Below are 144,179 nucleotides of genomic sequence, written 5' to 3'. Positions count from 1 at the left end.
GGTATCCTTCCGCACTGTATTCCTCCGCCACTTAAAAAAAAAAGAAGTCCCTAGTCTCACTTTATGCCATTGCTGTGTGGGAATTTCCCACGCAGCAATGGCATAAAGTGAGACTAGGGACTTTTTTTTTTTTTAAGTGGCGGAGGAATACAGTGCGGAAGGATACCTACCTTCCGTCATTGGATTCCTGCAGCCCGTAGAGAACGGCAGCATCAGCTGATGCTGCAGTTCTCTACCCAAGATCGTCGTGGGACACACTCGTGGACTGCTTCGGATCGTGGGTGAGTATTTTTGTGGTTTGTTATGTTAATATTTATTCCGTAAAAGACAATGGCTTCGGGGAACAATGTGACAAGTATTGGTAAGTATATTACTCTATGTTATATGTACTGTATGTCTATGTATGTATTGTATGAATGTATTGTATGTAGCATGTATGTAGTATGTATGTAGTATATATGTGGTATGTATGTAGCATGTAGTATGTATGTAGCATGCATGTAGTATGTATGTAGTATATATGTGGTATGTATGTAGCATGTAGTATGTATGTAGTATATATGTGGTATGTATGTAGCATGTAGTATGTATGTAGCATGCATGTAGTATGTATGTAGTATATATGTGGTATGTATGTAGCATGTAGTATGTATGTAGTATGTATGTAGCATGCATGTAGTATGTATGTAGTATGTATGTAGTATGTATGTAGCATGCATGTAGAATGTATGTAGTATGTATGTGGCATGTAGTATGTATGTAGCATGCATGTAGTATATATGTGTTATGTATGTAGCATGTAGCATGCATGTAGCATGCATGTAGTATGTATGTGGTATGTATGTGGTATGTATGTAGCATGCATGTAGTATGTATGTAGTATATATGTGGTATGTATGTAGCATGTAGTATGTATGTAGCATGCAGTATATATGTAGCATGCATGTAGTATATATGTAGTATGTATGTAGCATGCATGTAGTATATATGTAGCATGTAGTATATATGTAGCATGCATGTAGTATATATGTGGTATGTATGTAGCATGTAGTATGTATGTAGCATGCATGTAGTATGTATGTAGTATGTATGTAGTATTTTTTTTTTTTTTAACATTTAACACATTAGCCGGATGATGGGACTACTACTGTCCCATCATTGGCTAATGTGTCAATCACTGTCATGGTAGCAGGCATCGCCAGATGGGACTTGTAGTCCCATCGGACGATGCTTGCACAGACCCCCGGACATCAGCACAGCCCCCCGGCAGGCCGGCACAGCCCCCCGGCAGGCCGGTACAGACCCCCAGAGGGTGCACAGACCACCGGCAGGCCGGCACAGCCCCCCGGCAGGCCGGTACAGACCCCGGGCAGTCCACACAGCCCCCCGGCAGGCCGGCACAGCCCCCCGGCAGGCCGGTACAGACCCCCACAGGGTGCACAGACCACCGGCAGGCTGGCACAGCCCCCCGGCAGGCCGGTACAGACCCCGGGCAGTCCACACAGCCCCCCGGCAGGCCGGCACAGCCCCGCGGCAGGCCGGCAGAGACCCCCGGCAGGCCCAAAATGACGGCGCATCATGATGCGCACACACCGCGCATCATGATGACGTCATTTCGGCTGTCAATCAACTTTGAACTTCCGATTCCGATGCCGACTTCCGATATTGAAAAAATATCGGAAGTCGGTATCGGAATTCCGATACTTGCGGTATCGGAATGCTCAACACTAGTAATAAAGCCTTCATATAACACCTTGTCATTTTGTGCAGGTGAAATTGTTCTGTGTGCAGATCTGATGCACATTAAATAATTGTTTTTGTTTTGAGCACATCTTCTAGATTATACCTTCCTCATCCACACTAAAAACAAATTTTGTTCTGTTACTAACGTGATACAGTAGGGGCAATCTAATTTTGAAACTGTTTGGAGCATCTAGTCTATGTTATACAGGCCTCATACACACACAAAAATTTAATCTGTTACGTCATACAGTAGAGGAGATCTTATTTTGAGATTGGAGCATATCTTCCTTGTCATACAGGCCTTATCCACAGGAAAAAAAAAAATAAATTCTTCTGTTACTAACGTCATTCAATTGGGTAGATCTCACTTTGAAAAAGTTTGGAGCATCTAGTATATTTTCTACTGGCCTCATCTACCCAACAACAAAAATTCTTCTGTTACTAATGTCCTACAATAGGGGAGATCTCATTTTGAAATTGCTTGGAGCATTTAGTTTATTTTATACAGGTCTCAACCACAGCCCAAAAAAATCCTTCTGTTTTAAACATCACACAGTAGGGAAGATTTTATTTTGAAAATGTTTGGAGCATATCTTCTTTGTCATACAGGCCTAATCCACAGAATTTTTTTTTCTTCTTTTACTAATGTCATACAGTAGGGTAGATTTCACTTTAAAATTGTTTGGAGCATCTAGACTATGTTATACAGGCCTTATCCACAAACAAAATAATAATAAATTCTTCTGTTACTAACATACAGTAGGAAGTGCTCCAGCACGTGATCGCAGTGTGTTCCACTACGGTTCACTGGGAGAGTGATTCAGGAAGTCCCATTGGTAACGAGGCGGAACCTGGTTACCATGCGCTATTATGGGACGTTACTGCGTCAGCTAATAAGAGTTATATACGCAGCACATTTAGGGTATTTAACCTACATAACCACCCCCATCTTGACACGCCCTCGGAAGAAGCAATCAGTGAAACGGCACTCAGGTGTGAGTGGAACGCAGCACCTCACTCTGTGACTACACCTGGGTAGTTACACCATGGACATTTGGTCCAATACAATTTTGGGTTAAGGGTAGGGGGCTTTATAAGCCACATGATTAATAGGGAACTTCTCTGCTGTGATGCACTTGTAACACAGGTACTTGGATGAAGTGACACAGAGGCGTGGAGCAAGGGTTAACTATTATTTTTTAATTAACAGTATTAAACACGCAGGGAGATAACAGGGGAAAGGGATGCAGGCTAAAACAGAATAATGGTTATTTAACTCAACAGTCTTTATCAGGTTCAACTTATCGTAGCTCTGCTATCCGTTACTCCCTTGAGGTCTGACAGGTGATGGGATGCCGGCGGAGGCCAGTGCTGCGTCTTCAGTCTTCCCTGCGCAACACACGGTTTCACTTCTGGCGGTAGCGGGTGGTCGCCTGTTTTGCCCGCTAAGCCCTTAGTCCATTTAACTGCGGAGCAGAAGAGTGAAGCTCACCACAAGATTCCACTCGGTGCGTGTGCCTCTGTGTACCTGCCGACACCTGGATGTCCACACTAGAATGCTCTGCTTGGCACGCGCTGAAACTCGTGAGTCTCTACCGCGCCTGCCCTAGATCTGTGCTCTGCGGCCGGGAACCTTTCCCAACAAACTCCTGCTTGGGGTGCTCTGACATGCACGCTCAGCGACGCTCCCCGGGTTCTTACTGCCCCCGACCCTTATCGCTGCCTATCGCTGTTCATGGTGCAGGTCCTCACTCACTCAGCCCTCCGGAGGGAAGCCCCTCTCCTTTACTACGCAATCCTCCTTATACTCTCTTGACTCACCACACCCCCTCTCTGCAGGTCATGGGTCTCTTCTGTCCTCAATTTCCTTCCACCCTGCAACAGGAGGTTCGGCCCCAGCAGTTCCAGACTCAGGGTTTCAGCAGCACATGCAGCCTGGTCCTCGCTGCTACACACTCCCCTCTAACTATACTGCAAAGCCTATAAATGGACTGCACTGAATTAGATTAATAAAAAAGAGTTATCCATTCAGAGAAAGGACTACAGGGGATACCATTGGCAGCATCAATATATTTCCAATTCCTTTTTCATTTTACCTTTTCACTGGCTTTCTACTTGCATTTAAATAGCACGTTATAAACTCCAAGACCCCCATCCCTATATTTCCCTCTGTCGCCTCACCTTTATTTACATCACTAGTAACTGTGTGCAGCATTTCGCCTACTTTATTGCAGGTTTTTCTGCCCTGTCTTTTTAACGGTTTTAAATTTTGTCTAAATTAATAAAAATATATTTGTTTTATTCTAATTTCTGTTGGGATTTCTTCCTAGTACCTGGGGTGATCCCCTACCTAATTAAGTTTTTATTCGAATTTTGAAGTGCCCAATACTTACTGTCTTTTGGACATATGAGATTATTTACATGGCTACAGGTGATGTACAGCTAGAAAAGTGCAACGCCGCCACTTTACACACCTTATGTCAAATAAGAGAAGATTTCCATTTTTGCATTTAACAATGGCAATGAAATGTCTCATACAGATGGAAAAGAACATAATGTGGCAGCTGCACATACGCTGGGGAGAGACAATATGCACGTCCCACATTATTTGCACACACAGTAATGGAAGTTATTTAAACAACATCCAGCAATTAAAAATATATATTCATAATTATATATGTACATGTATATATCGAATATCATTCGGATGCTAGGTGTTTTAAAATACATGACATTTGCATACCACGTGTGACTTTTCAGGAACAAAATTGGAAGCCAATATCAACATATGGGAGAGTTCAGTGTACTATGCCAATTTGGCTGCTCTAGGCTAGGTTCACACTAGCATTTCTGTGTGTAGCATATCATCTGCATGCGCAAACACATGCAAAAACGCATGCAAACGCATGTTTACGCAGCGTATTTTATCATAATCTTACGCATGACGCCATAAAAGCGCTGCGTGTGCATGCGTTTGTATGCGTTTTTGCATGCGTTTGCGTTGTTTATGCGCATGCGTTCGATATTTCCAATTCTTTTTCAGTAGAGTTTCCTTTACAGCAGACTGCACTGATGAAATCCTCGTATTTTGCTGCTGTACCTAGCTGGAAGATGGATCTTAGCATATAGAGCTTGATTCTTAATCTTGATTTGTCATTGAAATTGGCTGTTGCCTTTGCTGTGGATGAAGAAAAAGACGGAGAAGACATCGTCGTTGCTATTGGTAACACCCCATCGTTGAAGTCCGAGAGAGCCATGGAGCCTACCACTCGTTGTACACAGAGCAGCGTGAAAACCCTGAGAATTTTTTTGAGTACACGAGAATGTCGGAACAGAGCTTCCGTGTCCGAGTATCAATCACCAGGCAGGACACACAGCTACATCGAGCAATTCTTGCTGAGGAACCTCTCTTGGTGACCCTGAGGTACTTAATTTTGAAAAATAGACATTAATATGATTGTTCTAAAAGCCATGTAATGATTTTTTTCTCCATTTTCTGTTCAGCAGATTCCTGGCTACCGGAGAGACCTTATCATCTCTACATTTTCAATTCCAGATTGGAGTTTCCATGCTTTCTGGGATTGTTGGACACACCTTCCGTGCTTTATGTGACGGTCTGCATGAAGAATTCCTCCCCTAACCCACAACTGAACTCTGGCTGGAAAATGCTGCAAAATTCCAGGACATTCATCCACTCAATGCCGACTTTTATTCCCCATTGACTTGCATTGGGGTCGGGTTTTGGACAAAACTCCGACTTTTTTTGCCCTAGTTGGACCAGTTTCATCTGAAACAAATTTTGTTTCATGAAACCCGATCCGACTAAAGTTGATCAACTCTACTTCTGAATACTGAAAGACCACCAATGCCATTGGTTGTGGTTGGGGATGAGCCGTTTCAAATGTGTGCCAACCTCAGAAAACCATACTCAAGTCGGGACAACACAAAAGATACTCACATTCGCTAACCAACCGCAGAACTCAGAAACCAGAGTAGACGATGGTATTTATATTTTCTGAGCATTGGAGCAGCACCACTTTGAACCCAAATCTCCTCTCACATGTCCTTATTGAAGCGATCCTTCATCGAACGCCAACGGACTTTTATTCTCTTCACTGTGAAGGGGTAAAAAAAGGAGAACAATAATTGTAAAACAATGCACCTACATTACCAGGTTCTCTGCCACATTGCAATACTTACGAAAATCCTTTCTGGCATGTGGCGTGGCATGGCCGCAATCAGCCAGCAGCGATCTTGCCACTTCTTCCCTTCTTATGAATTATTACGATCACGGGGGTCACACAACACTGCTCGCTCTTGCACAGATTTAATGAGGTGGTCGCTATCAATCTCTGGTTTGTCTTCCTCATCTTGTGGAACCTATAGATCTTTTTTTATTTGAATTGGTAAGTAAAACTGAAAACAAATTCAATTACATCTCTGATTATGAAAAGATTACTTACACCCTGTCTTTCCTCCTCAGAAACTTGAGGCTGATGACCCTGGGAAGATTAATTTCCTCTCGACTACTCCTGCTCTTCCGCACTGGAAGGTACCTGTAAAGAAAATACATGATTTACCACATGTATAGTATTGCCAGTCAATACATGCCAATCAGTATATCAAATGTGATTACATAATCAGTGTCATGTCCACTCTGGGAGCTTCACTGGAGGACATGTTGGAATAGCAAGCAGCAGTCAAGTGAAACATTACAGAAAAGAACAGAGAAGAAAAAATAAACTTGTTAAGAGCCAAACAAACAAACTAAAAATAAATAAAAAAGTTAAAACACAATGGACACCAATACTTACATTACAGGCAGTAGTCCAACAGCGCAGCAGTCATGCAGCACAAAACAGGGACAAAGAAATCCTGGACAGAACTGAAGGGCCAATACCACACTACTGGGACGGAGGAATCCTAGACAGGAGAACTGAAGGGCCAATACCACACCACTGGGACTGAGAAATCCTGGTCAGGAGAACTGAAGGGCCAATACCACACCACTGGGATGGAGAAATCCTTGACAGGAGAACTGAAGGACCAATATCACACTACCAGAATGCCAAAGTCCTGTACAGGAGAAATGAGGGTCAGTACCACACCACCGTAACAGAGAAATCCTGGACAGGAGAAATGAGGATCAGTACCACAGCACCAGAATGGAGAAATCCTGGACACAAGAACTGAAGGGCCAATACCACACCACAGGGATGGAAAATCCTGGACCGGAGAAGCAAGCCACAGAAGTAGTGCTGGACCTATGCAGGAACCAGACTACAAGGAACAGAACAAAAAAAAAAAAAAAATCAGTGCAGAGTACAGATGTGGGGAAGGTGACTTGATGGACAGACGTGACTGGCAGTAGGAGGGGACGGTTTGTATACCAGAGACGGAGATTGACAGGATAGAAGGGTGACAGCTAGGAAAGGCAGGATAGGAGGGTGTAGTACTGAGAAATGATCACAAGATGGCAGATACACGTAGTCATGGGGGCGGGAAGATAGGAGCCCGGGTGGGAAATTCCCCTGTGAGAGAGGGGATAAATAGAAGAAGTCGGGGCTCGAGAGGGTTCTAGTCCCAGGAGGAGCTCAGAGGAAGACAGGGAAGAGAGAAGAGCTCGGCCAGGGAACGGACAGAGAAGAGACAGTCAGGGGGGTGGCCCTGACCCGACAGACTGCAGGACAGGCGAGGTGACGTACTGCAGGACAAGTGAGGCCCCGGGGTACCGACTGGACGATGACCTCGGACAAGTGAAGCGCTGGGGGTAGATTGGTCTAGGACAGCTCCCAGTGAAAGATCCACGAGGTGTGTTACTGTGACTGGAACAAAGGTGCAGGTACCCGGGCCTGGAGACAGTGTGCAGAAGCTGCGGTGCGTGTTTGGTGGTCGTCAGGAGGACGACGAGTAAATCCGGAACAGTTACACATAAAATCTGTCTCCGCCTTGTCCTTGAGTCGCCTGGTATCTGCGGCGTCCGAACAGGGTAAGCAGTGGACCACCCCCCAATCCGGCCCCCTACAACATTTTGGAGTAGTCGGTAGGATCGCCGCCGCTAATACGTCACCTTCCACGGCAGGCCTGCGTTTGGAGAAGCTAGAAGGACTAGGACTGCCCTCCTGTGGATTATAAACACTTGTAGATTACAAATACCTGTGGATTATAAATTGGGGACGTTGTTCCGGATCATCGCTACCATCAGAGGATCCGAAGCGGCACCAGATTCCGACCAATATGTCGGTGGTACTCCAGCGCTGGGAAGAGTCCCGGGCATTTGCAGTCATTTTGGACGGACTGGGGCCCCCTCTAACGTACCCCTGGGGGGAGCGGTGTGCGTCTGGAGGCTGCCGACCACCCATACTGGACCCGGGCAACTGGGTGGAGAAGTCGTCCACCGTCCCACCCAGGAGCGGGAGTGGCCAGGGAGAGAAGACTGGCTGTGGCTGCTTGGTGCCATTCGACTGTTGCCCACCGGACGGGATGCGACGCTGCAGTTGTCGTGGCCTCGGACGCCTGGAGTGGCGATGGCGTCGGGAGATAGAGTCTCGCTGGGAGACCTGTTTCTTGGAGTCACAGACAGTCAACCGGACCCCGGGTGGAGAGGAGGAGCGACTGCGGGCCCCGCGGTAGTGGCCGCCGAAAACACCACCAGGGAGCCTCCCCGCGGGATCCCCGAGCCTGGAAGCTAGCCCCGCCAGGCGGCGGGGTGAAGAACAGAGGCTACGGGAGGAGCCGCGGGATGACGTGTCGGAGGCCGCGACGTCGGGGAAGGTGAGAGTTCCCCCGGCCCCGCCGGCGGCTCTGCAAGTGGCCCCCACAACTCGGTCGCAGCACGCGGCCTCCTGTGCTCCTGGAAGCCCGGCCGCGGAGGGCTCCGTGGCCTCCGCCGGGCTGATTGATGCCCCTGCTCCCATGCTCGAGCCACCCCACCCGGCGGCGCCATGTCCGGTGTCGCCGGCGCGGAACCGTCACGTCCCCGAACCATCCCGCCCGGCGGCGCCACGTCCTGTGTCCCCGGTGGGGAGCCAGCCCGCGGCCGACACTGCTGCGTTCCACCTGTCAGTGGCAGCCCCGTCCTTGAAGCCGGCCGCTACTCCGGCCCCATCTGCAACTCCAGTTGCGGCCTGCCCAGCTGCCGCATCTGCGAAACAACCGGAGTTGGCCACGGCCTGCTTGTCGGGCTCTGTGGCCTTTTCATCAGGAACTACGGCTGCCCCTACCCGCTCTTAACCCTGGCTATGTCCCGCCCACCGGACTCCGGACCCTACAGCGGACCCTTCGTTTGGGTCGCGGAGGTTATCTGGAAGAAAAAGGCCAGGGAGCAGGAGGTCTGGAACCTGCTCCATGAGAGAGGGGAGGCTGGCATGGCGGCGGCACGATCTATGGGACGGCTCGTATCTACTAACTTGGCTAAAGGATACGGGTTCGTCCGAGACCTCGCATCCGGCCAAAAGGTGTATATTAACGTGACTTCCATCCGAAGCTTTGCGAGAGGGGTACTTGGTGTCATACTACAAGGAATACTGTCCCCGCGGCTACTACGCGGTGGCCGCAATCGCTGAATCCGAAGCTCGCGAGCCCCCATAGAAAGGACCCCTGAAGACACTCCCTGCATCCTGGGAGCTCCACGGCTGTGGGGCCCCTTGCTACCAGCTACCAGGAGATGGCTTGGACTGTCGGGATTTCACTGCACCGTTGTGCAGACCACGAGGACATTGTTCGTCCAGGTTGAAAGAAAATGTTTTTTTATATGGCTGTTTGTTTTTCCTGACATAGCAGGGATGTGTAAAAGGGAGTACTAACGTTAAAGGGAGGGGGGGAGTCTTTATTTTAAGAATGCTGTACGGAAAATGCTTTGGAAAAATATGTTAACGTGTTTTGAAAAAAAAAAAAAAAAAAAAAAAAGAGAAAAGGGGTTACTCCAGGGTTGATTTAGTGAGTAATGTGTTTGGCAAAAATGTATATGTGTGACGTCTGCCTGCTGTCTGGGCTGCAGCCAGACAACACCCCGAGAAACACTGATACCCTTTACCCCTATACAGGGATCTGGATTTATAGCAGAGCCCAGGAGGCGCTGTCTGAATAGGAGCAATGACCAGAGCAGGACGGTCGCCAGAAAGGTGTTCCAATACAGGACACAGAGGCAATGATATCCGAGACTAAACCAGTCAGGCAGAAATGGTATAAAAACAGTAGACAGCAGCAAAGTCAGATTCCAGGCCGAAGTCAGAGTCATAAACCAGGAGAGTCGCAGAGGTACAGAATCGTTAGGCAGAAGCAGAGTCAGAAGTCCAGGCAAAAGTCAGAGTCAGTCAAACAGTAATTCACACAGTAACACGCAGGGGAACCAAGAATATATCCGGCGGCCTGCAAGAGCAGTCCCAAGTAGAGTTGAGCGAAACGGGTCGAAAAAATTCAAAAGTCGCCGACTTTTGGAAAAGTCGGGTTTCATGAAACGAAACCCGACCCTAGGATGAGGTCGGCCACGAGGTCGGCGACTTACGCGCCAAAGTTGCGTTTCAAAAGTTTGTTTTGCGCTCTTTTTCAGCCAATCAGGATCCATGGACACTGTGGGCAACGTGATGACATAGGCACGGGTCACCACCATCTTTCAGAAGGGCATGCAAGTGATTGGCTTGCTTTGGTGGGCGTCACAGGGGGTATAAAAGGGAGTGCACGCCGACCGCCATCTTACTTCTGCCGATCTTAGTATAGGGAGAGGTTGCTGCTGATTCTGTAGGGAGAGCGTTAGGCAGGGAAGAAGACAAAAAAACTGCTTCTGCTGCTAGCGATTTGGCCTGCACAACACACCAGTCACTGTGTGTGCAGTGCAAGGGGAGGCTATATAGTGGTGTATCAGTGGTGTTGGTTGTTGGGCTGCCTTCTAAGGCTTCCTGACAGGCTGGCATTGCTGTTTACCCACTGCTCCGCAAACTGCTTTTTTAAAAGCAATCCAATCTCCCTTATCCTCTAGTCACTTTGGTCACAGCTGTGCCATCGAGCCTGTCACATAGCGCTCAGATATACATTGGGCCTCAAACTGCTTTTTTAAAAGCAATCCCAATTTTTTTTTTTGTCCTGCTGAGAAGAAAAAAAAACTGCTTCTGCTGCTGATAGCAATTTGGCCTGCACAACACACCAGTCACTGTGTGTGCAGTGCAAGGGGAGGCTATATTGTGGTGTATCAGTGGTGTTGGTTGTTGGGCTGCCTTTTAAGGCTTCCTGACAGGCTGGCATTGCGGTTTACCCACTGCTCCGCAAACTGCTTTTTTAAAAGCAATCCAATCTCCCTTATTTTCTAGTCACTTAGGTCACAGCTGTGCCATCGAGCCTGTCACATAGCGCTCAGATATCAGTGGGCCTCACACAATCCAAAAGTGTCCAGTGTCCAAAAGTGTGTGCAGAGATTCAAAATCTCACTTATCCTCTAGTCACTTATGTGACAGGCTTGATGGCACAGCTGTGACCTAGCGCTCAGATATCAGTGGGCCTCACACAATCCAAAAGTGTCCAGTGTCCAAAAGTGTGTGCAGAGATTCAAAATCTCACTTATCCTCTAGTCACTTAGGTCACAGCTGTGCCATCGAGCCTGTCACATAGCGCTCAGATATTCATTGGGCCTCACACAATCCAAAAGTGTCCAGTGTCCAAAAGTGTGTGCAGAGATTCAAAATCTCACTTATCCTCTAGTCACTTAGGTCACAGCTGTGCCATCGAGCCTGTCACATAGCGCTCAGATATTCATTGGGCCTCACACAATCCAAAAGTGTCCAGTGTCCAAAAGTGTGTGCAGAAATTCAAAATCTCCCCTGTCCTATAGACACCTTGTACCTTGTTTTACATGCTATATAGTTTGTTGGATTTTGTCTACATTTCTACCAAAAATGAGGAAGGCTGGTGGAAGAGGCCGTGGAATTGGGCGGGGGTTGGCAGCTGGTAATGATGGTGTTGGTGGTGGATCTGATGGTAGTGGCAAGAGCAAAATAGGACCGAATGCAGGAGGTGTTGAGCCTGCGTCATCGTCTGGCTACATAAGGCCTCGAACGCTTAGTTTTCTAGGAGTTGGCAAACCGCTTTTAAAGCCAGAGCATCAGGAAAAAGTTTTGTCTTACATTGCTGACTCAGCCTCCAGCTCTATCGCCTCCTCTTCTTCAGTTGTAAAAAGTAAAAGCACTGAGTCGTCATTGGAGGCTCATGTTCATGAACCACACCTTTCCTTGTGTCCTTCACCCCAACCAAGATTGAAGGATGACGCAGGCCATACTACTGATTACTCCATGGAGCTGTTTTCACATACCATGCCTGGATTATCAAGTGAAATGGTGAATTACCCAGGCCAAGATGAATCTGACATGGAGTGCACTGATGCACAGCCGCTGATGGATGATTCTGCTGGTACATTCACTCAGAGCACTACATTGTCCTCGCAGTGTACAGAGCCAGATTCTGACCCTGATGAGACTCAGGTGCCCCTTCCCGCACACTATACCACCATACACGGTGACACAGAGGAAGGTGCACATGACATAGAAGAGGAGGTGATGGATGACCCAGTTGTTGACCCAGATTGGCATCCATTGGGGGAAGAGGGTGCTGCTTCCAATAGCTCAGATGAGGAGCATCCATAGCAGACATCGACATCGCAACAGCTGTTATCTGGCAGGCCCAGAGCACTCCAAAGACAGGTTCCAAACATCAAAAGAGTTGCTGGACAGCTTGTCCAGAGGGTCAAAAGATCACAGCGCGCTAGGCCGCAAAATGTCTGCCAAAGTAGGAAGAGTGCAGTGTGGCACTTTTTTGAACAAAATCCTCATGATCAGGCCAAGGTTATCTGTAAGAAGTGCGCAAAGACCTTTAGCCGAGGGAAAAATCTGAAAAATTTGAATACCAGTTGCATGCTTAGACAGTTAACCAGCATGCACTTGCAAGCGTGGACACAACACCAAACCTCAAGTGCCACATGTGCAACTGATCACAACGAAGGTATTCATCAACGCTACATTGTTTCCCCCACTGTAAGCCCACCGGTTAGCACAGCAGCAAATGTTGAGGTGTCGTTGCAAGGCCACAGCAGTCAGGGAATCCCACTGTTATATCAACGAAAGACTGATTCTAGGCCATCAGAAAGAACACCAACTCCATCACCATCATCAACCCTCTCTCAGTCCGCCCTGTCCACCGCTACTTCCACCATATGCAGCTCTCAAGTCCAGCTCACCCTCCCAGACAATGAGTAAGTCAAGAAAGTACTCAGTCTCTCATCCGCGTACACTGGGTTTGAACGCCCACATTGCCAAACTAATCTCGTTTGAGATGATGCCCTTTCGGTTGGTGGAAAGCACAGCTTTCCGCGAACTCATGGCCTATGCAGTACCACGCTATGACCTACCCAGTTGCCACTTCTCTCGCAAAGCCATCCCAGCCCTCCACCATCATGTGAAAGACCGCATTGTCCATGCACTCAAGCAGTCAGTGAGCGGAAAGGTGCACCTCACAACTGATGCATGGTCCAGTCGGCATGGCCAGGGCCGTTACGTGTCCATCACTGCGCACTGGGTTAATGTGGTGGATGCAGGGTCCACAGGGGACAGCGGTGGTGGGACAGTGCTGCCTAGCCCACGGTATAGGAAACAGTTGGCTGTAGGCGTTCCACCCTCCTCCTCCTCCTCCAGAAGCGAAAGCTCGTCCACAGAGCGCAGTCGTACGAGCACTCCATCTGCAGCTGCCACTGTTGCACACGATGTGTCCCCCTATCGAGCAGCTAGTGGAAAGCGTCAGCAGGCTGTGTTGCAGATGATGTGTTTGGGCAACAGACATACCGCCGAGGTGCTGGCTGAGTACTTGAAGCGACAAACTGAGTCATGGCTGGGCAGTGTACATCTTGAGGCAGGCAAGGTAGTTAGTGATAACGGCCGTAATTTTGTGGCAGCCATAGCCCTTTCAAAACTCAGCCACATACCTTGCTTGGCTCACACCTTGAACCTGGTGGTGCAGTGCTTCCTCAAAAATTATCCGGAGTTAACAGCCCTGCTCCAGAAGGTGCGAAGACTGTGCGCGCACATCCGCCGGTCGCCTGTACACTCCGTTCGTATGCAGAAGCTGCAGCGATTGCTCCACCTTCCCAACCACCGCCTCATTATCGACATTGCAACAAGGTGGAACTCCACCCTGCACATGGTGGAGCGGCTGTGCGAGCAGAGGCAGGCCATAATGCATTTGTGGGAGGATACACGGCCAGGCACTTTGAGAGCAGACATGGAGTTGACAGGTGTGCAGTGGTCGAAGCTGAAAGACCTCTGTAAAGTCCTTCAGTGTTTTGAGGAATGCACACGGCTGGTAAGCGCAGACGACGCCATCCTAAGCATGAGCATCCCACTTATGCGTCTGCTCATGCAAACTTTGACGCACCTTAAGGAGCAGGCGTCTGCAGCCAATGTTGATGAGGAGGAAGAGGAGGAGGGAATCCTTGATGACATTCAGCCATTGTCTGCTCAGGGACCTCTCCTGGACGAGGTGGAGGAAGAAGAGGAGGAGGAGGATGATGATGGGGATGATTACTTAGGGGAGGAGGATGCATCTCGTGGGGCAAGTGAAAATGTTGGTGTGGCAAGGTCTGGTACAGGGTTTGTGCGTGACTGGAGGGATGTGGATTTGCCAGAAAGTGCTCCTCCAACCAGCACTCGCAGTGCATCATTGACACCGGGAACATTGGCCCACATGTCAGATTATGCCTTGCGGATCCTAAAAAGGGACCCCCGCATTGCCAAAATGATGAACGATGACGACTACTGGTTGGCCAGCATCCTGGATCCACGCTATAAAGGCAAATTACAAAACATCATGCCACAGGAGAACCTTGACCTAATATTGGCTAATAAACAAGCAACTCTGGTAAATCGGTTGCTTGAGGCATTCCCAGCACACAGCAGCGGTGATGGTTCTCACACGAGCCGTACGGGCCGGGGGCAGCTTGGCAGAGGTGTTCGTGGTGCACACAGCAGAAGTGGCGTTGGAGACAGGGGTTTCATGACAATGTTGTGGACTGATTTTTCAAATACCGCTCACACAACTGGTAATACTGCATCGATGGAAAGTGACAGGAGACAGCAGTTGTCAACTATGGTTACAAACTACTTTTCCTCCCATATCGATGTTCTCCCACACAGGTCATTCCCCTTTGACTATTGGGCCGCTAAACTGGACACCTGGCCTGAATTGGCACAATATGCCTTACAGGAGCTCGCTTGCCCAGCTGCAAGTGTGCTATCGGAAAGAGTCTTCAGTGCAGCTGGATCAATCCTGACAGAAAAAAGGACCCGTCTGTCAACCCAAAATGTGGATGATCTAACCTTCATTAAAATGAACCATGCATGGGTTTCCAAGGATTTTGTCCCACCTTCCCCTGATGACACATAGGGTGACAGAAAAATGGCTTACTTTGGTCCACCTCTTCCTGGGACTTGACCTATTTCGCCTTTTGCATCAGCTGAATGTCCAACATCAACATATGCCACTTTCTAAAACTCCCTAACTGTGCTGCCCCCCCCCCATGGCCGGGGTCACCACCTAGCGCACGACACCGTGCGAGTGCCGTTGCCCTGGACAGGTGGGTAGGCCGACTCTTGGGCGCGGGCACTGGCACAGGGTCCCTCATAGTGCAATCAAGTGTCTCTGACGGTGGTGGTGCACACCCGCCGTCAGACACACCGCTGTACTATGAGGGGCCCAGTGCCAGTACCGACGCCCAAGAGTGGGCCCCCCTTGCTTGGGCAGGGCCCCAGCATTTGCAATCTTTACCTCTCCCTGCTCCTCCGCTGTGTAATCTGGGCCGTCAAATCCATACTGTGCCTGACACCGTCTGAGCCTGCCTCCTGAGACATATATTTTGAATGTGTACGCTATCCATACATGTTATCCGGGGATACGGTACCCTTTCTAACCTTTGTGCAATCACGTGCAATCCATACTGGGCCTAACACCGTCTGAGCCTGCCTCCTGAGACATATATTTTGAATGTGTACGCTATCCATACATGTTATCTGGGGATACGGTACCCTTTCTAACCTTTGTGCAATCACGTGCAATCCATACTGGGCCTAACACCGTCTGAGCCTGCCTCCTGAGACATATATTTTGAATGTGTACGCTATCCATACATGTTATCCGGGGATACGGTACCCTTTCTAACCTTTGTGCAATCACGTGCAATCCATACTGGGCCTAACACCGTCTGAGCCTGCCTCCTGAGACATATATTTTGAATGTGTACGCTATCCATACATGTTATCCGGGGATACGGTACCCTTTCTAACCTTTGTGCAATCACGTGCAATCCATACTGGGCCTGACACCGTCTGAGCCTGCCTCCTGAGACATATATTTTGAATGTGTACGCTATCCATACATGTTATCCGGGGATACGGTACCCTTTCTAACCTTTGTGCAATCACGTGCAATCCATACTGTGCCTGACACCATCTGAGCCTGCCTCCTGAGACATATATTTTGAATGTGTACGCTATCCATACATGTTATCCGGGGATACGGTACCCTTTCTAACCTTTGTGCAATCACGTGCAATCCATACTGGGCCTAACACCGTCTGAGCCTGCCTCCTGAGACATATATTTTGAATGTGTACGCTATCCATACATGTTATCCGGGGATACGGTACCCTTTCTAACCTTTGTGCAATCACGTGCAATCCATACTGGGCCTAACACCGTCTGAGCCTGCCTCCTGAGACATATATTTTGAATGTGTACGCTATCCATACATGTTATCCGGGGATACGGTACCCTTTCTAACCTTTGTGCAATCACGTGTAATCCATACTGGGCGTGAGAACGGCTGGCGAGCTGTTAAGCAAGCTACAGCACCTGTGGTTTGCACACGTAAGTTTTTCATTTTTTCAGGAATGACGGTTAGGCCTAATTCCGGAACTGCAGTTGACCTGCACTTACTGGGAAATCATTGTTCGCGGGTAATAATTGTAATCAGTGATCCCCATCACTAACGTTGTTCAGAGGGTTATCTGCACCTGTAAGCGACAAACGCTGGCCTTTTCAGTGTAGCGCACATGCAGCCACGGACATGTAAGGGCATGACACACCAGTTATTGGCCAATCTCATGTTCCAGAGCCTCACGTGTCCCTCTAGTAAGCCGGACTCGGACCGTGGGGCATGACGGAGTCTCGTTCGTTAACGGAATTAAGCTTGCAATGTGTGCATCTGTTCTGTAGCTGGCATGGTTGAGGTTTCCCAGGTGGAGTCGAATTTAACCGTAGGCTCCACTCCTGGTGGTGCCCTTCTGGACATTCCTTTAAGGTTCAGCTTTGCAACCATACTGCCCACGTAAAACAAACACTTTGCCTTCATGAACGCTGTTTGGAGGGTCATGACTCGTGGGAATAACGCCGCCCAATCAGTTAACCTGCTAGAGAGATCCTTCGTTGCTCCCAAGCATGACATCACACTCCCTAGGAGGAAGGTAATGCCACTGTGGCAACCGTACTCCTGGGGGCGACACAAGTGCACTGATGCCCAGCCACTGCTCGATGAATCTGCTGGTACATTGACCCAGACCACTACATTCCCCTCGCACGCTACACGGCCTGAATCTGACCCTGATGAAACTCAGGTTACCCTTCCCATATACAGTTCCATCTTACACGGTGACAAAGAGGAAGCTGCAGATGAAAGTGCAGGTTCGGCCCACCCGCCATCAGACACACCACCGTACTATCAGGGGCCCTGTGCCAGTGCCATCACCAACGAGTGGGCCCCCCCTGCTTGCTCAGGATCACAGCACTTGCAAGGTTGAAATACTGTGCAGTGAGATGGAAGATGGGGACGACGAGGAGTCCAGACTAGTACAGGGATTCCCTAGCGAGGAGACTTATTTGATTGTTTTCAATGTTGGGACAGCAATTTTTGGGGAGCACGTTACTCTGGAGAATGATAGATGGGGCCCACCATACACTGGAACATTCCAGAGGTGGACATCAGACACTGGAGCAGCATTTACAGGGCCCATTATACACTAGAGCATTAGAAATGGGGCCCATTATGTTTGGAGCATTATTTGGGCCCATAAGACAGTGGAGCTTCATCCATGGGGACCAACATATACTGTAGCATTATGTGGAGCTCATCATATACTGTTTCAAACATTATATGGGACCAATGATTCTGTATGGAGAAATAGATGGGCCTCGTCATGAGATGTAAAAAGTGAAGTATTTTTCATTGTACTATACCGCTATTTCTCTGCCGTATCGGAGCATGATGAGTTGTGGTATGTGTTAAAGGGGCGCTCTTTCGCCCAGGGCACATGAAAACCTGGAGTCAGCCCTCCCCCCCCACAACTTTAGCCAAATAACCCCCATTTTTCAGTGCGTAACTTGTATTATGAAGTTAATTAAGGTTGACAAGCTTAAGTAAGAAGAACTGATGCTTTTGGCATTCAAATGGGCACTGTAGGTGTGTTTCCTGTCCTCCTCTCACTGCCGACTTTTATTCCCCATTGACTTACATTGGGTTTCGTGTTTCGGGACGACCCCGACTTTTCCCTATAATCGGACGATCTTGCTCGACCCGACTTTTGGAAAAGTCGGGTTTCACGAAACGAAACGCGACCCTAAAAAATAAAAAGTCGCTCAACTCTAGTCCCAAGGTATTTGAGGGATCAGGTCATCCCTCACAGGCTCCTGGGCTGATGATGTCATCCGGACCGCCCCCAGGACCAGGCTAGATGGTAATGCACCAGCCCCTTCATGATTGACCGAGGAGCGAAGCCTGCGTCCAGCGGACGCCTGCGCAGGAGCCTCATAACTATTGCCACCATCACTCGGGGTTGAAGCACAGCGCCTCCCAGAGACCGAGGCCGGGACCGCAGGCCACGGGTCAGACGGTGATAGGACAGTCCGGCGCCTCCTAGTGGTCGAGGCCGGGACAGCAGGCCCCGAGTCTGACGGTGATGTGACAGTCCGGCGCCTCCCAATGGCCGAGGCCGGGACAGCAGGCCCTGAGTCTGACGGTGACGTGACAGTACCCCCCCCTCTAAGAGGGGCCTCCGGACCCTCAAAACCCGGTTTGTCAGGGTGGAGGAGGTGAAACCTTCTAATCAACCGCTTTGCACGAATGTCACTAGCGGAGACCCAGGACCTCTCCTCTGGGCCGTAGCCCTTCCAATGCACTAAATATTGCACAGAGTTTCTCACTAGACGGGAATCAAAGATGCCCTGGACTTCGTACTCCAAGGCGCCCTTGACCAAAACTGGAGGAGGAGGGGACTGGACGAATTGGGGAGCGGTACACCTTGAGGAGGGACTTATGGAAAACATTAGGAATTTTAAACGACTGCGGGACCTTTAACCGAAACGCTACCGGGCCGATGAACCTGGGACCCAGTTTGGCAGACGGTACCTTAAGTTTGATGTTTCTTGTAGAGAGCCAAACCTTGTCACCAACTCCCAGGTGCGGCCCCTGGGATCGTCGTCTATTAGCTGCCGAAGCCTGTCTAATCTGAGCCCCTTTCAAATTAGAGTTTACTTCGGACCAAATAGTCTTCAGACGATGTATATTTTGCTCAACCCCTGGGAGTTCCGACATCTTGGCCGAAAATGATCCAAAGCGCGGATGTAGTCCAAGGTTACAGAAAAAGGGGGTAGTTTTGATGGAGTCTTGGTATCTATTATTGAGAGCGAACTCCGCCAATGGCAAATGTTCCACCCAATCTGACTGATGTGCTGAGACATAGCAGCGGAGGTATTGCTCCAGCGCTTGGTTGGCACACTCAGTTTGACCATTGGTTTCGGGATGGTATGCCGAGGAGAAGGACAACTCAACACCAATACGTTTACAGAACGCCCTCCAGAACTTCGAGACAAACTGGGTACCCCTGTTGGACACAATATTTGCCGGAACGCTGTGCAAACGTACAACGTGACGAACAAACAACTTACTTAAAGTTTCAGAGTTAGGCAAGCCAGACAGGGGAACAAAGTGACACTGCTTACTGAACCTGTCCACCACCCAGATACAAGTTTTCCCATCGGAGGGTGGCAGGTCTGTAATGAAGTCCATGGAGATGTGGGTCCATGGACTCTCAGGGATGGGCAAGGACTGAAGCCAGCCGGTAGGACGATTATGGGGGGACTTGGCGCGGGCACAGACTTCACACGCTGAGACGTAGTCCTTACAGTCCTTGGCCACCAAGAGTTCCTGGTTACCAGCCTAGTGGTATTATTGAGACCAGGATGGCCTGCCAGGACGGAGTCGTGTGATTCTTTTAACACTTGTAAGCAGAAGGTAGCTGGAACGAATAACTTTTTTGGGGGTGTAGTGTCAGGAGCTCGTTCTGATGACCTACGGATCTTCTCCAGAAGGTCCAGAGATACTGCCGACACGACAATGCCATTAGCCAATATTGGAACGGGTTCATAGTCTGCAGTTTGTGTGGGGCAAAAGCTGAGGGAGAGGGCATCTGCCCTCACATTTTTAGTTCCGGGGCGAAAGGTGATTAGAAAAAAATCAAACTTGGAGAAAAACAAGGCCCACCTGGCCTGCCTAGGATTTAGTCTTTTAGCCGACTCTAGGTAGGTTAGGTTTTTGTGGTCGGTAATAACAGTAACCTTGTGTTTGGCACCTTCGAGGAAGTGGCGCCATTCCTCGAAGGCCCACTTGATTGCCAGTAATTCCCGATTGCCAATGTCATAGTTTCTCTCCGTGGCAGAGAATTTGCGGGAGAAAAAGGCACATGGGCGAAGCTGAGTGAGGGATGCAGTGCCTTGCGAGAGCACTGCTCCCACTCCGACTTCGGAGGCATCTACTTCTACAATAAACGGGTGGTCCAAGTTTGGTTGAATCAACACCGGGTTGGCCACGAAGCACTCTTTTAGTGTAAAAAAGGCCCGAGTTGCCTCAGGATTCCAATTGGTCACGTCCGCCCCTTTCCGGGTAAGGTCCGTGAGTGGCTTGGCAATCTCTGAGAATCCCCTGATGAATTTGCGATAATTCGCAAATCCCAAAAATCGCTGCATTGCTTTCAGCGATTTGGGTTGCACCCAATCCTTAATGGGTTGAATCTTGGCAGGATCCATGCGGAACCCCTTGCCTGAGACCATGTATCCTAAAAACTGCACCTCTTCGGCAAAAAAAACCAACACATTTTTCAAATTTCGCAAACAATGAGTTTTCGCGCAGTCTTTGCAGTACTGAACGGACGTGTTGAGCATGTGTCACAGGGTCAGCAGAATAAATCAAAATGTCGTCCAGATATACGATGACATACACCCCACAAATGTCTCTGAAAATATCGTTGACGAAGTGCTGAAATACTGCAGGAGCGTTACTGAGTCCGATCGGCATTACCAGGTACTCAAAATGGCCAAGGGGTGTATTAAAGGCCGTTTTCCATTCGTCCCCATCTCTTATGCGGACCAGGTTATATGCCCCCCAGAGGTCAAGTTTAGTAAACCAGCGGGCTCCCAGTAACTGATTAAAAAGATCAGGAATGAGTGGCAGCGGGTACTGATTTTTTACAGTAATGGCGTTCAGCTCACGGTAGTCAATGCATGGTCTGAGTCCACCATCTTTTTTCTAGTGGTCGAGGCCGGGACAGCAGGCCCTGAGTCTGACGGTGACGTGACAATATGTAACAGGTTCCGGGTACGAGGTAGAGGTGACGAATACGCCGACCATGACTCTTAAGTGGAAGACGAAGAAAGGAGGAACATTGAGCCAGACAGTGGTCCGCCAGTCAGGTCCCCAACACCACGGACACCCCAAAAGGACGAGCGGGCGTCGATGACCTGGTAGGCCCCGGTCATGGCGTTCCAGACAACTGAAGGTAGTGGAAGGGGAGAGCAGTGGGAAGTTCACACCGTAGAGTAGTCCGGGTGGACCTCGCCAACTCGAAAGAAGTTGTCACGTGGCGTGCGTGCTGGCGAGTAGTGGTAGGCTGCTCGGAGCATGGTGCTCCCGGTTTAGTTCGGCCCCCGTGGATGGCGGGTGCGGCCAACGACGGGTCCGACAGCAGACTGTGGGTAAGCTTTAGAACGACGTAGATAGGATGATTGTTGGGACGACAATGGACAAAGGGAGGGGGGAGTGTGGGGAAGGTGACTTGACGGACAGACGTGACTGGCAGTAGGAGGGGACGGTTTGTACACCTGAGACGGAGATTGACAGGATAGAAGGGTGACAGCTAGGAAAGGCAGGAAAGGAGGGTGTAGTACTGAGAAATGGCCACAAGATGGCAGGGGAGAGTAGTGTAGGACTGAACAACATCTTATGGCTCAGATACGCTTAGTCATGGGGGGCGGGGAGATAGGAGCCCGGGTGGGAAATTCCCCTGTGAGAGAGGGGATAAATAGAAGAAGTCGGGGCTCGAGAGGGTTCTAGTCCCTGGAGGAGCTCAGACTCGTCCTTGAGTCGCCTGGTGTCTGTGCTCACATTCAGTCTTGTGCTCACATTCAGAGTGTGGAGAGCAATGGCCTTGCAGTGTCCACACTTCCTTTTATACAGCTGGCAATTAGCAGTTGGTGAAATCAATTCTTGGACCTGCTCATTCTGAAGCACGCATGCATTTTCAATGCATGCGTACACATGTCCTTGCGTACCAATTTGTTCCCAAAGACAGTAATGAGTTGTTTTGACGCACTCATCCACATAATTGATGCCTCAAAAAATGCAACATGTTGCGTTCGCTGGACACCACCGCACATGCGAAACAACGCATGAATGCGAACTGATCCAAACCCATGTCCCTGAGTACACAATGTTAAATATAGGTATGCGTGACGCGCACGGATCTATGCGGATCATACGCTGTGCACAGATACGCTAATATGAAACCAGCCTTAGTCGCTCGATATGCGATCATGGTACCATGAAAAATTCTAAGCAAAGTAAAAGTAATTTGTACACAATAAGTATATATTTCTTATCCTAAATAACTAGTTTTCCTTACAATACAGGCGTTTTCAAAGATTCACAATGTAAAGGCAGCAAAGTATGATGTAGTTATGATAGGAATATTCCAATTGCCTCCCTACAATGATTGACAGTCTGCTTTGTATGCATGTAAAGGAGGGAGAAGATGTCTGATACTCCTTTAAGATTTTTATGTGTTGCAATAAAATGTATTACTATTGAGCACTGCTTTATGCTGAATTTCATGTAATATCTCCCATTAGAAGTGCAAGTTGATTAGACAGCTGGGACTGGGCGAGATAGTAGGTATCCAGCCTTGCATTGGAAAGGTGTTTGGGAGTAAGGCTGGAGTCACACTAACCTGCGTAAAATACGGTCAGTATTTTACATGCGTAATACGGATGACAGACCCCTAAACAGTGCTCCGTATGTCATCCGTAATCAAGGTGTGGTCGCGTATTTTGCGCATGTCAGCATCCGTATGTAATCCGTATGGCATCCGTATGGTGAGATTTTCTCGCAGGCTTGCAAAATGGACATATAATGGAGCCCTATGACAGTTTTAATAAAGAAATGAAAGAATAGATATACACACATAGAATGCATATATATATGTATTCTATGTGTCTATATCTATTCTTTCATTTCTTTATTAAAACAGTCAGTGTGAGTTTACTGTATCGTGCACTGAATTGCCGGCTTTGCTAAAAGACACCGGGTGCGTATTTCTCGCAAGTCACACGTGTGGTCCGTGTGTAATCCGTATTTTTTGCGCACCCATAGACTTGCATTGGCGTACTACGGCCGTAGTACGCTGACAATCACAGCATGCTGCGAGTGGCACGGAGCGTAGGATACTGAGGAGAAATATACGCCTGGTGCGAGTGACCCCATAGAGAATCATTGGTCCGTGTCTAATGCATGCTTTTTGCGCCTCTCACGCACCCGTATTCCTCGCCAGTGTGACTCCGGCCTAAGGCCGGGGTCACACTCGCACTGGTCTCTCGCATCAATACCTGGCACTGCCGCCGGCAGTCAGGACCGGAGTGTGTGCCTGCATGTATTTCTATGCAGCTGAATGTTCCGGTCTGAAATGCTAATGACAGTGCCCGATATTGATGCGCGAATTTCTCGCATTGCAGTCACAAATGTGACCCTGGTCTAAGAGGTAGTGTCTTGTGTGGCTGTGATATTGACCTTCCAGGACATTTTGGGGCCATTACTGAGGTCTGTAAGGAGGAAGACCAAGCTGCAGGTGCCTGCATCATACTGGGTCTGGAACTGCTGATGCTGCATCCCATGTTGCTTGAGGGAAAGAATAGGGGACAGGACAGGCCCCATAACCCAGGAAGAGGGGGTGTGGCTAAGCAGGCAGTGCGGAGATAGAGCGCGAAGAAAGAGTCACTTCCCCGCCGGCAATGAGAGCGGAGGCAGGTGTGTTTTGTACTCCTCAGCATGAGAGGCAGCGCGGAGTTGTGCTCCAGCAGAACTTCAGTGGGTGCTCTGGTGAGACAGCGTGTGTGCAGAGCGCCGTGTGCCTGTCTGTGCGAAATGCGGTGCTTGCACAGATAAGGCCTCTTTCACACTTCAGTTTTTTGCCATTACTCAAAATCTGCCAAAATTTGAAAATGGCGGATCCGCTTTTTCTTGTTGCGGATCCGCCATTTTCCCCATTGGGATACATTAGTGGCGGATTTTGATGGATGGTCGTCCGTTGCGTCCGATATTCGGCGGATCCGCAAAATTCTTTGCGGATTCTGTCTGAGGGGGACGGAGCTTGTAACGTTTTTTTCCGCCGTCAAAATGGCGGATGACGGCGGATCCGCCATCATCCGCCATGCGGTAGAATGGCCGCCTATGGGCGGCGGATCCGCCGGGATCCGCGATTTTTCGGAATCCGCCGGCAAGATCCGCAAACTCGCACTGGGCATGCCCAGAAAAATATACTTTTCCAGACAGTCCCAAAGCTATATAAGGTGGGCTAATTGGGCCCAGACATGCAGTAGCAGTCAGCCAGCAAGCCTGCCAGAGGACACCCACCAAGCCTCTGCCAGAGGACACCCACCAAGCCTGCCAGTACCAGCTCCCCTACAAGTGTGAGTATACCTATTTATGACGTGTGTGTGTGTGGCCTGCTAGTGTGTGGTCTGCGAGTGTTGCATGTCTGTTTTTTTTTTTTTTCATACTTTTTTTTTTTCTGTTGCTTGTGTACTGCATTTTATTTTCATACAACTGTAATTATATTGTATTTTTTATGCTGTGATTGTGTGGTGTATGGTATGTGGTGTAATTGGGCCCAGACAATCCGGCACCAGCAACACTGAAGACACCAAGCAAGATATCCGACTGCAGCCTGCCTGATAGAAGATTGAACTAGAGCTATAAAACCTGTCTGCACAGCTGCAAGTCTACCACCTGCAAGACCCCTGGAGCGTGTGTGCGCGCGTGTGTGTGTGTGTGTGTATGTATGGCGTGTGTGTGCATTTTTTTTTTTTTTTTTTTTCCATCTTTTTCTTTTTTTCTGTTGCAAGTGTACTGCATTTTATTTTCATACAGCTGTAATATTGTATTTCTTGCTGTGATTGTGTGGTGTAAGGCCGGTTTCATATTTGCACTTTATAGCGCAGCGATGACCCGAAAACGGCCGTCACTAATCCCCGTCCCATCCGGTCATCGCCGCCTACTAGCGCACATGGACGCTTGGGATCTGCGCACCCCATCTTTAGTATGGGGTGCGCAGATGGTGCGCTGGCAGGATTTTACAGTGTGCTGTGCACTTTTGAAGGTGTTCCCTTGTGCGCCAAATGCAGCATGTTGCATTTTGTCGCGCATGGCACACCTTCAAAAGTGCGCAGCACACAGTAAAATCCTGCCTGCGCACCCCATACTAAAGATAGGGTGCGCAGATCCCAAGCGTCCATGTGTGCTAGTAGGCGGGTGTGTGTGTGTGGCCTGGCTGTGTGTTATGCGTGTTTGTGTGGGTTTTTTTGTAAATAATTTAATTTTTTTTCTTTTGTATGTTTATTGGATTTTATTTTCAGATTTGCAATTGTGGTGTTATTAATGTATCTGTTGTAAATTGGTGTTTTTTTTATTTTTCATTTATTGTGGTATTTAAAATAAAGAGCAGAGTAGCTTCTATTTGTTGGAACAAAAAATAATAATAAAAAAAAAATAATAATAAACTTTTGAAAAAATCTCCTTTGTATCATAAAAAAAAAAAAAAAAGGTAAAATTAAGTTACCATAAAGGTACATTAAATTTTTGGTATACAAGTGTGGTTAAAAGTGAGAGATTGCAACATGAAAATAATCTGGGTATACACAGCTGAGTTTTTCAGGGAATTCAAACAGTGTGAGTATACACAGAAATTAAACACCTTCAATCACTGGTTACACTCTCGGTGAGAGTTTGAGGGAATGCAAACACTGGTATACACAGCAATTACACACCTTCAATCACTGGTTACACTTGGTGACACCTTCAATCACTGGTTACACTCGGTGAGAGTTTGAGGGAATGCAAACACTGGTATACACAGCAATTACACACCTTCAATCACTGGTTACACTTGGTGACACCTTCAATCACTGGTTACACTCTCGGTGAGAGTTTGAGGGAATGCAAACACTGGTATACACAGCAATTACACACCTTCAATCACTGGTTACATTTGGTTACACTTTTTCAGGGAATTCACATGCAAAGAAAGTGGGTTTACACAAAATATTACACACATTCAATCACTGGTTACACTCGGTGAGAGATAAGGAAATGTAGACATGCAAACACTTAAAATACTGAATTTTTTTTTTTAAAAAACTTTCATATCATTTTCTTAATACTTGCAGATCACTTAATAATGAAGCGCCACCAGAAAAGCAGCAGACACGGCCAGCCAGGCCACAGCAGGGATGGTGAAAGAGAGCGCAGCAGAGATGACCGGTCAGGCTGCAGCAGAGATGAACACCCAGGCCGCGGCAGAGTACAGACAACCATTAGTTTCCCTGTAAGTATAAAGGCCTGAAAGCTTATTATGATCCTTTGTATAGTAGCTTAACAATTGTCTTTATACTTGCAGATCACTTCAGCAAGCACCACCAGCCAGGCCGCAGCGGAGACGGTCGGCCAGGCCGCAGCGGAAACGGTCAGCCAGGCCACAGCAGAAACTGTCAGCCAGGCCGCAGCAGAAACTGTCAGCCAGGCCGCAGCAGAAACTGTCAGCCAGGCCGCAGCAGAGACGGCCAGCCAACCTTTATTTTCCCTGTAAGTATAAAGGCCTGAAAGCTTATTATGATCCTTTGTATAGTAGCTTAACAAGTGTCTTTATACTTGCAGATCACTTCAGGAAGCACCGCAGCTGCCAACGCAGCTGCCCCAAACCATAATGTCTTCTCCTGAAAGCTCCCCCTCACATCATCAGCGAGCTGAGGTAAAACATTTTTTTTTTTTAAATAATTTTTTTTTTTGGTTAAAAACACTATCCATGTATTATGTTTTAACAGGAAGATGATTCAGAGGAGCTTCCAGGAGGAGACGTGCAGGGTGGAGAGACGCAAGGAGGGGGTGCGCAGAGTGCAAGTTTAGCACATACACAGATACATAATGCTACACCCAACACAAACATTCATCACAGTGCACACACAATAACTACGCATCCATCCAAAATTTTTTTTTTGTTTACCACAGTCTTCAGAATCCGCTGCCCGCACTAGAGTGACTCCCAGGACATCCCAGGGTCGTCAAGGTGATGCATCTGTTGGTCGGCAAAAGGTAAATAACCCCATTTGGATAATTGTTTAAATGAACATCATGTGTTTAAATAGAATGTAATTTTTTTTTTTTTTGTTTTGTTTTTTATCTTCACAGGTTTCACAGCGTGCTCCCCGGAGATATATGGAGGAGGGTATCATGATTGATACTGACGAACTCATCCGTGAGGTGGAAAACCCGGGAGCCGCTGTGGAACAAGGCAAACCGTCTACACGCCGACCAACCAACCACCCGACGGCTCTGGGATGAGGTCTGTTCTTCAGTTATTGAGAACTGGGAGGAACTCAATGCGAGGGCCAGGGATTTTCTGCGTAAGTATTACAACTTCAGTAACTTATATTCCAGCATGTGAAGTGTCGAATACTAAACCCCTTTTTTTTTTTTTTTGCTTCACAGGTGACAGGGTTATCACACGGTGGCGGTCGCTCCGGGATCGCTTCAAGAGGGACTACAACAAAGAGATGCAGACCCCGAGTGGATCGGGAGGACGCCGGGGACCCCAGTACAAAAACTACAAAGCCCTGGCGTTCCTGCGATCAACAATGGTGTGCAGAAGGTAAATATTACCCAAACCATTTCTGTAGTAGAAATGTTTAACCACATTTTTTTTCAGCAGACAAATTAAATATCAATATTTTTAATATACATTTTTTCTCCTTTTTTTTTTTTTTAGCACCATCTGCAGCACTCGGGAGTCTGCTTCAGAGTTGCGTCCCTCTGGAGTGATCCCTAGTGAGACCGCCCCCGGTGACCACATCGAGGTATCCGACCCCTCTCTACCTACCCTCTTGTCTCATCCCTCTATCCCCTCCACCAGCACTGGAGCAGCAGGGCAGACTTCATCACATGAAGCTGCTGGTGACGACTTGTTCCCCACCCCTCAGACACTGCCGCAACATCTCGACCAACTTTTGGTTCTGGCCGGCAGCGTCTGAGGAGTCAGGAAAGGATGACCTTGTCTGACTGTTTGAGTCTAAACTCATCTGTCCAGCACGGTTTCCACACTTATGGAGAACGGTTATCTTCTGGGTTGACCATGATCAATCAAAGTATCATGGAACTCAGACGATACATGGAACAGATGAATTTAGAATCAAACCAGACACCGAGGCATACCTTTTTTCAATCTGTTGTCCGGCAAATGGAAGGTTTAAGTACTCACCAGCAGATGCGTGTGATGCAAGCCTGTCAGAATGCTCTAGTGGAAGTGCTTGATGAAGCATCTCATCCTCCCCCTGTCCATCCTTCCACAGTCCATCCTTCCCCGTCCATCCTTCCACCACCATCCATCATCCTGCCTTCCCTCCTCCTACCACTCCCTCTCCTTTCTCTAGTTCCCCATTCCATTCTTCCCAGTACCTTCCTTCCCCATTGCATTATACCCCAATGCCCTCACCATACCCACCCCCACATACACCTTCAATATACCCACAAACCTCGTCTGTCCATCCACTCCCATCCCAACCACATGTGTTAAACCCCCCTTCCACTTCTGGTCCTCACCAACTCCCTCCCCAGTCCTCTACCCCCACCTCGATGTGGTCAACCCTGTTAACCCCTCCAATACTATCTCCACCCAACATTATCACACTTTGTAATGTTTTCTTATCCAAAAAACATACCAAAAAAAAAAACAAAGTTACAAAATAGGTAATATATACCAAAAAAAAAAAAAACCTTACAAAAAAGGTTTAAGATACCAAAAAAATATACAGTTATTACAAATTCAGAAAAACTTTTTTTTTTTTCAAAAAACTTTGTGTTGTTTCTTTTTTGCTTCTTTCTTTGGAAATATTCAAATTACACCAGTGGTGTAAAAGGTAAACACAACACTTGGTAACACAACACACAACAATATTTCACAGTACACCGGTGGTGTACAAGGTACAAAAAAACTGGGTAATCTTTCACAGTACACCGGTGGTGTACAAGGTACAAAAAAACACTTGGTAGCACAACATTTGGTACACAACACATGTGAACATTTCAAAGAGTAAAACGCTTGGTACACAACACTTGGTAAAATTTCAAAGTGTCACATTTTACGCTTGGTACCCAACACTTGGTAACATTTGTAAGTGTAAAACAACACTAGGTACACAACACTTGGTAAAACTTTATGCTTGGTACCCAACAATTGGTAACACTGCAAAGTGTAAAACTTAAAAAAAAAATCATGTCATGGTAACAATGATTGGGAAAACCAAACACTTGGTAAAATTTCAGTTAAAAAAAAAAAAAAGTTACTTACAATTGGTATAGAAAATGATATCATGTCATCTTGCCAGTCCACTTGTCCCTCTGGTGTCACAAAATAGTCTGCAAAGGTGTCCCTCATTCTTGCCACTGAGCCAGTACTCCGAAAAGTTTGCTGCTCATAATCCCACAAGGTGGTTTCAGACAGATTTTCATCGATGGAAACTGGTTCGTTTGAAAGGACAAAATTGTGCAGGATTACACAGGCCTTCACCACCTCATCCACAGTCTCTGTTTTCATTTTCATGGCCGTTAACAGGACTCTCCATTTGGCAGTTAAAATTCCAAACGCGCACTCCACCACTCTGCGCGCTCTGGTTAACCGATCGTTATAGATTCTTTTCCGGTGTGTTAATCCACGACTACCATATGGTTTGAGTAGGTGTTTAGAAAGCTGAAAAGCATCGTCGCCAACGCACACAAAAGGCATTGGTGGGCCTGTTGTTCCAGGGAGTGGTCTTGGAGGTGGGAAGTCAAAATTGTCTCCATACAAGCAACGGCCCATGGTGGAAATCTTGAATACCTGAGAGTCATTAGAACGACCGTATGCTCCGATGTCCACGGCAATGAATTTGCAGTTTGCATCCGAAATGGCCATAAGCACAATAGAAAAGTATTTCTTATATAGTTGTAAAACTGTGAACCAGATGGAAATGGAGGGAGGTGAAGGATTCTCCAGTTGCCAGGAATCTGTTAAAAAAATGGAAAAAAAGTAAAATTAATACAAACTACAAGCCATAACATAACAATAAAAGCCTGCAGAATCTGAAACATTTTAAAAGGTAGATAACTTACCGAAGGGTCACCATCAAACGCTCCGCCGGTGATATAGAAAACCGCATTTGTGTGTCCCTTCTCCGGATTTGTTCTCCAACACGATCCACCAATATCTCAAAGAATTCCAGCCTCATGCGCACGTAGTTGAAGAACTTGTCCGGATTATCCCTCAATTCCAGGTACAATGTGGAAAAAACACCACGGGTGAACCTCTGCGCATTAATGGGATGAATGCACTGGCGCCGTCTCCTCATACGCAGGATTCGCAATCTTCTTTTCTCCCTCTCGAGAGCAATAAATGCCAACCGATTCAAGTTAAGATCCAATTCCACACAGAAGCTGTCAATACTCGCAATAACTCTTTCCATCGCTGCCACTAGCTCTAAAACCTTTCAAAGAAATTGTATCACAACACCCTAGATATATTTCTCCCTAGTTTCCAGTATCCAATCACATTTGAGAGCATTTTCCAAGAGTGAATCATATTTGGGAGCATCCCATTTTGGAGGAGTGGAAAAACGGATCCGCAAGAAAACGGATCCAACGGATGTGAAAAACGGATGCCAACGGATGGTACTGATCTGTTTTGTTGAGGATCCGCACTAAAATCGGTATAGCGGATCCTTAAAAAAACGGATCCGTTCCATCAGCTTGCATCCGTTTTTATACATTTTTTGCGGATCCGCCATTTTCAAATTTTGGCGGATTTTGACTGATGGCAAAAAACTGAAGTGTGAAAGAGGCCTAAGCGGGGGACGGGTGCAGGATCCTGAGGTGTGTTCCCCAAGACTGATAGACGCGCAGCAGCACCCATGTTGGTCAGAGTATTCCGAGCAAGAGTTGGTTGGGAAAAGTTTCCGGCCGCAGAGTGCAGATCTGGACAGCTGTGTGAGAGACTGTGTGAGAGATTTATCGGTGGACGCGCAGAGCAACGCAAACAGAGCAGAGCTGTCCATGCAGAGCAGCAATTCAGGTGACGCAGCTGCTCAGAGAGAGACATGTGCGCTCCGTGACTGTGAGTACAGCGCAGGTGCCGCATAGAGATAGTCAAGTACTGGACAGACATTTGCGGCCTACCTTGCCAGTTGGCACTTGCTAATCCACGTTGGAGTCTGTCAGTGCTGCAACCCTGTTTGCATTGGCCGCACCAACTTATGGACTAGGGGCTCAGCGGAAGGTGCCGAAGACCGACCGCTGCCGCCAGAAGACGGACCATTGTTTGTAGGACCCCACTGGAAGAGCACCTTGCCAGCCGTTGTTGGTGCCACTGCTTTCAAAGCTTCAGTTGTGGACTGGGAAATCTCTGACAGGATAAATGATTTAAAGAACTGCCGTAATCTTGTTAATTGCTCATTAAGGCTAGTTTCACACTTGCTTTTTTTTGCAGCGCGTTTTTCCCGCAAAAAAACGCATTGAAAAAACGCATACAAAAGCATACAACTGCTGCGTTTTTTTCAAGCATTTTTATGAGCATGCATGAAAAAAACGCAGCGTTTTTATGCGTTTGTATGCGTTTTTAGTGCGTTTTTACCGCGTTTGCGTTTTTTTCCAACATTTTTAGGTGGCCCCTCACACTACCCAAACCATGACTTTACTAACCCTAACCCTGACCCTAACCCTAACCCTAACCCTGACCCTAACCCTTAACCAAATCATACTTAACCCTAACCCAAACCCTAAACCCTAACTAACCCTAACCCTAACCCTGACCCTGACCCTAACCCTGACCCTGACCCTAACCCTAACCCTAACCCTGACCCTAACCCTAACCCTAACCCTGACCCTAACCCTTAACAAAACCATACTTAACCCTAATCCTGACCCTAACCCTGACCCTAATCCTTAACAAAACCATACTTAACCCTAACCCTGACCCTAACCCTAACCCTGACCCTAACCCTAACCCTAACCCTTAACAAAACCATACTTAACCCTAATCCTGACCCTAACCCTGACCCTAACCCTTAACAAAACCATACTTAACCCTAACCCTGACCCTAACCCTAACCCTGACCCTAACCCTAACCCTGACCCTAACCCTTAACCAAACCATACTTAACCCTAATCCTGACCCTAACCCTGACCCTAATCCTTAACAAAACCATACTTAACCCTAACCCTGACCCTAACCCTAACCCTGACCTTAACCCTAACCCTAACCCTGACCCTAACCCTTAACCAAACCATACTTAACCCTAATCCTGACCCTAACCCTGACCCTAACCCTTAACCAAACCATACTTAACCCTAACCCTGACCCAAACCCCAACCCTAACCCTGACCCTGACCCTAACCCTAACCCTAAACCCCTTAACTAACCCTAACTCTAACCCAAACCCCTAAATTCCATGGTTAAAAAAAAAAAACGCATATGCAAAAAAACGCATACATGAGCATGCCAGTGCGCACATATGCGCATCCATAGGCTATAATGGCCATTTTTAGCGCAAAACGTGCGCATATGTGCGCATGCGCTTTTTTGCAGGGCCAAAAAATGCAACATGCTGCGTCTGGAAAATACAAACGCACACCCCAAAAAAACGCAGCGCATGAAAATCGCATACATGCGCTTACAAGCGCGCAGGTATGCGCACCCATGTTAAATATAGGGGAAAAAACGCATGCGCACATATGCGTTTTTTTCCAGCGCTAAAAAACGCAAATGTGAAACCAGCCTTACTTTGCCTATTTCTTGCCATTGAACTGTTTAACCCTCATTTAACCATTTATCTCCCTGCAAGGAGTTAACCCCCTGTTAAATTTAAACTGTTAAATTTGTTAACCCTTGCTCTGCCTTCTGTCTGTCACTGCATCCCGCAACCTGCTTACAAGGTTCACAGAAAAAGACAGCAGGGCACATTTAATACATGTGTGTTGTGCACTACTTATGTTATGCTCCATGCATGTGTGGACCATTCTAAATCTTATTTATTCACTTGATAAATGTGAAACAGCATATCATATCTCACCTTGGTATTTAGTGGCGGTGAAATTACACTGTCTGCATAGCTCAAGAAATGGCCGGAGTGAGCCTCCCGACCCCCTGGAGGAGGCGTGGGCGGAGGCCATCATGACGGGGGGGTTGGAGGTTTTAGTGAGGGAAGGGTTAAAGGGGAGGGGGAGCTAGGGGGTATTTAAGATAGGGACTGGGGGGTTCCCGCCCTCTGTTCCTGTTTTCCCAGCTCCAGAACAGTCCCACCCTCCCTCCCTTTTTCTTTTGGGACAGCGGTGCGTGATTCTATTTTGGGTCATGGCGGTTTTGGGGGAGGGGGGAGTCCTTGAAGTTGGTGGAAATTGGTTTTGGAGACTCTGTGGGTAGGGTCTCCTTCGTTCAAAGGTATGCTGGTCGTGATCTGGTGAAAGGTGGATGCGGAGTTTTCCGTCGGAAGAGGGCGGATCTCCAAGGAGTTTGTGGACAATATCTATTGGTGTGCTGGTGCTCCCGAGCCTGTGGGGTAACGGCTGGGAGCAAATGGTCGGGGGTTGTTCACAATATTTTGGACTATTTCACCATGATCTTGTGGCTTCAAGGACTTCTCCTTCCAGGGTTAAATTCATTGTACTCATGTTATTTATGATACAGTGTTTATTGTTTGTTTGTTGTTATAATAAAAGGCTGCTGTGGCCATAAAAATTCCAAAAGAAATACCGGTGTCTGTGTATTAGTTGGCGCCGAGGTGGTGGTGGTGGTGGTTTTATGGTCACGGTGGGGTTTCGGGGGTAAGTCAAAATGCTTGTTATCCCCACGAGGTAAATACTTGACAATACCAACGTCATGCAGATTGAAAAAAAAAATTCTATTGCTAAACGTGATACAACTCACGATATCATATGTTATAATTTTGTGGCGGTGAAATGAAGCTGTCTGCAGACCTCACGCACATTTAAAAAAAAAAAAAAATTTCTGTTGCTAAACGTGACACTGTAAGGAGGTGGTGGGGACCCTCATGTACCTTCTCTCTCCTGAATGCTGTCTGCACGATTACATGCGGAACCTCATTGTTATAAATGTGTAATGCAATATTTATGTACTGTGATGTCATGTATTTGCCATGTATTGTGTATATGTTTAGGATTAGAGATAGAAGTTAGCATAGCGGGATTAGAATAGAGGGGGCACAATAGAGATAGAGCAATAGGATAGATAAGAGTGTTAGTGTGGCGCCCCTGAGGCTTCAGTCGCCACAGAGGTACTACATCTTCTCCTAAGGTGTGGTACCCCACCATCCAGGTAGGCTGGGAACTCCCTTTCACATTCCAACACCTGCACCCCACACACAGGATAGTTCAGCAGGGACCCATCCATGCTTTATGCTGGAAAGGTCATAGGGTGCCTTTTGTGGTCCCTGGCTTCGTAACATGAAAGGTGCTGGGGAGGCGGGTGGAGTTAGATATAAAAGAGAGGGAAGGTGTAGGATTTCAGGTCAGTCTGACAGAAGGTCAGTGGAGAGAGGAAGTCACTCAGACAGGAGTGAGGATCCCTGGAAGAGGGATGGATGAAGGAGTGCTGCAGATGCCTCAGTGACCTGAGCCAGCTGGCACGGGAAAGGAACTGAAGGAAAGAGACGTAGACTGGAGACTACAGATTCCATAAGAGAGAGATAGAACAGATCGGAACGAAGGAGAATAGAAGGACGGTGGGAAGCAGGTTAAGAAAGAGAGAGAACCCTTCCAGTCCAGAGCGCAAAGGCCGGGGCCCGGTCCCCGAGGTTGATTGGATCTTTATGTCCGGCAACAGACACCAGAGGAGTAGTGAGCCACTATCGCCTTACTCCCATCATAGACTTGGGACACAACAGCAACTGAATAGAGAGCCGGGACGCAGAGAGGAGTCCACGAAGCAGGCTACAGCTGTCTGTCATACAAGTAGAGACTAGGAACACCTAGAGAGAGGCATTCCAGGGTAACTAAGTAATGGAGTGCTTTGCACCTAAAGGCGCATTGGAGGAGTCGTTCAGTAAGGTACATATTGGCGGAGTGTGGAGGGGAGAACCCTATCCAGCTTGGAGGTTGGCTGGGGCCCTGACCTGAAGAACACAGTGCGGAGGCAGGCATTGGTGTGAACTGCAAACAGTGAGTAAAGCTTTGGAACCGAATACTCTGGTGTCCTCCAGTTATTCCAGCACCGCTACATCTGGGTAACAACATCTATACCATTCTGCGCCTCTCCTCATCCATTGCACCTACACTGCCCTGAGACTACAGCTCCACCTGTGGGGAGCTACACCATCTTTGCTGCACCACACCATCAGTCCCAGTGGATCTGTATGCAGCGTTGGCTCAACACCTTACTTGCCAAACACCACGGGTGGTGTCACGAACTATCCAAATAAACTATTACACCATTAACATCACCGCCATTGATATTGGGCACCCAGGGCCACGGACCAGGTCACCGCTGCTGTGACACACATTCCCCCTGACACCGGCCCGGTACCGAGTACCCCGCTGCCCTGGGTGTGAGGGGCGACCCAATTTGTTAGATACAGGCAGCATAGGGGTTAAGCAGATGGGAGGAGTCACAGCAGAACAGCACAGAGCAGGGAGGTATAGGAAAGGCACTTCCTGATTAGAGGCAGACACCTGAGCACCTTGCCCAAGGGCAGGATGTGTGAGCAGAGTATTACAGGCAGTGGGGATAAAGCTGTTTTAGTAAGGGGCACTATATAGAACTTATACAGAACCGTTCCAAGTAAGGATCTGAAGCTAGCGGCTGGGATTAAGAGGTAGCTTAGTTGGCAAGCCCATTACCCTATAACTCGCAGCTGGACCAGGGAAACGGCAGGAAGCTGGTGGGACTGGAGCATGAGTGGGACAGAGATTGTCCAGAAGAGCGACAGTGATTGTCCAAGGAAACAGGTGGGACATGGATTGCCCAGAGATATAGTTAAGCTTGCTGGGAAAGGGAAGCTGATGCAGAAGATAGAGTTTGTCCAGATGACAGGGAAAGATAACTTACTTAAATTGTGCTGCCTGTGTGAAGAATGCAGATAAGATGTCTCTGTGCTTGACTTATACTGCCTATGTGATGAATACGCTGCTGTCTAGTAAGGTTTAGCTGCTGGAAAAAGACATCGTCTCTGAAGTGATTTGTGGAGCTCATGAATGAGGAGCCGACATGGGAGCAGCTGAGGGGAATCTAACAAAGCCTGTGAGTGTGCTGTGGTGCATGCTTCACATGCAGTACAAGTGACTTTATTTATCTTTTCATGTACAAGGTGCCGGGGTGCTTACTGACTGTTGCTTAGTGAACTCACCCATGACTACCACTCTGTGTCACCTTGTTACAATACAACTCGTCATATCCCACATTGTAATTTTGTGGTGGTGAAATGAAGCTGACTGCAGACCTCACGTATATTAAAAAAATATTTTTTTCTGTTCCTAAACGTGATACAGCTTGCCGTATCTCATGTAGTCATTTTGTGGAGGTGAAATCAAGCTGTCTGCAGACCTCATACACATTTAAAATAATATTTTTTTCTGTTGCTAAACGTAATACAGCCCACAATGTCCCACATTGTAATTTTGTGATGGTAAAATAAAGCTGTCTGCAGAGCTCACGCAGATAAGCAAACTGTTTTTCTGATGCTAAATGTGATACAGCCCGTCGTATCCCACGTTGTCATTTTGTGGCCGTGAAATGAAGCTGTCTGCAGACCTCACGCACATTAAAAAAATAAACATTTCTGTTGCTAAATGTGATACAACTCGTTGTATCCCATGTTGACATTTTATAGTGGTAAAATGAAGCTATCTGCAGAACTCATTAAAAAAAATATTTTTTTCTGTTTCTAAACGTGATACAGTCCGCCATATCTCACACTGTCATTTTGTGGGGGTGAAATAAACCTGTCTGCAGCGCTCATGCAGATGATAAAAAAATGTTTTTCTATTGCTAAACGTGATACAGCCTACCATATCCCATGTTGTAGTTTTGTGGCGGTTAAATGAAGCTGTCTGCAGATCTCACGCACACTAGAAAAATTATTTTTTGTTGATAAATGTGATACAGCCTGCCATATACCACATTGTAATTTAGTAGCAGTAAAATGAAGCTGTCTGCAGACCTCACGCAGATGAAAAACAAAAACAGTTTTTCTGTTGCTAAACGTGATACAGCCCGTCGTATCCCACATTGTCATTTTGTGGCAGTGAAATGAAGCTGTCTACAGACCTCATGCATGTAAAAAATATTTTTTTCTATTTCTAAATGTGATACAGCCCACGGTAATCCACTTTCTCATTTTGTGGCGGTAAAATGAAGCTGTCTGCAGACCTCATGCACATTTTAAAAATATTTTTTTCTGTTGCTAAATGTGTTACAGCCTGCCAAATTCCATGCTGTAATATTATGGCCGTGAAATAAACCTGTTTGCAGAGGTCATGTAGGTCAAGACAAAAAAGTTTTTCTGTTCCTAAACGTGATACAGCCCATCCTATCCTACATTGTCATTTTGTGGCAGTAAAATGAAGCTGTCTGCCAACCTCACGCACCTTAAAAAAAAAATTCTGTTGCTAAACATAATACAGCCCACCAAATCCCATGCTGTAATTTTGTGGCGGTGAAATAAACCTTACAAAGTCAAGAAATAGAAGGCGAGCACCATCACAATAGTCCACACATCCGAACCATCATACGTGTATAAAAGAGACGCAGCCGGCAATACACCTGTTTTACCCTTAGGTGCACATTCATGGAAAATAAGCTAATCCACATAGCAAAAAATATTAGAAAAGGCGGCACTCACCGGGTAATGTAGTCAAGGCTTTATTATAAAAGCATATCAGCGGGAGAATGGGTGCAAAAAGGAGATAGCAACGACGATCGTTTCGCGCTGCAAAGGCGCTTCCACAGGTTACATGGTGAGCTGCAACCGGCCAAGGAGGAAATACCCACAACCAGAAGTCAGGACCCCTCCCACCGGTGCCGCTCACTTGCTGAGCAATCAACAAAACAACAAAAAAATATATACATAGTTCACATAAGTGAAAGCAAAAATAATAATAATACATATAATAGTACCATAAATACAAAGGGAAAAAGAGAAAAAACCACAAGCCTAAAAGAAGCGAAAAAAAAAACGATTTTTCACCAAAAAATTTTTTTTCCATTTCACAAAAAAACAGACATATCAATCCTCTCATTGAGTCCCATACGCTCTAAAGCACGGGTTTGCATAATCCACCTGGCCTCTCGTTTCAATAAATTCCTATTCAGATCACCTCCCCGTGAGGGTAGAGTAACCCTTTCTATGCCAGCAAATGATAATGCCGTTCTTTTCTAATATTTTTTGCTAGTTGAAATAAACCTGTTTGCAGAGCTCAAGTACATGAAAATGAAAAAAAGTTTTTCTGTTGCTAAGTGTGATGCAGCCGGCCGTATCCCAAGTTGTAATTTTGTGGCGGTAAAATAAACCTGCCTGCAGAGCTCATGGAGATTAAAAAAAATGTTTTTCTGTTGCTAAACGTGATACAGCCTGCCATATCCCATGTTGTCATTTTGTGGCGGAGAAATGAATCTGTCTGCAGACCTGTTGATAAATGTGCAAATGAAAAAAAAAAAAGTTTTTCTGTTGGTAAACGTGATGCAGCCTACCATATCTCACATTGTCTTTTTGTGGCAGTGAAATGAAGCTGTCTGCAGACTTCACGCACATTAATAAAATGATTTTTCTGTTCCTAAAAGTGACACAGCTCTCCATATCCCACGTTGTAATTTTGTGGCTGTGAAATAAACCTGCCTGCAGAGCTCATGCCGTTGAAAAAAAAAGTTTTTCTGTTAGTAAATGTGAGACATCGCTCCGTATCCCACGCTGTAATTTTGTGGCGGTGAAATAAACCTGTATGTAGACTTGAGTTCATGCTGATGAAAAAGAAAAATGTTTTTCTGTTGCTAAGTGTGATACAACCGACCATATCCCACCTTATCTTTGAGTGGCTGTGAAATTGTTATGAGCTGTTGGGTCGCCCTCGCACATCCAGGGCAGCGGGGTACTCGGTACCGGGCCGGTGTCAAGGCGGGAATGTGTCACAACAGCAGTGACCCGGTCCGTAGCCCTGGGCGCCCAATATAAATGGCGGTGATGTTAATGGTGTTAGAGTTTATATGAATAGTTTGTGACGCCACCCGTGGTGTTTGGCAAGTAAGGTGGTAAGCCAACGCTGCATGCAGATCTGCTGGGACTGATGGTGTGGTGCAGCAGAGATGGTATAGCTCCCCACAGGTGGAGCTGTAGTCCCAGGGCAGTGTAGGTGCAATGGATGAGGAGAGGCGCAGAATGGTATGGATGATGTTACCCAGATGTAGCGGTGCTGGAATAACTGGAGGACACCAGAGTACGCGGTTCCAAAGCTTTACTCACTGTTTGCAGTTCACACAACTGCCTGCCTCCGTACTGTGTTCTCCAGGTCAGGGCTCCAGCCAACCTCTAGGCAGGATAGGATTCTCCCTTCCACACTCCGCCAACATGTACTTTACTGAACGACTCCTCCAATGCGCCTTTAGGTGCGAAGCACTCCAGTACTTAGTTACCCTGAAATGCCTCTCTCTAGGTGTTCCTAGTCTTTACTTGTATGACAGACAGCTGTAGCCTGCTCGGGGACTCCTCACTGCGTCCCGGCTCTCTATTCAGTTGCTGTTGTGTCCCAAGTCTAAGATGGGAGCAAGGCGTTAGCGGCTCACTACTCCTCCGGTGTCTGTTGCCAGACATAAAGTTCCAATCAACCTCGGGGACTGGGCCCCGGCCTTTGCGCTCTCTGGACTGGAAGGGTTCTCTCTCTTTCTCAATCTGCTTCCCATCGTCCTTCTATTCTCCTTCGTTCCGATCTGTTCTATCTCTCTTATGGAATCTGTAGTCTGCAGTCTACGTCTATTTCTCCTTCTCTTCCTTCCCTGAGGAGCTCGTTCCACTAAGACCAGTCCTCAGCCTCTCCTGACTGACTGCCTTCCTCCGCCTTGAGCTCCTCTCAGGCTGACCTGCTGTCAGCCTGCTCTCTCTCTGGGACTCACCCCAGACTGACCTTCTGTCAGACTGACTTGAAATCCTACACCTTCCCCCTCTTTTATATCTAACTCCACCTGCCACCCCAGCACCTCTCGTGTTACGAAGCCAGGGACCACAAAAGGCACCCTATGACCTTTCCAGCATGAAGCATGGATGGGTCCCTGCTGAACTATCCTGTGTGTGGGGTGCAGGTGTTGGAATGCGGAAAGGAGCTCCCAGCCTACCTGGATGGTGGGGAACTACACCTTAGGAGAAGGTGCAGTACCTCTGTGGCGACTGAAGCCTCAGGGGCGCCACATACCCCCCGTTAAACACAGCACGTCCGCGGGCTGTAAGACAGCAAAAGGTACAATACAGGAACACACAAAAATTTTAAATGCTGTTCAACAATACTTATCTAATCTTCCTAATGTAGGAGGCACATTTCTTAAACGTTGAAAACAGGTTAACTTCCTATCTTAGTATCAAAAATTTACTTAAGTGCAATTCTTAATTCAAAGTGCTAAACTCGACACATTTTCTATCAATTATTCTCTTTTCCTTTTTCTCTTCTACTGGATGCAAGACAATGACCATCTACTCTTGGCCTGTCACCTGTCACTTTCAATTCTGTATTCTTTATTCAATTCTCACATTCTAGCTCAAAACTTTTCTAATTCTCTGTATCAAATATTCTATAAAAGACATTTACTTTTCATAAGACATAACATTATCAAATACTTTATCATAAAACATTCAAAATTCTTGTAAGGTGCTGAGCACTGCTCCCAGCCGGGATTTCTTGCAGTGTCCCTTGAGGTAGACATCATTCTTCGAAAAGTGTCCATGCAGAAACATTATCTTCACAAAGAGTCTCTTCATATGTAAAACCAAGAGAGAGCACCCAAAGGAGTGCAAACTATTTACAAGAAAGTTTTGGATCACACAGCGTTCATGATCTCCACAGTTCCATTTGTAGAAAAACAGGCAACAAAAGTGCTACCGGAAAAACATGATAGCAAACTAGGCACAACTGGTGCAAACAAACCCTCCTGGGTAACAAGATTTAGTAAATTATAATTCTTCTACTGGTGATCTCCTCCTGGGGTTCTGGTAGCTGAACTGGAATCATCACCTAATGTAACACTTTGGGTATCTTCATCTTGGGGTAGAGGTGACATACTGGTTGGGGTTGGCTGTTCTGCCACCAAGAAGTCGAGTTCTTCACGATCCCGCTGATTTCTTGCCAAGCGCATGTACTCCACTTCCCATAGAGAGGGATAGGGATTGGTGGGGCCCAGGGAAAGGGCCATGGAGATTTCTACTGTCTGCGGGGATATGGGTCCCTCCAGTTCCATAGGAAGTTCAGGAGATGGTGCCGCAGCCTGAGGCCGCCAGCCAGGAACAACTTGATCATCCTCCCCCATAGGCACTGCAGCCGGGGATAGTCAGCAAAGGTCAGTGGGCCCGTTCCTATCTGTGGGTTCCGCTCCCAAAACCAGGGTCAGACCGGGGGTAGCGATCATACCTGGCATTCCCAGCTGCGGTTCTGGCTCCGGTTCCTGGTGGTAGATGGCAGCAGCCGCAACTTCCAGAGTGACTGGTGGAGTAGGCCGCAGTTGGATCAGTGCCGGGACCAGGCCGATCTCAGCTAGGGTTGATGGCGGAGGCCGGTGCCACCGCCCCCGGTCCAGGCGGAGACGCGGTCCCGGTCCTCCATTCTGTTCCAGAGCCCTCATGTATCTCCTCCGGACGGGGCTCACCCAATAACAGTATCGGTTGTGAGGCGGTGGCGGACGCAGCTAAGGATGAATCAGCGGTTGCAGCCTCCGCAGGGGCGGCCTAGAAGTGGGTGACTTCTCCCCCCTTGTTCTTCTGTCTTCTCGTCTTCTTTCATCATGGCGTTCTGGCGTTCTTCTTCTTGCTCCGCCCTTCTGCTCGCCACTGGCTTTCTGTGCCCCTCCTTCCGGGGGCGGCGTCTTCTTCCCGCGCCACCATACCAAGCCAGTATACGAACCCTTCGGGGGTGGGCCATGCATCGGTCACATAGTAATTCAGGCAGGGACGGCCCAAGACTCTTCGCGGTCTTTTCTTAGGACCTCCCATCTCTTCACGCCCTTCATCTCCGCGCCAGCGACCATTTCTAATGTCCATGTTACAGTCTATTAAATTTGGTCTTCTGCACATTTTCAAAAGTTGTAAATCCAAGGCACACAGAACCCGATGGCATCGGGTCTCGTCATCCTGTTCGTTACAACAAAATTGGGTCGCCCTCGCACACCCAGGGCAGCGGGGTACTCGGTACCGGGCTGGTGTCAAGGCGGGAATGTGTCACAGCAGCGGTGACCCGGTCCGTGGCCCTGGGTGCCCAATATCAATGGCGGTGATGTTAATAGTGTTAGAGTTTATAAGAATAGTTTGTGACGCCACCCGTGGTGTTTGGCAAGTAAGGTGGTAAGCCAACTCTGCATGCAGATCCGCTGGGACTGATGGTGTGGTGCAGCAGAGATGGTATAGCTCCCCACAGGTGGAGCTGTAGTCCCAGGGCAGTGTAGGTGCAATGGATGAGGAGAGGCGCAGAATGGTATGGATGATGTTACCCAGATGTAGCGGTGCTGGAATATCTGGAGGACACCAGAGTATGCGGTTCCAAAGCTTTACTCACTGTTTGCAGTTCACACAACTGCCTGCCTCCGTACTGTGTTCTCCAGGTCAGGGCTCCAGCCAACCTCTAGGCAGGATAGGATTCTCCCTTCCACACTCCGCCAACATGTACTTTACTGAACGACTCCTCCAATGCGCCTTTAGGTGCGAAGCACTCCAGTACTTAGTTACCCTGAAATGCCTCTCTCTAGGTGTTCCTAGTCTTTACTTGTATGACAGACAGCTGTAGCCTGCTCGGGGACTCCTCACTGCGTCCCGGCTCTCTATTCAGTTGCTGTTGTGTCCCAAGTCTATGATGGGAGCAAGGCATTAGCGGCTCACTACTCCTCTGGTGTCTGTTGCCGGACATAAAGTTCCAATCAACCTCGGGGACTGGGCCCAGGCCTTTGCGCTCTCTGGACTGGAAGGGTTCTCTCTCTCTCTCAACCTGCTTCCCACTGTCCTTCTATTCTCCTTCGTTCCAATCTGTTCTATCTCTCTTATGGAATCTGTAGTCTTCAGTCTACGTCTCATTCTCCTTCTCTTCCTTCCCTGAGGAGCTCGTTCCACTAAGACCAGTCCTCAACCTCTCCTGACTGACTGCCTTCCACCGCCTTGAGCTCCTCTCAGGCTGACCTGCTGTCAGCCTGCTCTCTCTCTGGGACTGACCCCAGACAGACCTTCTGTCAGACTGACTTAAAATCCTACACCTTCCCTCTCTTTTGTATCTAACTCCACCCGCCTCCCCAGCACCTCTCGTGTTACGAAGCCAGGGACCACAAAAGGCACCCTATGACCTTTCCAGCATAAAGCATGGATGGGTCCCTGCTGAACTATCCTGTGTGTGGGGTGCAGGTGTTGGAATGCGGAAAGGAGCTCCCAGCCTACCTGGATGGTGGGGAACTAAACCTTAGGAGAAGGTGCAGTACCTCCGTGGAGACTGAAGCCTCAGGGGCGCCACAATGTTACATTAAACATAAAACCTGCACAAAGTTACCTTGTCGTGGTGGGATGGCTTTCATGCTACTTTTGATCAAAAACAGTATTACTAAAAACTCTGTATTATTTAGATGCACTTTTGCTTTTACTTATTTAGTTACAGCAGGGTTTTTGCTCACTTTGTCTTTTGCAGGTTTTATGTTTTATGGCCAATGTCAACATGCATTTATACGCTGCATGTGTATCATCTCAAACCAAGCTCAATTTTTGTGTTTTTTCTTTGTATTTTTTGCATTCTGTGCAAGCTGGGGTGTGGCCTCCCTCTCCTGAGCTGGAAATTGTATGTAAGGCTTCCCCAGACTGGTGTCTACTGTTTGGGACCCAGTCCTTTTGTCTGCCCTTGTTCACACATTGAGGTCAACTTTGACACAAAGCAAGGTTTTTAATATTAGACAGTGTAGGACTATCCCGAACAGAGTTACCTTGTCGTGGTGGGATGGCTTTCATGCTACTTTTGATCAAAAACAGTATTACTAAAAACTCTGTATTATTTAGATGCACTTTTGCTTTTACTTATTTAGTTACAGCAGGGTTTTTGCTCACTTTGTCTTTTGCAGGTTTTATGTTTTATGGCCAATGTCAACATGCATTTATACGCTGCATCTGTATCATCTCAAACCAAGCTCAATTTTTGTGTTTTTTCAATGTTACATTAAATACATTTTTTTTTAATAAATGTGATACAGCAGCCTAGATCTGAGTTTGAAATTGATTTGAGCACTTATTATAGATTATATAGGTCTCATCCATACTAAAAGCAAATTTTGTTATGTTACTAACGCGATACAGTAGAGGAGATCTCATTTTGAAATTGTCTGGGGCATCTAGTCTATGTTATATAGGCCTCATACATACAAAAAAATTCTTCTGTTACTAGCACCATAAAGTAGTGGAGAGCTCTTTTTTTAATTGTTTTGAGCATATCTTCTTTGTCATACAGGCCTCATCCACAGAAAAAAAAATATTTTGTAACTAACGTCACACAGTAGGTGAGATCTCATTTTTCAAATTGTTTAAAACATATCTTCTTTGTCATACAGACCTCATCCACAGAAAAAAAATTCTTCTGTTACTAACATCATACATAAAATCATAGAATGGTAGAGTTGGAAGGGACCTCCTGGGTCATCTGGTCCAAACCGCTGCTCAAAGAAGGATTCACTAAATCATCCCTGACAGATGTCTGTCCAGCCTCTGTTTGAAGACTTCCATGGAAGGAGAACTCACCACCTCTCGTGGCAGCCAGTTCCACTCATTGATCACCCTAACTGTCAAAAAGTTTTTTCTAAGATCTAATCTGTGTCTAATCCCATTCAGGTGCATCCCATTGCTTCTAGTCTTTCCTTGTGCAAATGAGAATAAAGATGATCCATCTACAATGTGACAACCCTTGAGATATTTGTAGACAGCTATTAAGTCTCCTCTTAGTCTTTTTTGCAAGCTAAACATTCCCAAATCCTGTAACCGTTCCTTATAGGACAGGGTTTGCAGACAGGTCAATATTCTGGTTGCTCTTCTCTGAACTTGCTCCAGTTTATTGATGTCTTTTTTAAAACGTGGTGCCCAAAACTGGACACATTATTCCAGATGAGGTCTGACCAAAGAGGAGTAGAGGGCAATAATGACTTCACGTGATCTAGACTGTATGCTTCTGTTAATACATCTCAGAAATGCATTTGCCTTTTTTGCTGCTGCACTACACTGTTGACTCATGTTCACTTTATGGTCTATCAGTATACCCAAGCCTTTTTCACATCTGCTGTTGCTTAGCCCTATCCCTCCCATTCTGTATAAGCTTTTTCATTTTTATTGCCCAGATGTATTACGTTACATTTTTCCCTATTAAAAACCAACCTGTTAGTTGCTGCCCACTGTTCCAGTTTATTTATCTCTTTGAATCCTCTCTCTTTTCTAGTATTAGCTATTCCTCCTAGCTTTGTGTTATCAGCAAATTTAATCAGTTTACTCTCAATTCCTTCAAGATGTTGAACAATACAGGGCCCAAGACAGAACCCTGTGGTACCCCACTTGAGACATTCTTCCAACTGGATGTGCAGCCATTTACGACCATTCTTTGGGTCCGATCACTAAGCCAGTTATGAATCCACCTACCAGTTGCCTTGTCCATTCCATACTTAGTCATTTTGTTCAATAAGGATGGTGTGAGGTACTTTGTTAAATGGTTTGCTCAAGTCAAGATATACTATATCTACAGCATTTCCCTGATCCACCCAGTCAAAGATTCTGTCATAGAAGGAAATTAAGTTAGTATGACATGACTAAGGCTAGTCTCACACTAGCGTATGAAGGAGCTGCGGACGGCTGCGGGCTTCCTCAGTGAAGCTCCGCCCCAACCGCACCTCCTCTTGTCAGCTCCGCCTCTGTCAGCATGCGGCCTGCGTACGCTATCTTTAGCATTAGGTACGCAGGCCGTGCCGATGCATGTGGATGCCTCCGCATGCGTTGGTTTGATGCTGCGGTGACCTGCGCCAAACGCAGCATGTTTCATTTTGGTGCGGTCGCCGCACCATCGAAACAACGCATGTGGAGGCATCCGCACACATTGGCACGGCCTGCATACCTAATGCTAAAGATAGGGTACGCAGGCCGCATGCCGACAGAGGCTGAGCTGACCGGAGGAGGTGCGGCCGGGGGGCAGAGCTTCACGGAGGAAGCCCGCAGCCGTCCACAGCTCCTCCATATGCTAGTGTGAAAATAGCGTTATTAGTTAGAAATCCATGCTGACTCTGGTTAATCACTTCATTCTTATTGATGTACTTGCATACATGCTGTTTAATAATTTGCTCAAAGATATTTCCTGGTATAGAAGTCAGACTCACCGACCTATAGTTCCCTGGGTCCACCTTCTTCCTCTTTTTGAAGATAGGAACATTTGCTCTTCTCCAGTCTTCTGGGACTTCTGCTGTTCTCCAAGAATTTTCAAAGATTATGGAGAGTGGTTCAAAAATGTGTTCTGCTATCTCCTTCTGTACTCTGGTGTGTAATTCATCTGGACCTGGCGACTTGAATTCATTTATGTTAGCTAAGTGTTTCCTCACTATTTCTGTTTATAGATATCCTGGATTCTTCTATTCCTTTAATAGGACAGTGAAGATCAGTTGATGCTACATTTCCTTTCTAAGAGAAAGCAGATGCAAAATAGGAATTTAAAAGTTCGGCCTTCTCAACATCCTTTCTTGCAATTTCATCATTTTCATCCTGTAAAAATCCTATAGCATCTTTGACTTTTCTTTTACTTTTGACATATCCCCCAAATCCTTTTTTATTGTTTTTGACGTCTCTTGCAAGCCTTAATTCATTGTCAGCTTTAGCTAATCTGATTTGTGCCCTGCAGGTTCTGCAATCAGCATTATATTTTTCTTTAGATATACCTCCCTCTTTCTGTTTGATAAACATTTCTTTGTTCCTTTTTAGCATGTGTTTAAGTGTTGTGTTTATCCATCCTTGTTTCCTTAAATGCTTCGTATTCTTCCCTCTTTTTGGAATTGTTAACAATTGTGATTGAGAATCTAATTTTTCAAGATTTCAATATGTGGCCTGTATTTTTAAATCCTCCTCTGTGCTCCCCCATCCTGCTCCGTGATCCCCTGTGCTTCCCTCGTCCTCCTCCATGCTCCCCTCATCCATACTCACCCTGCTGTGCCATTGCTGAACATCTCCTGCATCCTCCGTTGTCCTGTGTTGAGCGGTCACATGGTACCGCTCATTAAGGTCATAACTAGACGCTACGCCTATGGGAGTGGAGTTGCATCCATATTCATGACCTTAATAAAAGGAACCATGTGACCACTCAACGCAAGAAGAAGCTGCCAGCCCTGGGACAATGGAGGATGCAGGGGAAGTTCAGCAATGGCACAGGAGGGTGAGTATGATGTCCCAGCCACTGGCTCCTGCCAACGCTCCCCCTCCCCCCGCTGTTTTCTGCACAATGACTCGTGTATAAGCCGAGGGGGCCTTTTTCAGCACAAAAAATGTGCTGAAAATCTCGGCTTATACACGAGTATATAAGGTAACGTATATACTCGAGTATAAGCCTAGATTTTCAGCCCATTTTTTAAGGCTGAAAGTGCCCCTTTTGGCTTATATGCGAGTCATATATGCCAGGGGGTTGGCGTGGAAGGAGAGCGGTGGTATCAGATCATACTTACCCCCTCCTGGTGCAGTCTCTGCAGCCCCTGCTTCTCCCAAGGTGTCCAGAGCCTGTGTTCAGCGGTCATGTGGTCCACTCATTAAAGTCATGAATATGCGCATATTCATGACTTTAATGAGCAGTACCACGTGACCGCTGAAAGAAGGAAGAGCTGCCAGAGACCGTGGGAGAAGAGCAGGGGCTACAGAGACCGCACCAGGAGGGGGTAAGTATATGCAATATTCACCTGTCCCCGTTCCACCGCTGTGCGCTGCTCTGTCCTCTGCGTCCTTTGCAGTGATGTTCAGGTCAGAGTGCGCGATGATGTAGTTAGTGCATGCCGCGCCCTCTGACCGAACAGTCACTGACAGAAGACCCGGAAGACAGAGCGGCACATGGCAGTGGAACGGAGACAGGTGAATATAGCAGGTGCCAGGGCCCTGAGTCAGCGGTGACACTGACACCTGTCCCCCATAGTGTGCCGATGTCCTCGCCTGCTCAGGACACAGGCACCTGGCCCCCAGTGACGAGAGGTGAGTATGTCATTTTTTTTTATTCACAGCAGCATATGGGGCATATATATGGAGCATCTTATGGGGCATAATATATGGAGCATCTTATGGGGGAGCATCTTATGGGGCATAATATATGGAGCATCTTATGGGGCAGCATATGGGGCATAAATCTATGGAGCATCTTATGGGGCCATAACCTTTATGGAGCAGCATATGGGCATATTTTATGGAGCATATTATCAGGACATTATTAACCTTTGTGCAGCATTATATGGGGTGTATTTTGTATGGAGCATCTTATGGGGCCATCATGAACTGTATGGAGCATTATATGAGGTGCCTGATTCAATATGGCTATTCAAAAACATTTAACCTACTGATGTCTCAATTAATTTTACTATTATTGGTATCTATTTTTATTTTTGAAATTTACCAGTAGCTGCTGCATTTTCTGCCCTAGGCTTATACTAGAGTCAATAAGTTTTCCCAGTTTTTTGTGGCAAAATTAAGGGGGTCGGCTTATACTTGAGTATATACAGTAATATTTTTTTTCCAGCTGCATATTTTTAGGCAAGCTAAATATTTTTTTGGCATCTAATTTTTTTTTTCTGCCAGCTAAATCTATTTTGAACAGCTAAATATTTTGTGGGCAGCTAAATATTTTTTGACAGCAAAATGGGGACAAAAATTTTTATAAGACACTCCAAAAAATACTACAGTACCACAAAAAATCCCGGAATTTTCAGCGCACTAGATATGATACCTGGGATGGGCAAAACCGTTTAAAATTGCTGGATTTTCATGCTGTAGTATTAAAAGGATCTGGCTGTAGTCTGCAGTGTCAACAAGCAAATGGAGAAAAAAAGGCTCTGGATTGCTTTGGAATAAAATAATCAGGATTGAGGTACAAAAAAAATTATTCCTAGCCACTGATACCTGGAGCTAGGTATATATGTATTAGGCAGCAGCAGACAGTAATAGATCCTTTTGATGTATGCAATGATATCTATATACCCACATACAGTGCCTGCGTGCGTTGCACTGATGTGTATATACGCACATACACTCCCTGCCTACCTAGCACTGCAATCTCTATACCCTGTAATTGGTCCTTAGAAGGACTGTTGGTTTAGCTGGATTTGTGGATTCTATGATGGAATACCCACACTAACTAATAAAAGCACAAATCTGTCCCTATCTCAGCAGTAGCTCTCCCTACCCTGTCTGATTCTGGACGTGACTGTGACAAGCAGGGCGGCGGCTGGTCTCTTATAGACCTGATGACTGTGCAGCCAGCCAATCACTGTAATACCACAACAAAGATGGCTGCGGCATTACAGTGCATGGCAGACAATCCCTGCATGTTGATTGGCGCTCTAAAGAATGCCAAAATTGCAGGGCGTAGACCCGAGCTCCCGCCAAATAATCCCGGAAATGCTCAGTGCTCGCTGAGTACCGCGAGTATAGCTTTACTCGAGCAAGTACTGACTAGTGGCGAGCATGTTCGCTCATCACTAATAACTATGGCTTGCATCTGGTATTTATTCCTAATCTTTCATTGAATACTTTGGTTCCTGCTGTTAATGACAGACTTACAAAGTGGCATAAAGCTCAGGAAGAAATAATTGAGATATTACAAAAGGTCCAAGATAAACATTTCAAAGCCCCTCATACCCTTCAGGTTGGTGACAAGGTTTAGCTTTCTACAATAATCTGAAAACGAACGCACCGTCTTCTTAATTGGATTAAAAATTCATAGGACCTTTTTGAAATTTTTGCACAAATTAACCCAGTTGCTTTCTGTTTAAAACTTCCTAACAGCCTGAAAATATATAATGTATTCCATAGAGCCTTGCACAAACCATTCAATGAGAACCTGTTTTCAGGAAAAACTCAGCCACCTGCTCCACCATAAAAAGTCCATGGTGAAGAAGAGTACATTGTGGATAAAATTCTTGACTCTAGAAGATTGAGAGGAAGATTGCAATATTTGGTGCAATGGAGGGGTTATGGAACAGAAGATAATTCATGGGAGCTGAATTTCATGTAATATCTCCCATTAGAAGTGCAGTTGATTAGACAGCTGGGACTGGGCGAGATAGTAGGTATCCAGACTTGCATTGGAAAGGTGTTTGGGAGTAAGGCCGGGGTCACACTCGCACTGGTCTCTCGCATCAATACCTGGCACTGCCGCCGGCAGTCAGGACCGGAGTGTGTGCCTGCATGTATTTCTATGCAGCTGAATGTTCCGGTCTGAAATGCTAATGACAGTGCCCGATATTGATGCGCGAATTTCTCGCATTGCAGTCACAAATGTGACCCTGGTCTAAGAGGTAGTGTCTTGTGTGGCTGTGATATTGACCTTCCAGGACATTTTGGGGCCATTACTGAGGTCTGTAAGGAGGAAGACCAAGCTGCAGGTGCCTGCATCATACTGGGTCTGGAACTGCTGATGCTGCATCCCATGTTGCTTGAGGGAAAGAATAGGGGACAGGACAGGCCCCATAACCCAGGAAGAGGGGGTGTGGCTAAGCAGGCAGTGCGGAGATAGAGCGCGAAGAAAGCGTCACTTCCCCGCCGGCAATGAGAGCGGAGGCAGGTGTGTTTTGTACTCCTCAGCATGAGAGGCAGCGCGGAGTTGTGCTCCAGCAGAACTTCAGTGGGTGCTCTGGTGAGACAGCGTGTGTGCAGAGCGCCGTGTGCCCGTCTGTGCGGAATGCGGTGCTTGCACAGATAAGGCCTCTTTCACACTTCAGTTTTTTGCCATCAGTCAAAATCTGCCAAAATTTGAAAATGGCGGATCCGCTTTTTCTTGTTGCGGATCCGCCATTTTCCCCATTGGGATACATTAGTGGCGGATTTTGATGGATGGTCGTCCGTTGCGTCCGATATTCGGCGGATCCGCAAAATTCTTTGCGGATTCTGTCTGAGGGGGACGGAGCTTGTAACGTTTTTTTCCGCCGTCAAAATGGCGGATGACGGCGGATCCGCCATCATCCGCCATGCGGTAGAATGGCCGCCTATGGGCGGCGGATCCGCCAGGATCCGCGATTTTTCGGAATCCGCCGGCAGGATCCGCAAAATCGCACTGGGCATGCCCAGAAAAATATACTTTTCCAGACAGTCCCAAAGCTATATAAGGTGGGCTAATTGGGCCCAGACATGCAGTAGCAGTCAGCCAGCAAGCCTGCCAGAGGACACCCACCAAGCCTGCCAGTACCAGCTCCCCTACAAGTGTGAGTATACCTATTTATGACGTGTGTGTGTGTGTGTGTGTGTGTGGCCTGCGAGTGTTGCATGTCTGGTTTTTTTTTTTTTTTCATACTTTTTTTTTTTCTGTTGCTTGTGTACTGCATTTTATTTTCATACAACTGTAATTATATTGTATTTTTTATGCTGTGATTGTGTGGTGTATGGTATGTGGTGTAATTGGGCCCAGACAATCCGGCACCAGCAACACTGAAGACACCAAGCAAGATATCCGACTGCAGCCTGCCTGATAGAAGATTGAACTAGAGCTATAAAACCTGTCTGCACAGCTGCAAGTCTACCACCTGCAAGACCCCTGGAGCGTGTGTGCGTGTATGTATGGCCTGTGTGTGTGCATTTTTTAATTATTTTTTTTTTCCATCTTTTTTTTTTTTTTCTGTTGCATGTGTACTGCATTTTATTTTCATACAACTGTAATATTGTATTTCTTGCTGTGATTGTGTGGTGTAAGGCCGGTTTCATATTTGCACTTTATAGCGCAGCGATGACCCAAAAACGGCCGTCACTAATCCCCGTCCCATCCGGTCATCGCCGCCTACTAGCGCACGTGGACGCTTGGGATCTGCGCACCCCATCTTTAGTATGGGGTGCGCAGATGGTGCGCTGGCAGGATTTTACAGTGTGCTGTGCACTTTTGAAGGTGTGCCCTTGTGCGCCAAATGCAGCATGTTGCATTTTGTCGCGCATGGCACACCTTCAAAAGTGCGCAGCACACAGTAAAATCCTGCCTGCGCACCCCATACTAAAGATAGGGTGCGCAGATCCCAAGCGTCCATGTGTGCTAGTAGGCGGGTGTGTGTGTGTGTGTGTGTGGCCTGGCTGTGTGTTATGCGTGTTTGTGTGGGTTTTTTTGTAAATAATTTAATTTTTTTTCTTTTGTATGTTTATTGGATTTTATTTTCAGATTTGCAATTGTGGTGTTATTAATGTATCTGTTGTAAATTGGTGTTTTTTTATTTTTCATTTATTGTGGTATTTAAAATAAAGAGCAGAGTAGCTCCTATTTGTTGGAACAAAAAATAATAATAAACTGTTTTGAAAAAATCTCCTTTGTATCATTTAAAAAAAAAAAAAAAAAAAGGTAAAATTAAGTTACCATAAAGGTACATTAAATTTTTGGTATACAAGTGTGGTTAAAAGTGAGAGATTGCAACATGAAAATAATCTGGGTATACACAGCTGAGTTTTTCAGGGAATTCAAACACAGTGTGAGTATACACAGAAATTAAACACCTTCAATCACTGGTTACACTCTCGGTGAGAGTTTGAGGGAATGCAAACACTGGTATACACAGCAATTACACACCTTCAATCACTGGTTACACTTGGTGACACCTTCAATCACTGGTTACACTCTCGGTGAGAGTTTGAGGGAATGCAAACACTGGTATACACAGCAATTACACACCTTCAATCACTGGTTACACTTGGTTACACTTTTTCAGGGAATTCACATGCAAAGAAAGTGGGTTTACACAAAATATTACACACATTCAATCACTGGTTACACTCGGTGAGAGATAAGGAAATGTAGACATGCAAACACTTAAAATACTGAATTTTTTTTTTTTAAAAACTTTCATATCATTTTCTTAATACTTGCAGATCACTTAATAATGAAGCGCCACCAGAAAAGCAGCAGACACGGCCAGCCAGGCCGCAGCAGGGATGGTGAAAGAGAGCGCAGCAGAGCTGACCGGTCAGGCCGCAGCAGAGATGAATACCCAGGCCGTGGCAGAGTACAGACAACCATTAGTTTCCCTGTAAGTATAAAGGCCTGAAAGCTTATTATGATCCTTTGTATAGTAGCTTAACAATTGTCTTTATACTTGCAGATCACTTCAGCAAGCACCACCAGCCAGGCCGCAGCGGAGACGGTCGGACAGGCCGCAGCAGAAACGGTCAGCCAGGCCGCAGCAGAAACGGTCAGCCAGGCCGCAGCAGAAATGGTCAGCCAGGCCGCAGCAGAAACGGTCAGCCAGGCCGCAGCAGAAACGGTCAGCCAGGCCGCAGCAGAGACGGCCAGCCAACCTTTATTTTCCCTGTAAGTATAAAGGCCTGAAAGCTTATTATGATCCTTTGTATAGTAGCTTAACAAGTGTCTTTATACTTGCAGATCACTTCAGGAAGCACCGCAGCTGCCAACGCAGCTGCCCCAAACCATAATGTCTTCTCCTGAAAGCTCCCCCTCACATCATCAGCGAGCTGAGGTAAAACAAAATTTTTTTTAAAATAATTTTTTTTTTTTGGTTAAAAACACTATCCATGTATTATGTTTTAACAGGAAGATGATTCAGAGGACTTCCAGGAGGAGGCGTGCAGGGTGGAGAGACGCAAGGAGGGGGTGCGCAGAGTGCAAGTTTAGCACATACACAGATACATAATGCTACACCCAACACAAACATTCATCACAGTGCACACACAATAACTACGCATCCATCCAAATTTTTTTTTTTGTTTACCACAGTCTTTAGAATCCGGTGCCCGCACTAGAGTGACTCCCAGGACATCCCAGGGTCGTCAAGGTGATGCATCTGTTGGTCGGCAAAAGGTAAATAACCCCATTTGGATAATTGTTTAAATGAACATCATGTGTTTAAATAGAATGTAATTTTTTTTGTTTTGTTTTGTTTTTTATCTTCACAGGTTTCACAGCGTGCTCCCCTGAGATATATGGAGGAGGGTATCATGATTGATACTGACGAACTCATCCGTGAGGTGGAAAACCCGGGAGCCGCTGTGGAACAAGGCAAACCGTCTACACGCCGACCAACCAACCACCCGACGGCTCTGGGATGAGGTCTGTTCTTCAGTTATTGAGAACTGGGAGGAACTCAATGCGAGGGCCAGGGATTTTGTGCGTAAGTATTACAACTTCAGTAACTTATATTCCAGCATGTGAAGTGTCGAATACTAAACCCCTTTTTTTTTTTTTTTGCTTCACAGGTGACAGGGTTATCACACGGTGGCGGTCGCTCCGGGATCGCTTCAAGAGGGACTACAACAAAGAGATGCAGACCCCGAGTGGATCGGGAGGACGCCGGGGACCCCAGTACAAAAACTACAAAGCCCTCGCGTTCCTGCGATCAACAATGGTGTGCAGAAGGTAAATATTACCCAAACCATTTCTGTAGTAGAAATGTTTAACCACATTTTTTTTCAGCAGACAAATTAAAAATCAATATTTTTAATATACATTTTTTCTCCTTTTTTTTTTTTTTAGCACCATCTGCAGCACTCGGGAGTCTGCTTCAGAGTTGCGTCCCTCTGGAGTGATCCCTAGTGAGCGTCTGAGGAGTCAGGAAAGGATGACCTTGTCTGACTGTTTGAGTCTAAACTCATCTGTCCAGCACGGTTTCCACACTTATGGAGAACGGTTATCTTCTGGGTTGACCATGATCAATCAAAGTATCATGGAACTCAGAAGATACATGGAACAGATGAATTTAGAATCAAACCAGACACCGAGGCATACCTTTTTTCAATCTGTTGTCCGGCAAATGGAAGGTTTAAGTACTCACCAGCAGATGCGTGTGATGCAAGCCTGTCAGAATGCTCTAGTGGAAGTGCTTGATGAAGCATCTCATCCTCCCCCTGTCCATCCTTCCACAGTCCATCCTTCCCCCATCCATCCTTCCACCACCATCCATCATCCTGCCTTCCCTCCTCCTACCACTCCCTCTCCTTTCTCTAGTTCCCCATTCCATTCTTCCCAGTACCTTCCTTCCCCATTGCATTATACCCCAATGCCCTCACCATACCCACCCCCACATACACCTTCAATGTACCCACAAACCTCTTCTGTCCATCCACTCCCATCCCAACCACATGTGTTAAACCCCCCTTCCACTTCTGGTCCTCACCAACTCCCTCCCCAGTCCTCTACCCCCCCCCCCTCGATGTGGTCAACCCTGTTAACCCCTCCAATACTATCTCCACCCAACATTATCACACTTTGTAATGTTTTCTTATCCAAAAAACATACCAAAAAAAAAAAAACCTTACAAAAAAGGTTTAAGATACCAAAAAAATATACAGTTATTACAAATTCAGAAATAAACTTTTTTTTTTTTTTCAAAAAACTTTATTGTGTTGTTTCTTTTTTGCTTCTTTCTTTGGAAATATTCAAATTACACCAGTGGTGTAAAAGGTAAACACAACACTTGGTAACACAACAATATTTCACAGTACACCGGTGGTGTACAAGGTACAAAAAAACTGGGTAATCTTTCACAGTACACCGGTGGTGTACAAGGTACAAAAAAACACTTGGTAGCACAACATTTGGTACACAACACATGTGAACATTTCAAAGAGTAAAACGCTTGGTACACAACACTTGGTAAAATTTCAAAGTGTCACATTTTACGCTTGGTACCCAACACTTGGTAACATTTGTAAGTGTAAAACAACACTAGGTACACAACACTTGGTAAAACTTTATGCTTGGTACCCAACAATTGGTAACACTGCAAAGTGTAAAACTTAAAAAAAAAATCATGTCATGGTAACAATGATTGGGAAAACCAAACACTTGGTAAAATTTCAGTTAAAAAAAAAAAAAAGTTACTTACAATTGGTATAGAAAATGATATCATGTCATCTTGCCAGTCCACTTGTCCCTCTGGTGTCACAAAATAGTCTGCAAAGGTGTCCCTCATTCTTGCCACTGAGCCAGTACTCCGAAAAGTTTGCTGCTCATAATCCCACAAGGTGGTTTCAGACAGATTTTCATCGATGGAAACTGGTTCGTTTGAAAGGACAAAATTGTGCAGGATTACACAGGCCTTCACCACCTCATCCACAGTCTCTGTTTTCATTTTCATGGCCGTTAATAGGACTCTCCATTTGGCAGTTAAAATTCCAAACGCGCACTCCACCACTCTGCGCGCTCTGGTTAACCGATAGTTATAGATTCTTTTCCGGTGTGTTAATCCACGACTACCATATGGTTTGAGTAGGTGTTTAGAAAGCTGAAAAGCATCGTTGCCAACGCACACAAAAGGCATTGGTGGGCCTGTTGTTCCAGGGAGTGGTCTTGGAGGTGGGAAGTCAAAATTGTCTCCATACAAGCGACGGCCCATGGTGGAAATCTTGAATACCTGAGAGTCATTAGAACGACCGTATGCACCGATGTCCACGGCAATGAATTTGCAGTTTGCATCCGAAATGGCCATAAGCACAATAGAAAAGTATTTCTTATATAGTTGTAAAACTGTGAACCAGATGGAAATGGAGGGAGGTGAAGGATTCTCCAGTTGCCAGGAATCTGTTAAAAAAATGGAAAAAAAGTAAAATTAATACAAACTACAAGCCATAACATAACAATAAAAGTCTGCAGAATCTGAAACATTTTGGTGGAGAAGGAACCAAGGGGAATTCAGGTCTACCCGTAAAACCCACCATAATTCATTTTCTTCAACATCCTCTGTGGATGAGGAGGTAGCATCCAATTCCTCCCTAGTACCCTTTGTAGGGGAAAGATTGGGAACAAATAAATTTGGCCAGAAGAGAGGCAAAACTCAGACAAAGAGGAAAATGACTCTTCCACAATCTAAAGAAAAGAAATCTAAAGGTCATCTGGAGGTAATTAATTTATCAGATCATAAACTTACGCAGCCTCAGTTGGATGTTTTAAGTAAGGGTCTCACTTTTGTTCCTTCTAATAAATTCAATTATTTTGTAGCAATGAAGGACCTTCAACTTTTCCTGAGGAAGGTGGTTTTGTGCAAATTGCACTTTAAACCGGAAGACACTGATGTAAATATGCTTACTCAGGAACAAGAAGCTATTAATATACTTGAAGAATTGGAAACCGGCATGCCTCCCCCAAGTACAGGTACTTTTCCAACCTTTCTTACTCCGAGGTCAACCACGTTTCCCCCTTTCTCCACCTGTTCGCAGGTGGATATTTTTAATAAACTAGTCTTGGAGGATTTTAAAAAGCTTTCGAGCAAAATGAACCATGTTAACCTGACTAAAGTACAACATGAAGCTATAAGAGAATTAAGGGGTTTGAAAGACGTGGTAATTAAACAGGCCGATAAAGGGGGAAATGTGGTACTTTGGCCATCCACCATGTATGAGAGGGAGGCATATATTCAACTCCCTGATAATCCGATCCAAAAATTCTCTGCACAATTGTTCCAGATTCTGGATGAGGCAGTTACACAGGGTATTATCCCTAGGAAAATTTGTGAGGGACTTATGGTGGAAAACCCGATAATTCCAACATTCTACTTGTTGCCGAAAGTGCACAAAAATCCAACCATTCCCCCGGGGCGTCCGATTGTCTCTGGCATTGGAGGGCTGTGTGACACTGTATGTAAGTTCATTGATTACTATCTTCAACCGTTGGTGGAAACGCTGCCCTCCTATGTCAGGGACACTACGGACGTCCTGAGGAAGATTGACGGTTTGTCACTTGAACCTGATATGCACTTAGCGACAGTGGATGTGGAATCACTTTACACGAGCATTATGCACGTGGATGGTCTGGAGGCAACTAGTTTTTTTCTAAGCACAAGCAATTACGAATCCACACTATGCTCGCTGATTCTGGAGCTCCTTGAATTTATTTTGACTCACAACTTTTTTATTTTTAAAGACCGTTTTTTTTTGCAGCAGCGTGGCACTGCGATGGGCGCGGCCTGTGCCCCGTCTTATGCCAACCTTTTCTTGGGCCACTGGGAGAGGGGCATTTTTGGAGGCGGGGTGCAGGCCGCGGCCCATGCGCAGTGCTGGTTTCGATTTATTGATGATGTTTTTATTATTTGGCAAGGGAGCGAGTCTGGCTTCGTAAACTTCATCGGTGAGCTGAATAAAAATAATCTAAATATTAAACTAACTTATAAGATCAACCCTAAAGTTATAGATTTTTTGGATATCAAAATAATGGTGGATGATGAGGGCAGGATACAGACCGATGTCTTCCGTAAGGAGACATCGGTCAATTCATTGTTACACGCTACATCTGCCCATACATCATCCACCATTCAAGCAGTGCCTATTGGGCAATTTTTAAGAATGAAAAGGGTGTGTTCTACCGATGGGGCTTTTAGGGACCAGGCTCGTGACCTGAGCTCCAGATTCAGCGAGCGTGGATATAGTAATCGGTGCATTAAAAAAGGTTATCGTCGAGCTTGGGCCACACCCCGCGACCAATTGCTTGTGGGGCCTGGCCGCATTAACACACATGGTAAAAAAGATTTTGTCCTAAGATACATTTCTACGTTTAATAACCAATGGGACAATATGCGCCAGATTTTGCAGAGACACTGGTCTGTACTCCAGACCGATCCGTGTTTGAACAAGGTTCTACCATCCAATCCATTAATGACAGCTAGAAGGGGTAAAAACCTTAAAGACCTGTTGGTACGTAGCCACTATGTGGCAGCCCCCTCGAGGGGTCTGTTTGGGTCACAGCAACCAAAGAAAAAATGGGGGTGCTTTCCTTGTGGCTCATGTCGAGCCTGTGTAAACATTTGTCGAGCAACCGCATTTTCTTCAGCAGATGGTTTGAATGAATATCAAATCTTATCATATATATCGTGTAGTACAAGATTTGTGGTGTATTATGCACTATGCCCTTGTAAGCTCATCTATGTGGGCTTAACATCTCGCGAACTCCGTGTTCGCACACGCGAACATGTGAGGGACATAGTGGCGGCAAAGGAAATACAAGATGTTTCTGGTTTAAAAACGGTCCCTAGGCACTTCAAGCTGTGCCATAACTCAAACCCGACTGGCTTCCTGGTTCGCGGCATAGACCGCATCCATTGTGGAGCCAGGGGGGGCGATTACAAAAAAGCATTGGCACAGCTTGAGTGCCGGTGGATTGTGACCCTAGGTACAATGTTCCCAGCAGGCCTTAATGAGCAGCTGTCATTTACGTCATTCCTCTAAATGGTCCTCTTCTCTCTCTTCTTTTTCTCGTTTTTAATTATTTTATCTGTATCTTTTTTGTATGTTCATATTTTAATTTTTTGTCTTATTTGTTTTTTATGAGGTCTTTATCTCTCTACATGCGTTAATATTGCTCTATAACTATGGACACCGGGGAGTGAAGAGCTGCAAGAAATTGATGGAGGACGTGCGCATAATTTTAGAGCTAACTGATTCTTATTGTAATAACTATCTATGTTACATTGAAGAGAGCTCTGTGATTCATTTTTGTATATGTATCGTTCTTTCTGGTATATCTATTCTATTGCACTTTAAATGGATTATGATTATTAATTTTGAATTTTATATTTTCCATTATGTGTTAAAATAGATAGTGTTGAATCATCATGTTGAAATGCATCTATATTGTGGCTTCCCATATTTACATTGGTACACCATGTGGTCTGGAAAGATTTCTTTTTTCTAAATAGCCAATAGATGTTTTCAATTGTCTCATCAATGTGCAGAGGAATCTGGTTTGATGTCCCGCGCATGCGCATTAGTGTCCTGTCGCGTCGCTGCAGTCTTCCATACGGTTCCGTTGTGTGCACACGCAGCCATGGCAACAGCCACTGCGATGATGCACGCCGGTTTCCGGGAGGACCGGTAGTGACGTGACGGGACTCAGGCGAGCTTCTGCGCGTGCGCGGTTTTTCAAAGATGGCGCGCGCCATTTGTAAATTGTCTACTCCCCTATAAAAGCATACAGGTGGCTTAATAATGCATCCACACAGCCCCCCGAGGAAGCCCAGTAGGGCGAAACGCGTCGGGCAGTAGAGAGGCTCTCTAGGACCCTTCATGGGTAAGGTGATGTACTTTTTGCACTATCAATAGCACTTTAGCGGTTCCCTGACTAGGGATGGTGGGTGAGGTGTTTGTCATAATGGGAGCATAGGTATAGGACTATTACTCCTTTTCACCTTTCTGTGTGTGTGAACAACCTTGGGCTATGATTTTGCCCTTACATATTTTTTTGAATTTATTGGTGACTATGGCATGTGCTGTTCCCACACCAGTGAAGGTGGTTCATATAAAAATGTCTACATAAAGGAATTTTTTGCTCCCATTTCACCCTCCCCTATGTCCCAATTAGGGTGTTACAATGTTTTCCCCTTCTTGGTTGAGGGGTTCAATATTGATAGGTGTTTCCACCTGGTACCTTATTTGTCTCTCTATCATGTCTCCACCTTGATACTGACTCATTTTGTTTAAATTGATATTTTTGTAAGAAATGTGCACTAATAAAAATGTATGTTTTACTGATGTGATTTTGAAAAGTGGTTTTTGTTGGGTTGATTGACTCCGATTTTCTATGAAGGTTTCCATGTTTATGGGGAGTTACCCATTAATTTTGATGTTCTGAACAACATCACTTCTAGCAGGTATGAGCATAATTGTGTCACTAACATTTTAAAAGGTAGATAACTTACCGAAGGGTCACCATCAAACGCTCCGCCGGTGATATAGAAAACCGCATTTGTGTGTCCCTTCTCCAGATTTGTTCTCCAACACGATCCACCAATATCTCAAAGAATTCCAGCCTCATGCGCACGTAGTTGAAGAACTTGTCCGGATTATCCCTCAATTCCAGGTACAATGTGGAAAAAACACCACGGGTGAACCTCTGCGCATTAATGGGATGAATCCACTGGCGCCGTCTCCTCATACGCAGGATTCGCAATCTTCTTTTCTCCCTCTCGAGAGCAATAATTGCCAACCGATTCAAGTGAAGATCCAATTCCACACAGAAGCTGTCAATACTCGCAATAACTCCTTCCATCGCTGCCACTAGCTCTAAAACCTTTCAAAGAAATTGTATCACAACACCCTAGATATATTTCTCCCTAGTTTCCAGTATCCAATCACATTTGAGAGCATTTTCCAAGAGTGAATCATATTTGGGAGCATCCCATTTTGGAGGAGTGGAAAAACGGATCCGCAAGAAAACGGATCCAACGGATGTGAAAAACGGATGCCAACGGATGGTACTGATCTGTTTTGTTGAGGATCTGCACTAAAATCGGTATAGCGCATCCTTAAAAAAACGGATCCGTTCCATCAGCTTGCATCCGTTTTTATACATTTTTTGCGGATCCGCCATTTTCAAATTTTGGCGGATTTTGACTGATGGCAAAAAACTGAAGTGTGAAAGAGGCCTAAGCGGGGGACGGGTGCAGGATCCTGAGGTGTGTTCCCCAAGACTGATAGACGCGCAGCAGCACCCATGTTGGTCAGAGTACTCAGAGAGAGTTGGTTGGGAAAAGTTTCCGGCCGCAGAGTGCAGATCTGGACAGCTGTGTGAGAGACTGTGTGAGCGATTTATCGGTGGACGCGCAGAGCAACGCAAACAGAGCAGAGCTGTCCGTGCAGAGCAGCAATTCAGGTGACGCAGCTGCTCAGAGAGAGACATGTGCGCTCCGTGACTGTGAGTACAGCGCAGGTGCCGCATAGAGATAGCCAAGTACTGGACAGACATTTGCGGCCTACCTTGCCAGTTGGCACTTGCTAATCCACGTTGGACTCTGTCAGTGCTGCAACCCTGTTTGCATTGGCCGCACCAACTTATGGACTAGGGGCTCAGCGGAAGGTGCCGAAGACCGACCGCTGCCGCCAGAAGACGGACCATTGCTTGTAGGACCCCACTGGAAGAGCACCTTGCCAGCCGTTGTTGGTGCCACTGCTTTCAAAGCTTGAGTTGTGGACTGGGAAATCTCTGACAGGATAAATGATTTAAAGAACTGCCGTAATCTTGTTAATTGCTCATTAACTTTGCCTATTTCTTGCCATTGAACTGTTTAACCCTCATTTAACCATTTATCTCCCTGCAAGGAGTTAACCCCCTGTTAAATTAAAACTGTTAAATTTGTTAACCCTTGCTCTGCCTTCTGTCTGTCACTGCATCCCGCAACCTGCTTACAAGGTTCACAGAAAAAGACAGCAGGGCACATTTAATACATGTGTGTTGTGCACTACTTATGTTATGCTCCATGCATGTGTGGACCATTCTAAATCTTATTTATTCACTTGATAAATGTGAAACAGCATATCATATCTCACCTTGGTATTTAGTGGCGGTGAAATTACACGGTCTGCATAGCTCAAGAAATGGCTGGAGTGAGCCTCCCGACCCCCTGGAGGAGGCGTGGGCGGAGGCCATCATGACGGGGGGGTTGGAGGTTTTAGTGAGGGAAGGGTTAAAGGGGAGGGGGAGCTAGGGGGTATTTAAGATAGGGACTGGGGGGTTCCCGCCCTCTGTTCCTGTTTTCCCAGCTCCAGAACAGTCCCACCCTCCCTCCCTTTTTCTTTTGGGACAGCGGTGCGTGATTCTATTTTGGGTCATGGCGGTTTTGGGGGAGGGGGGAGTCCTTGAAGTTGGTGGAAATTGGTTTTGGAGACTCTGTGGGTAGGGTCTCCTTCGTTCAAAGGTATGCTGGTCGTGATCTGGTGAAAGGTGGATGCGGAGTTTTCCGTCGGAAGAGGGCGGATCTCCAAGGAGTTTGTGGACAATATCTATTGGTGTGCTGGTGCTCCCGAGCCTGTGGGGTAACGGCTGGGAGCAAATGGTCGGGGGTTGTTCACAATATTTTGGACTATTTCACCATGATCTTGTGGCTTCAAGGACTTCTCCTTCCAGGGTTAAATTCATTGTACTCATGTTATTTATGATACAGTGTTTATTGTTTGTTTGTTGTTATAATAAAAGGCTGCTGTGGCCATAAAAATTCCAAAAGAAATACCGGTGTCTGTGTATTAGTTGGCGCCGAGGTGGTGGTGGTGGTGGTTTTATGGTCACGGTGGGGTTTCGGGGGTAAGTCAAAATGCTTGTTATCCCCACGAGGTAAATACTTGACAATACCAACGTCATGCAGATTGAAAAAAAAAATTCTATTGCTAAACGTGATACAACTCACGATATCATATGTTATAATTTTGTGGCGGTGAAATGAAGCTGTCTGCAGACCTCACGCACATTTAAAAAAAAAAAAAAATTTCTGTTGCTAAACGTGACACTGTAAGGAGGTGGTGGGGACCCTCATGTACCTTCTCTCTCCTGAATGCTGTCTGCACGATTACATGCGGAACCTCATTGTTATAAATGTGTAATGCAATATTTATGTACTGTGATGTCATGTATTTGCCATGTATTGTGTATATGTTTAGGATTAGAGATAGAAGTTAACATAGCGGGATTAGAATAGAGGGGGCACAATAGAGATAGAGCAATAGGATAGATAAGAGTGTTAGTGTGGCGCCCCTGAGGCTTCAGTCGCCACAGAGGTACTGCATCTTCTCCTAAGGTGTGGTACCCCACCATCCAGGTAGGCTGGGAACTCCCTTTCACATTCCAACACCTGCACCCCACACACAGGATAGTTCAGCAGGGACCCATCCATGCTTTATGCTGGAAAGGTCATAGGGTGCCTTTTGTGGTCCCTGGCTTCGTAACATGAAAGGTGCTGGGGAGGCGGGTGGAGTTAGATATAAAAGAGAGGGAAGGTGTAGGATTTCAGGTCAGTCTGACAGAAGGTCAGTGGAGAAAGGAAGTCACTCAGACAGGAGTGAGGATCCCTGGAAGAGGGATGGATGAAGGAGTGCTGCAGATGCCTCAGTGACCTGAGCCAGCTGGCACGGGAAAGGAACAGAAGGAAAGAGACGTAGACTGGAGACTACAGATTCCATAAGAGAGAGATAGAACAGATCGGAACGAAGGAGAATAGAAGGACGGTGGGAAGCAGGTTAAGAAAGAGAGAGAACCCTTCCAGTCCAGAGCGCAAAGGCCGGAGCCCGGTCCCCGAGGTTGATTGGATCTTTATGTCCGGCAACAGACACCAGAGGAGTAGTGAGCCACTATCGCCTTACTCCCATCATAGACTTGGGACACAACAGCAACTGAATAGAGAGCCGGGACGCAGAGAGGAGTCCACGAAGCAGGCTACAGCTGTCTGTCATACAAGTAGAGACTAGGAACACCTAGAGAGAGGCATTCCAGGGTAACTAAGTAATGGAGTGCTTCACACCTAAAGGCGCATTGGAGGAGTCATTCAGTAAGGTACATATTGGCGGAGTGTGGAGGGGAGAACCCTATCCAGCTTGGAGGTTGGCTGGGGCCCTGACCTGAAGAACACAGTGCGGAGGCAGGCATTGGTGTGAACTGCAAACAGTGAGTAAAGCTTTGGAACCGAATACTCTGGTGTCCTCCAGTTATTCCAGCACCGCTACATCTGGGTAACAACATCTATACCATTCTGCGCCTCTCCTCATCCATTGCACCTACACTGCCCTGAGACTACAGCTCCACCTGTGGGGAGCTACACCATCTTTGCTGCACCACACCATCAGTCCCAGTGGATCTGTATGCAGCGTTGGCTCAACACCTTACTTGCCAAACACCACGGGTGGTGTCACGAACTATCCAAATAAACTATTACACCATTAACATCACCGCCATTGATATTGGGCACCCAGGGCCACGGACCAGGTCACCGCTGCTGTGACACACATTCCCCCTGACACCGGCCCGGTACCAAGTACCCCGCTGCCCTGGGTGTGAGGGGCGACCCAATTTGTTAGATACAGGCAGCATAGGGGTTAAGCAGATGGGAGGAGTCACAGCAGAACAGCACAGAGCAGGGAGGTATAGGAAAGGCACTTCCTGATTAGAGGCAGACACCTGAGCACCTTGCCCAAGGGCAGGATGTGTGAGCAGAGTATTACAGGCAGTGGGGATAAAGCTGTTTTAGTAAGGGGCACTATATAGAACTTATACAGAACCGTTCCAAGTAAGGATCTGAAGCTAGCGGCTGGGATTAAGAGGTAGCTTAGTTGGCAAGCCCATTACCCTATAACTCGCAGCTGGACCAGGGAAACGGCAGGAAGATGGTGGGACTGGAGCACGAGTGGGACAGAGATTGTCCAGAAGAGCGACAGTGATTGTCCAAGGAAACAGGTGGGACATGGATTGCCCAGAGATATAGTTAAGCTTGCTGGGAAAGGGAAGCTGATGCAGAAGATAGAGTTTGTCCAGATGACAGGGAAAGATAACTTACTTAAATTGTGCTGCCTGTGTGAAGAATGCAGATAAGATGTCTCTGTGCTTGACTTATACTGCCTATGTGATGAATACGCTGCTGTCTAGTAAGGTTTAGCTGCTGGAAAAAGACATCGTCTCTGAAGTGATTTGTGGAGCTCATGAATGAGGAGCCGACATGGGAGCAGCTGAGGGGAATCTAACAAAGCCTGTGAGTGTGCTGTGGTGCATGCTTCACATGCAGTACAAGTGACTTTATTTATCTTTTCATGTACAAGGTGCCGGGGTGCTTACTGACTGTTGCTTAGTGAACTCACCCATGACTACCACTCTGTGTCACCTTGTTACAATACAACTCGTCATATCCCACATTGTAATTTTGTGGTGGTGAAATGAAGCTGACTGCAGACCTCACGTATATTAAAAAAATATTTTTTTCTGTTCCTAAACGTGATACAGCTTGCCGTATCTCATGTAGTCATTTTGTGGAGGTGAAATCAAGCTGTCTGCAGACCTCATACACATTTAAAATAATATTTTTTTCTGTTGCTAAACGTAATACAGCCCACAATGTCCCACATTGTAATTTTGTGACGGTAAAATAAAGCTGTCTGCAGAGCTCACGCAGATAAGCAAACTGTTTTTCTGATGCTAAATGTGATACAGCCCGTCGTATCCCACGTTGTCATTTTGTGGCCGTGAAATGAAGCTGTCTGCAGACCTCACGCACATTAAAAAAATAAACATTTCTGTTGCTAAATGTGATACAACTCGTTGTATCCCATGTTGACATTTTATAGTGGTAAAATGAAGCTATCTGCAGAACTCATTAAAAAAAATATTTTTTTCTGTTTCTAAACGTGATACAGTCCGCCATATCTCACACTGTCATTTTGTGGGGGTGAAATAAACCTGTCTGCAGCGCTCATGCAGATGATAAAAAAATGTTTTTCTATTGCTAAACGTGATACAGCCTACCATATCCCATGTTGTAGTTTTGTGGCGGTTAAATGAAGCTGTCTGCAGATCTCACGCACACTAGAAAAATTATTTTTTGTTGATAAATGTGATACAGCCTGCCATATACCACATTGTAATTTAGTAGCAGTAAAATGAAGCTGTCTGCAGACCTCACGCAGATGAAAAACAAAAACAGTTTTTCTGTTGCTAAACGTGATACAGCCCGTCGTATCCCACATTGTCATTTTGTGGCAGTGAAATGAAGCTGTCTACAGACCTCATGCATGTAAAAAATATTTTTTTCTATTTCTAAATGTGATACAGCCCACGGTAATCCACTTTCTCATTTTGTGGCGGTAAAATGAAGCTGTCTGCAGACCTCATGCACATTTTAAAAATATTTTTTTCTGTTGCTAAATGTGTTACAGCCTGCCAAATTCCATGCTGTAATATTATGGCCGTGAAATAAACCTGTTTGCAGAGGTCATGTAGGTCAAGACAAAAAAGTTTTTCTGTTCCTAAACGTGATACAGCCCATCCTATCCTACATTGTCATTTTGTGGCAGTAAAATGAAGCTGTCTGCCAACCTCACGCACCTTAAAAAAAAAATTCTGTTGCTAAACATAATACAGCCCACCAAATCCCATGCTGTAATTTTGTGGCGGTGAAATAAACCTTACAAAGTCAAGAAATAGAAGGCGAGCACCATCACAATAGTCCACACATCCGAACCATCATACGTGTATAAAAGAGACGCAGCCGGCAATACACCTGTTTTACCCTTAGGTGCACATTCATGGAAAATAAGCTAATCCACATAGCAAAAAATATTAGAAAAGGCGGCACTCACCGGGTAATGTAGTCAAGGCTTTATTATAAAAGCATATCAGCGGGAGAATGGGTGCAAAAAGGAGATAGCAACGACGATCGTTTCGCGCTGCAAAGGCGCTTCCACAGGTTACATGGTGAGCTGCAACCGGCCAAGGAGGAAATACCCACAACCAGAAGTCAGGACCCCTCCCACCGGTGCCGCTCACTTGCTGAGCAATCAACAAAACAACAAAAAAATATATACATAGTTCACATAAGTGAAAGCAAAAATAATAATAATACATATAATAGTACCATAAATACAAAGGGAAAAAGAGAAAAAACCACAAGCCTAAAAGAAGCGAAAAAAAAACGATTTTTCACCAAAAAATTTTTTTTCCATTTCACAAAAAAACAGACATATCAATCCTCTCATTGAGTCCCATACGCTCTAAAGCACGGGTTTGCATAATCCACCTGGCCTCTCGTTTCAATAAATTCCTATTCAGATCACCTCCCCGTGAGGGTAGAGTAACCCTTTCTATGCCAGCAAATGATAATGCCGTTCTTTTCTAATATTTTTTGCTAGTTGAAATAAACCTGTTTGCAGAGCTCAAGTACATGAAAATGAAAAAAAGTTTTTCTGTTGCTAAGTGTGATGCAGCCGGCCGTATCCCAAGTTGTAATTTTGTGGCGGTAAAATAAACCTGCCTGCAGAGCTCATGGAGATTAAAAAAAATGTTTTTCTGTTGCTAAACGTGATACAGCCTGCCATATCCCATGTTGTCATTTTGTGGCGGAGAAATGAATCTGTCTGCAGACCTGTTGATAAATGTGCAAATGAAAAAAAAAAAAGTTTTTCTGTTGGTAAACGTGATGCAGCCTACCATATCTCACATTGTCTTTTTGTGGCAGTGAAATGAAGCTGTCTGCAGACTTCACGCACATTAATAAAATGATTTTTCTGTTCCTAAAAGTGACACAGCTCTCCATATCCCACGTTGTAATTTTGTGGCTGTGAAATAAACCTGCCTGCAGAGCTCATGCCGTTGAAAAAAAAAAGTTTTTCTGTTAGTAAATGTGAGACATCGCTCCGTATCCCACGCTGTAATTTTGTGGCGGTGAAATAAACCTGTATGTAGACTTGAGTTCATGCTGATGAAAAAGAAAAATGTTTTTCTGTTGCTAAGTGTGATACAACCGACCATATCCCACCTTATCTTTGAGTGGCTGTGAAATTGTTATGAGCTGTTGGGTCGCCCTCGCACATCCAGGGCAGCGGGGTACTCGGTACCGGGCCGGTGTCAAGGCGGGAATGTGTCACAACAGCAGTGACCTGGTCCGTAGCCCTGGGCGCCCAATATAAATGGCGGTGATGTTAATGGTGTTAGAGTTTATATGAATAGTTTGTGACGCCACCCGTGGTGTTTGGCAAGTAAGGTGGTAAGCCAACGCTGCATGCAGATCTGCTAGGACTGATGGTGTGGTGCAGCAGAGATGGTATAGCTCCCCACAGGTGGAGCTGTAGTCCCAGGGCAGTGTAGGTGCAATGGATGAGGAGAGGCGCAGAATGGTATGGATGATGTTACCCAGATGTAGCGGTGCTGGAATAACTGGAGGACACCAGAGTACGCGGTTCCAAAGCTTTACTCACTGTTTGCAGTTCACACAACTGCCTGCCTCCGTACTGTGTTCTCCAGGTCAGGGCTCCAGCCAACCTCTAGGCAGGATAGGATTCTCCCTTCCACACTCCGCCAACATGTACTTTACTGAACGACTCCTCCAATGCGCCTTTAGGTGCGAAGCACTCCAGTACTTAGTTACCCTGAAATGCCTCTCTCTAGGTGTTCCTAGTCTTTACTTGTATGACAGACAGCTGTAGCCTGCTCGGGGACTCCTCACTGCGTCCCGGCTCTCTATTCAGTTGCTGTTGTGTCCCAAGTCTAAGATGGGAGCAAGGCGTTAGCGGCTCACTACTCCTCCGGTGTCTGTTGCCAGACATAAAGTTCCAATCAACCTCGGGGACTGGGCCCCGGCCTTTGCGCTCTCTGGACTGGAAGGGTTCTCTCTCTTTCTCAATCTGCTTCCCATCGTCCTTCTATTCTCCTTCGTTCCGATCTGTTCTATCTCTCTTATGGAATCTGTAGTCTGCAGTCTACGTCTATTTCTCCTTCTCTTCCTTCCCTGAGGAGCTCGTTCCACTAAGACCAGTCCTCAGCCTCTCCTGACTGACTGCCTTCCTCCGCCTTGAGCTCCTCTCAGGCTGACCTGCTGTCAGCCTGCTCTCTCTCTGGGACTCACCCCAGACTGACCTTCTGTCAGACTGACTTGAAATCCTACACCTTCCCCCTCTTTTATATCTAACTCCACCTGCCACCCCAGCACCTCTCGTGTTACGAAGCCAGGGACCACAAAAGGCACCCTATGACCTTTCCAGCATGAAGCATGGATGGGTCCCTGCTGAACTATCCTGTGTGTGGGGTGCAGGTGTTGGAATGCGGAAAGGAGCTCCCAGCCTACCTGGATGGTGGGGAACTACACCTTAGGAGAAGGTGCAGTACCTCTGTGGCGACTGAAGCCTCAGGGGCGCCACATACCCCCCGTTAAACACAGCACGTCCGCGGGCTGTAAGACAGCAAAAGGTACAATACAGGAACACACAAAAATTTTAAATGCTGTTCAACAATACTTATCTAATCTTCCTAATGTAGGAGGCACATTTCTTAAACGTTGAAAACAGGTTAACTTCCTATCTTAGTATCAAAAATTTACTTAAGTGCAATTCTTAATTCAAAGTGCTAAACTCGACACATTTTCTATCAATTATTCTCTTTTCCTTTTTCTCTTCTACTGGATGCAAGACAATGACCATCTACTCTTGGCCTGTCACCTGTCACTTTCAATTCTGTATTCTTTATTCAATTCTCACATTCTAGCTCAAAACTTTTCTAATTCTCTGTATCAAATATTCTATAAAAGACATTTACTTTTCATAAGACATAACATTATCAAATACTTTATCATAAAACATTCAAAATTCTTGTAAGGTGCTGAGCACTGCTCCCAGCCGGGATTTCTTGCAGTGTCCCTTGAGGTAGACATCATTCTTCGAAAAGTGTCCATGCAGAAACATTATCTTCACAAAGAGTCTCTTCATATGTAAAACCAAGAGAGAGCACCCAAAGGAGTGCAAACTATTTACAAGAAAGTTTTGGATCACACAGCGTTCATGATCTCCACAGTTCCATTTGTAGAAAAACAGGCAACAAAAGTGCTACCGGAAAAACATGATAGCAAACTAGGCACAACTGGTGCAAACAAACCCTCCTGGGTAACAAGATTTAGTAAATTATAATTCTTCTACTGGTGATCTCCTCCTGGGGTTCTGGTAGCTGAACTGGAATCATCACCTAATGTAACACTTTGGGTATCTTCATCTTGGGGTAGAGGTGACATACTGGTTGGGGTTGGCTGTTCTGCCACCAAGAAGTCGAGTTCTTCACGATCCCGCTGATTTCTTGCCAAGCGCATGTACTCCACTTCCCATAGAGAGGGATAGGGATTGGTGGGGCCCAGGGAAAGGGCCATGGAGATTTCTACTGTCTGCGGGGATATGGGTCCCTCCAGTTCCATAGGAAGTTCAGGAGATGGTGCCGCAGCCTGAGGCCGCCAGCCAGGAACAACTTGATCATCCTCCCCCATAGGCACTGCAGCCGGGGATAGTCAGCGAAGGTCAGTGGGCCCGTTCCTATCTGTGGGTTCCGCTCCCAAAACCAGGGTCAGACCGGGGGTAGCGATCATACCTGGCATTCCCAGCTGCGGTTCTGGCTCCGGTTCCTGGTGGTAGATGGCAGCAGCCGCAACTTCCAGAGTGACTGGTGGAGTAGGCTGCAGTTGGATCAGTGCCGGGACCAGGCCGATCTCAGCTAGGGTTGATGGCGGAGGCCGGTGCCACCGCCCCCGGTCCAGGCGGAGACGCGGTCCCGGTCCTCCATTCTGTTCCAGAGCCCTCATGTATCTCCTCCGGACGGGGCTCACCCAATAACAGTATCGGTTGTGAGGCGGTGGCGGACGCAGCTAAGGATGAATCAGCGGTTGCAGCCTCCGCAGGGGCGGCCTAGAAGTGGGTGACTTCTCCCCCCTTGTTCTTCTGTCTTCTCGTCTTCTTTCATCATGGCGTTCTGGCGTTCTTCTTCTTGCTCCGCCCTTCTGCTCGCCACTGGCTTTCTGTGCCCCTCCTTCCGGGGGCGGCGTCTTCTTCCCGCGCCACCATACCAAGCCAGTATACGAACCCTTCGGGGGTGGGCCATGCATCGGTCACATAGTAATTCAGGCAGGGACGGCCCAAGACTCTTCGCGGTCTTTTCTTAGGACCTCCCATCTCTTCACGCCCTTCATCTCCGCGCCAGCGACCATTTCTAATGTCCATGTTACAGTCTATTAAATTTGGTCTTCTGCACATTTTCAAAAGTTGTAAATCCAAGGCACACAGAACCCGATGGCATCGGGTCTCGTCATCCTGTTCGTTACAACAAAATTGGGTCGCCCTCGCACACCCAGGGCAGCGGGGTACTCGGTACCGGGCTGGTGTCAAGGCGGGAATGTGTCACAGCAGCGGTGACCCGGTCCGTGGCCCTGGGTGCCCAATATCAATGGCGGTGATGTTAATAGTGTTAGAGTTTATAAGAATAGTTTGTGACGCCACCCGTGGTGTTTGGCAAGTAAGGTGGTAAGCCAACTCTGCATGCAGATCCGCTGGGACTGATGGTGTGGTGCAGCAGAGATGGTATAGCTCCCCACAGGTGGAGCTGTAGTCCCAGGGCAGTGTAGGTGCAATGGATGAGGAGAGGCGCAGAATGGTATGGATGATGTTACCCAGATGTAGCGGTGCTGGAATATCTGGAGGACACCAGAGTATGCGGTTCCAAAGCTTTACTCACTGTTTGCAGTTCACACAACTGCCTGCCTCCGTACTGTGTTCTCCAGGTCAGGGCTCCAGCCAACCTCTAGGCAGGATAGGATTCTCCCTTCCACACTCCGCCAACATGTACTTTACTGAACGACTCCTCCAATGCGCCTTTAGGTGCGAAGCACTCCAGTACTTAGTTACCCTGAAATGCCTCTCTCTAGGTGTTCCTAGTCTTTACTTGTATGACAGACAGCTGTAGCCTGCTCGGGGACTCCTCACTGCGTCCCGACTCTCTATTCAGTTGCTGTTGTGTCCCAAGTCTATGATGGGAGCAAGGCATTAGCGGCTCACTACTCCTCTGGTGTCTGTTGCCGGACATAAAGTTCCAATCAACCTCGGGGACTGGGCCCAGGCCTTTGCGCTCTCTGGACTGGAAGGGTTCTCTCTCTCTCTCAACCTGCTTCCCACTGTCCTTCTATTCTCCTTCGTTCCAATCTGTTCTATCTCTCTTATGGAATCTGTAGTCTTCAGTCTACGTCTCATTCTCCTTCTCTTCCTTCCCTGAGGAGCTCGTTCCACTAAGACCAGTCCTCAACCTCTCCTGACTGACTGCCTTCCACCGCCTTGAGCTCCTCTCAGGCTGACCTGCTGTCAGCCTGCTCTCTCTCTGGGACTGACCCCAGACAGACCTTCTGTCAGACTGACTTAAAATCCTACACCTTCCCTCTCTTTTGTATCTAACTCCACCCGCCTCCCCAGCACCTCTCGTGTTACGAAGCCAGGGACCACAAAAGGCACCCTATGACCTTTCCAGCATAAAGCATGGATGGGTCCCTGCTGAACTATCCTGTGTGTGGGGTGCAGGTGTTGGAATGCGGAAAGGAGCTCCCAGCCTACCTGGATGGTGGGGAACTAAACCTTAGGAGAAGGTGCAGTACCTCCGTGGAGACTGAAGCCTCAGGGGCGCCACAATGTTACATTAAACATAAAACCTGCACAAAGTTACCTTGTCGTGGTGGGATGGCTTTCATGCTACTTTTGATCAAAAACAGTATTACTAAAAACTCTGTATTATTTAGATGCACTTTTGCTTTTACTTATTTAGTTACAGCAGGGTTTTTGCTCACTTTGTCTTTTGCAGGTTTTATGTTTTATGGCCAATGTCAACATGCATTTATACGCTGCATGTGTATCATCTCAAACCAAGCTCAATTTTTGTGTTTTTTCTTTGTATTTTTTGCATTCTGTGCAAGCTGGGGTGTGGCCTCCCTCTCCTGAGCTGGAAATTGTATGTAAGGCTTCCCCAGACTGGTGTCTACTGTTTGGGACCCAGTCCTTTTGTCTGCCCTTGTTCACACATTGAGGTCAACTTTGACACAAAGCAAGGTTTTTAATATTAGACAGTGTAGGACTATCCCGAACAGAGTTACCTTGTCATGGTGGGATGGCTTTCATGCTACTTTTGATCAAAAACAGTATTACTAAAAACTCTGTATTATTTAGATGCACTTTTGCTTTTACTTATTTAGTTACAGCAGGGTTTTTGCTCACTTTGTCTTTTGCAGGTTTTATGTTTTATGGCCAATGTCAACATGCATTTATACGCTGCATCTGTATCATCTCAAACCAAGCTCAATTTTTGTGTTTTTTCAATGTTACATTAAATACATTTTTTTTTAATAAATGTGATACAGCAGCCTAGATCTGAGTTTGAAATTGATTTGAGCACTTATTATAGATTATATAGGTCTCATCCATACTAAAAGCAAATTTTGTTATGTTACTAACGCGATACAGTAGAGGAGATCTCATTTTGAAATTGTCTGGGGCATCTAGTCTATGTTATATAGGCCTCATACATACAAAAAAATTCTTCTGTTACTAGCACCATAAAGTAGTGGAGAGCTCTTTTTTTAATTGTTTTGAGCATATCTTCTTTGTCATACAGGCCTCATCCACAGAAAAAAAAATATTTTGTAACTAACGTCACACAGTAGGTGAGATCTCATTTTTCAAATTGTTTAAAACATATCTTCTTTGTCATACAGACCTCATCCACAGAAAAAAAATTCTTCTGTTACTAACATCATACATAAAATCATAGAATGGTAGAGTTGGAAGGGACCTCCTGGGTCATCTGGTCCAAACCGCTGCTCAAAGAAGGATTCACTAAATCATCCCTGACAGATGTCTGTCCAGCCTCTGTTTGAAGACTTCCATGGAAGGAGAACTCACCACTAGAGTTGAGCGATACCATCCGATACTTCAAAGTATCGTATCGGATGGTATCGGCCGATCTTTAAAAAAAGTATCGGTATCGCCGATTCCGATACCGGAAGTCCCATTCAAGTCTATGGGACTTCCGGTATCGGAATAAGAAAAACCCTTTCCTGCCCTTGTACAGCCTCTCTGGGGTCTGTACGGGCCTTTCGGGGGGCTGTGCCGGCCTGCCAGGGGGTCTGTGCAGGCTCCGGTGGTCTGTGCCGGCCTGCCGGTGGTCTGTGCAGGCTCCGGGGGGCTGTGCCGGCCTGCCGGGGGGCTGTGCCGGCCTGCCGGGGGGCTGTGCAGGCTCCGGGGGGCTGTGCCGGCCTGCCGGGGGGCTGTGCCGGCCTGCCGGGGCGCTGTGCCGGCCTGCCGGGGGGCTGTGCCGGCCTGCCGGTGGTCTGTGCAGGCTCCGGGGGTCTGTGCAGGCATCGTCCGATGGGACTACAAGTCCCATCGGGCGATGCCTGCTACCATGACAGTGATTGACACATTAGCCAATGATGGGACAGTAGTAGTCCCATCATCCGGCTAATGTGTTAAATGTAAAAAAAAAAAAAAAAAAAAAATTACATGCTACATACATACAACATGCATACTACATACATGCTACATTCATACTACATACTACATACATGCTACATTCATACTACATGCAACATACATACTACATATATACTACATACATACTACATGCTACATACATACTACATATATACTACATGCATGCTACATACATACTGCATGCATGCTACATACATACTACATGCTACATATATACTACATGCATGCTACATACATACTACATGCTACATACATACCACATACATACTACATATATACTACATGCATTCTACATACATACTACATATATACTACATGCATGCTACATACATACTACATGCTACATACATACTACATACATACTACATATATACTACATACATGCTACATACATACTACATGCATGCTACATACATACTACATGCTACATGCATGCTACATACATACTACATATATACTACATGCATGCTACATACATACATGCTACATGCATGCTACATACATACTACATACATACATGCATGCTACATACATACATGCATGCTACATACATACTACATACATACTACATATATACTACATACATACAATACATTCATACAATACATACATAGACATACAGTACATATAACATAGAGTAACATACTTACCAATACTTGTCACATTGTTCCCCGAAGCCATTGTCTTTCCGGAATAAATATTAACATAACAAACCACAAAAATACTCACCCACGATCCGAAGCAGTCCACGAGTGTGTCCCACGACGATCTTGGGTAGAGAACTGCAGCATCAGCTGTTGCTGCCGTTCTCTACGGGCTGCAGGAAACCAATGACGGAAGGTAGGTATCCTTCCGCACTGTATTCCTCCGCCACTTAAAAAAAAAAAAAGTCCCTAGTCTCACTTTATGCCATTGCTGTGTGGGAATTTCCCACACAGCAATGGCATAAAGTGAGACTAGGGACTTTTTTTTTTTTAAGTGGCGGAGGAATACAGTGCGGAAGGATACCTACCTTCCGTCATTGGATTCCTGCAGCCCGTAGAGAACGGCAGCATCATCTGATGCTGCAGTTCTCTACCCAAGATCGTCGTGGGACACACTCGTGGACTGCTTCGGATCGTGGGTGAGTATTTTTGTGGTTTGTTATGTTAATATTTATTCCGGAAAGACAATGGCTTCGGGGAACAATGTGACAAGTATTGGTAAGTATGTTACTCTATGTTATATGTACTGTATGTCTATGTATGTATTGTATGAATGTATTGTATGTATGTAGTATATATGTAGTATGTATGTAGTATGTATGTAGCATGCATGTAGCATGTAGTATGTATGTAGCATGCATGTAGTATATATGTAGTATGTATGTAGCATGCATGTAGTATATATGTAGCATGTATGTAGTATGTATGTGGTATGTATGTAGCATGTAGTATGTATGTAGCATGCATGTAGTATGTATGTAGTATATATGTGGTATGTATGTAGTATGTATGTAGTATATATGTAGTATGTATGTAGTATATATGTAGTATGTATGTAGCATGCATGTAGTATATATGTAGTATGTATGTAGTATGTATGTAGCATGCATGTAGTATGTATGTAGTATGTATGTAGCATGTATGTAGTATGTATGTGGTATGTATGTAGCATGTAGTATATATGTAGCATGCATGTAGTATGTATGTGGTATGTATGTAGCATGTAGTATATATGTAGCATGCATGTAGTATGTATGTAGTATGTATGTAGTATGTATGTAGCATGCAGTATGTATGTAGTATGTATGTAGTATATATGTAGTATGTATGTAGCATGCATGTAGTATGTATGTAGCATGTATGTAGTATGTATGTAGTATATATGTAGTATGTATGTAGCATGTAGTATGTATGTAGTATTTTTTTTTTTTTTTTTTTTTAACATTTAACACATTAGCCGGATGATGGGACTACTACTGTCCCATCATTGGCTAATGTGTCAATCACTGTCATGGTAGCAGGCATCGCCCGATGGGACTTGTAGTCCCATCGGACGATGCTTGCACAGACCCCCGGACATCAGCACAGCCCCCCGGCAGGCCGGCACAGCCCCCCGGCAGGCCGGTACAGACCCCGGGCAGTCCACACAGCCCCCCGGCAGGCCGGCACAGCCCCCCGGCAGGCCGGCAGAGACCCCCGGAAGGCCCGAAATGACGGCGCATCATGATGCGCACACACCGCGCATCATGATGACGTCAGGCCGTCAATCAACTGAACTTCCGATTCCGATGCCGAATTCCGATATTGAAAAAATATCGGAAGTCGGTATCGGAATTCCGATACAGCAAGTATCGGCCGATACCCGATACTTGCGGTATCGGAATGCTCAACACTACTCACCACCTCTCGTGGCAGCCAGTTCCACTCATTGATCACCCTAACTGTCAAAAAGTTTTTTCTAAGATCTAATCTGTGTCTAATCCCATTCAGGTGCATCCCATTGCTTCTAGTCTTTCCTTGTGCAAATGAGAATAAAGATGATCCATCTACAATGTGACAACCCTTGAGATATTTGTAGACAGCTATTAAGTCTCCTCTTAGTCTTTTTTGCAAGCTAAACATTCCCAAATCCTGTAACCGTTCCTTATAGGACAGGGTTTGCAGACAGGTCAATATTCTGGTTGCTCTTCTCTGAACTTGCTCCAGTTTATTGATGTCTTTTTTAAAACGTGGTGCCCAAAACTGGACACATTATTCCAGATGAGGTCTGACCAAAGAGGAGTAGAGGGCAATAATGACTTCACGTGATCTAGACTGTATGCTTCTGTTAATACATCTCAGAAATGCATTTGCCTTTTTTGCTGCTGCACTACACTGTTGACTCATGTTCACTTTATGATCTATTAGTATACCCAAGCCTTTTTCCCATGTGCTGTTGCTTAGCCCTATCCCTCCCATTCTGTATAAGCTTTTTCATTTTTATTGCCCAGATGTATTACGTTACATTTTTCCCTATTAAAAACCAACCTGTTAGTTGCTGCCCACTGTTCCAGTTTATTTATCTCTTTGAATCCTCTCTCTTTTCTAGTATTAGCTATTCCTCCTAGCTTTGTGTTATCAGCAAATTTAATCAGTTTACTCTCAATTCCTTCAAGATGTTGAACAATACAGGGCCCAAGACAGAACCCTGTGGTACCCCACTTGAGACATTCTTCCAACTGGATGTGCAGCCATTTACGACCATTCTTTGGGTCCGATCACTAAGCCAGTTATGAATCCACCTACCAGTTGCCTTGTCCATTCCATACTTAGTCATTTTGTTCAATAAGGATGGTGTGAGGTACTTTGTTAAATGGTTTGCTCAAGTCAAGATATACTATATCTACAGCATTTCCCTGATCCACCCAGTCAAAGATTCTGTCATAGAAGGAAATTAAGTTAGTATGACATGACTAAGGCTAGTCTCACACTAGCGTATGAAGGAGCTGCGGACGGCTGCGGGCTTCCTCAGTGAAGCTCCGCCCCAACCGCACCTCCTCTTGTCAGCTCCGCCTCTGTCAGCATGCGGCCTGCGTACGCTATCTTTAGCATTAGGTACGCAGGCCGTGCCGATGCATGTGGATGCCTCCGCATGCGTTGGTTTGATGCTGCGGTGACCTGCGCCAAACGCAGCATGTTTCATTTTGGTGCGGTCGCCGCACCATCGAGACAACGCATGTGGAGGCATCCGCACACATTGGCACGGCCTGCATACCTAATGCTAAAGATAGGGTACGCAGGCCACATGCCGACAGAGGCGGAGCTGACCGGAGGAGGTGCGGCCGGGGGGCAGAGCTTCACGGAGGAAGCCCGCAGCCGTCCACAGCTCCTCCATATGCTAGTGTGAAAATAGCGTTATTAGTTAGAAATCCATGCTGACTCTGGTTAATCACTTCATTCTTATTGATGTACTTGCATACATGCTGTTTAATAATTTGCTCAAAGATATTTCCTGGTATAGAAGTCAGACTCACCGACCTATAGTTCCCTGGGTCCACCTTCTTCCTCTTTTTGAAGATAGGAACATTTGCTCTTCTCCAGTCTTCTGGGACTTCTGCTGTTCTCCAAGAATTTTCAAAGATTATGGAGAGTGGTTCAAAAATGTGTTCTGCTATCTCCTTCTGTACTCTGGTGTGTAATTCATCTGGACCTGGCGACTTGAATTCATTTATGTTAGCTAAGTGTTTCCTCACTATTTCTGTTTATAGATATCCTGGATTCTTCTATTCCTTTAATAGGACAGTGAAGATCAGTTGATGCTACATTTCCTTTCTAAGAGAAAGCAGATGCAAAATAGGAATTTAAAAGTTCGGCCTTCTCAACATCCTTTCTTGCAATTTCATCATTTTCATCCTGTAAAAATCCTATAGCATCTTTGACTTTTCTTTTACTTTTGACATATCCCCCAAATCCTTTTTTATTGTTTTTGACGTCTCTTGCAAGCCTTAATTCATTGTCAGCTTTAGCTAATCTGATTTGTGCCCTGCAGGTTCTGCAATCAGCATTATATTTTTCTTTAGATATACCTCCCTCTTTCTGTTTGATAAACATTTCTTTGTTCCTTTTTAGCATGTGTTTAAGTGTTGTGTTTATCCATCCTTGTTTCCTTAAATGCTTCGTATTCTTCCCTCTTTTTGGAATTGTTAACAATTGTGATTGAGAATCTAATTTTTCAAGATTTCAATATGTGGCCTGTATTTTTAAATCCTCCTCTGTGCTCCCCCATCCTGCTCCGTGATCCCCTGTGCTTCCCTCGTCCTCCTCCATGCTCCCCTCATCCATACTCACCCTGCTGTGCCATTGCTGAACATCTCCTGCATCCTCCGTTGTCCTGTGTTGAGCGGTCACATGGTACCGCTCATTAAGGTCATAACTAGACGCTACGCCTATGGGAGTGGAGTTGCATCCATATTCATGACCTTAATAAAAGGAACCATGTGACCACTCAACGCAAGAAGAAGCTGCCAGCCCTGGGACAATGGAGGATGCAGGGGAAGTTCAGCAATGGCACAGGAGGGTGAGTATGATGTCCCAGCCACTGGCTCCTGCCAACGCTCCCCCTCCCCCCGCTGTTTTCTGCACAATGACTCGTGTATAAGCCGAGGGGGCCTTTTTCAGCACAAAAAATGTGCTGAAAATCTCGGCTTATACACGAGTATATAAGGTAACGTATATACTCGAGTATAAGCCTAGATTTTCAGCCCATTTTTTAAGGCTGAAAGTGCCCCTTTTGGCTTATATGCGAGTCATATATGCCAGGGGGTTGGCGTGGAAGGAGAGCGGTGGTATCAGATCATACTTACCCCCTCCTGGTGCAGTCTCTGCAGCCCCTGCTTCTCCCAAGGTGTCCAGAGCCTGTGTTCAGCGGTCATGTGGTCCACTCATTAAAGTCATGAATATGCGCATATTCATGACTTTAATGAGCAGTACCACGTGACCGCTGAAAGAAGGAAGAGCTGCCAGAGACCGTGGGAGAAGAGCAGGGGCTACAGAGACCGCACCAGGAGGGGGTAAGTATATGCAATATTCACCTGTCCCCGTTCCACCGCTGTGCGCTGCTCTGTCCTCTGCGTCCTTTGCAGTGATGTTCAGGTCAGAGTGCGCGATGATGTAGTTAGTGCATGCCGCGCCCTCTGACCGAACAGTCACTGACAGAGGACCCGGAAGACAGAGCGGCACATGGCAGTGGAACGGAGACAGGTGAATATAGCAGGTGCCAGGGCCCTGAGTCAGCGGTGACACTGACACCTGTCCCCCATAGTGTGCCGATGTCCTCGCCTGCTCAGGACACAGGCACCTGGCCCCCAGTGACGAGAGGTGAGTATGTCATTTTTTTTTATTCACAGCAGCATATGGGGCATATATATGGAGCATCTTATGGGGCATAATATATGGAGCATCTTATGGGGGAGCATCTTATGGGGCATAATATATGGAGCATCTTATGGGGCAGCATATGGGGCATAAATCTATGGAGCATCTTATGGGGCCATAACCTTTATGGAGCAGCATATGGGCATATTTTATGGAGCATATTATCAGGACATTATTAACCTTTGTGCAGCATTATATGGGGTGTATTTTGTATGGAGCATCTTATGGGGCCATCATGAACTGTATGGAGCATTATATGAGGTGCCTGATTCAATATGGCTATTCAAAAACATTTAACCTACTGATGTCTCAATTAATTTTACTATTATTGGTATCTATTTTTATTTTTGAAATTTACCAGTAGCTGCTGCATTTTCTGCCCTAGGCTTATACTAGAGTCAATAAGTTTTCCCAGTTTTTTGTGGCAAAATTAAGGGGGTCGGCTTATACTTGAGTATATACAGTAATATTTTTTTTCCAGCTGCATATTTTTAGGCAAGCTAAATATTTTTTTGGCATCTAATTTTTTTTTTCTGCCAGCTAAATCTATTTTGAACAGCTAAATATTTTGTGGGCAGCTAAATATTTTTTGACAGCAAAATGGGGACAAAAATTTTTATAAGACACTCCAAAAAATACTACAGTACCACAAAAAATCCCGGAATTTTCAGCGCACTAGATATGATACCTGGGATGGGCAAAACCGTTTAAAATTGCTGGATTTTCACGCTGTAGTATTAAAAGGATCTGGCTGTAGTCTGCAGTGTCAACAAGCAAATGGAGAAAAAAAGGCTCTGGATTGCTTTGGAATAAAATAATCAGGATTGAGGTACAAAAAAAATTATTCCTAGCCACTGATACCTGGAGCTAGGTATATATGTATTAGGCAGCAGCAGACAGTAATAGATCCTTTTGATGTATGCAATGATATCTATATACCCACATACAGTGCCTGCGTGCGTTGCACTGATGTGTATATACGCACATACACTCCCTGCCTACCTAGCACTGCAATCTCTATACCCTGTAATTGGTCCTTAGAAGGACTGTTGGTTTAGCTGGATTTGTGGATTCTATGATGGAATACCCACACTAACTAATAAAAGCACAAATCTGTCCCTATCTCAGCAGTAGCTCTCCCTACCCTGTCTGATTCTGGACGTGACTGTGACAAGCAGGGCGGCGGCTGGTCTCTTATAGACCTGATGACTGTGCAGCCAGCCAATCACTGTAATACCACAACAAAGATGGCTGCGGCATTACAGTGCATGGCAGACAATCCCTGCATGTTGATTGGCGCTCTAAAGAACGCCAAAATTGCAGGGCGTAGACCCGAGCTCCCGCCAAATAATCCCGGAAATGCTCAGTGCTCGCTGAGTACCGCGAGTATAGCTTTACTCGAGCAAGTACTGACTAGTGGGGAGCATGTTCGCTCATCACTAATAACTATGGCTTGCATCTGGTATTTATTCCTAATCTTTCATTGAATACTTTGGTTCCTGCTGTTAATGACAGACTTACAAAGTGGCATAAAGCTCAGGAAGAAATAATTGAGATATTACAAAAGGTCCAAGATAAACATTTCAAAGCCCCTCATACCCTTCAGGTTGGTGACAAGGTTTAGCTTTCTACAATAATCTGAAAACGAACGCACCGTCTTCTTAATTGGATTAAAAATTCATAGGACCTTTTTGAAATTTTTGCACAAATTAACCCAGTTGCTTTCTGTTTAAAACTTCCTAACAGCCTGAAAATATATAATGTATTCCATAGAGCCTTGCACAAACCATTCAATGAGAACCTGTTTTCAGGAAAAACTCAGCCACCTGCTCCACCATAAAAAGTCCATGGTGAAGAAGAGTACATTGTGGATAAAATTCTTGACTCTAGAAGATTGAGAGGAAGATTGCAATATTTGGTGCAATGGAGGGGTTATGGAACAGAAGATAATTCATGGGAGCTGAATTTCATGTAATATCTCCCATTAGAAGTGCAGTTGATTAGACAGCTGGGACTGGGCGAGATAGTAGGTATCCAGCCTTGCATTGGAAAGGTGTTTGGGAGTAAGGCCGGGGTCACACTCGCACTGGTCTCTCGCATCAATACCTGGCACTGCCGCCGGCAGTCAGGACCGGAGTGTGTGCCTGCATGTATTTCTATGCAGCTGAATGTTCCGGTCTGAAATGCTAATGACAGTGCCCGATATTGATGCGCGAATTTCTCGCATTGCAGTCACAAATGTGACCCTGGTCTAAGAGGTAGTGTCTTGTGTGGCTGTGATATTGACCTTCCAGGACATTTTGGGGCCATTACTGAGGTCTGTAAGGAGGAAGACCAAGCTGCAGGTGCCTGCATCATACTGGGTCTGGAACTGCTGATGCTGCATCCCATGTTGCTTGAGGGAAAGAATAGGGGACAGGACAGGCCCCATAACCCAGGAAGAGGGGGTGTGGCTAAGCAGGCAGTGCGGAGATAGAGCGCGAAGAAAGAGTCACTTCCCCGCCGGCAATGAGAGCGGAGGCAGGTGTGTTTTGTACTCCTCAGCATGAGAGGCAGCGCGGAGTTGTGCTCCAGCAGAACTTCAGTGGGTGCTCTGGTGAGACAGCGTGTGTGCAGAGCGCCGTGTGCCCGTCTGTGCGGAATGCGGTGCTTGCACAGATAAGGCCTCTTTCACACTTCAGTTTTTTGCCATCAGTCAAAATCTGCCAAAATTTGAAAATGGCGGATCCGCTTTTTCTTGTTGCGGATCCGCCATTTTCCCCATTGGGATACATTAGTGGCGGATTTTGATGGATGGTCGTCCGTTGCGTCCGATATTCGGCGGATCCGCAAAATTCTTTGCGGATTCTGTCTGAGGGGGACGGAGCTTGTAACGTTTTTTTCCGCCGTCAAAATGGCGGATGACGGCGGATCCGCCATCATCCGCCATGCGGTAGAATGGCCGCCTATGGGCGGCGGATCCGCCAGGATCCGCGATTTTTCGGAATCCGCCGGCAGGATCCGCAAAATCGCACTGGGCATGCCCAGAAAAATATACTTTTCCAGACAGTCCCAAAGCTATATAAGGTGGGCTAATTGGGCCCAGACATGCAGTAGCAGTCAGCCAGCAAGCCTGCCAGAGGACACCCACCAAGCCTGCCAGTACCAGCTCCCCTACAAGTGTGAGTATACCTATTTATGACGTGTGTGTGTGTGTGTGTGTGTGTGGCCTGCGAGTGTTGCATGTCTGGTTTTTTTTTTTTTTTCATACTTTTTTTTTTTCTGTTGCTTGTGTACTGCATTTTATTTTCATACAACTGTAATTATATTGTATTTTTTATGCTGTGATTGTGTGGTGTATGGTATGTGGTGTAATTGGGCCCAGACAATCCGGCACCAGCAACACTGAAGACACCAAGCAAGATATCCGACTGCAGCCTGCCTGATAGAAGATTGAACTAGAGCTATAAAACCTGTCTGCACAGCTGCAAGTCTACCACCTGCAAGACCCCTGGAGCGTGTGTGCGTGTATGTATGGCCTGTGTGTGTGCATTTTTTAATTATTTTTTTTTTCCATCTTTTTTTTTTTTTTCTGTTGCATGTGTACTGCATTTTATTTTCATACAACTGTAATATTGTATTTCTTGCTGTGATTGTGTGGTGTAAGGCCGGTTTCATATTTGCACTTTATAGCGCAGCGATGACCCAAAAACGGCCGTCACTAATCCCCGTCCCATCCGGTCATCGCCGCCTACTAGCGCACATGGACGCTTGGGATCTGCGCACCCCATCTTTAGTATGGGGTGCGCAGATGGTGCGCTGGCAGGATTTTACAGTGTGCTGTGCACTTTTGAAGGTGTGCCCTTGTGCGCCAAATGCAGCATGTTGCATTTTGTCGCGCATGGCACACCTTCAAAAGTGCGCAGCACACAGTAAAATCCTGCCTGCGCACCCCATACTAAAGATAGGGTGCGCAGATCCCAAGCGTCCATGTGTGCTAGTAGGCGGGTGTGTGTGTGTGTGTGTGTGTGTGTGTGTGTGTGTGTGTGTGTGTGTGGCCTGGCTGTGTGTTATGCGTGTTTGTGTGGGTTTTTTTGTAAATAATTTAATTTTTTTTCTTTTGTATGTTTATTGGATTTTATTTTCAGATTTGCAATTGTGGTGTTATTAATGTATCTGTTGTAAATTGGTGTTTTTTTATTTTTCATTTATTGTGGTATTTAAAATAAAGAGCAGAGTAGCTCCTATTTGTTGGAACAAAAAATAATAATAAACTGTTTTGAAAAAATCTCCTTTGTATCATTTAAAAAAAAAAAAAAAAAAAGGTAAAATTAAGTTACCATAAAGGTACATTAAATTTTTGGTATACAAGTGTGGTTAAAAGTGAGAGATTGCAACATGAAAATAATCTGGGTATACACAGCTGAGTTTTTCAGGGAATTCAAACACAGTGTGAGTATACACAGAAATTAAACACCTTCAATCACTGGTTACACTCTCGGTGAGAGTTTGAGGGAATGCAAACACTGGTATACACAGCAATTACACACCTTCAATCACTGGTTACACTTGGTGACACCTTCAATCACTGGTTACACTCTCGGTGAGAGTTTGAGGGAATGCAAACACTGGTATACACAGCAATTACACACCTTCAATCACTGGTTACACTTGGTTACACTTTTTCAGGGAATTCACATGCAAAGAAAGTGGGTTTACACAAAATATTACACACATTCAATCACTGGTTACACTCGGTGAGAGATAAGGAAATGTAGACATGCAAACACTTAAAATACTGAATTTTTTTTTTTTAAAAACTTTCATATCATTTTCTTAATACTTGCAGATCACTTAATAATGAAGCGCCACCAGAAAAGCAGCAGACACGGCCAGCCAGGCCGCAGCAGGGATGGTGAAAGAGAGCGCAGCAGAGCTGACCGGTCAGGCCGCAGCAGAGATGAATACCCAGGCCGTGGCAGAGTACAGACAACCATTAGTTTCCCTGTAAGTATAAAGGCCTGAAAGCTTATTATGATCCTTTGTATAGTAGCTTAACAATTGTCTTTATACTTGCAGATCACTTCAGCAAGCACCACCAGCCAGGCCGCAGCGGAGACGGTCGGACAGGCCGCAGCAGAAACGGTCAGCCAGGCCGCAGCAGAAACGGTCAGCCAGGCCGCAGCAGAAACGGTCAGCCAGGCCGCAGCAGAAACGGTCAGCCAGGCCGCAGCAGAGACGGCCAGCCAACCTTTATTTTCCCTGTAAGTATAAAGGCCTGAAAGCTTATTATGATCCTTTGTATAGTAGCTTAACAAGTGTCTTTATACTTGCAGATCACTTCAGGAAGTACCGCAGCTGCCAACGCAGCTGCCCCAAACCATAATGTCTTCTCCTGAAAGCTCCCCCTCACATCATCAGCGAGCTGAGGTAAAAAAAATTTTTTTTAAAATAATTTTTTTTTTTTGGTTAAAAACACTATCCATGTATTATGTTTTAACAGGAAGATGATTCAGAGGACTTCCAGGAGGAGGCGTGCAGGGTGGAGAGACGCAAGGAGGGGGTGCGCAGAGTGCAAGTTTAGCACATACACAGATACATAATGCTACACCCAACACAAACATTCATCACAGTGCACACACAATAACTACGCATCCATCCAAATTTTTTTTTTTGTTTACCACAGTCTTTAGAATCCGGTGCCCGCACTAGAGTGACTCCCAGGACATCCCAGGGTCGTCAAGGTGATGCATCTGTTGGTCGGCAAAAGGTAAATAACCCCATTTGGATAATTGTTTAAATGAACATCATGTGTTTAAATAGAATGTAATTTTTTTTGTTTTGTTTTGTTTTTTATCTTCACAGGTTTCACAGCGTGCTCCCCTGAGATATATGGAGGAGGGTATCATGATTGATACTGACGAACTCATCCGTGAGGTGGAAAACCCGGGAGCCGCTGTGGAACAAGGCAAACCGTCTACACGCCGACCAACCAACCACCCGACGGCTCTGGGATGAGGTCTGTTCTTCAGTTATTGAGAACTGGGAGGAACTCAATGCGAGGGCCAGGGATTTTGTGCGTAAGTATTACAACTTCAGTAACTTATATTCCAGCATGTGAAGTGTCGAATACTAAACCCCTTTTTTTTTTTTTTTGCTTCACAGGTGACAGGGTTATCACACGGTGGCGGTCGCTCCGGGATCGCTTCAAGAGGGACTACAACAAAGAGATGCAGACCCCGAGTGGATCGGGAGGACGCCGGGGACCCCAGTACAAAAACTACAAAGCCCTCGCGTTCCTGCGATCAACAATGGTGTGCAGAAGGTAAATATTACCCAAACCATTTCTGTAGTAGAAATGTTTAACCACATTTTTTTTCAGCAGACAAATTAAAAATCAATATTTTTAATATACATTTTTTCTCCTTTTTTTTTTTTTTAGCACCATCTGCAGCACTCGGGAGTCTGCTTCAGAGTTGCGTCCCTCTGGAGTGATCCCTAGTGAGCGTCTGAGGAGTCAGGAAAGGATGACCTTGTCTGACTGTTTGAGTCTAAACTCATCTGTCCAGCACGGTTTCCACACTTATGGAGAACGGTTATCTTCTGGGTTGACCATGATCAATCAAAGTATCATGGAACTCAGAAGATACATGGAACAGATGAATTTAGAATCAAACTAGACACCGAGGCATACCTTTTTTCAATCTGTTGTCCGGCAAATGGAAGGTTTAAGTACTCACCAGCAGATGCGTGTGATGCAAGCCTGTCAGAATGCTCTAGTGGAAGTGCTTGATGAAGCATCTCATCCTCCCCCTGTCCATCCTTCCACAGTCCATCCTTCCCCCATCCATCCTTCCACCACCATCCATCATCCTGCCTTCCCTCCTCCTACCACTCCCTCTCCTTTCTCTAGTTCCCCATTCCATTCTTCCCAGTACCTTCCTTCCCCATTGCATTATACCCCAATGCCCTCACCATACCCACCCCCACATACACCTTCAATGTACCCACAAACCTCTTCTGTCCATCCACTCCCATCCCAACCACATGTGTTAAACCCCCCTTCCACTTCTGGTCCTCACCAACTCCCTCCCCAGTCCTCTACCCCCCCCCCTCGATGTGGTCAACCCTGTTAACCCCTCCAATACTATCTCCACCCAACATTATCACACTTTGTAATGTTTTCTTATCCAAAAAACATACCAAAAAAAAAAAAACCTTACAAAAAAGGTTTAAGATACCAAAAAAATATACAGTTATTACAAATTCAGAAATAAACTTTTTTTTTTTTTCAAAAAACTTTATTGTGTTGTTTCTTTTTTGCTTCTTTCTTTGGAAATATTCAAATTACACCAGTGGTGTAAAAGGTAAACACAACACTTGGTAACACAACACACAACAATATTTCACAGTACACCGGTGGTGTACAAGGTACAAAAAAACTGGGTAATCTTTCACAGTACACCGGTGGTGTACAAGGTACAAAAAAACACTTGGTAGCACAACATTTGGTACACAACACATGTGAACATTTCAAAGAGTAAAACGCTTGGTACACAACACTTGGTAAAATTTCAAAGTGTCACATTTTACGCTTGGTACCCAACACTTGGTAACATTTGTAAGTGTAAAACAACACTAGGTACACAACACTTGGTAAAACTTTATGCTTGGTACCCAACAATTGGTAACACTGCAAAGTGTAAAACTTAAAAAAAAATCATGTCATGGTAACAATGATTGGGAAAACCAAACACTTGGTAAAATTTCAGTTAAAAAAAAAAAAAAGTTACTTACAATTGGTATAGAAAATGATATCATGTCATCTTGCCAGTCCACTTGTCCCTCTGGTGTCACAAAATAGTCTGCAAAGGTGTCCCTCATTCTTGCCACTGAGCCAGTACTCCGAAAAGTTTGCTGCTCATAATCCCACAAGGTGGTTTCAGACAGATTTTCATCGATGGAAACTGGTTCGTTTGAAAGGACAAAATTGTGCAGGATTACACAGGCCTTCACCACCTCATCCACAGTCTCTGTTTTCATTTTCATGGCCGTTAACAGGACTCTCCATTTGGCAGTTAAAATTCCAAACGCGCACTCCACCACTCTGCGCGCTCTGGTTAACCGATAGTTATAGATTCTTTTCCGGTGTGTTAATCCACGACTACCATATGGTTTGAGTAGGTGTTTAGAAAGCTGAAAAGCATCGTTGCCAACGCACACAAAAGGCATTGGTGGGCCTGTTGTTCCAGGGAGTGGTCTTGGAGGTGGGAAGTCAAAATTGTCTCCATACAAGCGACGGCCCATGGTGGAAATCTTGAATACCTGAGAGTCATTAGAACGACCGTATGCACCGATGTCCACGGCAATGAATTTGCAGTTTGCATCCGAAATGGCCATAAGCACAATAGAAAAGTATTTCTTATATAGTTGTAAAACTGTGAACCAGATGGAAATGGAGGGAGGTGAAGGATTCTCCAGTTGCCAGGAATCTGTTAAAAAAATGGAAAAAAAGTAAAATTAATACAAACTACAAGCCATAACATAACAATAAAAGCCTGCAGAATCTGAAACATTTTGGTGGAGAAGGAACCAAGGGGAATTCAGGTCTACCCGTAAAACCCACCATAATTCATTTTCTTCAACATCCTCTGTGGATGAGGAGGTAGCATCCAATTCCTCCCTAGTACCCTTTGTAGGGGAAAGATTGGGAACAAATAAATTTGGCCAGAAGAGAGGCAAAACTCAGACAAAGAGGAAAATGACTCCTCCACAATCTAAAGAAAAGAAATCTAAAGGTCATCTGGAGGTAATTAATTTATCAGATCATAAACTTACGCAGCCTCAGTTGGATGTTTTAAGTAAGGGTCTCACTTTTGTTCCTTCTAATAAATTCAATTATTTTGTAGCAATGAAGGACCTTCAACTTTTCCTGAGGAAGGTGGTTTTGTGCAAATTGCACTTTAAACCGGAAGACACTGATGTAAATATGCTTACTCAGGAACAAGAAGCTATTAATATACTTGAAGAATTGGAAACCGGCATGCCTCCCCCAAGTACAGGTACTTTTCCAACCTTTCTTACTCCGAGGTCAACCACGTTTCCCCCTTTCTCCACCTGTTCGCAGGTGGATATTTTTAATAAACTAGTCTTGGAGGATTTTAAAAAGCTTTCGAGCAAAATGAACCATGTTAACCTGACTAAAGTACAACATGAAGCTATAAGAGAATTAAGGGGTTTGAAAGACGTGGTAATTAAACAGGCCGATAAAGGGGGAAATGTGGTACTTTGGCCATCCACCATGTATGAGAGGGAGGCATATATTCAACTCCCTGATAATCCGATCCAAAAATTCTCTGCACAATTGTTCCAGATTCTGGATGAGGCAGTTACACAGGGTATTATCCCTAGGAAAATTTGTGAGGGACTTATGGTGGAAAACCCGATAATTCCAACATTCTACTTGTTGCCGAAAGTGCACAAAAATCCAACCATTCCCCCGGGGCGTCCGATTGTCTCTGGCATTGGAGGGCTGTGTGACACTGTATGTAAGTTCATTGATTACTATCTTCAACCGTTGGTGGAAACGCTGCCCTCCTATGTCAGGGACACTACGGACGTCCTGAGGAAGATTGACGGTTTGTCACTTGAACCTGATATGCACTTAGCGACAGTGGATGTGGAATCACTTTACACGAGCATTATGCACGTGGATGGTCTGGAGGCAACTAGTTTTTTTCTAAGCACAAGCAATTACGAATCCACACTATGCTCGCTGATTCTGGAGCTCCTTGAATTTATTTTGACTCACAACTTTTTTATTTTTAAAGACCGTTTTTTTTTGCAGCAGCGTGGCACTGCGATGGGCGCGGCCTGTGCCCCGTCTTATGCCAACCTTTTCTTGGGCCACTGGGAGAGGGGCATTTTTGGAGGCGGGGTGCAGGCCGCGGCCCATGCGCAGTGCTGGTTTCGATTTATTGATGATGTTTTTATTATTTGGCAAGGGAGCGAGTCTGGCTTCGTAAACTTCATCGGTGAGCTGAATAAAAATAATCTAAATATTAAACTAACTTATAAGATCAACCCTAAAGTTATAGATTTTTTGGATATCAAAATAATGGTGGATGATGAGGGCAGGATACAGACCGATGTCTTCCGTAAGGAGACATCGGTCAATTCATTGTTACACGCTACATCTGCCCATACATCATCCACCATTCAAGCAGTGCCTATTGGGCAATTTTTAAGAATGAAAAGGGTGTGTTCTACCGATGGGGCTTTTAGGGACCAGGCTCGTGACCTGAGCTCCAGATTCAGCGAGCGTGGATATAGTAATCGGTGCATTAAAAAAGGTTATCGTCGAGCTTGGGCCACACCCCGCGACCAATTGCTTGTGGGGCCTGGCCGCATTAACACACATGGTAAAAAAGATTTTGTCCTAAGATACATTTCTACGTTTAATAACCAATGGGACAATATGCGCCAGATTTTGCAGAGACACTGGTCTGTACTCCAGACCGATCCGTGTTTGAACAAGGTTCTACCATCCAATCCATTAATGACAGCTAGAAGGGGTAAAAACCTTAAAGACCTGTTGGTACGTAGCCACTATGTGGCAGCCCCCTCGAGGGGTCTGTTTGGGTCACAGCAACCAAAGAAAAAATGGGGGTGCTTTCCTTGTGGCTCATGTCGAGCCTGTGTAAACATTTGTCGAGCAACCGCATTTTCTTCAGCAGATGGTTTGAATGAATATCAAATCTTATCATATATATCGTGTAGTACAAGATTTGTGGTGTATTATGCACTATGCCCTTGTAAGCTCATCTATGTGGGCTTAACATCTCGCGAACTCCGTGTTCGCACACGCGAACATGTGAGGGACATAGTGGCGGCAAAGGAAATACAAGATGTTTCTGGTTTAAAAACGGTCCCTAGGCACTTCAAGCTGTGCCATAACTCAAACCCGACTGGCTTCCTGGTTCGCGGCATAGACCGCATCCATTGTGGAGCCAGGGGGGGCGATTACAAAAAAGCATTGGCACAGCTTGAGTGCCGGTGGATTGTGACCCTAGGTACAATGTTCCCAGCAGGCCTTAATGAGCAGCTGTCATTTACGTCATTCCTCTAAATGGTCCTCTTCTCTCTCTTCTTTTTCTCGTTTTTAATTATTTTATCTGTATCTTTTTTGTATGTTCATATTTTAATTTTTTGTCTTATTTGTTTTTTATGAGGTCTTTATCTCTCTACATGCGTTAATATTGCTCTATAACTATGGACACCGGGGAGTGAAGAGCTGCAAGAAATTGATGGAGGACGTGCGCATAATTTTAGAGCTAACTGATTCTTATTGTAATAACTATCTATGTTACATTGAAGAGAGCTCTGTGATTCATTTTTGTATATGTATCGTTCTTTCTGGTATATCTATTCTATTGCACTTTAAATGGATTATGATTATTAATTTTGAATTTTATATTTTCCATTATGTGTTAAAATAGATAGTGTTGAATCATCATGTTGAAATGCATCTATATTGTGGCTTCCCATATTTACATTGGTACACCATGTGGTCTGGAAAGATTTCTTTTTTCTAAATAGCCAATAGATGTTTTCAATTGTCTCATCAATGTGCAGAGGAATCTGGTTTGATGTCCCGCGCATGCGCATTAGTGTCCTGTCGCGTCGCTGCAGTCTTCCATACGGTTCCGTTGTGTGCACACGCAGCCATGGCAACAGCCACTGCGATGATGCACGCCGGTTTCCGGGAGGACCGGTAGTGACGTGACGGGACTCAGGCGAGCTTCTGCGCGTGCGCGGTTTTTCAAAGATGGCGCGCGCCATTTGTAAATTGTCTACTCCCCTATAAAAGCATACAGGTGGCTTAATAATGCATCCACACAGCCCCCCGAGGAAGCCCAGTAGGGCGAAACGCGTCGGGCAGTAGAGAGGCTCTCTAGGACCCTTCATGGGTAAGGTGATGTACTTTTTGCACTATCAATAGCACTTTAGCGGTTCCCTGACTAGGGATGGTGGGTGAGGTGTTTGTCATAATGGGAGCATAGGTATAGGACTATTACTCCTTTTCACCTTTCTGTGTGTGTGAACAACCTTGGGCTATGATTTTGCCCTTACATATTTTTTTGAATTTATTGGTGACTATGGCATGTGCTGTTCCCACACCAGTGAAGGTGGTTCATATAAAAATGTCTACATAAAGGAATTTTTTGCTCCCATTTCACCCTCCCCTATGTCCCAATTAGGGTGTTACAATGTTTTCCCCTTCTTGGTTGAGGGGTTCAATATTGATAGGTGTTTCCACCTGGTACCTTATTTGTCTCTCTATCATGTCTCCACCTTGATACTGACTCATTTTGTTTAAATTGATATTTTTGTAAGAAATGTGCACTAATAAAAATGTATGTTTTACTGATGTGATTTTGAAAAGTGGTTTTTGTTGGGTTGATTGACTCCGATTTTCTATGAAGGTTTCCATGTTTATGGGGAGTTACCCATTAATTTTGATGTTCTGAACAACATCACTTCTAGCAGGTATGAGCATAATTGTGTCACTAACATTTTAAAAGGTAGATAACTTACCGAAGGGTCACCATCAAACGCTCCGCCGGTGATATAGAAAACCGCATTTGTGTGTCCCTTCTCCAGATTTGTTCTCCAACACGATCCACCAATATCTCAAAGAATTCCAGCCTCATGCGCACGTAGTTGAAGAACTTGTCCGGATTATCCCTCAATTCCAGGTACAATGTGGAAAAAACACCACGGGTGAACCTCTGCGCATTAATGGGATGAATCCACTGGCGCCGTCTCCTCATACGCAGGATTCGCAATCTTCTTTTCTCCCTCTCGAGAGCAATAATTGCCAACCGATTCAAGTGAAGATCCAATTCCACACAGAAGCTGTCAATACTCGCAATAACTCCTTCCATCGCTGCCACTAGCTCTAAAACCTTTCAAAGAAATTGTATCACAACACCCTAGATATATTTCTCCCTAGTTTCCAGTATCCAATCACATTTGAGAGCATTTTCCAAGAGTGAATCATATTTGGGAGCATCCCATTTTGGAGGAGTGGAAAAACGGATCCGCAAGAAAACGGATCCAACGGATGTGAAAAACGGATGCCAACGGATGGTACTGATCTGTTTTGTTGAGGATCTGCACTAAAATCGGTATAGCGCATCCTTAAAAAAACGGATCCGTTCCATCAGCTTGCATCCGTTTTTATACATTTTTTGCGGATCCGCCATTTTCAAATTTTGGCGGATTTTGACTGATGGCAAAAAACTGAAGTGTGAAAGAGGCCTAAGCGGGGGACGGGTGCAGGATCCTGAGGTGTGTTCCCCAAGACTGATAGACGCGCAGCAGCACCCATGTTGGTCAGAGTACTCAGAGAGAGTTGGTTGGGAAAAGTTTCCGGCCGCAGAGTGCAGATCTGGACAGCTGTGTGAGAGACTGTGTGAGCGATTTATCGGTGGACGCGCAGAGCAACGCAAACAGAGCAGAGCTGTCCGTGCAGAGCAGCAATTCAGGTGACGCAGCTGCTCAGAGAGAGACATGTGCGCTCCGTGACTGTGAGTACAGCGCAGGTGCCGCATAGAGATAGCCAAGTACTGGACAGACATTTGCGGCCTACCTTGCCAGTTGGCACTTGCTAATCCACGTTGGACTCTGTCAGTGCTGCAACCCTGTTTGCATTGGCCGCACCAACTTATGGACTAGGGGCTCAGCGGAAGGTGCCGAAGACCGACCGCTGCCGCCAGAAGACGGACCATTGCTTGTAGGACCCCACTGGAAGAGCACCTTGCCAGCCGTTGTTGGTGCCACTGCTTTCAAAGCTTGAGTTGTGGACTGGGAAATCTCTGACAGGATAAATGATTTAAAGAACTGCCGTAATCTTGTTAATTGCTCATTAACTTTGCCTATTTCTTGCCATTGAACTGTTTAACCCTCATTTAACCATTTATCTCCCTGCAAGGAGTTAACCCCCTGTTAAATTAAAACTGTTAAATTTGTTAACCCTTGCTCTGCCTTCTGTCTGTCACTGCATCCCGCAACCTGCTTACAAGGTTCACAGAAAAAGACAGCAGGGCACATTTAATACATGTGTGTTGTGCACTACTTATGTTATGCTCCATGCATGTGTGGACCATTCTAAATCTTATTTATTCACTTGATAAATGTGAAACAGCATATCATATCTCACCTTGGTATTTAGTGGCGGTGAAATTACACGGTCTGCATAGCTCAAGAAATGGCTGTAGTGAGCCTCCCGACCCCCTGGAGGAGGCGTGGGCGGAGGCCATCATGACGGGGGGGTTGGAGGTTTTAGTGAGGGAAGGGTTAAAGGGGAGGGGGAGCTAGGGGGTATTTAAGATAGGGACTGGGGGGTTCCCGCCCTCTGTTCCTGTTTTCCCAGCTCCAGAACAGTCCCACCCTCCCTCCCTTTTTCTTTTGGGACAGCGGTGCGTGATTCTATTTTGGGTCATGGCGGTTTTGGGGGAGGGGGGAGTCCTTGAAGTTGGTGGAAATTGGTTTTGGAGACTCTGTGGGTAGGGTCTCCTTCGTTCAAAGGTATGCTGGTCGTGATCTGGTGAAAGGTGGATGCGGAGTTTTCCGTCGGAAGAGGGCGGATCTCCAAGGAGTTTGTGGACAATATCTATTGGTGTGCTGGTGCTCCCGAGCCTGTGGGGTAACGGCTGGGAGCAAATGGTCGGGGGTTGTTCACAATATTTTGGACTATTTCACCATGATCTTGTGGCTTCAAGGACTTCTCCTTCCAGGGTTAAATTCATTGTACTCATGTTATTTATGATACAGTGTTTATTGTTTGTTTGTTGTTATAATAAAAGGCTGCTGTGGCCATAAAAATTCCAAAAGAAATACCGGTGTCTGTGTATTAGTTGGCGCCGAGGTGGTGGTGGTGGTGGTTTTATGGTCACGGTGGGGTTTCGGGGGTAAGTCAAAATGCTTGTTATCCCCACGAGGTAAATACTTGACAATACCAACGTCATGCAGATTGAAAAAAAAAATTCTATTGCTAAACGTGATACAACTCACGATATCATATGTTATAATTTTGTGGCGGTGAAATGAAGCTGTCTGCAGACCTCACGCACATTTTAAAAAAAAAAAAAATTTCTGTTGCTAAACGTGACACTGTAAGGAGGTGGTGGGGACCCTCATGTACCTTCTCTCTCCTGAATGCTGTCTGCACGATTACATGCGGAACCTCATTGTTATAAATGTGTAATGCAATATTTATGTACTGTGATGTCATGTATTTGCCATGTATTGTGTATATGTTTAGGATTAGAGATAGAAGTTAACATAGCGGGATTAGAATAGAGGGGGCACAATAGAGATAGAGCAATAGGATAGATAAGAGTGTTAGTGTGGCGCCCCTGAGGCTTCAGTCGCCACAGAGGTACTGCATCTTCTCCTAAGGTGTGGTACCCCACCATCCAGGTAGGCTGGGAACTCCCTTTCACATTCCAACACCTGCACCCCACACACAGGATAGTTCAGCAGGGACCCATCCATGCTTTATGCTGGAAAGGTCATAGGGTGCCTTTTGTGGTCCCTGGCTTCGTAACATGAAAGGTGCTGGGGAGGCGGGTGGAGTTAGATATAAAAGAGAGGGAAGGTGTAGGATTTCAGGTCAGTCTGACAGAAGGTCAGTGGAGAAAGGAAGTCACTCAGACAGGAGTGAGGATCCCTGGAAGAGGGATGGATGAAGGAGTGCTGCAGATGCCTCAGTGACCTGAGCCAGCTGGCACGGGAAAGGAACAGAAGGAAAGAGACGTAGACTGGAGACTACAGATTCCATAAGAGAGAGATAGAACAGATCGGAACGAAGGAGAATAGAAGGACGGTGGGAAGCAGGTTAAGAAAGAGAGAGAACCCTTCCAGTCCAGAGCGCAAAGGCCGGAGCCCGGTCCCCGAGGTTGATTGGATCTTTATGTCCGGCAACAGACACCAGAGGAGTAGTGAGCCACTATCGCCTTACTCCCATCATAGACTTGGGACACAACAGCAACTGAATAGAGAGCCGGGACGCAGAGAGGAGTCCACGAAGCAGGCTACAGCTGTCTGTCATACAAGTAGAGACTAGGAACACCTAGAGAGAGGCATTCCAGGGTAACTAAGTAATGGAGTGCTTCACACCTAAAGGCGCATTGGAGGAGTCATTCAGTAAGGTACATATTGGCGGAGTGTGGAGGGGAGAACCCTATCCAGCTTGGAGGTTGGCTGGGGCCCTGACCTGAAGAACACAGTGCGGAGGCAGGCATTGGTGTGAACTGCAAACAGTGAGTAAAGCTTTGGAACCGAATACTCTGGTGTCCTCCAGTTATTCCAGCACCGCTACATCTGGGTAACAACATCTATACCATTCTGCGCCTCTCCTCATCCATTGCACCTACACTGCCCTGAGACTACAGCTCCACCTGTGGGGAGCTACACCATCTTTGCTGCACCACACCATCAGTCCCAGTGGATCTGTATGCAGCGTTGGCTCAACACCTTACTTGCCAAACACCACGGGTGGTGTCACGAACTATCCAAATAAACTATTACACCATTAACATCACCGCCATTGATATTGGGCACCCAGGGCCACGGACCAGGTCACCGCTGCTGTGACACACATTCCCCCTGACACCGGCCCGGTACCGAGTACCCCGCTGCCCTGGGTGTGAGGGGCGACCCAATTTGTTAGATACAGGCAGCATAGGGGTTAAGCAGATGGGAGGAGTCACAGCAGAACAGCACAGAGCAGGGAGGTATAGGAAAGGCACTTCCTGATTAGAGGCAGACACCTGAGCACCTTGCCCAAGGGCAGGATGTGTGAGCAGAGTATTACAGGCAGTGGGGATAAAGCTGTTTTAGTAAGGGGCACTATATAGAACTTATACAGAACCGTTCCAAGTAAGGATCTGAAGCTAGCGGCTGGGATTAAGAGGTAGCTTAGTTGGCAAGCCCATTACCCTATAACTCGCAGCTGGACCAGGGAAACGGCAGGAAGATGGTGGGACTGGAGCACGAGTGGGACAGAGATTGTCCAGAAGAGCGACAGTGATTGTCCAAGGAAACAGGTGGGACATGGATTGCCCAGAGATATAGTTAAGCTTGCTGGGAAAGGGAAGCTGATGCAGAAGATAGAGTTTGTCCAGATGACAGGGAAAGATAACTTACTTAAATTGTGCTGCCTGTGTGAAGAATGCAGATAAGATGTCTCTGTGCTTGACTTATACTGCCTATGTGATGAATACGCTGCTGTCTAGTAAGGTTTAGCTGCTGGAAAAAGACATCGTCTCTGAAGTGATTTGTGGAGCTCATGAATGAGGAGCCGACATGGGAGCAGCTGAGGGGAATCTAACAAAGCCTGTGAGTGTGCTGTGGTGCATGCTTCACATGCAGTACAAGTGACTTTATTTATCTTTTCATGTACAAGGTGCCGGGGTGCTTACTGACTGTTGCTTAGTGAACTCACCCATGACTACCACTCTGTGTCACCTTGTTACAATACAACTCGTCATATCCCACATTGTAATTTTGTGGTGGTGAAATGAAGCTGACTGCAGACCTCACGTATATTAAAAAAATATTTTTTTCTGTTCCTAAACGTGATACAGCTTGCCGTATCTCATGTAGTCATTTTGTGGAGGTGAAATCAAGCTGTCTGCAGACCTCATACACATTTAAAATAATATTTTTTTCTGTTGCTAAACGTAATACAGCCCACAATGTCCCACATTGTAATTTTGTGGCGGTAAAATAAAGCTGTCTGCAGAGCTCACGCAGATAAGCAAACTGTTTTTCTGATGCTAAATGTGATACAGCCCGTCGTATCCCACGTTGTCATTTTGTGGCCGTGAAATGAAGCTGTCTGCAGACCTCACGCACATTAAAAAAATAAACATTTCTGTTGCTAAATGTGATACAACTCGTTGTATCCCATGTTGACATTTTATAGTGGTAAAATGAAGCTATCTGCAGAACTCATTAAAAAAAATATTTTTTTCTGTTTCTAAACGTGATACAGTCCGCCATATCTCACACTGTCATTTTGTGGCGGTGAAATAAACCTGTCTGCAGCGCTCATGCAGATGATAAAAAAATGTTTTTCTATTGCTAAACGTGATACAGCCTACCATATCCCATGTTGTAGTTTTGTGGCGGTTAAATGAAGCTGTCTGCAGATCTCACGCACACTAGAAAAATTATTTTTTGTTGATAAATGTGATACAGCCTGCCATATACCACATTGTAATTTAGTAGCAGTAAAATGAAGCTGTCTGCAGACCTCACGCAGATGAAAAACAAAAACAGTTTTTCTGTTGCTAAACGTGATACAGCCCGTCGTATCCCACATTGTCATTTTGTGGCAGTGAAATGAAGCTGTCTACAGACCTCATGCATGTAAAAAATATTTTTTTCTATTTCTAAATGTGATACAGCCCACGGTAATCCACTTTCTCATTTTGTGGCGGTAAAATGAAGCTGTCTGCAGACCTCATACACATTTTAAAAATATTTTTTTCTGTTGCTAAATGTGTTACAGCCTGCCAAATTCCATGCTGTAATATTATGGCCGTGAAATAAACCTGTTTGCAGAGGTCATGTAGGTCAAGACAAAAAAGTTTTTCTGTTCCTAAATGTGATACAGCCCATCCTATCCTACATTGTCATTTTGTGGCAGTAAAATGAAGCTGTCTGCCAACCTCACGCACCTTAAAAAAAAAATTCTGTTGCTAAACATAATACAGCCCACCAAATCCCATGCTGTAATTTTGTGGCGGTGAAATAAACCTTACAAAGTCAAGAAATAGAAGGCGAGCACCATCACAATAGTCCACACATCCGAACCATCATACGTGTATAAAAGAGACGCAGCCGGCAATACACCTGTTTTACCCTTAGGTGCACATTCATGGAAAATAAGCTAATCCACATAGCAAAAAATATTAGAAAAGGCGGCACTCACCGGGTAATGTAGTCAAGGCTTTATTATAAAAGCATATCAGCGGGAGAATGGGTGCAAAAAGGAGATAGCAACGACGATCGTTTCGCGCTGCAAAGGCGCTTCCACAGGTTACATGGTGAGCTGCAACCGGCCAAGGAGGAAATACCCACAACCAGAAGTCAGGACCCCTCCCACCGGTGCCGCTCACTTGCTGAGCAATCAACAAAACAACAAAAAAATATATACATAGTTCACATAAGTGAAAGCAAAAATAATAATAATACATATAATAGTACCATAAATACAAAGGGAAAAAGAGAAAAAACCACAAGCTTAAAAGAAGCGAAAAAAAAACGATTTTTCACCAAAAAATTTTTTTTCCATTTCACAAAAAAACAGACATATCAATCCTCTCATTGAGTCCCATACGCTCTAAAGCACGGGTTTGCATAATCCACCTGGCCTCTCGTTTCAATAAATTCCTATTCAGATCACCTCCCCGTGAGGGTAGAGTAACCCTTTCTATGCCAGCAAATGATAATGCCGTTCTTTTCTAATATTTTTTGCTAGTTGAAATAAACCTGTTTGCAGAGCTCAAGTACATGAAAATGAAAAAAAGTTTTTCTGTTGCTAAGTGTGATGCAGCCGGCCGTATCCCAAGTTGTAATTTTGTGGCGGTAAAATAAACCTGCCTGCAGAGCTCATGGAGATTAAAAAAAATGTTTTTCTGTTGCTAAACGTGATACAGCCTGCCATATCCCATGTTGTCATTTTGTGGCGGAGAAATGAATCTGTCTGCAGACCTGTTGATAAATGTGCAAATGAAAAAAAAAAAAGTTTTTCTGTTGGTAAACGTGATGCAGCCTACCATATCTCACATTGTCTTTTTGTGGCAGTGAAATGAAGCTGTCTGCAGACTTCACGCACATTAATAAAATGATTTTTCTGTTCCTAAAAGTGACACAGCTCTCCATATCCCACGTTGTAATTTTGTGGCTGTGAAATAAACCTGCCTGCAGAGCTCATGCCGTTGAAAAAAAAAGTTTTTCTGTTAGTAAATGTGAGACATCGCTCCGTATCCCACGCTGTAATTTTGTGGCGGTGAAATAAACCTGTATGTAGACTTGAGTTCATGCTGATGAAAAAGAAAAATGTTTTTCTGTTGCTAAGTGTGATACAACCGACCATATCCCACCTTATCTTTGAGTGGCTGTGAAATTGTTATGAGCTGTTGGGTCGCCCTCGCACATCCAGGGCAGCGGGGTACTCGGTACCGGGCCGGTGTCAAGGCGGGAATGTGTCACAACAGCAGTGACCCGGTCCGTAGCTCTGGGCGCCCAATATCAATGGCGGTGATGTTAATGGTGTTAGAGTTTATATGAATAGTTTGTGACGCCACCCGTGGTGTTTGGCAAGTAAGGTGGTAAGCCAACGCTGCATGCAGATCTGCTGGGACTGATGGTGTGGTGCAGCAGAGATGGTATAGCTCCCCACAGGTGGAGCTGTAGTCCCAGGGCAGTGTAGGTGCAATGGATGAGGAGAGGCGCAGAATGGTATGGATGATGTTACCCAGATGTAGCGGTGCTGGAATAACTGGAGGACACCAGAGTACGCGGTTCCAAAGCTTTACTCACTGTTTGCAGTTCACACAACTGCCTGCCTCCGTACTGTGTTCTCCAGGTCAGGGCTCCAGCCAACCTCTAGGCAGGATAGGATTCTCCCTTCCACACTCCGCCAACATGTACTTTACTGAACGACTCCTCCAATGCGCCTTTAGGTGCGAAGCACTCCAGTACTTAGTTACCCTGAAATGCCTCTCTCTAGGTGTTCCTAGTCTTTACTTGTATGACAGACAGCTGTAGCCTGCTCGGGGACTCCTCACTGCGTCCCGGCTCTCTATTCAGTTGCTGTTGTGTCCCAAGTCTAAGATGGGAGCAAGGCGTTAGCGGCTCACTACTCCTCTGGTGTCTGTTGCCGGACATAAAGTTCCAATCAACCTCGGGGACTGGGCCCCGGCCTTTGCGCTCTCTGGACTGGAAGGGTTCTCTCTCTTTCTCAATCTGCTTCCCATCGTCCTTCTATTCTCCTTCGTTCCGATCTGTTCTATCTCTCTTATGGAATCTGTAGTCTGCAGTCTACGTCTATTTCTCCTTCTCTTCCTTCCCTGAGGAGCTCGTTCCACTAAGACCAGTCCTCAACCTCTCCTGACTGACTGCCTTCCACCGCCTTGAGCTCCTCTCAGGCTGACCTGCTGTCAGCCTGCTCTCTCTCTGGGACTGACCCCAGACAGACCTTCTGTCAGACTGACTTGAAATCCTACACCTTCCCCCTCTTTTATATCTAACTCCACCTGCCACCCCAGCACCTCTCGTGTTACGAAGCCAGGGACCACAAAAGGCACCCTATGACCTTTCCAGCATGAAGCATGGATGGGTCCCTGCTGAACTATCCTGTGTGTGGGGTGCAGGTGTTGGAATGCGGAAAGGAGCTCCCAGCCTACCTGGATGGTGGGGAACTAAACCTTAGGAGAAGGTGCAGTACCTCCGTGGAGACTGAAGCCTCAGGGGCGCCACAATGTTACATTAAACATAAAACCTGCACAAAGTTACCTTGTCGTGGTGGGATGGCTTTCATGCTACTTTTGATCAAAAACAGTATTACTAAAAACTCTGTATTATTTAGATGCACTTTTGCTTTTACTTATTTAGTTACAGCAGGGTTTTTGCTCACTTTGTCTTTTGCAGGTTTTATGTTTTATGGCCAATGTCAACATGCATTTATACGCTGCATGTGTATCATCTCAAACCAAGCTCAATTTTTGTGTTTTTTCTTTGTATTTTTTGCATTCTGTGCAAGCTGGGGTGTGGCCTCCCTCTCCTGAGCTGGAAATTGTATGTAAGGCTTCCCCAGACTGGTGTCTACTGTTTGGGACCCAGTCCTTTTGTCTGCCCTTGTTCACACATTGAGGTCAACTTTGACACAAAGCAAGGTTTTTAATATTAGACAGTGTAGGACTATCCCGAACAGAGTTACCTTGTCGTGGTGGGATGGCTTTCATGCTACTTTTGATCAAAAACAGTATTACTAAAAACTCTGTATTATTTAGATGCACTTTTGCTTTTACTTATTTAGTTACAGCAGGGTTTTTGCTCACTTTGTCTTTTGCAGGTTTTATGTTTTATGGCCAATGTCAACATGCATTTATACGCTGCATCTGTATCATCTCAAACCAAGCTCAATTTTTGTGTTTTTTCAATGTTACATTAAATACATTTTTTTTTAATAAATGTGATACAGCAGCCTAGATCTGAGTTTGAAATTGATTTGAGCACTTATTATAGATTATATAGGTCTCATCCATACTAAAAGCAAATTTTGTTATGTTACTAACGCGATACAGTAGAGGAGATCTCATTTTGAAATTGTCTGGGGCATCTAGTCTATGTTATATAGGCCTCATACATACAAAAAAATTCTTCTGTTACTAGCACCATAAAGTAGTGGAGAGCTCTTTTTTTAATTGTTTTGAGCATATCTTCTTTGTCATACAGGCCTCATCCACAGAAAAAAAAATATTTTGTAACTAACGTCACACAGTAGGTGAGATCTCATTTTTCAAATTGTTTAAAACATATCTTCTTTGTCATACAGACCTCATCCACAGAAAAAAAATTCTTCTGTTACTAACATCATACATAAAATCATAGAATGGTAGAGTTGGAAGGGACCTCCTGGGTCATCTGGTCCAAACCGCTGCTCAAAGAAGGATTCACTAAATCATCCCTGACAGATGTCTGTCCAGCCTCTGTTTGAAGACTTCCATGGAAGGAGAACTCACCACCTCTCGTGGCAGCCAGTTCCACTCATTGATCACCCTAACTGTCAAAAAGTTTTTTCTAAGATCTAATCTGTGTCTAATCCCATTCAGGTGCATCCCATTGCTTCTAGTCTTTCCTTGTGCAAATGAGAATAAAGATGATCCATCTACAATGTGACAACCCTTGAGATATTTGTAGACAGCTATTAAGTCTCCTCTTAGTCTTTTTTGCAAGCTAAACATTCCCAAATCCTGTAACCGTTCCTTATAGGACAGGGTTTGCAGACAGGTCAATATTCTGGTTGCTCTTCTCTGAACTTGCTCCAGTTTATTGATGTCTTTTTTAAAACGTGGTGCCCAAAACTGGACACATTATTCCAGATGAGGTCTGACCAAAGAGGAGTAGAGGGCAATAATGACTTCACGTGATCTAGACTGTATGCTTCTGTTAATACATCTCAGAAATGCATTTGCCTTTTTTGCTGCTGCACTACACTGTTGACTCATGTTCACTTTATGGTCTATTAGTATACCCAAGCCTTTTTCACATGTGCTGTTGCTTAGCCCTATCCCTCCCATTCTGTATAAGCTTTTTCATTTTTATTGCCCAGATGTATTACGTTACATTTTTCCCTATTAAAAACCAACCTGTTAGTTGCTGCCCACTGTTCCAGTTTATTTATCTCTTTGAATCCTCTCTCTTTTCTAGTATTAGCTATTCCTCCTAGCTTTGTGTTATCAGCAAATTTAATCAGTTTACTCTCAATTCCTTCAAGATGTTGAACAATACAGGGCCCAAGACAGAACCCTGTGGTACCCCACTTGAGACATTCTTCCAACTGGATGTGCAGCCATTTACGACCATTCTTTGGGTCCGATCACTAAGCCAGTTATGAATCCACCTACCAGTTGCCTTGTCCATTCCATACTTAGTCATTTTGTTCAATAAGGATGGTGTGAGGTACTTTGTTAAATGGTTTGCTCAAGTCAAGATATACTATATCTACAGCATTTCCCTGATCCACCCAGTCAAAGATTCTGTCATAGAAGGAAATTAAGTTAGTATGACATGACTAAGGCTAGTCTCACACTAGCGTATGAAGGAGCTGCGGACGGCTGCGGGCTTCCTCAGTGAAGCTCCGCCCCAACCGCACCTCCTCTTGTCAGCTCCGCCTCTGTCAGCATGCGGCCTGCGTACGCTATCTTTAGCATTAGGTACGCAGGCCGTGCCGATGCATGTGGATGCCTCCGCATGCGTTGGTTTGATGCTGCGGTGACCTGCGCCAAACGCAGCATGTTTCATTTTGGTGCGGTCGCCGCACCATCGAAACAACGCATGTGGAGGCATCCGCACACATTGGCACGGCCTGCATACCTAATGCTAAAGATAGGGTACGCAGGCCGCATGCCGACAGAGGCGGAGCTGACCGGAGGAGGTGCGGCCGGGGGGCAGAGCTTCACGGAGGAAGCCCGCAGCCGTCCACAGCTCCTCCATATGCTAGTGTGAAAATAGCGTTATTAGTTAGAAATCCATGCTGACTCTGGTTAATCACTTCATTCTTATTGATGTACTTGCATACATGCTGTTTAATAATTTGCTCAAAGATATTTCCTGGTATAGAAGTCAGACTCACCGACCTATAGTTCCCTGGGTCCACCTTCTTCCTCTTTTTGAAGATAGGAACATTTGCTCTTCTCCAGTCTTCTGGGACTTCTGCTGTTCTCCAAGAATTTTCAAAGATTATGGAGAGTGGTTCAAAAATGTGTTCTGCTATCTCCTTCTGTACTCTGGTGTGTAATTCATCTGGACCTGGCGACTTGAATTCATTTATGTTAGCTAAGTGTTTCCTCACTATTTCTGTTTATAGATATCCTGGATTCTTTTATTCCTTTAATAGGACAGTGAAGATCAGTTGATGCTACATTTCCTTTCTAAGAGAAAGCAGATGCAAAATAGGAATTTAAAAGTTCGGCCTTCTCAACATCCTTTCTTGCAATTTCATCATTTTCATCCTGTAAAAATCCTATAGCATCTTTGACTTTTCTTTTACTTTTGACATATCCCCCAAATCCTTTTTTATTGTTTTTGACGTCTCTTGCAAGCCTTAATTCATTGTCAGCTTTAGCTAATCTGATTTGTGCCCTGCAGGTTCTGCAATCAGCATTATATTTTTCTTTAGATATACCTCCCTCTTTCTGTTTGATAAACATTTCTTTGTTCCTTTTTAGCATGTGTTTAAGTGTTGTGTTTATCCATCCTTGTTTCCTTAAATGCTTCGTATTCTTCCCTCTTTTTGGAATTGTTAACAATTGTGATTGAGAATCTAATTTTTCAAGATTTCAATATGTGGCCTGTATTTTTAAATCCTCCTCTGTGCTCCCCCATCCTGCTCCGTGATCCCCTGTGCTTCCCTCGTCCTCCTCCATGCTCCCCTCATCCATACTCACCCTGCTGTGCCATTGCTGAACATCTCCTGCATCCTCCGTTGTCCTGTGTTGAGCGGTCACATGGTACCGCTCATTAAGGTCATAACTAGACGCTATGCCTATGGGAGTGGAGTTGCATCCATATTCATGACCTTAATAAAAGGAACCATGTGACCACTCAACGCAAGAAGAAGCTGCCAGCCCTGGGACAATGGAGGATGCAGGGGAAGTTCAGCAATGGCACAGGAGGGTGAGTATGATGTCCCAGCCACTGGCTCCTGCCAACGCTCCCCCTCCCCCCGCTGTTTTCTGCACAATGACTCGTGTATAAGCCGAGGGGGCCTTTTTCAGCACAAAAAATGTGCTGAAAATCTCGGCTTATACACGAGTATATAAGGTAACGTATATACTCGAGTATAAGCCTAGATTTTCAGCCCATTTTTTAAGGCTGAAAGTGCCCCTTTTGGCTTATATGCGAGTCATATATGCCAGGGGGTTGGCGTGGAAGGAGAGCGGTGGTATCAGATCATACTTACCCCCTCCTGGTGCAGTCTCTGCAGCCCCTGCTTCTCCCAAGGTGTCCAGAGCCTGTGTTCAGCGGTCATGTGGTCCACTCATTAAAGTCATGAATATGCGCATATTCATGACTTTAATGAGCAGTACCACGTGACCGCTGAAAGAAGGAAGAGCTGCCAGAGACCGTGGGAGAAGAGCAGGGGCTACAGAGACCGCACCAGGAGGGGGTAAGTATATGCAATATTCACCTGTCCCCGTTCCACCGCTGTGCGCTGCTCTGTCCTCTGCGTCCTTTGCAGTGATGTTCAGGTCAGAGTGCGCGATGATGTAGTTAGTGCATGCCGCGCCCTCTGACCGAACAGTCACTGACAGAGGACCCGGAAGACAGAGCGGCACATGGCAGTGGAACGGAGACAGGTGAATATAGCAGGTGCCAGGGCCCTGAGTCAGCGGTGACACTGACACCTGTCCCCCATAGTGTGCCGATGTCCTCGCCTGCTCAGGACACAGGCACCTGGCCCCCAGTGACGAGAGGTGAGTATGTCATTTTTTTTTATTCACAGCAGCATATGGGGCATATATATGGAGCATCTTATGGGGCATAATATATGGAGCATCTTACGGGGGAGCATCTTATGGGGCATAATATATGGAGCATCTTATGGGGCAGCATATGGGGCATAAATCTATGGAGCATCTTATGGGGCCATAACCTTTATGGAGCAGCATATGGGCATATTTTATGGAGCATATTATCAGGACATTATTAACCTTTGTGCAGCATTATATGGGGTGTATTTTGTATGGAGCATCTTATGGGGCCATCATGAACTGTATGGAGCATTATATGAGGTGCCTGATTCAATATGGCTATTCAAAAACATTTAACCTACTGATGTCTCAATTAATTTTACTATTATTGGTATCTATTTTTATTTTTGAAATTTACCAGTAGCTGCTGCATTTTCTGCCCTAGGCTTATACTAGAGTCAATAAGTTTTCCCAGTTTTTTGTGGCAAAATTAAGGGGGTCGGCTTATACTTGAGTATATACAGTAATATTTTTTTTCCAGCTGCATATTTTTAGGCAAGCTAAATATTTTTTTGGCATCTAATTTTTTTTTTCTGCCAGCTAAATCTATTTTGAACAGCTAAATATTTTGTGGGCAGCTAAATATTTTTTGACAGCAAAATGGGGACAAAAATTTTTATAAGACACTCCAAAAAATACTACAGTACCACAAAAAATCCCGGAATTTTCAGCGCACTAGATATGATACCTGGGATGGGCAAAACCGTTTAAAATTGCTGGATTTTCACGCTGTAGTATTAAAAGGATCTGGCTGTAGTCTGCAGTGTCAACAAGCAAATGGAGAAAAAAAGGCTCTGGATTGCTTTGGAATAAAATAATCAGGATTGAGGTACAAAAAAAATTATTCCTAGCCACTGATACCTGGAGCTAGGTATATATGTATTAGGCAGCAGCAGACAGTAATAGATCCTTTTGATGTATGCAATGATATCTATATACCCACATACAGTGCCTGCGTGCGTTGCACTGATGTGTATATACGCACATACACTCCCTGCCTACCTAGCACTGCAATCTCTATACCCTGTAATTGGTCCTTAGAAGGACTGTTGGTTTAGCTGGATTTGTGGATTCTATGATGGAATACCCACACTAACTAATAAAAGCACAAATCTGTCCCTATCTCAGCAGTAGCTCTCCCTACCCTGTCTGATTCTGGACGTGACTGTGACAAGCAGGTCGGCGGCTGGTCTCTTATAGACCTGATGACTGTGCAGCCAGCCAATCACTGTAATACCACAACAAAGATGGCTGCGGCATTACAGTGCATGGCAGACAATCCCTGCATGTTGATTGGCGCTCTAAAGAACGCCAAAATTGCAGGGCGTAGACCCGAGCTCCCGCCAAATAATCCCGGAAATGCTCAGTGCTCGCTGAGTACCGCGAGTATAGCTTTACTCGAGCAAGTACTGACTAGTGGCGAGCATGTTCGCTCATCACTAATAACTATGGCTTGCATCTGGTATTTATTCCTAATCTTTCATTGAATACTTTGGTTCCTGCTGTTAATGACAGACTTACAAAGTGGCATAAAGCTCAGGAAGAAATAATTGAGATATTACAAAAGGTCCAAGATAAACATTTCAAAGCCCCTCATACCCTTCAGGTTGGTGACAAGGTTTAGCTTTCTACAATAATCTGAAAACGAACGCACCGTCTTCTTAATTGGATTAAAAATTCATAGGACCTTTTTGAAATTTTTGCACAAATTAACCCAGTTGCTTTCTGTTTAAAACTTCCTAACAGCCTGAAAATATATAATGTATTCCATAGAGCCTTGCACAAACCATTCAATGAGAACCTGTTTTCAGGAAAAACTCAGCCACCTGCTCCACCATAAAAAGTCCATGGTGAAGAAGAGTACATTGTGGATAAAATTCTTGACTCTAGAAGATTGAGAGGAAGATTGCAATATTTGGTGCAATGGAGGGGTTATGGAACAGAAGATAATGGGAGCTGAATTTCATGTAATATCTCCCATTAGAAGTGCAGTTGATTAGACAGCTGGGACTGGGCGAGATAGTAGGTATCCAGCCTTGCATTGGAAAGGTGTTTGGGAGTAAGGCCGGGGTCACACTCGCACTGGTCTCTCGCATCAATACCTGGCACTGCCGCCGGCAGTCAGGACCGGAGTGTGTGCCTGCATGTATTTCTATGCAGCTGAATGTTCCGGTCTGAAATGCTAATGACAGTGCCCGATATTGATGCGCGAATTTCTCGCATTGCAGTCACAAATGTGACCCTGGTCTAAGAGGTAGTGTCTTGTGTGGCTGTGATATTGACCTTCCAGGACATTTTGGGGCCATTACTGAGGTCTGTAAGGAGGAAGACCAAGCTGCAGGTGCCTGCATCATACTGGGTCTGGAACTGCTGATGCTGCATCCCATGTTGCTTGAGGGAAAGAATAGGGGACAGGACAGGCCCCATAACCCAGGAAGAGGGGGTGTGGCTAAGCAGGCAGTGCGGAGATAGAGCGCGAAGAAAGAGTCACTTCCCCGCCGGCAATGAGAGCGGAGGCAGGTGTGTTTTGTACTCCTCAGCATGAGAGGCAGCGCGGAGTTGTGCTCCAGCAGAACTTCAGTGGGTGCTCTGGTGAGACAGCGTGTGTGCAGAGCGCCGTGTGCCCGTCTGTGCGGAATGCGGTGCTTGCACAGATAAGGCCTCTTTCACACTTCAGTTTTTTGCCATCAGTCAAAATCTGCCAAAATTTGAAAATGGCGGATCCGCTTTTTCTTGTTGCGGATCCGCCATTTTCCCCATTGGGATACATTAGTGGCGGATTTTGATGGATGGTCGTCCGTTGCGTCCGATATTCGGCGGATCCGCAAAATTCTTTGCGGATTCTGTCTGAGGGGGACGGAGCTTGTAACGTTTTTTTCCGCCGTCAAAATGGCGGATGACGGCGGATCCGCCATCATCCGCCATGCGGTAGAATGGCCGCCTATGGGCGGCGGATCCGCCAGGATCCGCGATTTTTCGGAATCCGCCGGCAGGATCCGCAAAATCGCACTGGGCATGCCCAGAAAAATATACTTTTCCAGACAGTCCCAAAGCTATATAAGGTGGGCTAATTGGGCCCAGACATGCAGTAGCAGTCAGCCAGCAAGCCTGCCAGAGGACACCCACCAAGCCTGCCAGTACCAGCTCCCCTACAAGTGTGAGTATACCTATTTATGACGTGTGTGTGTGTGTGTGTGTGTGTGGCCTGCGAGTGTTGCATGTCTGTTTTTTTTTTTTTTTTCATACTTTTTTTTTTTCTGTTGCTTGTGTACTGCATTTTATTTTCATACAACTGTAATTATATTGTATTTTTTATGCTGTGATTGTGTGGTGTATGGTATGTGGTGTAATTGGGCCCAGACAATCCGGCACCAGCAACACTGAAGACACCAAGCAAGATATCCGACTGCAGCCTGCCTGATAGAAGATTGAACTAGAGCTATAAAACCTGTCTGCACAGCTGCAAGTCTACCACCTGCAAGACCCCTGGAGCGTGTGTGCGTGTATGTATAGCCTGTGTGTGTGCATTTTTTAATTATTTTTTTTTTCCATCTTTTTTTTTTTTTTCTGTTGCATGTGTACTGCATTTTATTTTCATACAACTGTAATATTGTATTTCTTGCTGTGATTGTGTGGTGTAAGGCCGGTTTCATATTTGCACTTTATAGCGCAGCGATGACCCAAAAACGGCCGTCACTAATCCCCGTCCCATCCGGTCATCGCCGCCTACTAGCGCACATGGACGCTTGGGATCTGCGCACCCCATCTTTAGTATGGGGTGCGCAGATGGTGCGCTGGCAGGATTTTACAGTGTGCTGTGCACTTTTGAAGGTGTGCCCTTGTGCGCCAAATGCAGCATGTTGCATTTTGTCGCGCATGGCACACCTTCAAAAGTGCGCAGCACACAGTAAAATCCTGCCTGCGCACCCCATACTAAAGATAGGGTGCGCAGATCCCAAGCGTCCATGTGTGCTAGTGTGTGTGTGTGTGTGTGTGTGTGTGTGTGTGTGTGGCCTGGCTGTGTGTTATGCGTGTTTGTGTGGGTTTTTTTGTAAATAATTTAATTTTTTTTCTTTTGTATGTTTATTGGATTTTATTTTCAGATTTGCAATTGTGGTGTTATTAATGTATCTGTTGTAAATTGGTGTTTTTTTATTTTTCATTTATTGTGGTATTTAAAATAAAGAGCAGAGTAGCTCCTATTTGTTGGAACAAAAAATAATAATAAACTGTTTTGAAAAAATCTCCTTTGTATCATTTAAAAAAAAAAAAAAAAAAGGTAAAATTAAGTTACCATAAAGGTACATTAAATTTTTGGTATACAAGTGTGGTTAAAAGTGAGAGATTGCAACATGAAAATAATCTGGGTATACACAGCTGAGTTTTTCAGGGAATTCAAACACAGTGTGAGTATACACAGAAATTAAACACCTTCAATCACTGGTTACACTCTCGGTGAGAGTTTGAGGGAATGCAAACACTGGTATACACAGCAATTACACACCTTCAATCACTGGTTACACTTGGTGACACCTTCAATCACTGGTTACACTCTCGGTGAGAGTTTGAGGGAATGCAAACACTGGTATACACAGCAATTACACACCTTCAATCACTGGTTACACTTGGTTACACTTTTTCAGGGAATTCACATGCAAAGAAAGTGGGTTTACACAAAATATTACACACATTCAATCACTGGTTACACTCGGTGAGAGATAAGGAAATGTAGACATGCAAACACTTAAAATACTGAATTTTTTTTTTTATTAAAACTTTCATATCATTTTCTTAATACTTGCAGATCACTTAATAATGAAGCGCCACCAGAAAAGCAGCAGACACGGCCAGCCAGGCCGCAGCAGGGATGGTGAAAGAGAGCGCAGCAGAGCTGACCGGTCAGGCCGCAGCAGAGATGAATACCCAGGCCGTGGCAGAGTACAGACAACCATTAGTTTCCCTGTAAGTATAAAGGCCTGAAAGCTTATTATGATCCTTTGTATAGTAGCTTAACAATTGTCTTTATACTTGCAGATCACTTCAGCAAGCACCACCAGCCAGGCCGCAGCGGAGACGGTCGGACAGGCCGCAGCAGAAACGGTCAGCCAGGCCGCAGCAGAAACGGTCAGCCAGGCCGCAGCAGAAACGGTCAGCCAGGCCGCAGCAGAAACGGTCAGCCAGGCCGCAGCAGAGACGGCCAGCCAACCTTTATTTTCCCTGTAAGTATAAAGGCCTGAAAGCTTATTATGATCCTTTGTATAGTAGCTTAACAAGTGTCTTTATACTTGCAGATCACTTCAGGAAGCACCGCAGCTGCCAACGCAGCTGCCCCAAACCATAATGTCTTCTCCTGAAAGCTCCCCCTCACATCATCAGCGAGCTGAGGTAAAAAAAATTTTTTTTTAAAATAATTTTTTTTTTTGGTTAAAAACACTATCCATGTATTATGTTTTAACAGGAAGATGATTCAGAGGACTTCCAGGAGGAGGCGTGCAGGGTGGAGAGACGCAAGGAGGGGGTGCGCAGAGTGCAAGTTTAGCACATACACAGATACATAATGCTACACCCAACACAAACATTCATCACAGTGCACACACAATAACTACGCATCCATCCAAATTTTTTTTTTTTGTTTACCACAGTCTTTAGAATCCGGTGCCCGCACTAGAGTGACTCCCAGGACATCCCAGGGTCGTCAAGGTGATGCATCTGTTGGTCGGCAAAAGGTAAATAACCCCATTTGGATAATTGTTTAAATGAACATCATGTGTTTAAATAGAATGTAATTTTTTTTGTTTTGTTTTGTTTTTTATCTTCACAGGTTTCACAGCGTGCTCCCCGGAGATATATGGAGGAGGGTATCATGATTGATACTGACGAACTCATCCGTGAGGTGGAAAACCCGGGAGCCGCTGTGGAACAAGGCAAACCGTCTACACGCCGACCAACCAACCACCCGACGGCTCTGGGATGAGGTCTGTTCTTCAGTTATTGAGAACTGGGAGGAACTCAATGCGAGGGCCAGGGATTTTGTGCGTAAGTATTACAACTTCAGTAACTTATATTCCAGCATGTGAAGTGTCGAATACTAAACCCCTTTTTTTTTTTTTTGCTTCACAGGTGACAGGGTTATCACACGGTGGCGGTCGCTCCGGGATCGCTTCAAGAGGGACTACAACAAAGAGATGCAGACCCCGAGTGGATCGGGAGGACGCCGGGGACCCCAGTACAAAAACTACAAAGCCCTGGCGTTCCTGTGATCAACAATGGTGTGCAGAAGGTAAATATTACCCAAACCATTTCTGTAGTAGAAATGTTTAACCACATTTTTTTTCAGCAGACAAATTAAATATCAATATTTTTAATATACATTTTTTCTCCTTTTTTTTTTTTTTAGCACCATCTGCAGCACTCGGGAGTCTGCTTCAGAGTTGTGTCCCTCTGGAGTGATCCCTAGTGAGACCGCCCCCGGTGACCACATCGAGGTATCCGACCCCTCTCTACCTACCCTCTTGTCTCATCCCTCTATCCCCTCCACCAGCACTGGAGCAGCAGGGCAGACTTTATCACATGAAGCTGCTGGTGACGACTTGTTCCCTGTTCCCCACCCCTCAGACACTGCCGCAACATCTCGACCAACTTTTGGTTCTGGCCGGCAGCGTCTGAGGAGTCAGGAAAGGATGACCTTGTCTGACTGTTTGAGTCTAAACTCATCTGTCCAGCACGGTTTCCACACTTATGGAGAACGGTTATCTTCTGGGTTGACCATGATCAATCAAAGTATCATGGAACTCAGAAGATACATGGAACAGATGAATTTAGAATCAAACCAGACACCGAGGCATACCTTTTTTCAATCTGTTGTCCGGCAAATGGAAGGTTTAAGTACTCACCAGCAGATGCGTGTGATGCAAGCCTGTCAGAATGCTCTAGTGGAAGTGCTTGATGAAGCATCTCATCCTCCCCCTGTCCATCCTTCCACAGTCCATCCTTCCCCCATCCATCCTTCCACCACCATCCATCATCCTGCCTTCCCTCCTCCTACCACTCCCTCTCCTTTCTCTAGTTCCCCATTCCATTCTTCCCAGTACCTTCCTTCCCCATTGCATTATACCCCAATGCCCTCACCATACCCACCCCCACATACACCTTCAATGTACCCACAAACCTCGTCTGTCCATCCACTCCCATCCCAACCACATGTGTTAAACCCCCCTTCCACTTCTGGTCCTCACCAACTCCCTCCCCAGTCCTCTACCCCCCCCCTCGATGTGGTCAACCCTGTTAACCCCTCCAATACTATCTCCACCCAACATTATCACACTTTGTAATGTTTTCTTATCCAAAAAACATACCAAAAAAAAAAAAACCTTACAAAAAAGGTTTAAGATACCAAAAAAATATACAGTTATTACAAATTCAGAAATAAACTTTTTTTTTTTTCAAAAAACTTTATTGTGTTGTTTCTTTTTTGCTTCTTTCTTTGGAAATATTCAAATTACACCAGTGGTGTAAAAGGTAAACACAACACTTGGTAACACAACACACAACAATATTTCACAGTACACCGGTGGTGTACAAGGTACAAAAAAACTGGGTAATCTTTCACAGTACACCGGTGGTGTACAAGGTACAAAAAAACACTTGGTAGCACAACATTTGGTACACAACACATGTGAACATTTCAAAGAGTAAAACGCTTGGTACACAACACTTGGTAAAATTTCAAAGTGTCACATTTTACGCTTGGTACCCAACACTTGGTAACATTTGTAAGTGTAAAACAACACTAGGTACACAACACTTGGTAAAACTTTATGCTTGGTACCCAACAATTGGTAACACTGCAAAGTGTAAAACTTAAAAAAAAAATCATGTCATGGTAACAATGATTGGGAAAACCAAACACTTGGTAAAATTTCAGTTAAAAAAAAAAAAAAGTTACTTACAATTGGTATAGAAAATGATATCATGTCATCTTGCCAGTCCACTTGTCCCTCTGGTGTCACAAAATAGACTGCAAAGGTGTCCCTCATTCTTGCCACTGAGCCAGTACTCCGAAAAGTTTGCTGCTCATAATCCCACAAGGTGGTTTCAGACAGATTTTCATCGATGGAAACTGGTTCGTTTGAAAGGACAAAATTGTGCAGGATTACACAGGCCTTCACCACCTCATCCACAGTCTCTGTTTTCATTTTCATGGCCGTTAACAGGACTCTCCATTTGGCAGTTAAAATTCCAAACGCGCACTCCACCACTCTGCGCGCTCTGGTTAACCGATCGTTATAGATTCTTTTCCGGTGTGTTAATCCACGACTACCATATGGTTTGAGTAGGTGTTTAGAAAGCTGAAAAGCATCGTTGCCAACGCACACAAAAGGCATTGGTGGGCCTGTTGTTCCAGGGAGTGGTCTTGGAGGTGGGAAGTCAAAATTGTCTCCATACAAGCGACGGCCCATGGTGGAAATCTTGAATACCTGAGAGTCATTAGAACGACCGTATGCACCGATGTCCACGGCAATGAATTTGCAGTTTGCATCCGAAATGGCCATAAGCACAATAGAAAAGTATTTCTTATATAGTTGTAAAACTGTGAACCAGATGGAAATGGAGGGAGGTGAAGGATTCTCCAGTTGCCAGGAATCTGTTAAAAAAATGGAAAAAAAGTAAAATTAATACAAACTACAAGCCATAACATAACAATAAAAGCCTGCAGAATCTGAAACATTTTGGTGGAGAAGGAACCAAGGGGAATTCAGGTCTACCCGTAAAACCCACCATAATTCATTTTCTTCAACATCCTCTGTGGATGAGGAGGTAGCATCCAATTCCTCCCTAGTACCCTTTGTAGGGGAAAGATTGGGAACAAATAAATTTGGCCAGAAGAGAGGCAAAACTCAGACAAAGAGGAAAATGACTCCTCCACAATCTAAAGAAAAGAAATCTAAAGGTCATCTGGAGGTAATTAATTTATCAGATCATAAACTTACGCAGCCTCAGTTGGATGTTTTAAGTAAGGGTCTCACTTTTGTTCCTTCTAATAAATTCAATTATTTTGTAGCAATGAAGGACCTTCAACTTTTCCTGAGGAAGGTGGTTTTGTGCAAATTGCACTTTAAACCGGAAGACATTGATGTAAATATGCTTACTCAGGAACAAGAAGCTATTAATATACTTGAAGAATTGGAAACCGGCATGCCTCCCCCAAGTACAGGTACTTTTCCAACCTTTCTTACTCCGAGGTCAACCACGTTTCCCCCTTTCTCCACCTGTTCGCAGGTGGATATTTTTAATAAACTAGTCTTGGAGGATTTTAAAAAGCTTTCGAGCAAAATGAACCATGTTAACCTGACTAAAGTACAACATGAAGCTATAAGAGAATTAAGGGGTTTGAAAGACGTGGTAATTAAACAGGCCGATAAAGGGGGAAATGTGGTACTTTGGCCATCCACCATGTATGAGAGGGAGGCATATATTCAACTCCCTGATAATCCGATCCAAAAATTCTCTGCACAATTGTTCCAGATTCTGGATGAGGCAGTTACACAGGGTATTATCCCTAGGAAAATTTGTGAGGGACTTATGGTGGAAAACCCGATAATTCCAACATTCTACTTGTTGCCGAAAGTGCACAAAAATCCAACCATTCCCCCGGGGCGTCCGATTGTCTCTGGCATTGGAGGGCTGTGTGACACTGTATGTAAGTTCATTGATTACTATCTTCAACCGTTGGTGGAAACGCTGCCCTCCTATGTCAGGGACACTACGGACGTCCTGAGGAAGATTGACGGTTTGTCACTTGAACCTGATATGCACTTAGCGACAGTGGATGTGGAATCACTTTACACGAGCATTATGCACGTGGATGGTCTGGAGGCAACTAGTTTTTTTCTAAGCACAAGCAATTACGAATCCACACTATGCTCGCTGATTCTGGAGCTCCTTGAATTTATTTTGACTCACAACTTTTTTATTTTTAAAGACCGTTTTTTTTTGCAGCAGCGTGGCACTGCGATGGGCGCGGCCTGTGCCCCGTCTTATGCCAACCTTTTCTTGGGCCACTGGGAGAGGGGCATTTTTGGAGGCGGGGTGCAGGCCGCGGCCCATGCGCAGTGCTGGTTTCGATTTATTGATGATGTTTTTATTATTTGGCAAGGGAGCGAGTCTGGCTTCGTAAACTTTATCGGTGAGCTGAATAAAAATAATCTAAATATTAAACTAACTTATAAGATCAACCCTAAAGTTATAGATTTTTTGGATATCAAAATAATGGTGGATGATGAGGGCAGGATACAGACCGATGTCTTCCGTAAGGAGACATCGGTCAATTCATTGTTACACGCTACATCTGCCCATACATCATCCACCATTCAAGCAGTGCCTATTGGGCAATTTTTAAGAATGAAAAGGGTGTGTTCTACCGATGGGGCTTTTAGGGACCAGGCTCGTGACCTGAGCTCCAGATTCAGCGAGCGTGGATATAGTAATCGGTGCATTAAAAAAGGTTATCGTCGAGCTTGGGCCACACCCCGCGACCAATTGCTTGTGGGGCCTGGCCGCATTAACACACATGGTAAAAAAGATTTTGTCCTAAGATACATTTCTACGTTTAATAACCAATGGGACAATATGCGCCAGATTTTGCAGAGACACTGGTCTGTACTCCAGACCGATCCGTGTTTGAACAAGGTTCTACCATCCAATCCATTAATGACAGCTAGAAGGGGTAAAAACCTTAAAGACCTGTTGGTACGTAGCCACTATGTGGCAGCCCCCTCGAGGGGTCTGTTTGGGTCACAGCAACCAAAGAAAAAATGGGGGTGCTTTCCTTGTGGCTCATGTCGAGCCTGTGTAAACATTTGTCGAGCAACCGCATTTTCTTCAGCAGATGGTTTGAATGAATATCAAATCTTATCATATATATCGTGTAGTACAAGATTTGTGGTGTATTATGCACTATGCCCTTGTAAGCTCATCTATGTGGGCTTAACATCTCGCGAACTCCGTGTTCGCACACGCGAACATGTGAGGGACATAGTGGCGGCAAAGGAAATACAAGATGTTTCTGGTTTAAAAACGGTCCCTAGGCACTTCAAGCTGTGCCATAACTCAAACCCGACTGGCTTCCTGGTTCGCGGCATAGACCGCATCCATTGTGGAGCCAGGGGGGGGCGATTACAAAAAAGCATTGGCACAGCTTGAGTGCCGGTGGATTGTGACCCTAGGTACAATGTTCCCAGCAGGCCTTAATGAGCAGCTGTCATTTACGTCATTCCTCTAAATGGTCCTCTTCTCTCTCTTCTTTTTCTCGTTTTTAATTATTTTATCTGTATCTTTTTTGTATGTTCATATTTTAATTTTTTGTCTTATTTGTTTTTTATGAGGTCTTTATCTCTCTACATGCGTTAATATTGCTCTATAACTATGGACACCGGGGAGTGAAGAGCTGCAAGAAATTGATGGAGGACGTGCGCATAATTTTAGAGCTAACTGATTCTTATTGTAATAACTATCTATGTTACATTGAAGAGAGCTCTGTGATTCATTTTTGTATATGTATCGTTCTTTCTGGTATATCTATTCTATTGCACTTTAAATGGATTATGATTATTAATTTTGAATTTTATATTTTCCATTATGTGTTAAAATAGATAGTGTTGAATCATCATGTTGAAATGCATCTATATTGTGGCTTCCCATATTTACATTGGTACACCATGTGGTCTGGAAAGATTTCTTTTTTCTAAATAGCCAATAGATGTTTTCAATTGTCTCATCAATGTGCAGAGGAATCTGGTTTGATGTCCCGCGCATACGCATTAGTGTCCTGTCGCGTCGCTGCAGTCTTCCATACGGTTCCGTTGTGTGCACACGCAGCCATGGCAACAGCCACTGCGATGATGCACGCCGGTTTCCGGGAGGACCGGTAGTGACGTGACGGGACTCAGGCGAGCTTCTGCGCATGCGCGGTTTTTCAAAGATGGCGCGCGCCATTTGTAAATTGTCTACTCCCCTATAAAAGCATACAGGTGGCTTAATAATGCATCCACACAGCCCCCCGAGGAAGCCCAGTAGGGCGAAACGCGTCGGGCAGTAGAGAGGCTCTCTAGGACCCTTCATGGGTAAGGTGATGTACTTTTTGCACTATCAATAGCACTTTAGCGGTTCCCTGACTAGGGATGGTGGGTGAGGTGTTTGTCATAATGGGAGCATAGGTATAGGACTATTACTCCTTTTCACCTTTCTGTGTGTGTGAACAACCTTGGGCTATGATTTTGCCCTTACATATTTTTTTGAATTTATTGGTGACTATGGCATGTGCTGTTCCCACACCAGTGAAGGTGGTTCATATAAAAATGTCTACATAAAGGAATTTTTTGCTCCCATTTCACCCTCCCCTATGTCCCAATTAGGGTGTTACAATGTTTTCCCCTTCTTGGTTGAGGGGTTCAATATTGATAGGTGTTTCCACCTGGTACCTTATTTGTCTCTCTATCATGTCTCCACCTTGATACTGACTCATTTTGTTTAAATTGATATTTTTGTAAGAAATGTGCACTAATAAAAATGTATGTTTTACTGATGTGATTTTGAAAAGTGGTTTTTGTTGGGTTGATTGACTCCGATTTTCTATGAAGGTTTCCATGTTTATGGGGAGTTACCCATTAATTTTGATGTTCTGAACAACATCACTTCTAGCAGGTATGAGCATAATTGTGTCACTAACATTTTAAAAGGTAGATAACTTACCGAAGGGTCACCATCAAACGCTCCGCCGGTGATATAGAAAACCGCATTTGTGTGTCCCTTCTCCAGATTTGTTCTCCAACACGATCCACCAATATCTCAAAGAATTCCAGCCTCATGCGCACGTAGTTGAAGAACTTGTCCGGATTATCCCTCAATTCCAGGTACAATGTGGAAAAAACACCACGGGTGAACCTCTGCGCATTAATGGGATGAATCCACTGGCGCCGTCTCCTCATACGCAGGATTCGCAATCTTCTTTTCTCCCTCTCGAGAGCAATAATTGCCAACCGATTCAAGTGAAGATCCAATTCCACACAGAAGCTGTCAATACTCGCAATAACTCCTTCCATCGCTGCCACTAGCTCTAAAACCTTTCAAATAAATTGTATCACAACACCCTAGATATATTTCTCCCTAGTTTCCAGTATCCAATCACATTTGAGAGCATTTTCCAAGAGTGAATCATATTTGGGAGCATCCCATTTTGGAGGAGTGGAAAAACGGATCCGCAAGAAAACGGATCCAACGGATGTGAAAAACGGATGCCAACGGATGGTACTGATCTGTTTTGTTGAGGATCTGCACTAAAATCGGTATAGCGCATCCTTAAAAAAACGGATCCGTTCCATCAGCTTGCATCCGTTTTTATACATTTTTTGCGGATCCGCCATTTTCAAATTTTGGCGGATTTTGACTGATGGCAAAAAACTGAAGTGTGAAAGAGGCCTAAGCGGGGGACGGGTGCAGGATCCTGAGGTGTGTTCCCCAAGACTGATAGACGCGCAGCAGCACCCATGTTGGTCAGAGTACTCAGAGAGAGTTGGTTGGGAAAAGTTTCCGGCCGCAGAGTGCAGATCTGGACAGCTGTGTGAGAGACTGTGTGAGCGATTTATCGGTGGACGCGCAGAGCAATGCAAACAGAGCAGAGCTGTCCATGCAGAGCAGCAATTCAGGTGACGCAGCTGCTCAGAGAGAGACATGTGCGCTCCGTGACTGTGAGTACAGCGCAGGTGCCGCATAGAGATAGCCAAGTACTGGACAGACATTTGCGGCCTACCTTGCCAGTTGGCACTTGCTAATCCACGTTGGAGTCTGTCAGTGCTGCAACCCTGTTTGCATTGGCCGCACCAACTTATGGACTAGGGGCTCAGCGGAAGGTGCCGAAGACCGACCGCTGCCGCCAGAAGACGGACCATTGCTTGTAGGACCCCACTGGAAGAGCACCTTGCCAGCCGTTGTTGGTGCCACTGCTTTCAAAGCTTGAGTTGTGGACTGGGAAATCTCTGACAGGATAAATGATTTAAAGAACTGCCGTAATCTTGTTAATTGCTCATTAACTTTGCCTATTTCTTGCCATTGAACTGTTTAACCCTCATTTAACCATTTATCTCCCTGCAAGGAGTTAACCCCCTGTTAAATTAAAACTGTTAAATTTGTTAACCCTTGCTCTGCCTTCTGTCTGTCACTGCATCCCGCAACCTGCTTACAAGGTTCACAGAAAAAGACAGCAGGGCACATTTAATACATGTGTGTTGTGCACTACTTATGTTATGCTCCATGCATGTGTGGACCATTCTAAATCTTATTTATTCACTTGATAAATGTGAAACAGCATATCATATCTCACCTTGGTATTTAGTGGCGGTGAAATTACACGGTCTGCATAGCTCAAGAAATGGCTGGAGTGAGCCTCCCGACCCCCTGGAGGAGGCGTGGGCGGAGGCCATCATGACGGGGGGGTTGGAGGTTTTAGTGAGGGAAGGGTTAAAGGGGAGGGGGAGCTAGGGGGTATTTAAGATAGGGACTGGGGGGTTCCCGCCCTCTGTTCCTGTTTTCCCAGCTCCAGAACAGTCCCACCCTCCCTCCCTTTTTCTTTTGGGACAGCGGTGCGTGATTCTATTTTGGGTCATGGCGGTTTTGGGGGAGGGGGGAGTCCTTGAAGTTGGTGGAAATTGGTTTTGGAGACTCTGTGGGTAGGGTCTCCTTCGTTCAAAGGTATGCTGGTCGTGATCTGGTGAAAGGTGGATGCGGAGTTTTCCGTCGGAAGAGGGCGGATCTCCAAGGAGTTTGTGGACAATATCTATTGGTGTGCTGGTGCTCCCGAGCCTGTGGGGTAACGGCTGGGAGCAAATGGTCGGGGGTTGTTCACAATATTTTGGACTATTTCACCATGATCTTGTGGCTTCAAGGACTTCTCCTTCCAGGGTTAAATTCATTGTACTCATGTTATTTATGATACAGTGTTTATTGTTTGTTTGTTGTTATAATAAAAGGCTGCTGTGGCCATAAAAATTCCAAAAGAAATACCGGTGTCTGTGTATTAGTTGGCGCCGAGGTGGTGGTGGTGGTGGTTTTATGGTCACGGTGGGGTTTCGGGGGTAAGTCAAAATGCTTGTTATCCCCACGAGGTAAATACTTGACAATACCAACGTCATGCAGATTGAAAAAAAAAATTCTATTGCTAAACGTGATACAACTCACGATATCATATGTTATAATTTTGTGGCGGTGAAATGAAGCTGTCTGCAGACCTCACGCACATTTTAAAAAAAAAAAAAATTTCTGTTGCTAAACGTGACACTGTAAGGAGGTGGTGGGGACCCTCATGTACCTTCTCTCTCCTGAATGCTGTCTGCACGATTACATGCGGAACCTCATTGTTATAAATGTGTAATGCAATATTTATGTACTGTGATGTCATGTATTTGCCATGTATTGTGTATATGTTTAGGATTAGAGATAGAAGTTAACATAGCGGGATTAGAATAGAGGGGGCACAATAGAGATAGAGCAATAGGATAGATAAGAGTGTTAGTGTGGCGCCCCTGAGGCTTCAGTCGCCACAGAGGTACTGCATCTTCTCCTAAGGTGTGGTACCCCACCATCCAGGTAGGCTGGGAACTCCCTTTCACATTCCAACACCTGCACCCCACACACAGGATAGTTCAGCAGGGACCCATCCATGCTTTATGCTGGAAAGGTCATAGGGTGCCTTTTGTGGTCCCTGGCTTCGTAACATGAAAGGTGCTGGGGAGGCGGGTGGAGTTAGATATAAAAGAGAGGGAAGGTGTAGGATTTCAGGTCAGTCTGACAGAAGGTCAGTGGAGAAAGGAAGTCACTCAGACAGGAGTGAGGATCCCTGGAAGAGGGATGGATGAAGGAGTGCTGCAGATGCCTCAGTGACCTGAGCCAGCTGGCACGGGAAAGGAACAGAAGGAAAGAGACGTAGACTGGAGACTACAGATTCCATAAGAGAGAGATAGAACAGATCGGAACGAAGGAGAATAGAAGGACGGTGGGAAGCAGGTTAAGAAAGAGAGAGAACCCTTCCAGTCCAGAGCGCAAAGGCCGGAGCCCGGTCCCCGAGGTTGATTGGATCTTTATGTCCGGCAACAGACACCAGAGGAGTAGTGAGCCACTATCGCCTTACTCCCATCATAGACTTGGGACACAACAGCAACTGAATAGAGAGCCGGGACGCAGAGAGGAGTCCACGAAGCAGGCTACAGCTGTCTGTCATACAAGTAGAGACTAGGAACACCTAGAGAGAGGCATTCCAGGGTAACTAAGTAATGGAGTGCTTCGCACCTAAAGGCGCATTGGAGGAGTCATTCAGTAAGGTACATATTGGCGGAGTGTGGAGGGGAGAACCCTATCCAGCTTGGAGGTTGGCTGGGGCCCTGACCTGAAGAACACAGTGCGGAGGCAGGCATTGGTGTGAACTGCAAACAGTGAGTAAAGCTTTGGAACCGAATACTCTGGTGTCCTCCAGTTATTCCAGCACCGCTACATCTGGGTAACAACATCTATACCATTCTGCGCCTCTCCTCATCCATTGCACCTACACTGCCCTGAGACTACAGCTCCACCTGTGGGGAGCTACACCATCTTTGCTGCACCACACCATCAGTCCCAGTGGATCTGTATGCAGCGTTGGCTCAACACCTTACTTGCCAAACACCACGGGTGGTGTCACGAACTATCCAAATAAACTATTACACCATTAACATCACCGCCATTGATATTGGGCACCCAGGGCCACGGACCAGGTCACCGCTGCTGTGACACACATTCCCCCTGACACCGGCCCGGTACCGAGTACCCCGCTGCCCTGGGTGTGAGGGGCGACCCAATTTGTTAGATACAGGCAGCATAGGGGTTAAGCAGATGGGAGGAGTCACAGCAGAACAGCACAGAGCAGGGAGGTATAGGAAAGGCACTTCCTGATTAGAGGCAGACACCTGAGCACCTTGCCCAAGGGCAGGATGTGTGAGCAGAGTATTACAGGCAGTGGGGATAAAGCTGTTTTAGTAAGGGGCACTATATAGAACTTATACAGAACCGTTCCAAGTAAGGATCTGAAGCTAGCGGCTGGGATTAAGAGGTAGCTTAGTTGGCAAGCCCATTACCCTATAACTCGCAGCTGGACCAGGGAAACGGCAGGAAGATGGTGGGACTGGAGCACGAGTGGGACAGAGATTGTCCAGAAGAGCGACAGTGATTGTCCAAGGAAACAGGTGGGACATGGATTGCCCAGAGTTATAGTTAAGCTTGCTGGGAAAGGGAAGCTGATGCAGAAGATAGAGTTTGTCCAGATGACAGGGAAAGATAACTTACTTAAATTGTGCTGCCTGTGTGAAGAATGCAGATAAGATGTCTCTGTGCTTGACTTATACTGCCTATGTGATGAATACGCTGCTGTCTAGTAAGGTTTAGCTGCTGGAAAAAGACATCGTCTCTGAAGTGATTTGTGGAGCTCATGAATGAGGAGCCGACATGGGAGCAGCTGAGGGGAATCTAACAAAGCCTGTGAGTGTGCTGTGGTGCATGCTTCACATGCAGTACAAGTGACTTTATTTATCTTTTCATGTACAAGGTGCCGGGGTGCTTACTGACTGTTGCTTAGTGAACTCACCCATGACTACCACTCTGTGTCACCTTGTTACAATACAACTCGTCATATCCCACATTGTAATTTTGTGGTGGTGAAATGAAGCTGACTGCAGACCTCACGTATATTAAAAAAATATTTTTTTCTGTTCCTAAACGTGATACAGCTTGCCGTATCTCATGTAGTCATTTTGTGGAGGTGAAATCAAGCTGTCTGCAGACCTCATACACATTTAAAATAATATTTTTTTCTGTTGCTAAACGTAATACAGCCCACAATGTCCCACATTGTAATTTTGTGACGGTAAAATAAAGCTGTCTGCAGAGCTCACGCAGATAAGCAAACTGTTTTTCTGATGCTAAATGTGATACAGCCCGTCGTATCCCACGTTGTCATTTTGTGGCCGTGAAATGAAGCTGTCTGCAGACCTCACGCACATTAAAAAAATAAACATTTCTGTTGCTAAATGTGATACAACTCGTTGTATCCCATGTTGACATTTTATAGTGGTAAAATGAAGCTATCTGCAGAACTCATTAAAAAAAATATTTTTTTCTGTTTCTAAACGTGATACAGTCCGCCATATCTCACACTGTCATTTTGTGGCGGTGAAATAAACCTGTCTGCAGCGCTCATGCAGATGATAAAAAAATGTTTTTCTATTGCTAAACGTGATACAGCCTACCATATCCCATGTTGTAGTTTTGTGGCGGTTAAATGAAGCTGTCTGCAGATCTCACGCACACTAGAAAAATTATTTTTTGTTGATAAATGTGATACAGCCTGCCATATACCACATTGTAATTTAGTAGCAGTAAAATGAAGCTGTCTGCAGACCTCACGCAGATGAAAAACAAAAACAGTTTTTCTGTTGCTAAACGTGATACAGCCCGTCGTATCCCACATTGTCATTTTGTGGCAGTGAAATGAAGCTGTCTACAGACCTCATGCATGTAAAAAATATTTTTTTCTATTTCTAAATGTGATACAGCCCACGGTAATCCACTTTCTCATTTTGTGGCGGTAAAATGAAGCTGTCTGCAGACCTCATGCACATTTTAAAAATATTTTTTTCTGTTGCTAAATGTGTTACAGCCTGCCAAATTCCATGCTGTAATATTATGGCCGTGAAATAAACCTGTTTGCAGAGGTCATGTAGGTCAAGACAAAAAAGTTTTTCTGTTCCTAAACGTGATACAGCCCATCCTATCCTACATTGTCATTTTGTGGCAGTAAAATGAAGCTGTCTGCCAACCTCACGCACCTTAAAAAAAAAATTCTGTTGCTAAACATAATACAGCCCACCAAATCCCATGCTGTAATTTTGTGGCGGTGAAATAAACCTTACAAAGTCAAGAAATAGAAGGCGAGCACCATCACAATAGTCCACACATCCGAACCATCATACGTGTATAAAAGAGACGCAGCCGGCAATACACCTGTTTTACCCTTAGGTGCACATTCATGGAAAATAAGCTAATCCACATAGCAAAAAATATTAGAAAAGAAGGCACTCACCGGGTAGTGTAGTCAAGGCTTTATTATAAAAGCATATCAGCGGGAGAATGGGTGCAAAAAGGAGATAGCAACGACGATCGTTTCGCGCTGCAAAGGCGCTTCCACAGGTTAAATGGTGAGCTGCAACCGGCCAAGGAGGAAATACCCACAACCAGAAGTCAGGACCCCTCCCACCGGTGCCGCTCACTTGCTGAGCAATCAACAAAACAACAAAAAAATATATACATAGTTCACATAAGTGAAAGCAAAAATAATAATAATACATATAATAGTACCATAAATACAAAAGGAAAAAGAGAAAAAACCACAAGCCAAAAAGAAGCGAAAAAAAAGCGATTTTTCACAAAAAATTTTTTTTTCCATTTCACAAAAAAACAGACATATCAATCCTCTCATTGAGTCCCATACGCTCTAAAGCACGGGTTTGCATAATCCACCTGGCCTCTCGTTTCAATAAATTCCTATTCAGATCACCTCCCCGTGAGGGTAGAGTAACCCTTTCTATGCCAGCAAATGATAATGCCGTTCTTTTCTAATATTTTTTGCTAGTTGAAATAAACCTGTTTGCAGAGCTCAAGTACATGAAAATGAAAAAAAGTTTTTCTGTTGCTAAGTGTGATGCAGCCGGCCGTATCCCAAGTTGTAATTTTGTGGCGGTAAAATAAACCTGCCTGCAGAGCTCATGGAGATTAAAAAAAATGTTTTTCTGTTGCTAAACGTGATACAGCCTGCCATATCCCATGTTGTCATTTTGTGGCGGAGAAATGAATCTGTCTGCAGACCTGTTGATAAATGTGCAAATGAAAAAAAAAAAAGTTTTTCTGTTGGTAAACGTGATGCAGCCTACCATATCTCACATTGTCTTTTTGTGGCAGTGAAATGAAGCTGTCTGCAGACTTCACGCACATTAATAAAATGATTTTTCTGTTCCTAAAAGTGACACAGCTCTCCATATCCCACGTTGTAATTTTGTGGCTGTGAAATAAACCTGCCTGCAGAGCTCATGCTGTTGAAAAAAAAAGTTTTTCTGTTAGTAAATGTGAGACATCGCTCCGTATCCCACGCTGTAATTTTGTGGCGGTGAAATAAACCTGTATGTAGACTTGAGTTCATGCTGATGAAAAAGAAAAATGTTTTTCTGTTGCTAAGTGTGATACAACCGACCATATCCCACCTTATCTTTGAGTGGCTGTGAAATTGTTATGAGCTGTTGGGTTGCCCTTGCACATCCAGGGCAGCGGGGTACTCGGTACCGGGCCGGTGTCAAGGCGGGAATGTGTCACAGCAGCAGTGACCCGGTCCGTAGCCCTGGGCGCCCAATATAAATGGCGGTGATGTTAATGGTGTTAGAGTTTATATGAATAGTTTGTGACGCCACCCGTGGTGTTTGGCAAGTAAGGTGGTAAGCCAACGCTGCATGCAGATCTGCTGGGACTGATGGTGTGGTGCAGCAGAGATGGTATAGCTCCCCACAGGTGGAGCTGTAGTCCCAGGGCAGTGTAGGTGCAATGGATGAGGAGAGGCGCAGAATGGTATGGATGATGTTACCCAGATGTAGCGGTGCTGGAATAACTGGAGGACACCAGAGTACGCGGTTCCAAAGCTTTACTCACTGTTTGCAGTTCACACAACTGCCTGCCTCCGTACTGTGTTCTCCAGGTCAGGGCTCCAGCCAACCTCTAGGCAGGATAGGATTCTCCCTTCCACACTCCGCCAACATGTACTTTACTGAACGACTCCTCCAATGCGCCTTTAGGTGCGAAGCACTCCAGTACTTAGTTACCCTGAAATGCCTCTCTCTAGGTGTTCCTAGTCTTTACTTGTATGACAGACAGCTGTAGCCTGCTCGGGGACTCCTCACTGCGTCCCGGCTCTCTATTCAGTTGCTGTTGTGTCCCAAGTCTAAGATGGGAGTAAGGCGTTAGCGGCTCACTACTCCTCCGGTGTCTGTTGCCAGACATAAAGTTCCAATCAACCTCGGGGACTGGGCCCCGGCCTTTGCGCTCTCTGGACTGGAAGGGTTCTCTCTCTTTCTCAATCTGCTTCCCATCGTCCTTCTATTCTCCTTCGTTCCGATCTGTTCTATCTCTCTTATGGAATCTGTAGTCTGCAGTCTACGTCTATTTCTCCTTCTCTTCCTTCCCTGAGGAGCTCGTTCCACTAAGACCAGTCCTCAGCCTCTCCTGACTGACTGCCTTCCTCTGTCTTGAGCTCCTCTCAGGCTGACCTGCTGTCAGCCTGCTCTCTCTTTGGGACTCACCCCAGACTGACCTTCTGTCAGACTGACTTGAAATCCTACACCTTCCCACTCTTTTATATCTAACTCCACCCACCACCCCAGCACCTCTCGTGTTACGAAGCCAGGGACCACAAAAGGCACCCTATGACCTTTCCAGCATGAAGCATGGATGGGTCCCTGCTGAACTATCCTGTGTGTGGGGTGCAGGTGTTGGAATGCGGAAAGGAGCTCCCAGCCTACCTGGATGGTGGGGAACTACACCTTAGGAGAAGGTGCAGTACCTCTGTGGCGACTGAAGCCTCAGGGGCGCCACATACCCCCCGTTAAACACAGCACGTCCGCGGGCTGTAAGACAGCAAAAGGTACAATACAGGAACACACAAAAATTTTAAATACTGTTCAACAATACTTATCTAATCTTCCTAATGTAGGAGACACATTTCTTAAACGTTGAAAACAGGTTAACTTCCTATCTTAGTATCAAAAATTTACTTAAGTGCAAATTCTTAATTCAAAGTGCTAAACTCGACACATTTTCTATCAATTATTCTCTTTTCCTTTTTCTCTTCTACTGGATGCAAGACAATGACCATCTACTCTTGGCCTGTCACCTGTCACTTTCAATTCTGTATTCTTTATTCAATTCTCACATTCTAGCTCAAAACTTTTCTAATTCTCTGTATCAAATATTCTATAAAAGACATTTACTTTTCATAAGACATAACATTATCAAATACTTTATCATAAAACATTCAAAATTCTTGTAAGGTGCTGAGCACTGCTCCCAGCCGGGATTTCTTGCAGTGTCCCTTGAGGTAGACATCATTCTTCGAAAAGTGTCCATGCAGAAACATTATCTTCACAAAGAGTCTCTTCATATGTAAAACCAAGAGAGAGCACCCAAAGGAGTGCAAACTATTTACAAGAAAGTTTTGGATCACACAGCGTTCATGATCTCCACAGTTCCATTTGTAGAAAAACAGGCAACAAAAGTGCTACCGGAAAAACATGATAGCAAACTAGGCACAACTGGTGCAAACAAACCCTCCTGGGTAACAAGATTTAGTAAATTATAATTCTTCTACTGGTGATCTCCTCCTGGGGTTCTGGTAGCTGAACTGGAATCATCACCTAATGTAACACTTTGGGTATCTTCATCTTGGGGTAGAGGTGACATACTGGTTGGGGTTGGCTGTTCTGCCACCAAGAAGTCGAGTTCTTCACGATCCCGCTGATTTCTTGCCAAGCGCATGTACTCCACTTCCCATAGAGAGGGATAGGGATTGGTGGGGCCCAGGGAAAGGGCCATGGAGATTTCTACTGTCTGCGGGGATATGGGTCCCTCCAGTTCCATAGGAAGTTCAGGAGATGGTGCCGCAGCCCGAGGCCGCCAGCCAGGAACAACTTGATCATCCTCCCCCATAGGCACTGCAGCCGGGGATAGTCAGCGAAGGTCAGTGGGCCCGTTCCTATCTGTGGGTTCCGCTCCCAAAACCCAGGTCAGACCGGGGGTAGCGATCATACCTGGCATTCCCAGCTGCGGTTCTGGCTCCGGTTCCTGGTGGTAGATGGCAGCAGCCGCAACTTCCAGAGTGACTGGTGGAGTAGGCCGCAGTTGGATCAGTGCCGGGACCAGGCCGATCTCAGCTAGGGTTGATGGCGGAGGCCGGTGCCACCGCCCCCGGTCCAGGCGGAGACGCGGTCCCGGTCCTCCATTCTGTTCCAGAGCCCTCATGTATCTCCTCCGGACGGGGCTCACCCAATAACAGTATCGGTTGTGAGGCGGTGGCGGACGCAGCTAAGGATGAATCAGCGGTTGCAGCCTCCGCAGGGGCAGCCTAGAAGTGGGTGACTTCTCCCCCCTTGTTCTTCTGTCTTCTCGTCTTCTTTCATCATGGCGTTCTGGCGTTCTTCTTCTTGCTCCGCCCTTCTGCTCGCCACTGGCTTTCTGTGCCCCTCCTTCCGGGGGCGGCGTCTTCTTCCCGCGCCACCATACCAAGCCAGTATACGAACCCTTCGGGGGTGGGCCATGCATCGGTCACATAGTAATTCAGGCAGGGACGGCCCAAGACTCTTCGCGGTCTTTTCTTAGGACCTCCCATCTCTTCACGCCCTTCATCTCCGCGCCAGCGACCATTTCTAATGTCCATGTTACTGTCTATTAAATTTGGTCTTCTGCACATTTTCAAAAGTTGTAAATCCAAGGCACACAGAACCCGATGGCATCGGGTCTCGTCATCCTGTTCGTGACACCAAAATTGGGTCGCCCTCGCACACCCAGGGCAGCGTGGTACTCGGTACCGGGCTGGTGTCAAGGCGGGAATGTGTCACAGCAGCGGTGACCCGGTCCGTGGCCCTGGGTGCCCAATATCAATGGCGGTGATGTTAATAGTGTTAGAGTTTATAAGAATAGTTTGTGACGCCACCCTTGGTGTTTGGCAAGTAAGGTGGTAAGCCAACTCTGCATGCAGATCCGCTGGGACTGATGGTGTGGTGCAGCAGAGATGGTATAGCTCCCCACAGGTGGAGCTGTAGTCCCAGGGCAGTGTAGGTGCAATGGATGAGGAGAGGCGCAGAATGGTATGGATGATGTTACCCAGATGTAGCGGTGCTGGAATATCTGGAGGACACCAGAGTATGCGGTTCCAAAGCTTTACTCACTGTTTGCAGTTCACACAACTGCCTGCCTCCGTACTGTGTTCTCCAGGTCAGGGCTCCAGCCAACCTCTAGGCAGGATAGGATTCTCCCTTCCACACTCCGCCAACATGTACTTTACTGAACGACTCCTCCAATGCGCCTTTAGGTGCGAAGCACTCCAGTACTTAGTTACCCTGAAATGCCTCTCTCTAGGTGTTCCTAGTCTTTACTTGTATGACAGACAGCTGTAGCCTGCTCGGGGACTCCTCACTGCGTCCCGGCTCTCTATTCAGTTGCTGTTGTGTCCCAAGTCTATGATGGGAGCAAGGCATTAGCGGCTCACTACTCCTCTGGTGTCTGTTGCCGGACATAAAGTTCCAATCAACCTCGGGGACTGGGCCCAGGCCTTTGTGCTCTCTGGACTGGAAGGGTTCTCTCTCTCTCTCGACCTGCTTCCCACTGTCCTTCTATTCTCCTTTGTTCCAATCTGTTCTATCTCTCTTATGGAATCTGTAGTCTTCAGTCTACATCTCATTCTCCTTCTCTTCCTTCCCTGAGGAGCTCGTTCCACTTAGACCAGTCCTCAACCTCTCCTGACTGACTGCCTTCCACCGCCTTGAGCTCCTCTCAGGCTGACCTGCTGTCAGCCTGCTCTCTCTCTGGGACTGACCCCAGACAGACCTTCTGTCAGACTGACTTAAAATCCTACACCTTCCCTCTCTTTTGTATCTAACTCCACCCGCCTCCCCAGCACCTCTCGTGTTACGAAGCCAGGGACCACAAAAGGCACCCTATGACCTTTCCAGCATAAAGCATGGATGGGTCCCTGCTGAACTATCCTGTGTGTGGGGTGCAGGTGTTGGAATGCAGAAAGGAGCTCCCAGCCTACCTGGATGGTGGGGAACTAAACCTTAGGAGAAGGTGCAGTACCTCCGTGGAGACTGAAGCCTCAGGGGCGCCACAATGTTACATTAAACATAAAACCTGCACAAAGTTACCTTGTCGTGGTGGGATGGCTTTCATGCTACTTTTGATCAAAAACAGTATTACTAAAAACTCTGTATTATTTAGATGCACTTTTGCTTTTACTTATTTAGTTACAGCAGGGTTTTTGCTCACTTTGTCTTTTGCAGGTTTTATGTTTTATGGCCAATGTCAACATGCATTTATACGCTGCATGTGTATCATCTCAAACCAAGCTCAATTTTTGTGTTTTTTCTTTGTATTTTTTGCATTCTGTGCAAGCTGGGGTGTGGCCTCCCTCTCCTGAGCTGGAAATTGTATATAAGGCTACCCCAGACTGGTGTCTACTGTTTGGGACCCAGTCCTTTTGTCTGCCCTTGTTCACACATTGAGGTCAACTTTGACACAAAGCAAGGTTTTTAATATTAGACAGTGTAGGACTATCCCGAACAGAGTTACCTTGTCGTGGTGGGATGGCTTTCATGCTACTTTTGATCAAAAACAGTATTACTAAAAACTCTGTATTATTTAGATGCACCTTTGCTTTTACTTATTTAGTTACAGCAGGGTTTTTGCTCACTTTGTCTTTTGCAGGTTTTATGTTTTATGGCCAATGTCAACATGCATTTATACGCTGCATGTGTATCATCTCAAACCAAGCTCAATTTTTGTGTTTTCTCTTTGTATTTTTTGCATTCTGTGCAAGCTGGGGTGTGGCCTCCCTCTCCTGAGCTGGAAATTGTATATAAGGCTTCCCCAGACTGGTGTCTACTGTTTGGGACCCAGTCCTTTTGTCTGCCCTTGTTCACACATTGAGGTCAACTTTGACACAAAGCAAGGTTTTTAATATTAGACAGTGTAGGACTATCCCGAACAGAGTTACCTTGTCGTGGTGGGATGGCTTTCATGCTACTTTTGATCAAAAACAGTATTACTAAAAACTCTGTATTATTTAGATGCACTTTTGCTTTTACTTATTTAGTTACAGCAGGGTTTTTGCTCACTTTGTCTTTTGCAGGTTTTATGTTTTATGGCCAATGTCAACATGCATTTATACGCTGCATGTGTATCATCTCAAACCAAGCTCAATTTTTGTGTTTTTTCAATGTTACATTAAATACATTTTTTTTAAATAAATGTGATACAGCAGCCTAGATCTGAGTTTGAAATTGATTTGAGCACTTATTATAGATTATATAGGTCTCATCCATACTAAAAGCAAATTTTGTTATGTTACTAACGCGATACAGTAGAGGAGATCTCATTTTGAAATTGTCTGGGGCATCTAGTCTATGTTATATAGGCCTCATACATACAAAAAAATTCTTCTGTTACTAGCACCATAAAGTAGTGGAGAGCTCTTTTTTTAATTGTTTTGAGCATATCTTCTTTGTCATACAGGCCTCATCCACAGAAAAAAAAATATTTTGTAACTAACGTCACACAGTAGGTGAGATCTCATTTTTCAAATTGTTTAAAACATATCTTCTTTGTCATACAGACCTCATCCACAGAAAAAAAATTCTTCTGTTACTAACATCATACATAAAATCATAGAATGGTAGAGTTGGAAGGGACCTCCTGGGTCATCTGGTCCAAACCGCTGCTCAAAGAAGGATTCACTAAATCATCCCTGACAGATGTCTGTCCAGCCTCTGTTTGAAGACTTCCATGGAAGGAGAACTCACCACCTCTCGTGGCAGCCTGTTCCACTCATTGATCACACTAACTGTCAAAAAGTTTTTTCTAAGATCTAATCTGTGTCTAATCCCATTCAGGTGCATCCCATTGCTTCTAGTCTTTCCTTGTGCAAATGAGAATAAAGATGATCCATCTACAATGTGACAACCCTTGAGATATTTGTAGACAGCTATTAAGTCTCCTCTTAGTCTTCTTTTTTGCAAGCTAAACATTCCCAAATCCTGTAACCGTTCCTTATAGGACAGGGTTTGCAGACAGGTCAATATTCTGGTTGCTCTTCTCTGAACTTGCTCCAGTTTATTGATGTCTTTTTTAAAACGTGGTGCCCAAAACTGGACACATTATTCCAGATGAGGTCTGACCAAAGAGGAGTAGAGGGCAATAATGACTTCACGTGATCTAGACTGTATGCTTCTGTTAATACATCTCAGAAATGCATTTGCCTTTTTTGCTGCTGCACTACACTGTTGACTCATGTTCACTTTATGATCTATTAGTATACCCAAGCCTTTTTCCCATGTGCTGTTGCTTAGCCCTATCCCTCCCATTCTGTATAAGCTTTTTCATTTTTATTGCCCAGATGTATTACGTTACATTTTTCCCTATTAAAAACCAACCTGTTAGTTGCTGCCCACTGTTCCAGTTTATTTATCTCTTTGAATCCTCTCTCTTTTCTAGTATTAGCTATTCCTCCTAGCTTTGTGTTATCAGCAAATTTAATCAGTTTACTCTCAATTCCTTCAAGATGTTGAACAATACAGGGCCCAAGACAGAACCCTGTGGTACCCCACTTGAGACATTCTTCCAACTGGATGTGCAGCCATTTACGACCATTCTTTGGGTCCGATCACTAAGCCAGTTATGAATCCACCTACCAGTTGCCTTGTCCATTCCATACTTAGTCATTTTGTTCAATAAGGATGGTGTGAGGTACTTTGTTAAATGGTTTGCTCAAGTCAAGATATACTATATCTACAGCATTTCCCTGATCCACCCAGTCAAAGATTCTGTCATAGAAGGAAATTAAGTTAGTATGACATGACTAAGGCTAGTCTCACACTAGCGTATGAAGGAGCTGCGGACGGCTGTGGGCTTCCTCAGTGAAGCTCCGCCCCAACCGCACCTCCTCTTGTCAGCTCCGCCTCTGTCAGCATGCGGCCTGCGTACGCTATCTTTAGCATTAGGTACGCAGGCCGTGCCGATGTATGTGGATGTCTCCGCATGCGTTGGTTTGATGCTGCGGTGACCTGCGCCAAACGCAGCATGTTTCATTTTGGTGCGGTCGCCGCACCATCGAAACAACGCATGTGGAGGCATCCGCACACATTGGCACGGCCTGCATACCTAATGCTAAAGATAGGGTACGCAGGCCGCATGCCGACAGAGGCGGAGCTGACCGGAGGAGGTGCGGCCGGGGGGCAGAGCTTCACGGAGGAAGCCCGCAGCCGTCCACAGCTCCTCCATATGCTAGTGTGAAAATAGCGTTATTAGTTAGAAATCCATGCTGACTCTGGTTAATCACTTCATTCTTATTGATGTACTTGCATACATGCTGTTTAATAATTTGCTCAAAGATATTTCCTGGTATAGAAGTCAGACTCACCGACCTATAGTTCCCTGGGTCCACCTTCTTCCTCTTTTTGAAGATAGGAACATTTGCTCTTCTCCAGTCTTCTGGGACTTCTGCTGTTCTCCAAGAATTTTCAAAGATTATGGAGAGTGGTTCAAAAATGTGTTCTGCTATCTCCTTCTGTACTCTGGCGTGTAATTCATCTGGACCTGGCGACTTGAATTCATTTATGTTAGCTAAGTGTTTCCTCACTATCTTTCTGTTTATAGATATCCTGGATTCTTCTATTCCTTTAATAGGACAGTGAAGATCAGTTGATGCTACATTTCCTTTCTAAGAGAAAGCAGATGCAAAATAGGAATTTAAAAGTTCGGCCTTCTCAACATCCTTTCTTGCAATTTCATCATTTTCATCCTGTAAAAATCCTATAGCATCTTTGACTTTTCTTTTACTTTTGATATATCCCCCAAATCCTTTTTTATTGTTTTTGACGTCTCTTGCAAGCCTTAATTCATTGTCAGCTTTAGCTAATCTGATTTGTGCCCTGCAGGTTCTGCAATCAGCATTATATTTTTCTTTAGATATACCTCCCTCTTTCTGTTTGATAAACATTTCTTTGTTCCTTTTTAGCATGTGTTTAAGTGTTGTGTTTATCCATCCTTGTTTCCTTAAATGCTTCGTATTCTTCCCTCTTTTTGGAATTGTTAACAATTGTGATTGAGAATCTAATTTTTCAAGATTTCAATATGTGGCCTGTATTTTTAAATCCTCCTCTGTGCTCCCCCATCCTGCTCCGTGATCCCCTGTGCTTCCCTCGTCCTCCTCCATGCTCCCCTCATCCATACTCACCCTGCTGTGCCATTGCTGAACATCTCCTGCATCCTCCGTTGTCCTGTGTTGAGCGGTCACATGGTACCGCTCATTAAGGTCATAAATATGGACGCCACACCTATGGGAGTGGAGCTGCATCCATATTCATGACCTTAATAAAAGGAACCATGTGACCACTCAACGCAAGAAGAAGCTGCCAGCCCTGGGACAATGGAGGATGCAGGGGAAGTTCAGCAATGGCACAGGAGGGTGAGTATGATGTCCCAGCCACTGGCTCCTGCCAACGCTCCCCCTCCCCCCGCTGTTTTCTGCACAATGACTCATGTATAAGCCGAGGGGGCCTTTTTCAGCACAAAAAATGTGCTGAAAATCTCGGCTTATACACGAGTATATAAGGTAACGTATATACTCGAGTATAAGCCTAGATTTTCAGCCCATTTTTTAAGGCTGAAAGTGCCCCTTTTGGCTTATATGCGAGTCATATATGCCAGGGGGTTGGCGTGGAAGGAGAGCGGTGGTATCAGATCATACTTACCCCCTCCTGGTGCAGTCTCTGCAGCCCCTGCTTCTCCCAAGGTGTCCAGAGCCTGTGTTCAGCGGTCATGTGGTCCACTCATTAAAGTCATGAATATGCGCATATTCATGACTTTAATGAGCAGTACCACATGACCGCTGAAAGAAGGAAGAGCTGCCAGAGATCGTGGGAGAAGAGCAGGGGCTGCAGAGACCGCACCAGGAGGGGGTAAGTATATGCAATATTCACCTGTCCCCGTTCCACCGCTGTGCGCTGCTCTGTCCTCTGCGTCCTTTGCAGTGATGTTCAGGTCAGAGTGCGCGATGATGTAGTTAGTGCATGCCGCGCCCTCTGACCGAACAGTCACTGACAGAGGACCCGGAAGACAGAGCGGCACATGGCAGTGGAACGGAGACAGGTGAATATAGCAGGTGCCAGGGCCCTGAGTCAGCGGTGACACTGACACCTGTCCCCCATAGTGTGCCGATGTCCTCGCCTGCTCAGGACACAGGCACCTGGCCCCCAGTGACGAGAGGTGAGTATGTCATTTTTTTTATTCACAGCAGCATATGGGGCATATATATATGGAGCATCTTATGGGGCATAATATATGGAGCATCTTATGGGGCAGCATATGTGGCATAATCTATGGAGCATTTTATGGGGCAGCATATGGGGCATAAATCTATGGAGCATCTTATGGGGCCATAACCTTTATGGAGCAGCATATGGGCATATTTTATGGAGCATATTATCAGGACATTATTAACCTTTGTGCAGCATTATATGGGGTGTATTTTGTATGGAGCATCTTATGGGGCCATCATGAACTGTATGGAGCATTATATGAGGTGCCTGATTCAATATGGCTATTCAAAAACATTTAACCTACTGATGTCTCAATTAATTTTACTATTATTGGTATCTATTTTTATTTTTGAAATTTACCAGTAGCTGCTGCATTTTCTGCCCTAGGCTTATACTAGAGTCAATAAGTTTTCCCAGTTTTTTGTGGCAAAATTAAGGGGGTCGGCTTATACTTGAGTATATACAGTAATATTTTTTTTCCAGCTGCATATTTTTAGGCAAGCTAAATATTTTTTTGGCATCTAATTTTTTTTTTCTGCCAGCTAAATCTATTTTGAACAGCTAAATATTTTGTGGGCAGCTAAATATTTTTTGACAGCAAAATGGGGACAAAAATTTTTATAAGACACTCCAAAAAATACTACAGTACCACAAAAAATCCCGGAATTTTCAGCGCACTAGATATGATACCTGGGATGGGCAAAACCGTTTAAAATTGCTGGATTTTCACGCTGTAGTATTAAAAGGATCTGGCTGTAGTCTGCAGTGTCAACAAGCAAATGGAGAAAAAAAGGCTCTGGATTGCTTTGGAATAAAATAATCAGGATTGAGGTACAAAAAAAATTATTCCTAGCCACTGATACCTGGAGCTAGGTATATATGTATTAGGCAGCAGCAGACAGTAATAGATCCTTTTGATGTATGCAATGATATCTATATACCCACATACAGTGCCTGCGTGCGTTGCACTGATGTGTATATACGCACATACACTCCCTGCCTACCTAGCACTGCAATCTCTATACCCTGTAATTGGTCCTTAGAAGGACTGTTGGTTTAGCTGGATTTGTGGATTCTATGATGGAATACCCACACTAACTAATAAAAGCACAAATCTGTCCCTATCTCAGCAGTAGCTCTCCCTACCCTGTCTGATTCTGGACGTGACTGTGACGAGCAGGGCGGCGGCTGGTCTCTTATAGACCTGATGACTGTGCAGCCAGCCAATCACTGTAATACCACAACAAAGATGGCTGCGGCATTACAGTGCATGGCAGACAATCCCTGCATGTTGATTGGTGCTCTAAAGAACGCCAAAATTGCAGGGAGTAGACCCGAGCTCCCGCCAAATAATCCTGGAAATGCTCAGTGCTCGCTGAGTACCGCGAGTATAGCTTTACTCGAGCAAGTACTGACTAGTGGCGAGCATGTTCGCTCATCACTAATAACTATGGCTTGCATCTGGTATTTATTCCTAATCTTTCATTGAATACTTTGGTTCCTGCTGTTAATGACAGACTTACAAAGTGGCATAAAGCTCAGGAAGAAATAATTGAGATATTACAAAAGGTCCAAGATAAACATTTCAAAGCCCCTCATACCCTTCAGGTTGGTGACAAGGTTTAGCTTTCTACAATAATCTGAAAACGAACGCACCGTCTTCTTAATTGGATTAAAAATTCATAGGACCTTTTTGAAATTTTTGCACAAATTAACCCAGTTGCTTTCTGTTTAAAACTTCCTAACAGCCTGAAAATATATAATGTATTCCATAGAGCCTTGCACAAACCATTCAATGAGAACCTGTTTTCGGGAAAAACTCAGCCACCTGCTCCACCATAAAAAGTCCATGGTGAAGAAGAGTACATTGTGGATAAAATTCTTGACTCTAGAAGATTGAGAGGAAGATTGCAATATTTGGTGCAATGGAGGGGTTATGGAACAGAAGATAATTCATGGGAGCCGGAAGGCAACGTCCATGCACCCTGGCTTACAAGAGCCTTTCACCAGTGACATCCAGAGAAGCCAGTGCCTGAGATGTCCAGAGGCCATCCTGGAAGGAGGTGAGTACTATCAGGATTCTAACCCACCAACTCTTCCCTCTGAGCTATTCAGCTCGCTGGACAGTTCCTTGCAAAATCAGATACTAGTATCTGGGTTGTTCCTGATGGTCTCCACCCCGAGTTCCTGGCTGGCTCAAACCTGTGATCTGCTGATTGAACACCCTACTTAAACCTGGCACAGCACTTCCTTCCTTGAGAGATTATTGAGTTCCCAGTCTTTAGTCCTGCTTCTTTCCACCTGCTGCTTATCCTCAAGATTCTACTGCTGCTAAAGTGTACTGACCTCTGGCTATCTCCTGACTACAATTTCTACTTATTCTTCCAACTACACTGCTGCTCCGTGTACCAACATCTGGCTATCTCTTGACTACGATTCCTGCTTATCCTTCCAACTACACTGCTGCCCCGTGTACCGACCTCTGGCTGTCTCCTGATTACGATTCCTGCTTATCCTGCCAACTACACTGTTGCTCCGTTGCCGACCCCTGGCGATTCCCTGACTACGCTACCTGCTGTACTGCCTCTATTGGTTGAAATATCACTACTTCAAATCAGGTCAGTCCATAACAACAGCAGTTTGTCCTGTTTACTCTACTCCTCCCTCTCTCAGCACAGCTGCCAGCTTTCAGTCCCGCAGTTGTAGTCACGTAAAAGAATGTTTCCTCCTACACATGCCTGTACCTGCACTACACCGGCATGTTGCAGACAATATCACCCGTTCCCTGAAAAAATCTGTCTGCCAGGGTGCATTTGACCACTGACACCTGGACAAGCAAACATGGGCAGGGGCGTTACATCTCACTGACTGGGCATTGGGTGACTCTGGTGGCTGTGCGTGCAGGCAGTCAAAGGGTTGCTCCACAAGTCTTTGAATGCCCAAAGCTTGCAGGACAAACCTCTGTATCTAGCACGTCCTCCACTTCTTCTGGCTCCTCCACCTCCTCTAGGGCCTCTACCTGTGCCCTCAACCTCTCCCTTAATCAGACAAGCATTCCAACAGTGCGGATAGAATCCCCCCACCTCTGTACTGCCCAGCCATGGCTCATCACATGCAGGCAGTGTGAAAATTAATATGCTTTGGAGATCACTGTATTTCCTGAGGAAGGGGTGGTATTCACCCTGAAACGCCTCGAATAAACTACTATTGAACTTCTACTATATCTTGGAATTTCATCATTCGGGCAGCGTGGACAAAAATCCACAGCCTATGCTGCAGTGTACTATATTGGAGATCACAGTAACACAGCTCAAGAGTTGTGGACAACTATCCACGCCACGTTAAAGCAATGGCTGTCTCCACTGAACTTGGAGCCAGGGAAAGCTGTGTACAATAACGGTGCAAATCTGGTGGCGGCCCTAAGCCAGAACAACCTCACACACGTGCCTTGCATGGCTCATGTCCTCAACCTTGTGGTACAGCAAATTCTCCACCACTATCCTGGCTTGGATGCGCTGCTGCAGAAAGCACGGTCGCTGTGTGTTCAATTACCTCAATTGCACCCCACAGGTCATCGACTTGCATAGCTACAGAGGTCTTTCTGACTATTCCGATCATCTACATGCTGGAGCACACTTTTAATATTCTGCATAAGGAGGTGGTGGTGTGAAAGAAAGAGGTGGAAGCAGAAGAGGATACAGAAGGGATAACAATATGTCAAATTTCCAGACTGTTGTTGCACAGGTGGGTGCCATGAGAGGGTGGCTTACAGCGAACAAGGGGGCTCATGGTACCAGACAAACTGTTAATGAAGGTGCAGCAGCCGAGGAACAAATGGCGGAGGATGAGGAGGAAGAGGTAATGGATTTGCAACAGTAAGGAGATGAAGAGGATAATGATCCCATCTCAGTTGTCCGTGGTTGGCAGGAGGGGACGGAGGTAGCAAACTAGAGTGTTACCCCACAACCAACACACCATGGACTTGGACCTTATAGAAGCACCCAACACATGAGCGCCTTCTTGCTGCACTAATCTTTAACATGATGCCTGTATTCGTAGGGTTAGAAATAGTGCCAACTACTTGGTTGCCACTCTGTTAGCTACACGGTACAAGAATAAATTTAGCCAGATGTTGCCCCCCTGTGCATGCTGGAGTATCGAAACAAGCTTGTAGGCAATCTTAAGAGTGGTTTTCCCCAAGACAGCAGTGAGGCACAAAGGAACAGCAGTGCGAGGGGCATAACTAATTTCTATGAGTCATTTCACACATTTTTAAGACCAGCCCGTGCACCAGCAGGACAGAGTACAAGTCTGACACGTTGTGAACGACTGGAGAGGATGGTGCAGGAATTTCTGGAGCTCAATATCAATGCCATCAGGGGGAATTTGGACCCTTTTGCATTTTGGTCTTAAAAAATGGAAAAGTGGCCTGTGCTCGCCTGTCACGCCTTGGAGGTTTTGTCATGACTGAGAGCCAGCATTCTCTCAGAATGTGTCTTCAGCACTGCTGGTGGTCTCCTGATGGATAAGCGCATCCGGCTGTCCTCTGAAAGTGTAGACTGCCTAACTTTCATGAACATGAACAAGTCATGGCTCTCCAATGACTTTTACACCCCAGTCATAGACTGGGCTGACTAGTCGATGGTGTCGTTTTTAGTATCATGCATTGATCTTGTGTTATTGCAGTCTGTGACACCTTTGTCATGTCTTCTGTGGCTACCGCTGCTTATATTACTAACAATTTTGTGAAGACTCAAAGCTGGGTCTCCATCTGGTGGGTTGCCTGCAATAGAGGGTGTGTCAGAGGCCTATTATACTATTTCTACTCTACGGAAATTGAAACCGCTTTAGTGGTGTGTGATAATTTTTTGAAATGTGGAGACTCCAAGTTGGGTATCCATCTGGTGGGTTGCCTGTGTAAGTAGGGGTCCCAGACAGGCAGGCTTGCACTTACTTTCAGTCAACTACCTGTGTTACTTTTCTCACATTTTTCTACCAATAGTACTATATGAAACTAATGTTTGTGCCATCTATGTAAAAATAATAAGAATACTAAAAATGGAGGTGTTGCATGAGGTATCAGGGCTCCCAGTGAAGCAGGCTTACACTGCTTCCTTAACCACCAGGTCCTCATTGAAACTTCAGTTCAAAGCTGTAAATGCTGGCCCAGACCCTGATACCTCATGCATGGCCCATGGCTGACTGCTGGTATGCCATTTGCAAATTTCTACTGTCGGTCAATTGATGCCACTTTTTATTGTGTCTGCCCCTAATTTTAGCTTTTTGGTAAGCTTTTTGTCACTCCTTAAGGTTTTGTATATACAGGCAAAAATTAAGAGACCACTGCACAGGTTTATAAAAATCAGCTTCTCTAAATGTCTAACAGCCATTCCATTCCAGTGTCAGTTGAGTTCCAATCAGAGAGTACACCTCATTCAACTTAATGTGATTAGGTGATCACCTGAACCAAATCTTAAGTAACGAAGGAAAGTATAAAAAACCCTGCTTTGGTGTTCACAATCCTCTTGCAATAGGACAAGCTGGATGGCAAAACAAAAGCTAGTAAAATCCCAAAAGTAATAGGAATGAAAAAATAACTTTTAACTATGCCAAAGGAGTTAAAAAGAAAAGTCTTGAGTGAGGAAAAGAAGGGCTCAATTCTGGCTTTACTATCAGAGGGATACAGCGAGCATCATGTTGCCTCCATCCTTAAAATTTCTAAGACGGCAGTCCATTACAACAAGGTCAAGCAGCAGACATTGGGGACAACTAAGCTACAGATCGGCAGAGGACAAAAACGACTCTCCACTGACCGGGATGACCCTCATCTTATTTGAATGTCACTCACCAACAGCAGGTGACATCAAGTGACCTACAGAAGTAATGGCAAATGGCACGGCAAGAACAGTTCATAACAGGTTCCTAGAGCAGGGCTCAAGTTATGTAAAGCTAGAAAAAAGCCTTTCATCAATGAGAAGCAAAGGAGAGCAAGGCTAAAGGCGTACAAGCCACAATGTCTTCCACCCACTATGAAATTTGGTGTAGGATCGGTGATGATCTGGGGATGCTTCAGCAAGGCTGGAATTGGGCAGGTTAATCTTTGCGAAGGATGTATGAATCAAGCCGCATACAAGGTTATCCTGGAAAAACAGTTGATTCCTTCTGCTCAGGCAATGTTCCCCAACTCTGAAGAGTGGTTTTTCCAGTAGGACATGTCACACAGCTAGGTCAATC

The 144,179-nt window shown here is 45.5% G+C and overlaps 1 protein-coding gene and 3 long non-coding RNA genes across 4 annotated transcripts; all 4 read left to right on the top strand.

Annotated features, from left to right (window-relative positions):
- Positions 1-36,048: 36,048 nt before the first annotated feature.
- Positions 36,049-61,259, top strand: LOC141100189 (uncharacterized). The gene is made up of 3 exons (XR_012234626.1): positions 36,049-36,348; positions 57,739-57,891; positions 60,061-61,259. It is a non-coding gene; the product is annotated as an uncharacterized lncRNA (long non-coding RNA).
- A 4,388-nt stretch (positions 61,260-65,647) lies between these two features.
- LOC141049103 (uncharacterized) lies at positions 65,648-93,836 on the top strand. The gene is made up of 3 exons (XR_012220253.1): positions 65,648-65,943; positions 90,316-90,468; positions 92,638-93,836. It is a non-coding gene; the product is annotated as an uncharacterized lncRNA (long non-coding RNA).
- A 4,384-nt stretch (positions 93,837-98,220) lies between these two features.
- On the top strand, positions 98,221-120,325 carry LOC141100187 (uncharacterized). Its single transcript, XR_012234625.1, has 3 exons — positions 98,221-98,520; positions 116,804-116,956; positions 119,127-120,325. It is a non-coding gene; the product is annotated as an uncharacterized lncRNA (long non-coding RNA).
- LOC141100181 (uncharacterized) lies at positions 113,401-115,073 on the top strand. Its single transcript, XM_073588483.1, has 2 exons — positions 113,401-114,022; positions 114,140-115,073. The coding sequence occupies exons 1-2, from the start codon at positions 114,009-114,011 to the stop codon at positions 115,071-115,073; spliced, it is 948 nt and encodes a 315-aa protein (XP_073444584.1). The 5' UTR covers positions 113,401-114,008.
- Positions 120,326-144,179: the final 23,854 nt, after the last annotated feature.

This window comes from Dendrobates tinctorius, unplaced genomic scaffold, assembly GCF_039654945.1.
Source record: "Dendrobates tinctorius isolate UK_male_01 unplaced genomic scaffold, ASM3965494v1 ptg000011l, whole genome shotgun sequence".
Lineage (NCBI taxonomy): Eukaryota > Metazoa > Chordata > Amphibia > Anura > Dendrobatidae > Dendrobates > Dendrobates tinctorius.
Note: the sequence above shows the minus strand (reverse complement) of the source record. Positions and strands in the feature narration are given on the sequence as shown.